The 144,179-nt window shown below is 39.3% G+C and overlaps 1 protein-coding gene and 1 long non-coding RNA gene across 6 annotated transcripts; one reads left to right on the top strand and one right to left on the bottom strand.

Annotated features, from left to right (window-relative positions):
• Positions 1-33,447: 33,447 nt before the first annotated feature.
• LRRC3B (leucine rich repeat containing 3B) lies at positions 33,448-124,941 on the bottom strand. Of its 5 annotated transcripts, none has more exons than XM_002759668.7 (2): positions 124,503-124,941; positions 33,448-34,710 (listed from the first exon to the last, which is right to left on the bottom strand). In XM_002759668.7, exon 2 carries the CDS (start codon positions 34,548-34,550, stop codon positions 33,771-33,773), a length of 780 nt encoding a protein of 259 aa, XP_002759714.1. In that variant the 5' UTR covers positions 34,551-34,710; positions 124,503-124,941; the 3' UTR covers positions 33,448-33,770. The 5 variants fall into 5 exon arrangements, with proteins under 5 accessions (XP_002759714.1, XP_008982172.1, XP_035133649.1 ...); XM_008983924.5 differs by lacking the exon at positions 124,503-124,941 and adding an exon at positions 123,688-124,142; XM_035277758.3 differs by lacking the exon at positions 124,503-124,941 and adding an exon at positions 123,877-124,142.
• LOC144580026 (uncharacterized) lies at positions 122,702-127,596 on the top strand. The gene is made up of 2 exons (XR_013528912.1): positions 122,702-122,993; positions 124,063-127,596. It is a non-coding gene; the product is annotated as an uncharacterized LOC144580026 (long non-coding RNA).
• The last annotated feature ends 16,583 nt before the right edge of the window (positions 127,597-144,179 follow it).

The following is a 144,179-nucleotide window of genomic DNA, read 5'->3' as shown; positions in this document are numbered from 1 at the left end:
TAGCAGCCTAAGGCAATCCAAATTTTTGGAGTCTAGGTGTGTCTTCTTTTCCTCTAATCCCTTGTTGCCAATGAGCACATGAATAAAGCATGGAACCAGTCAAGGGAATGGAGGAAAAAAGAAATCCTACTGATACACATTCATGGAATTTGAATGAGAGTGAACACACTCATGCATTTACAAAGCGCTTCTTTATACTGTCTTGATAGTCTTGGGAGGTAGGCAATTGCAAAGGAGGCATGATTATCTCTATCTTAAAGACAGTGAAACTGAGGCTAGATTGAGTTGTCCTAGTTCACAGAACTAGAAAAGCAAAACCTAAGTACGAACTAAATTGAAATCCAAATTTATGTCTTCTATCAGTCTACTATTCTTTGGACCATCCAAATTTGCATTATACTGGAGAGAAGGGAAAGTACTTGAAAGGTTCATTTAGAATTTTCTATGTGATAGCACCACCTCAGGCAGTTTTCATTGATTATCACATATTTTCTCACAACAATCTCCTGAAATAGGTATAATTGCAGATAAGAACACAGGTTCAGGTACATTCCAGAATCAGTTTTAGAACTGGTCGTCTTCCAAATGTTTTGATCTTCACTAAGAAATTAGCTCCCAGATTGTTAATAATTTGTGGGGTGAAAAAGGAAAAGCAGATGTTCCCAGAAAAATAAGGAGAATAAAGAAAAGGAGGAAGAATTCCTGACAAATTGTCCAAAGACTGATAACTGTCTGTGCTGTGCCTATCAGACTCAGGACTCATTCCCTTGAAACAATCTCACAGATAATTGCTTTCTCTGCTGACATTTCCTGTGCCACTGATTTCTGAAAACTGGCATTATCTTCACTAAGTGTGTGGGGACAGAGTTAGTAATGATGAGGCTTTCCCTATCTGTACCAGTTCATTCTACTCATGACTGAAGCCCAGTTTCCTCCTCAGTCTCCCTGCCGCTAATCAAATGTGTCACTAAGCTGCTTGATTGCAGAAGTGGGATTTATCATTTAGCAATAATACAAATAAAATATGTGTGATTAATCTTATACCTGTATTTCTCCCAGTATTTCTGTTTTGAGAGTTATTCAAAAAGTTAAAAATGGAGCTACCATTTGACCCAACAATTCTCCTCTTACATATGTACCCAAGAGAATGAAAAACAAATGTCTACACAAAAACCTGCATGTGTTCATAAGAACATTATTCAGAAGACCCCAAAAGTGGTAAAGAACCAAGTGTCTATGAATTGATGAGTTAATAAATTGTGGTGTAGCCACACAATGGAATATTATTCAGTCATAAAAAGAAAGAAACACTGATCTATGCTAAAAATGGATAAGCCTTAAAGATATTATGCAAAAAGGAAGAAGAAGCTAGACACAAAATACCACATATTGTGTGATTTTATTTATAGAATATGTCCAAAATAGGCAAACCCATAGAGACAAAAAGTATTTTAATAGTTGTAAGAGGCCAGTGAAAGGGAAGAATGAGGAGTAACTGCAAATGGATACAGGGCTTATTTGGGAGATTATTTTTAAAATATTGAAATTAGACAGTGGTGATGGGGACACACCTCTAATATTAAAAACCATGGACTTCTATACTTTAAAAGGATTAACTTTATGGTAAGTAATTGTATCTCAATAAAGCTAAAAATAAGTGCTGCATGCAAAAGAGAAAAGAAAAGGAAATATTTCAATTACCTAATCATATGGAATTCATCAAGCATATGACTATAACCCTTTAGTAGCATTTAAAATGTTTTCATTCTCACACTGGATATATGGAATCCTTTCCAGAGAAACCCACATTTTAAATCTCTGAGTAGTGAAGTAAAAATACTCTCAAAAGAATATGCTTTGAAAAAAGAAATCTATATATTTCTTTCAATGTATTTTGATTTAATTTAGATGGCTACTATCGAAATTTGGTTTAAGTATTCAGAATCTTATAATAAAGCAGCCACTACATGCAGGACACACAGTTTTTTACCTATGAAAATGTTACCTGTGAAATGTTAAATACTAATGAACAAGCAGTGAGATAATGTTAGACAATGTGCTAACTGATACAGAACTTTAGAAGAGCAAAGACAAATATAGGCTGCCATATTGAGAAGACCTTCTGGATAATACAGAACTTGGAAAAATTGGATGCAGACAGGAAGTCATGCCAGGCCCCAGAAAGTGCGTGAAAAAAGGATTGAAGATGAGAATGACCGCAACATTGGGAGCATAAACATATCCCCAGGAGATAGAGCTACAAGTGTAGTGGAACATCCTATCCTTCGTAAATGTAATTGCTAGCTGCTGGTACTTGAAAAATAAACAATTTTAACTTCTGTCCATCTCCGTTTAACAAATAAATGGCCCTGGCAGAAGTAAGTTACTGTGTTTCTTCATTACAATTACTTATTAAATACTTACAATATGCCAGGTTCTGGGTCAGTCAGGGCATTCAAAGAAGCAAAAAGTCCCTGCTAGGGACTCATGGGGGAAGGCCCACAGGTGTCCCCTGTTTCTGAAACTCAGAATAAGTGTACTTATCTCCTACCTTCTTGAGAATAAATTGTGGCTGTGAGCATGGGTGGAGGGAAGAGAAGTGCAATATAAATTGGGGTCAGATTGTTGAGAGCATGTAAAACGAACATGCTAAATTTGAACTTTATTTCATAAACAACAGAAAGAAGATAGGATTTCCGAAGAGACAGTCTCCACAACCTGTGTTAAAGGAGGGGCCTCCCTAATTATGGAGCTCTAGTCTCTTATTTTCATTGAGGGCATTATTAACAGAGACAGCAGTAATTTGTCTGGGACCACCCTGCTAGTTAGTAGAATTCCAGCACAATCTGATTCCTGGGTTTCCTTGTACCCCATGCTCCACATTACTTCCAAAATGTCCACATGGATTGGAGTTAGAATTACTATAAGGGACAAGGTGTCCTGAACATGGCTGGACCTTGGTTTATCCCACCTGTTTACTTTATTTGCTTTCTTTGTTCCATCAAATTAAAAATGATGAATACGGACAGCAATAGATTAACAAGAAAGTGAATTTCCCAAGGGCCATTTGTTTATTAAATGGCGATGCATTATTATTAAAGGGTTAAAATTGTTTATTTTTCAAGTGCCAGTAGCTAGCAGTTACATTTACGAAGGATAGAGGTCTTCCAGTACACTTGTAGCTCTACTGGCTGGGAAGTCACCACCACACAGGGCCACCTCCAACTTGTACCTTTCATTTGCTTCAGAAGAATATTTGGTTGGCAGTGAAGTAGGCCTGGACTTGAAGGAATTCAGCCTAGTATAGCATGCTTGATGATGTTTGTAATTAGTATCAAGAAGCTACGTCATATGAAATGAGTGAGGCTACTCCTCAGCAGACAGGTGCTGCATTTTTGGTAATAAAGGCAATTTGTAGGGCTACAATTACTTTTTCAATATGAAGTGAGACTTTTGTAGCCTGTATAATGTTGACTCTTCTATTCCCTCTTGAGATCTGGTCTTATACATCACCTCATTCAGTATATTCTTCAATGAGAATAAATTAAAAATGAAGCTTCCTAAAATCCCGATCTGAGGCATTCGGGCAGAAATTAGAAACAGTAATGAGATGCAGGCATCTAGTTAACTCTATTTAAAGCAATCAAAAAAATTTCTCCATGGGAAAGTCAATGATTTTTTTTAAAGCAGGGACACTAATTCTATATAAACTAAGACCTAAGTAGGTGTTAGCTTCAATGTGTCAAGTGTAGCAAGGCCACGAATGAAGTCCAAATGGAAAGGTTCACATAGTGATCTTTCAGAATACCTCCCATTTGGGGCCAAAGACACAGGAGTGGTGATGAAAAGCTTGACATGAGTGGGGAAAATGGGGAGTAGAGGGAAGGAATGCAGAAAGTGGCTTGCTGTTGGCTCTAACTATATGGAATCCAGATGTCACTTGGGTCCTTGCTTTCGCTGGAGACTTTTAAAAACATGGCTCTCCTTGACATCTCTATGAATTACCAGTGGCAACTCCTTATGATATCTTCCACTCCGATTCTGTGTTTGTGAGATGTTCAGTGTAGGCATTGCTCAAATCTAGTTTGTTACTCAACCCTGCCCCCTTTCCATCCTAATGGTTTCTTAGAGAAATCAGCTTATATTTATTAGAGTTTTGTGGGATCACAGGGGAAGAGAGCTCCTTTCATTCTCCCCAACTCACAACTCTGCTGAGTGCTTGACCCATCCAGCCCTGATTCATCCTACCTACCATCTCGCCAATGAGCTTCTCTTCCAAAGAGACATAAGTCTATATTTATGATGACAGAGTGTGCCTGGCTGTAAGTGATAGGGTGGCACACCAGGTAGAAAAGCAAATGGATTGCCTTTTAAATAAAAGCTTTGTTTTATTTAATGTATACATTTAATTTAATGTATAGCACTTGCATTGTCTTTCCTCTTGTTTTATTGTCAGAAAAGTTACCCTTGGGTGACGGTGCTCTCACTCAGTCCTTTCTCTGCAGTGATTGACTCTCAAGGTAAATTATGAAACAGCTGAACATATACCGTTCTATAGTGTTTAAATGTTTTTAAGTTGCATGAACATCATTTTTGAAAAGAAAGATGATATGTAAATAAAAGAATAAATGATATAAAGCTAAACATGAGTACTTCATTTTTCCTCCTCTGGCTTGCACATGAATTTGTAATTTAATATCCAAAACATTTTTAGGGTGAGGTCAGTGAGATATTTTTATTCCTACTGTCTTTCTTTTTTCTTTTCCACCCCCAAAAGCACTCTGACATAAAAACACCGAGCAGCTCAATAAAGAAAACTTAGTCCCAACAGGAATGTTCGCCGGTACTTTTTGTTTGTTTGTTGTTTGTTGTTGAAATTTTTCTGTCATGTTTGTTACTGAACTTTTTTTCTGTCAATAGCATTTGAGAGATTTGCCCTTTTCAAATCTGACATTTTACCCACAATTCTGCAAACAGAAAGTTTTTCTTGATATTTTAAACCTTTGAAGTACTTTATACAATTCAAATTTTAAGTCAGTTTATTTTTAAAACGTCAGAAAGTGACTGTTGTGTATTTTTATATGGAGACTATTCCCCACCTGTATAGTCTGGGTCAGAGAATATGATCTTACAAGGCACCAGGGATCCTCCTCACACAAGCTTTGGCCGCCTTTTCAGGGTTGCTCTTGAGATAGACCTTAGATACAACGTCACTGATGTCTCTGCCATGAGGGCCACTGAAGTCTGGATTATACGACTGGTGTCTCCTTTATTTCTTTACAATACAATGGGTCTCAATAAGCTTTTCCTCAACAAATATTTATTCAGAGCCCAGTTTGAATTAGTCCCTAAGTCAGCAACTGGAGATATAAGAATGAATAATAGCAAGGTTGTTAGGATCAGTAGGAGTTCATGGGGAGAAAAGCAGAGGAACAACATCTCCAAATGGCAGGAGAAGTGGTTTCATCCTTTACAAGCATTGCTTCCACTTGGTCCAGAATACAACTCCTCTCTTGCAAAGTTTCTCTCAATCACTCAGGAACATATTTGGCTATGGAGGTTCATTCTGGAGGACAGATATGTTCCGATTTTTCTTTACATTAAAGATGCTTGCTTTATATGTCTGGTCCCTATAGAACACCTTAGTCCACTCTTAAAGAATTTTCAACCATTAGGCACATGTTTGAAAGAACTTGTCTCAGGGTGCTGAGACCCTTTTAAGTCTTCTTCCAATCACATGACTTATAGGGACTGATCATCTTTCCTGAGAGACCCTGAGGAAGAAATAGTTATAAACTGTTAAATAATTTTGCATACTTTTAAACTTTTGCTTACATACTAAGTATGTAAGATACCTAAAGGCATCTTCATTGCTTCAGGATCAAGCTTTACCTGCAGTTTACGTGACTTCTAGACTGCTCAGATTACTATTTAAGTCAATTTGAGTTGCATTTTTAATTACTTGCCACATTAAAACAATGCCTAACTTATGCCTGTGTCTCTACTGAGTATGTGCCAACAAAGATAAATGTTTCATTCTTGACTTTAAATATTTAATAGCTACTTGAAGCAGAGAGAAAAGCACAGAATGATACTCACTATACAATATGGTATGTACTTGTATAGAATTAATAAGCCACATTTAGAATAACCTAGTCAACATATTCAATTGAGCAGATTAATTTCTTCTGAGATCATTTGTATAAACTGGAGATTGGCTGTATCTTGACCTGAAGCTGAGCTATAGCTCTTGGCTAAGTTGATTACAAATGCTGAATTTCATCACGATCATTGTTCCTGGGCCTAACCACTTATTTTCTGAGTATATAACCTGAACTGAATTATAGCATTTCCCATCTTTGGACACAAGGCCATTTTCCCAGAAGAGTGCTGGAGAATTCCAGAAACCTCTGAAATGAAAGTAGTTTGACCCTGAGAAAGCATGACTTCTACAGAGATTTCAAAATTGCTGTTTTTTTTCTTTAGAAGGGAAATAGATCAGTTTTTGTTCTCCTTCAACTTTTAAAGCGAAAAGTCACCTGCAAGCTGAACTGTTGACTTAAACATTACAGACAAAAATAGGAAACTTCCTTCCAGTCAGGAGCTTCCATTCTTCCCTTCATCTCCAGCTCCAAAGAAGCTGAGAAGTCTTAAAGCATCCTATAAACCAAATGCCACATTACATTGAAAAGGAGATGGGATTGCATGAAACGAACTCTCTCTTTGAAAAATCAAGAAACAAATGTATTTCTCTAGAAATTTTGTATAGAATATATTTTTAGGTGGCTTTGCACTAAGCAGCAAAAGGGGAGAAGGAAGAAAGGGTTGAAAGAAAAGAATGACAACTGAAAATAGAAAAAGATAACTAAAAGCATAAATAAAAGAAGTAATAGGGTAAAGTAGGCGATTGCACGAATAATTTTGCAAATTGTATGAACATGTTAGGATTATGACACCTGCAATTTTTTGATCTTATTTTTTAATGTAGTAAAACGTTAGAAAGGCTTAAAAAGACTAAATAATGCAGAGTGTTAGGCATCTTGTAGGAAAGACTTGCTTTTTAAGAATCAGAGAGCAAAACATGATGAGGCAGAGAGAAGCTTTTATGAAAGGTTCCTTTTGTGTTGATTGAGGCTTTTCAAATCTGTCCCTAACAAAAGGATTTGTAGTTGGATTATCCAGATTAATTTGCCGAGCCAAGAACTAGTTTATTCTTTTCCTTCCTGTTTTTTTTTTTAATTAAACCTCATGCTTAAATCCAAAGCTGGATATCCAAGTAAAATTTGTTGACTGCTGATTTAAGGAGAAGGTTTCAATGGCTGGGACTCAAAATTGGACTCTACTAAGAATGGAAACCTTTGGTGGGATGGGTTTTTAATTAATTCTAGTGAGGATGACTGTTTCTGAATTGTTTCATGATGGTATCAAGGAATATAACATTTTTTAAAATTGTACTTTAGGTTCTGGGGTACATGTCCAGATCATGCAGGATTGTTGCATATATACATACATGGCAAGGTGGTTTGCTGCCTCCATCCCCTCATCACCTATATCTGTCATTTTTCCCCATGTAATTATTCATTCCCAACCTCCCCACTCCCCACTGCCCCTTCCCTAACCCCCTCAACAGACCCCAGTGTGTGATGCTCCCCTCCTTGTGTCCATGTGTTTTCATTGCTCAATACCCACCTATGAGCGAGAATCTGCGGTGTTTGATTTTCTGTTCTTGTGTCAGTTTACTGAGAATGATGGTTTCCAGATTCATCCACATCCCTACAAAGGACATGAACTCATTGTTTTTTATGGTTATATAGTATTCCATGGTGTACATGTGCCACATTTTCTTTGTCCAGTCCATGATCGATGGGCATTTGAGTTGGTTCCAGGTGTTTGGTATTGTAAACAGTGCCACAATGAATGTATGTATGCATGTGTCTTTATAATAGAACAATTGATAATCCTTTGGGTATATACCCAGTAATGGGATTGCTGGGTCAAATGGAAGTTCTATTTCTGAGTCCTTGAGGAATCACCACACTGTCTTCCTCAATGGTTGAATTAACTTACACTCTCGCCAACAGTGTAAAAGTGTTCCTATTTCTCCACATCCTCTCCAGCCTCGGTGGTCTCCACATTTTTTTAATGATCGCCATTCTAACTGGCATCAGGTGGTATCTCAATGTGGTTTTGATTTGCGCTTCTCTAATGACCAGTGATGATGAGCATTTTTTCATGTTTTTTTGGCCTCCTATATGTCTTCTTTTTATAACCATCTGTTCGTATCCTTTGCCCACTTTTGAATGGGTTTGTTTGTTTTTTTCTTGTAAGTTTTTTTCTTGTAGACTCTGGATATTAGCCCTTTGTCAGATAGGTTACAAAATTCTTTCCCTATTCTGTTGGTTGCCTGTTCACTTTAATGATTGTTTCTTTTGCTGTACAGAAGCTCTGGAGTTTAATTAAATCCCATTTGTCTATTTTGGCTTTTGTTGCCAGTGGTTTTGGTGTTTTAGTCATAAAGTGCTTGCCTATGCCTATGTCCTGAATGGTTTTGCCTAGCTTTACTTCTAGGGTTTTTATGGTGTTAGGTCTTATGTTTAAGTCTTTAATCCATCTGGAGTTAACTTTAGTGTAAGGTGTCAAGAAGGGTCCAGTTTCTGCTTTCTGCACATGGCTAGCCAGTTTTCCCAACATCATTTATTCAACAGGGAATCCTTTTCCCATTGCTTGTTTTTTGTTAGGTTTGTCAAAGATCAGATGGTTGTAGATGTGTGGCATTGCGTCTGAGGCCTCTGTTCTGTTCCATTGGTCTGTATCTCTGTTTTGGTACCACTACCATACTGTTTTGATCACTGTAGCTTTGTAGTATAATTTGAAGTCAGGTAGTGTGATATCTCCAGCTTTGTTCTTTTTGCTTAGGATTGTCTTGGCTATGTGGGCTCTCTTTTGTTCCATGTGAAGTTTAAGGTGGTTTTTTTTCCAGTTCTGTGAAGAGGGTCATAGGTAGCTTGATGGGGATAGCGTTGAATCTATAAATTACTTTGGGCAGTATGGCCATTTTTGTGATATTGATTCTTCCTAATCATGAGCATGAACTGTTTCTCCATCTGCTTGTATCCTCTCTTATTTCCTTGAGTAGTGGTTTGTAGTTTTCCTTGAAGAGATCCTTTACATCCTTTGTTAGTTGTATTCCTATGTATTTTATTCTCTTTGTAGCAGTTGTGAATGGGAGTTTGCTCATGATTTGGCTCTCTGTTAGTCTGTTAATGGTGTATAGAAATGCTTGTGATTTCTGCACATTGATTTTGTATCCTGAGACTTTGCTAAAGTTGCTTATCAGTTTCAGGAGATTTTGTGCTGAGACAATGAGGTTTTCTAAATACACAATCATGTCATCTGCAAATAGAGACAATTTGGCTTCCTCCTTTCCTAATTGAATACCCTTTATTTCTTTTTCTTGCCTGATTGCTCTGGCTAGAACTTCTGATAATATATTGAATAGAAGTGGTGGGGGAGGGCATCCTTGTCTAGTGCTGGATTTCAAAGGGAATGCTTCTGGTATTTGCCCATTCAGTATGATATTGGCTGTGGATTTGACATAAGTAGCTTTTATTATTTTCAGATATGTTCCACTGATACCTAGTTTATTGAGAATTTTTAGCATAAAAGGCTGTTGAATTTTGTTGAAGGCCTTCTCTGCATCTATTGAGATAATCATGTGGTTTTTGTTTTTGGTTCTGTTTATGTGGTGGATTATGTTTACAGACTTGCATATGTTGAACCAGCCTTGCATCTCCAGGATGAAGCCCACTTGATTGTGATGAATAATCTTTTTGATGTGCTGTTTGCAATCGGTTTGCCAGTACTTTATTGAAGATTTTTGCATCTATTTCATCATGGATATTGGCCTGAAGTGTTCTTTTTGTTGTTGAGTCTTTTGCTATTGGGATGATGTTGGTCTTATAAAAAGATTTGGGAAGGATTACCTCTTTTTGTATTATTTTGAATAGTTTCAGAAGGAGTAGTATCAGCTCCACTTTGTACCTCTGGTAGAATTCAGCTGTGAACACATCTGGAACTGGATTTTTTTTGTAGGCTATTAATTGCTGCCTCAACTTCAGTCTTGGTTATTGGTCTATTCAGTGTTTTGACTTCTTCCTGGTTTAGGCTTGGGAAGGTGCAAGTGTCCAGGAACTTATTCATTTCTTTTAGGTTTACTGGTTTATGTACATAGAGTTGTTTGTAGTAAAGTCTGATAGTCATTTGAATTTCTGTTGAATCAGTGGTTTATCATTTTTTATTGCATCTATGTGATTCTTCTCCCTTCCTTTTTTATTAATCTGGCTAGTGGTCTATTTTGTTGATCTTTAAAAAAAAACAGCTCCTGAATTTATTTATTTATTTGAAGGTTTTTTTGTGTCTTTGTCTCCTTCAGTTCTGCTCTGATCTTAGTTATTTCTCATCTTTTGCTAGCTTTGGGTTTTTTTGATCTTACTCCTCTCTAGCTCTTTCAATGTTGATGATAGGGTGTCAATTTTAGATCTTTCCTTGCTTCTTATGTGGGCATTTATTGCTATAAATTTCCCTCTAGTGCTTTAAATGTGTTCCAGAGAGTCTGATATGTTGTGTCTTCATTCTCATTGGTTTCAAAGAACATCTTTATTTCTGCCTCCATTTCATTGTTTATCCAGTCAATATTCAGGAGCCAGTTGTTCAGTTTCCATGAAGTTGTGCAGTTCCGAGCTAGTTTCTTAATTCTGAGTTCTACTTTGATTGCAGTGTGGTCTGAGAGACTGTTTGTTATGATTTCCATTCTTTTGCATTTGCTGAGGAATGATTTACTTCCAATTATGTGGTCAATTTTAGAGTAGGTGTGATGTGGTACTGAGAAGAATGAATATTCTGTGGATTTGGGGTGGAGAGTTCTGTAGATGTCTATTAGGTCCGCTTGGTCCAGATCTGAATTCAAGTCCTGGATATCCTTATTAATTTTCTGTCTTATTAGTTTGTCTAATAATGACAGTGAGATGTTAAAGTCTCCCACTATTATTGTGTGGGAGTCTTAGGTCTCTTTGTAGGTCATTAAGAACTTGCTTTATGTATCTGGGTGCTCCTGCATTGGGTGCATATATATCTAGGATCATTAGCTCTTCTTGTTGCATTTATCCTTTTACCATTATGTAATGCCCTTCTTTGCCTCTTTTGTGGGTTTAACGTCCACTTTATCAGTGACTAGGATTGCAACTCTTGCTTATTTTTGCTCTCCGTTAGCTTGGTAAATCTTCCTCCATCCTTTATTTTTAGCCTACGTGTGTCCTTGCATATGAGAAGGGTTTCCTGAGTATAGCACATTGATGGGTTTTGACTTGTTATCCAATTTGCCAGTCTGTCTTTTGATTTGAGCATTTAGCCCATTTACATTTAAGGTTAATATTGTTATGTGTGAATTTGATTCTGCCATTTTGATGCTAGCTGGTTGTTTTGCCTGTTAGTTCACACAGTTTCTTCACTGTGTGATGGTCTTTACTATTTGGTACATTTTTGGAGTGGCTGGTACTAGTTGTTCCTTTCCATTTTTAGTGCTGCTTTCAGGAGATTTTGTAGGGCTGGCCTGGTGGTGATGAAATCTCTCAGCAATTGCTTGTCCATAAAGGATTTTCTTCCTCCTTTGCTTATGAAGCTTAGTTTGGCTGGAAATGAAATTCTAGGTTGAGAGTTCTTTTCTTTAAGGATGTTGAATATTGGACCGCACTCTCTTCTGTCTTGGAGGGTTTCTGCCAGAAGATCCACTGTGAGTCTGATGGGCTTCCCATTGTGGGTAACCAGACCTTTCTCTCTGGATGCCCTTAGCATTTTTCCCTTCATTTCAACCCTGGTGAATCTGACAATTATGTGCCTTGGGGTTACTCTTCTTGTGGAATATCTTTGTGGTGTTCTCTGTATTTCCTGGACTTGAATGTTGACCTGCCTTGCTAGGTTGGGGAAGTTCTCCTGGATAATATTCTGAAGAGTGTTTTCCAGCTTAGATTCATTCTCTCCATCAGATTCAGGTACACCTATCAAATGTAGATTAGGTCTTTTCACATAATCCCCTATTTCTTGGAGGCTTTGTTAATTTCTTTTTAATCTTTTTTCTCTAATTTTGCCTTCTCATTTTATTTCATTGAGTTGATCTTCAATCTCTGATATCCTTTCTTCTGCTTGGTTGATTCGGCTATTGAAACTTGTGTATGCTTTGTGAAGTTCTAGTGTTGTGTTTTTCAGATCCATCAAGTCTTTTATATTCTTCTCTAAGCTGTTTATTCTAGCTAGCACTTCATCTAGCCCTTTTTCAAGGTCCTTAGTTTATTTGTATTGGGTTAGAACATAAATATTCTTTTAGCTCAGAGAAGTTTGTTATTACCCACTTTCTGAAGCCTGTCTCTGTCAATTCATCAGACTTATTCTCCATTCAGCTTTATTCCCTTGCCAGTGAGGAGTTGTGATCCCTTGGAAGAGGAGAGGCATTCTGCTTTTTGGTGTTTTCATCCTTTTTGCACTGGTTTCTTCCCATCTTCATGGATTTATCTACCTCTGGTCTTTGTAGTTGGTGACTCTTGGATGAGGTCTCTGAGTGGACGTCCTTTCTGTTGATGTTGAAGCTGTTCCTTTCTGTTTTATAGTTTTTCTTCTAATAGTCAAGCCCCTCTGCTGCAGGACTGCTGGAGGTCCACTCCAGACCCTGCTTGCCTGGGGATCACCTGCAGGTGCTGCAGAACAGTAAGGGTTGCTGTCGGTTTCTTCTTCTGTTTTCTTCATCCCAGAAGAGTACTGACCAGATGTAATGGCTGAGCTCTCCTTTATGAGGTGTCTCTGGAAATATGGGGATTGTGGAGCTGCTTGAGGAGACAGTCTGTCCCTTTTCAGAGCTCAAGTGTTGTGCTGGGCACTCTGTTGTTCCATCCAGAGCTGCTGGGCAGTTACTTTAAGGTCTGCTGCAGTGGAACTCATAACCACCTCTTTTTCCAGGTGCTCTATCCTGGGAAGGTGGGACTTTGTTTATAAGTTCTTGACATGCTGCTGCCTTTTTTCAGAGATGCCCTGCCCGGCAAGGAGGTAGTCTAGTTACAGTCTTCCAGCAGAAGCATTGCTGAGCTGCTGTGGGCTGTACCCAGCTGCTTTGTAAACTTCCTTGCAGTTTTGTTTACTTGAATATAACTTTTAAAGATATGATTCTCAGGATCCTTAGAGACCCACATGTAATAATAATGGGAAATAAAATGGAGCAGAATTTCAGTGGGAAACTGAAAACCAGCTTCACTTTTATGGATTGAGTATAGCATGGAAATGATGGAAATGATGTCAGTGTTTTAAATTATTTCTTTTTTGGGTCAATAAAGATATCATTTATAAGACAAGATATTTCTGAAGTATGGGAAAATGTGATTCTTTCTGCTCACCTAGGCCAACACCAATTGTTGTCCACTGCAGAACAGGCTATGTGGGGGAATTTTATACCTAGACATCGGGTTGAAATTCCTTAGGGGTATGATTAACTAAAGGAAGAACTGTCCCAGCGGGGCACAATCTATTCCCTCACCATTCAGCTAGAGAAAAAGCAGGAAAGGTCATTTTGCCTAAGTCACACGCTCATCAATACATGGCCCACCTGGAAATTCCAAGGACTGGGATTAAGGAGAAGCAACTGATTTCTCAGAAAAATTAGATATCTTTAATTATATACCTGATACTATATAAAGATGCCTCTGAAACCTGAAACTTTACTATAGTCTGATACAAAGTTATTTACCCAAATTTACCCCTATGTACATTTACCTTCCAGTCTACTCACCCTGGGGAGACTGATCATGTTTCCAAGGCTTCATTTTGTCTCTTGTATCTGAATTTTCAGGCCTCATTTTTTACTTCAACTTTAAAAAATGGAGTCTTGTCCTGTTGCCCAAGCTGCAGAGCAGTGGCACGATTCTGGCTCACTGCAACCTCTGCCTCCCTGGTTTAGCAGTTCTCGTGCCTCAGCCTCCTGAGTACCTGGGATTACAGGCACCCGCCACCATGCCTGGCTGATTGCTGTATTTTTAGTAGAGATGAAGTTTCACTGTGTTCGCTAGGCTGTTCTCGAATTCCTGACCTCAGGTCTCCCACCTTGCCATCCCAAATGCTGGCATTACAGGTATGAGCCACTGTGCACGGACCCCTATAGCTTTTGGACATAAAATAGGACCAGTGTTCTGATTCACAATCTTCTTGCACATTGAAGTCAATTGGGGAGCTTAAATTAATACTTATGCTTGAGTCCCACCCAACAAAATGCTGAGTTAATTGGTCTAAGCTGTGGCATTGGCATTGGGACTTTTAAAGTTTCCAAGGTGATTCTAATCTGTGGCCAAAATTGAGACCCAATGGACTGAATTCTAAAGGCCACAGAATTCACACCATTTTTGCCCTAGCCACTTCTCCCTTCCTCCCTCTTATCCATCTGCGTTTCCTGTTAAACTTCCTTGGGTAATGACCTACATGAGAAACTGCCACAGAGGCTTTGGCTCCATTTGTGGTAAACTGAACCTCTGTTTACCACATTTTGGGCCTCCACCTGATGACTGGCACAGCTCTGTGGACCTTCTGCTCAGGGTGCCTGATGCAAGGCACTGACTACTTGGGCAAGATTTTCTACTCGGCATTTGACTTGCACGTCATCCCACAAATCAGGCCCAAACTGACTTTCTCAATTTATTTTTTCATGTTGAAATAGTTCGGTAACTGGAAAACATAACTGAAGCAAAGCAACTAAAGAAGAAACTCCCCTGCATTACTAGCTTTTCTCTGCTCACAGGTTTGCTCTGTAGGAGAAGTCAGCAGGCTGGAGAGAATTAGCTTCCCATTGTGTGTCTGACCTCAAGACAGCAGCTCCTTCCTGACAAGTGGGTTGTTGTGAGGGTGCTGCCTCTGCCCACTGATAATCAGGAAGGAGGGGAATGAATACCTTCTCTATTAAGTGGATTTCCAAGAAGAATTTCAATGTCCTTACTTAAAGCGGTTTGAGAGATTACTCCAAAAGGGTAGAGAGCTGCAGCAGTGGGACGGGGGGTGGGGTGGGGGGTGGCGGGGGACAGGATGTTTGGCAGCAGGTCCTATACCCAGTTTTAGGTAACACCATGAAATCATAATACTCTGGAAGGCATCCTTCCTAAAAGGAGCTTTCAACCAGGACATTCTGTGGCTCGTTTTCCCTCATGCCTCTGAAACTTTTTCCCCTTTAGTTCTTTTTTTAACGTGGGTTCCCAGCGTTCATTTTTTTTTTATTTGGGGAACCACCAGATTTACCAAGAATATGATAAACTCTTAGTCTCTATTTTCCCATCTTATGTCCTATAAATTTGATACTCATGGTCGTCAATTGGCAATATTTTTATTTTTCACTTTGTCGATATTGCTCCGATCTCCCGTGTCCACAAGCTTGCACATGGTATAGGGGATGAGCTTGGTTCCCATTCACTCAGAAAGGGAAAGAATGAGAAAAGAGTTCTACTCCAAGCACTATATTGTTCCCTTTAGGAATGTTTAAATTCGAACACATTGCAATACAATAAGGTTTAATTTATTTCCCAAGTCTCAAGTCTGAACACCTTGAGAAACAACTATTCCTCATATTAATTTAATTTTGACTTTCTTTTATAAACTAATAGTGTGGCCTTATAATGACTAAGAAAGCATTCACTGCTTTCCCTCAGTTAATTCAAAAAGCATGACAGGGACTCTCGAAACCCAAATCACAAATTCCTAATCCTTGGAAAAGGCTAGTCAATACAACACAATGTTAGTTATCTCAAGTTTCTAACTAAAGGAAAGCATTGTATCCTTCAGAATTTTTTGGTGAGGGATCTAACCCTCATCTAACCCTCACTATCTAAAGTGAGGTAAATTCATCAGACATAAAGATAACATTGTTCATTTGGTTTAGATATGAAGTCTGTATCCCAAAATAGTTACTAAGGAACAGTGCATGTGCTGTGTGTGTGTGTGTGTGTGTGTGCAGGCACACATGTGCATTTTAAAACTGATACTTAGGAGCTGTTTTTATCACTCATAAAACACTTAATTATGAGTAAATGTTCTGTATCTCTCCTGTTCACAATAGAGTTGGAATGCTCTCTCTAAATACAATTTATTTTGTGCTGAAAGTTAGCAACATTTTTTAGGTTACTAATGTGATTTTTGGCCATTAATCCAGGCTCTTAAAACTATATTTTGGTTTCTAATTCTAATATTTTGACATAAAACTACACCTTAAGAGTAGGAACGAATTTGACTTCATGTCTTCCTAAAAGCATGACTACCAGTTTTCTCTTTCTATAGTGAGGATATATATATTTTTTAATTTGAAAAGTACCATTATTTTTCTTTAGTGATCATATTTTATGCCACATTTCAACTTCTATGCCTCAGATACCTGTCACTTCAACATTGCTTTGTCAAGTCTTTATTGCACCCTGACTCTCTTTTTATTCTGCACATAATGAACAAGAGCATCCAGGGAAAACTGACACTTTTTATGAGTTTATTTCTGAGGCGAGAATTCATTTACATTGTATTCACTGTATTTTAGTATGACACTGGGTACACTGCATTTCATAGATGGGAACATTCAAACAATGATAATGTTGTTCAAAAGAAAGGTAAATGGGACAAAATTGCTATCTTTTATTATGAGAAATCCTTTGATTTAATTTGCATACTTTGAGTATGATGCATAAAAGGCAATTTATTTGAAAGGCTCACAGGCATTTCCTGCAGGACATGTGTCTATTCATCTACATGTCTCTTTCCTTCCTTTGGAATAAGGGGCAAGAAACATGTAGAGTATTCTTAAATAGGAAAGCACAGGTACTTGCTCACCCTGTTGTCACCCCCAGCTGACCCAGTTTCTTCTCTTTTCAGACTCAATTATCTACCTTCTTAAAGGAGTCACCAACAATTCTCCTTGTGTATACTGAGTTTCCCCTTGCTTCATATAGATTTTGGGTTTTGTCTCATCAAAAATACTGTACTTTGCTTAATTTTAGGGACCATATTTTACAATTCTGGTACTCTTATTGTACCAAGTGTACAGTAAATTCATTTTGCTTTTGCATTCATTCAAACGATATTTAATTAAACACAAGTTTGTTGAAAGTCCTTTAAATGTGAGGCATCATACTAAGTGCTCTGAAGACTACAGTGAACAATACATCCTTGATTCTTATTTAGTGTAATGATTGAAGCTTCTTGAGGAAGTGTTCCTCAGGAAGCAGCAGGAACCAACAACTGAGGATTCACTATCTCTATCTCTAGCTTTCTAAGAACTCTCAGAGGTCTTTCTGAACTCAAGCTTCCCCTGATCTACTTTTGGGTTTATATGCAGCCTCACAGGCTAAGAAACTTTCAGAAAGACACTGTCAGCAACACTGACCTGTCCCTGAGGTGACCCCATGAGATCACAGTGGCATAAAAGATCCTAGAGATATTGAGATAGCTATAGTGACTGTGCGTCTGGACTTTTCATTTCTGTTTCCTTTACATCATGGGGCACAGTGAGCAGGAATCACATAGGGCAAAGACCCCTTTTTGCTGCAGTTATGGCTCTCACTCCCTCCCTTTCCCTAGGTTCCAAATGTCAGTTTCTGGATCAGAAAGAACAGAGGCTGGCAACCCTCTGCTCTGGAGAGAAGCAACTCTAAAGGCATTTTTGGCTGGCTGGAAAGCAGTATTAGGGTTTAATTTTTTTTTGAATTATAATATCAGTTACCATTTATTATTTGTAATGTGGTACTTATTTCTTTTGATCATACCCTGGTCAACACATTGTTAAGAGATGGGTTCTTGCCCAAGAGTTATAGGGATGGTCAAGCATAGAACACCTTATGCTGGGCAGATGAGATTGATAGCCATTCATTAGTCACATATCCTCACAGCCCCAGGGAGAAGAATGCCATATACCATATAAGGTTCCACAGGGGCTGTATTCAGGAGCAAACAACTAATGGCTAAAGGAGACAGGCTTCTAGTACCAAGAAGGTGAGGTGCTCTCACTATGTACTTTCTGTATATTACCTCATTTAATCTTCTTAATAACTCCACTAGAGAGTTTTTTAAAATCTCTTATTTACAGTTGGTGAAACTGAAGTTTATAGAATTTAATTCACCCCTTGTAATTTTCTAATAAATGCAAAATCCAAGATTCAAACCCGGATTTATATCTTTGTATAGTTGTGACATGTATAGTAGATTGTAAACCATTTCCTGTGAATCATACCAGGCCATGCTTCCAACTCACAATGCATTTTGACACCAGAATGTAGAGGAGAAAGTGGAGTACACATTTGTGATACTCCTGCTGCCTACTCTTCTCAATGAACTACACCTCAACTGATGGAAGACCATTGGGTACAGTTCTCATGCAAAGTGCTAATATCTCACAAAACCTCAATAACTTCTATTTCCCATGAATTATTTTTCTCTTGAGCTTTTTGAAGTTATGCCAATCTCAGGGAGATGGTTTAGATTAAAATGAGGACATGTGACTTGGAATGGTTCAATTAAAGTCATCTATGGCTATTTTCAGAAGTGAGCTAAATATTAACAGACACTAATGCCTACAATGACTCATCTTTTATGTCAGAATCAGACTGAACACACAAGGGCATTTGCTATTGATGAATGGTTTGCCCAAAGAATTTTATAAAAGAAGAGCATAGTTTGTTTCTATACACATCACACACAGCATATTTTCTCTTATAAAGTGGTTGTGCCCTCCAGGCTCAGAATGCAGTAGCACTGATCAGTTTCTCCAGTGTTGATGTTGGAGGGCATTCACTTACAGCAGCAGGTAGAAAATTTGAGGTCATTCTTTTCCTCATCCCTTTATTTTAGGTATACTTTTAGGGGTATTTCTTATGGGTTGTAGCAGTAAGTTATTGCTGCCACAAAACTGCATAACAAATGACCTACATGTCTCAGTGGCTTAAAAGAAGAAACAGTTATTTCTCTTGCTCATTGTTCTGAAAGTCAGCGAGGATGAGTCTGCTTCAAGCTACTAGGTGTTCCACTTTGGTGGACTCCAGGAGTCAGATTCATGAGTCTGCCAGCCTTCTTAGATCAATGCTACCTGAGATATGTTGTTCTAATAATGAATAGCAGAGTTGTAGGGGGGTAAGTGGAAGCATTTGACACCCTGGCTCTGAGTGGGCACACTGTTACTTTTGACCAGTGGGAGGTACTGCAAGTCACATGGCAGTGGGTGAGAAGTGATGGGGCTATGATCCAATCTATTACAGGGCATCCAACATACTGGTACAGGGTCATTTGTTTTCCTCCTCTTGGCTCTTCAAATTTTGCTTCCTGATTCCTCTTTCTATATATCTAAATCTATATTGATATTGATATCTATGTCTATATATAAAATCACAGCAAATAGCTATATGAAAAGCCACTTTAAAATATATTTAATTCAGGCAAAGCTAAACCCTCAAAAAAAAAAAAAAAAAGATTAAAGTTACACCAAGATTATTTCACCCCCAAAGCTGATATTTTACTTTCTTTTTATATATTTTTTCAGGATGAATAAAAAAGTTGTGTTTTGGAGATGTCTCTACTGTTTAGGAAGAAGCAGAAACTAAATTTATTGCATACTTTCTCAAAGACAAATCTGTATGTTATAGCAAAAGCACCCAGTTTTCCATAGAGAAGAGCAATGCAAGCATTCATGAATTGGGATAAAGCATGTGCCCAGAATGTGATGCATTTTAATTTATTGTCTTAAGTAAGATCTTTTTATCTTAAAATGCTTAGTAGATTCTAGGTACTGGCAGTGTACTGTAATATCATTGAGAATGAAACACAAATGTAGTTATTAATATTAAATTGTTAAGTCTATTACTTATGATGAACAAGAGTTCTTACCACATCATGGTGGCTGGTTAAAACATACAAATGATTACCTTTAATATATCCAGTGTTCCGTAATTTGTAAAATTCTCAGCTACTCTTGTGCATGACAGGCAGTAGCTAAATTCAGGCCTGGCAGTACAGACTTGAATATGGATTATGTGATGCTGATACATCACATTCATCAGCACTTAGTGTCAGGAGGCTGAGGTTATGGTCCCCATACTGCCTTACTAACTTGGAAAGCCTGGTGAGATACTAAAAATTTCAGGGCGTGGAAGATTATAATGGTACATGATGTACATTCTCAAGCTTCAGTGAAATAACCCAAGTGTTAATTATCATGATGATGATGAGAAGCATGTAGACATGTGTTATCCTGGCATGGGGCAGCATTGCACAGCTGGGGCTTGGTGATGTGACCGCTAAAGCCAGAAGACTTGAACTGCAATCCCCTGCTCTACCACTTGAATAAGGAGTGACCAGAGGTCCTCCTGAGTTTATGATCCTCTCTGAGCTTCAGTTCTTTCATCTGTAAAATATGAATTATAATAGTATTTAATTCAGAGGGTTGAAGAGTAATCAAAGAAGGCATGAAAAATGCCTAGCATGATACCTGGCACATAGTAATTGCTTAATAAATTGTTAGCCGAAAGTTATCATTTTCATTATTTTAAAATGTGTTAAATTTGTGTAACACTAAAGGGCTCCAGAGGGCATTTTATTACATTGTCTTAAAAACAATATACTTCATTTTATTTTGAGAAGCAGTTATTAAACCTTTATGACTTTTGTTGTTGTTGGTCTTTTAGACTCCATGAGATGGTATCTGAGTGGCTTGAAAAGAATAGTTGTTTTCACCCACCTTTGAAAGACAACTCTTTTGGTGAATTCCAGCTGCAGCACGCCACACCCTAATCTCCTGAATAAGAAGCTCAGACATTACCTAGGCTTTTCAGGAAACAGGCCCACACATGTATGGAGATGTGGAAGGTGCTAGAAGGGCAGAGACTTCAGCCAGTTATAACTCTTAGGTCAAAAATTAGACAAGAAATTTAATAAATGACATTAACATGAGCTCATTTTCTTGCAAGGTGACAAGTGATGATAGTTTTGGATTTAAAGCCTTCATTAAAAAAGGTCTTCAAATAAAATTAACTCCATCCTTTTCTGACAACCAGTATAAGACTTGAGACCATTTATTCTGTGATACAGTTTATTATGTTTTTTTCTAGTTGCTGTAAGTATCACATAGCTTCTCTTTTTTTTTTTTTTTTTTTTTTTTTTTTGCTGCACTCCTGTCCTGGACAAGGCCGGCAGGATAGGTGGATATCAGGCCACTGCCCCCACAGAATTTACTATTCTAGTTGGCTTGGTGTGGGGGGAGGGGAGCAATTGCCCTCACTTAATGTCTCCCAAAGGGAGGACATCTCACTTGGAGCCAGGGAAGATGCTAGCAGGGCCAGGGCATTAAATGACTATGAATCACATAGTAAGAAATGTATTTCTTTTTCTTTCTTTCTTTCTTTTTTTAAATGGATTGGAGGTTTCAGTGGGATGGGAGAGGTGGATATCAGGCCACTGCCCCCACAGAATTTACTATTCTAGTTGGCTTGGTGTGGGGGGAGGGGAGCAATTGCCCTCACTTAATGTCTCCCAAAGGGAGGACATCTCACTTGGAGCCAGGGAAGATGCTAGCAGGGCCAGGGCATTAAATGACTATGAATCACATAGTAAGAAATGTATTTCTTTTTCTTTCTTTCTTTCTTTTTTTAAATGGATTGGAGGTTTCAGTGGGATGGGAGAATCACAAGGGATCAGGTGTTCAGAGGAATGTACTGAGTAGAGGTGAGGAACTAGGATGTTGAAAAGTAAAAAAAGGAGAGAAGGAGAGGAAGAAAGAGGGAGAGAGAACAGGAATATTGCTTCATTCTAAAAATGAGTATTAATAATGGCCGATCAACATTTTGTTTATTTAAAATGGAGAACTCTATAAATATTTATTGAGTTTACTTGTACCGGATCTGAGTTGAAGTCCTGGATATCCTTATTAATTTTCTGTCTTGTTGAGTCTAAATCTTGTTATGGGTCTTATGTATCTGGGTATTAAGATCTTTTATTGTTGCATTGATCCTTTTACCACTGTATCTTTTTTGCTTTGAAATCTATTTTATCAAATGTGAGAATTGCAACTCCTGCTTTTTGTTTATTTATTTATTTTTGCTCTCCATTTTGTTGGTAAATTTTTCTCCAACCCTTTGTTTTGAGTCTTTGTATATCTTTGGATATACTGTTAGGTTTTGGCTTATCTTTTGATTGGGGAATTTAGTCGATTTAAATTTAGGGTTACTGCCATTTGATGTTAACTGGCTATTTTATCCATTCGTTGATGTAAATTCTCCATTATGTTGATGTTCTTTACTTTTTGGTATATTTTTAGAAAGGCTCATACTGGTTGTTCCTTTCTATGTATAATGCTTCTTTCAGAAGTTCTTGTAAAGAAGGCCTGGTGGTAATAAAATCTCTGAGTACTTGCTTGTTCATAAAAGATTTTATTTTTTCTTCAATTGTGAAGCTTAGTTTGGCAGGATATGAGATTCTAGGCTGAAAGTTCTGTTCTTTAAGTATGTTGAATATTGGCCCCCACTCTCTTCTGGCTTGTAGGGTTTCCGCTGAGAGATCTGCTGTAAATCTAATAGGCTTCCCTTTATGGGTAACCTGGCCTTTCTCTCTGGCTGCCCTTAGTATTTTCTCCTTCGCTTCGATCCTGGTGAATCTAATGATTATGTGCCTTGGGGTTGCTCTTCTTGAGGAATATCTTTGTGGTGGTCTCTGTATTACCTGGGGTTGAATAGTGTCCTGCTTTGCTAGATTGGGAAAATTTTCCTGGATAATATCCTGAAAAGTATTTTCCAGCTTGGATTCATTCTCTCCCTCACATTCAGGTATACCAATCAAACGTAGATTGGGTCTTTTCACATAGTCCCATATTTCTTGAAGACTTTGCTCATTCCTTTTCATCCTTTTTTCTCTATTCTTGTCTTGTCGTTTTATTTCATTAAGTTGGTCTTCGACCTCTGATATCCTATCTTCTGCTTGATCCATTCTGCTATTTAAACTTGTGCATATTTCACTAAGTTCTTGTGTTGTATTTTTCAACTCTGTTAGTTCATTTATATTCCTCTCTATATTGGCTATTCTTTTCAGCATTTCATCAAACCTTTTTTCAAAGTTCTTAGTTTCTTTACATTGGGTTAGAACAAGTTCTTTTAATTCCCAGAAGTTTCTTATCATCCACCTTCTGAAGCCTCCTTCAGATAATGGAACACAGTCCTTTTCCATCAGGGCTTGTTCCATTGCTGATGAGGAACTGCAATCCCCTGTAGAGGGAGAGGGGTTCTGATTTGGGGTATGCTCGGCCTTCTTATGCTGTTTTTTCCCCTTTATTATAAATTTTCCATCTGTCGTCTTTACAATTACTGCCTTTCTAATTAGGTTTCTGAGTCGATGTCCAATTTATTGATTCCCAGTGCTGGGATTCAAGCAACCCACTGCGCTGGCCACAATAGCAGCGATAAGACTGATGGTGCTCTTCTGCCTGGGAATCTCTGGTCTGGCTTCCTTCTTGAGTCCGCAACAAGCGGCTCTGCCTTCCTGGAGCTCCAAACACCAGTCAGTAAGGGAACTAGTCCCGTTTACTCTGCATGAAGAGCTGCTGCGCCAAGGTGCCGGCAAAACCGCTGCACCGGCCACAAGGGTCGTGCTGGCGACCCGTGGGGCTCCTCCACTAGAAATCTACTGGTCCATGAGCAACGAAAATTTGTCTGAAAGTGTGGCATCCTCTCGTTCTCTGAGCTTTCACTGGGAGCTACAATACTGAGCTGGTAGTGATCAGCCATCTTGGATCTCTCTCTCTGTGATACAGTTTAAATCAAACCCACTCTTGGCTAGATCACATTGAACTTGACAGTAAAACCATGTTGCTGTGCTAGAGTCACAAGCTGGTTATGCAAATCCTCATCGACCCCATGTATTTTAATCATGAACTTCAGAGTCATTAAACGCAAGGGCCAGCGGCAACAATAACTACAAAATGATGATGATGACACACAGACAGATAGCATCTAACACATGCCTGATTGCATTCCCCAAGCATCTCTCAAATTCACCTACTTTCTTTCTCCACTGCCACAACCCTGGTCTATGCCTCTAGCTTTTGTTCACCTGATAATTAGTGCAATAAATACCTGAGCTACTTACAGCCAGTCATCCTCACATTCTTGACAATTCATTCTAAATGCTGCTGCCAGTTAGCTTTCAGAAATAGAAAGTTGATCACACTCCCATCTTAGCTTGGAGCTCTTCAAAGGATTGCAACGGGTGGGATGGCAGGTTAGAGGGTTGTTGTTTTCAGGAATTCAAGATAATAGGTAGGAACCTAGTGGATTTTGAGTATGGAGACAAGAGTTTATTCCAGAAAACTGGACAAGGTTGATCTGGAACGACCGTATCAGCACAAAGGGTTCTGTCCTGAATATTATTGAGAGGGACATAGGGATTTATTAAATGTGCATAAATGTCACTTTTAGATGAAATTTTAGAAATGTATGTGCAGACAGAAGAGGTCTAAAAGAAAGCAAAGATAAGGAAAGAATACGTATTCCTGAGTGGCTTTGGAATAATTTATAATTTCTCTTAGTGTCTTTTATTATTGCTCTCATTTTCAACATGATTTTATACCCTTAGATTTTAAAACGTTGAAGTTATTTTTGTTTTGTAAGCAAAGTAAAACAAAAGCAAAAGTCCTGAGCTCTTTTTTTGAACCCCTCCACAAGGCAAATTAAAATACCATTAATTGGGCCCCTTTGCATTTGTCTCTTATTGTAGCTAAATCTCTGGCCCAGTGAACTGTCTAATAGGCTTCCCACTGTCTCTGGCTTCCAAATTTCTTGCCTGCAGAAGACTTTTTGAGCCTCTTACTGGCAGAACCAAAGCCCCTGCTAACTGAGCTGAGCCAGCTGTGCGTACCATTGACCAAATGGTAAGCCGATTCTAATTACAGTGTTTTTGTTATTCTTTGAGAGGTAAGAGAGAAGAGCCATCATTTACAATCCTGGTCAGAGTTGTCAGAACTCCCAATCTCAGAAGTGATCATTGGAGTTGTAAACAGAGTCAATTTACTGCAAAAATTGCTGGAAGGGAATTAATAAAGCCTTCTGATTTTATAGGCCCTGGTTTTAAGAAAAACTATTTTAATGGGGTATTTGGGATTTTTAGCTCTAAAAAAAAAAAAAAGAAAATTTTTAATGAAGCTGGTCTGGGGAGTAGAATAAGAATTCAAATGTAATTAAATGCAGATAATTGTATCATTCTCCCAATTAAGATAAACATCTATATGGCTATTTCCCCTTTAAAATAGTTATCTGGAAGTAGAGGCAGCATGATTTGGTCATGTATTCATTTTGTCTCGTTCACTGTCCTGTATCCGTACATAAGTTCTCGCTTCTCAGAGCTGCTATACATACTTCTCAGCACAGGTCATTTCAAAAAGACAAAGGTAGATCTGTTTCAAAGGCAAGGCTGCCCCTGAAAACTGTGGGCAACACAGAAAGATACACATATAGGACTCAAAATGAGATGGCGTTAATTGATCGTTTGCACTTCCTAAAATTTTCCCATATTACCTACTAAGAAAACTTTCCAAACTGCTTCTTGGAGATAAGGGTTAATATGGTGTAGTAGTTTGCTGGAATGTCATAACTGAATAGCACAGGCTGTGTGGATTAAACAGTAAACATTCATTGTCTTAGCTCGCTTGAGGCTAGAAGTTCAAGATCAAGGTGTCGGCATGTTTGCTTTCTTCCGAGGCCTCTCTCCTTGGCTTGCAGATGGCTGACTTCTCACTGAGGCTTTGAACACACACAGCCTTGGTGACGCTCTTTGTGTCCGATTCACCTTACTTAAGACACCAGTCAGATTGGATTAGGGCCCACCTTAATAACCTCAGTTTTAACTTATCCCTTTAAAGGCACTGTTTCAAAATACAGTCACATTCTGAGGCACTAGGGCTTAGGGCTTCAACATATTACTTTTGGTTATAATTCAGCCCATCATATATGGCATCAATTGGAAAGCACAAATTGATAAAATGAAACAATAAAGCTATGAATGTATTATTTGTTCTTAGAAAAGCAGCAACAGTGATAAGATAATCTGCCAAATCTGAGTAAAGAGATGAATGTGGGCCTTTTTCACTCCAAAGAAAGCCAAGGAGCTGTCAAGTCAGATCATTACTCTTCTTCTTGCAATTGTCTGAGGCCTCTTCAAAGGTGTTCATGCCTCATAAATGGGAATGGACAGAACATAAGCTTTGGTGTCAAGTGAGCTTTCTGAAGTCACAGCGCTCTTACCAGGGAACACCTTGGTAAAGTAACTTAGCATCTCTGGGTCTCAGTTTCCTCATTTGAAAAATAATGCTCTCATTTACTCTACCTCCCTCCTTCCAAGGTGAATGGGGATCAAATTAGCAAAAGCTACTGGGGGGCTGTGTGATTGGGAGACCTGAACTTGTGTCTGATCTTGGATCGTGGTGATCAGTGCAGTTTTATAACATAGGATAAATGGATATCCAGTATTTCTGGAACATGAAAGCAAGTTTGGGGAAACAAATTGTAAGAAATCAGAACATGAGCAATATAGAATGAGTTTGGGAACAATTTATAAATTTGAGAGAAATGTAAATGACAGCAAATAAATGTCATTTTCTTCCTTATTACATAAGGAAGAAATGAAACAATAATCCTTTATTACATAAAGGATGTGAGAAATGGTAAAAAAAAAAAGTACTTATAATAAAATGGGAGCATACAAATAACAAATGTAAAGTAATCAGAGTAACTGATGACTTAATAAAATAGCCAAAAGTAGAGGAAATTAGACTACAACTAGATGGGCTGTAAGGTTGTATATCTCAAGCATAGATTTGTTTTTCTTCTGATAGTCCTAGGATGTAAGGCAAAACAGGGAACATTATCGTGGGTTCCCATGACACTCACTCTTCATGAAGTAACAGAGATCACTTTGTTTTTTTATGGCAGCAAAGTTTTGCCAAATGCAGTGCTCCAGAAATAATTTGTACTGCAGGATGCTTTATGGGTCAGATTTGATATCCTGACTAATCACTAGATCTTCAGAACAGGGGAGATTAACAGAAAAGACAGAGGCCTGAACCCAACCTCCCAAGATTTTAGTTCAGTAGATGTGGGTAAGACATTCATATTTATATTTTTCAAAGGCTTTCTCAGTCTAGCTGATCATTAGCTAGCTTTGGAAAGTATTGATGTAGGGTATATTCAGGTAACGTTGGGTTCCCCCAAAAGTGGACAATAAGTATGAGATTAGAATGCAAAGAGTTTATTTAGGAAGTGTTTCCCAAAGGTTAATTTTGGGAAACACCAAAAGGGAAGTCAAAAATTAAGAAAAGGAAAGAAAGCAAAAATTGGTGCCACACCAAGCCCATTATTTTGATGTATGGGTTGAGCTTCATTCTGCTGGGGAAACTCTGCAACATGGGGTAGAATATGTGCTTCCAAGAGTGAGGGGTCTGGGGGTTTATGCACCAAGTTCTCAGTAGTCATCGGTTGAGTGTTGCACCTGAAAGATGCAACTCCCCAGCATTTCAAACCTTGAGTGTAAGTGGCAAAATGTGCTGTGGCGGCCACAGAAAACCCTCAGGCAAATGTATGCAGGAGGTGCCAGTTGGAATTTGGCTGCAGTACACAGAAATGGTAGGACTGAGGGCAGATGTGACTGCCAGTGACACCGCCCTCCCCAGCATCCCCACCATCCCAGGAGCAACCTTGAAATAAAAGTTATCATTCCCATGATTGAGAACTATATGTACATCTGCCCCATCCAGGAGCCTGGTTTACTTTAGGTGTAGATGAGATTTCAGGGCTGGGCCTAATTTCAGGAAGATGGGTATAAAAAGGGGATAAATCATTGTGGTTCCCAAACACCAAGCTCTGCTAACTAGCTGAGTGACCTAAGACTCGCTTTTTCTTTTGAACCTCACTTCCCTCTCGTGCAAATGAAGAAAAATGTCTTTCCCTATCCTCCTCCACTTATGATGAGTCTTAAGATGAGACTTCATAAAATAAAAGGATGCTGTATAAATAGGCAATGTGACATTGGTGGAACAAAGGACTTTGCAGATAGCTAGACCTGGCTCTGCTCGTGCAGGATGCTTTCTAAGTTTCAGTTTCCTCATCTGTCAAATGAGAAAAACGATAATATCTACTTGATAATAAATCTGGTGAGAACTAGGAAAGGTGGGAACAGAATCTTGCCAAATAAACGGTAACCATTGTTATGGAAAGGTGGAATGATTTGATAAGAGATTCTTTGTGACTTATGCACAGTTCCTCAGTTCATGTTTTAATGTGAATATAGAAAGTCTTGTTCATGGTGAAGTGCTGAAAGTGTCCGTTTAAGTCACTCCTGTTTGTCCCCCTGAAGACTTGCTCCAGGCAGCACTTTTCTGAGATTTTCTTCTTTCTTTCTCACGTCGCATTTGCCTCTCGTCACAGCAGCTGGCTCCTAAGAGAGCCCCCAAACAGGGAAGGCTGTCTGTGGGAATGAAAGACTTTGAGAGAAAACTAGCATCTTTCAGACGTTTTCCTTCAGTAGAAATGCAGACAGTCCCAAGGAAGCTGGCTTTCTGTGAATCAACCTCATCCTACTCCCCATGGGTCATTTTATTTGGAAATCTATTCAGTCGTTGATGCCATTAGCACAACAGATTGCTTGTTAATTCTTAGACCAAGAGCCAGATTTCAGATTGCCTTTTGTGTTACAAACTCTTCTTTGTAAGAAAATAAAAAGAATAAAACAAAAGGCATGGGGTTTTGTCCCAACCCCAGAGGGACCCACAATGTATTCATTTCAGGCCTAGCTTTTAAGGTCAGATCCAGAGAACTCCTGGCATTTGGACGCCTGCACATCCACAGGGAAAGAAAGCAAATATGTTGATTCTTTTTTGAAAATGGTGAGCAAAATGCAGAACATTTTCCAGCCAAAGAAGAAACATGACTTATGAAATTGATCAACTCAGTTGCCACTAATGAGTGACAAGTGTAAATGTTTGCACTGAACTTGGAGACAGACTTACAAATACATCTAGTGATTTACCCAGAAACCTGAAACTTAGGCCATTCCTGGGCCAAATTTGGCACGTACACTTTGTTTTCAGTGTTTCCAACATCTGTTTTCCTAAAGTTTTCAGAACCCAATTCCATGTTACCCCAATGTGCTTGCAGACATACACACACTCACACACTCACTCACACGTGTATACATGAATGCTTAAGTGATCCTCACTAGCTTCTGCTTCTTTTACTATTGAAGAGATTACAGCCACAAAACTGTTGTCTTTCCTTTTTACTGTATCGGCCAATGAAACCATGGTACTCTATGTTCACCTTGTGGCCTCTACAGCATAATTTCCCCCAAGGTGGGTGAAAAAGTCTTGAATCTTGAGGAGTGCTCCTGGCTGGGTCTATGTAGCCCAGTCAGTCATTTGGGATGACCCGTATCATGAGTGTGGGCAAATGTGGGGTGAGAAATGCAGATCTTCCTTTCTTTTTTTTTTGTGAATTCTGATTCACCTATTTGGACTTCGGAATGAGTTGGACAGGGCATTTACAAATGTGTGGTAATCAAGATTGCCTCTGGTTTGCTTTGTCTGGGTCAGACCCAATCAACTTGACAGATGAGTGATACCATTTTGGGAAGCCAAGCTGACAAGAGCTTGGGAAATGGAGATAGGGCATCATATAAGGACAGTCATTCTCCTCCTGCCAAGCAGGGCTGCACTCGATCATGTGTGGTTTATGTTGTTACTTAAGGAAATAAATGCTTATCAGCTCTCTCTCTCCAGCAACTTGCACCAGGATTATTTTCCCCATCTCCTTTGGGAAGCCAGGCCATGCTCAGCATGGAGCATGTTCTCTGGGGGGCTATTTTTAAAGGTAACTGATCCCCTCATCCTATCTTGAAAGAACAAAAAGGTTTTTGGAATCATAGGTATTATTTACTGTGACTCTGACAATGTGGGAGCCTTACATGCCTTTCAAATCCTCAAAGAAACTTGCTGATGGCCAGTGGCATTTTCATGGTGTATATTGTTATGTTATTGTTTCTTTGTTGATTAGGAAACAATTTATCAAGAGATGAAGTTAGTGTCCTGTAAGGGACACTGGATAGGGAATGTGAGGACATGGGTGCTAATCTGCAAGCCTGGAAGGGTGTCAATTTCAACACCTATAAAATAAGCAGGTAAGCTCATCCCTAAGACTCTTCCAGCCCTGAGAATCTAGGAGTAGTAACAGGGACATTTAATTAAGCAGAATTTTCCACTTCCTACCTCTGCCAGATAGATTAGGGAACTTACTATATGAAATGAAAGTATTAAGCCAATAAGAAAAACCTACCCACATCCAAGACTGCCTTATGTTTGTTGATGTCAGGACAAGAATTATTGTGGAGAATCGGAGAAGGATGTAGAAAAGAACAATGCGTACCTGGCAGATTTTGTATATTATTGCATTACGATTTGCCAAAGCGTTCTTGAAAGTTAAATCTTCCATTACATAACTTTTCATCACTTTGTTAAAAATGTTCCAGTTGGATTGGCATGTTTTATGATTTCCTTGCTTCAAAGATAAGCACATTGTCAAATATTAAACTAAAATTCCTAGGTAGTTCTGAATTTAAAAGGTTGGGGTTAAGAAAGAGATGCCAAAAGAGAAGACTGAGAAAAGCAGCTGCTATTAAAAATATTTAGAAGGTAAAATAGAGGAAGAGAGTATGTGCCTTGGATATTAAGTTGATAATTTCAAGAAACATACAGTCCCGAAGTAGGTAGCTCTCCATCTGCAAGCGTTTGAAAAATTAAGGGTCAAGCTGGGATCAAAGCTGAAGCATGTATGTTGGGCCTCTTTCTGTGCAGACTTGAGTCTTAGTCAATTCTTTTCACTCATTGGCAATATACCCTGTTGGCCTTAGGGGATAGAGCATTCCCACAAGCTGGCAGGAAGAGCACTTCCTCTCAATTCTGATCACAAATGGGTGCCATAGCCTGGTATTTCTTTTATTATAAACAAACAAACAAAAGAATTAATTTTCTCCTCCAATGGCTTATATATAATTCATGGCAACCTAACTTAAAGGTTCTTTTTTTAAAGCACTTAAGGCACTGTTAACTAAAAATCTACACGTCGAATTCAGGCAGGGGAATTATTAACCTATGACACACCTCTCAGCTCTATGTATATGGAGAATTTCATACTAAATATGTGGAAATTTAACTTTCCTGCATCCGAACAAGGATATGACTATATTTACAATACCTTTCAGAGATTTTTGTTTTACAAGTGCTTTTACTTGAATAATGCAATTGACCATTGGGAAAATAAGCTCTCATTAGTGAGGACATAAAGATTATTTTGGAAGCAGCAGCTTGAAATGGATTATCTAATTTGTGAAAGCCTTTCTAAAATGGATGCAACTCATACACTCAAGTAAATACAATTTAACTTTTTAAAAGGTTGTCTTAGCAAAGCTGTGATTTTCCTCCTCTTTAGGAAAAGTACGTGTATTTCAGTTCTGTTGGGCATCTTTCTCCAGAGTACCTGGAGAAATATATTATAGTATTGTCCTCCAGGGGGCGATAACTCTTCAGCAAAACTTCAATTTCACTGTAAAGATGAATTCTCAATTCAGTTAGTAAAAGCAGACAGTCTGGCTTCCTTCTTGCTGGGATGCAGGAATCCTTGGGTCTATCTCCTGCATTTTACATCTAGGAGTTACCTCAGGCTTCTAGACTGTATCTAACACTTTTAGCAAGTTTAAAGGGGGTGGGCGTGTGAAAAGCCCATGGCTCTGGGTGTGTACCATGAGTGGAGCCTGGCCACAGTGCTCTGCGTGCCTAGCTACAGGTCCTGGATTAGCTGACCCTGATTGTCCCTTGCAATAAATAAACTTTGAAGAGACTACTGCTGCAGCTAGGAACCCCAGAGCTTTCTGAGAACAGAAATATTAGGCCCAAAGATACCCTAATTTGGGTTGGAGAAGGCTAAGTGTCTCAAAATAGCAGAGGTTCCATCTTCCCTACATAAAATCTCACAAAGGGCTATTTTTGTGCTATTAGAAAAATAAAAGCATCACATAGGAGGTTGCAAGACTATAGGTCTGAGGAGACAGCAACTTTAGGTAGTAAAGCTGATGAGCGTAAGGCAGCACCGTGGATAAAAGGTTCACAGGTTCTGGAGTTGGCAGAGTGGGTTCCAGTACCTTCTATACTTATAAGCTCTGTATTAATTGCTTAACTCGTGTGTCTCTGATCCTCATTCACAAGCTACTGTCTCATAGGGGAGTTTGTAAGGATTCATTAAGATACTCCAAAGAAAGTACTTGGTGCGTAGTAAGTGTTCCATAAATGCTATCAGTTATAGTATTCCTTAGTCTGGAACTGAGGTCTCTACTGTATAGTTCCAGCCTTGTTTCTCATTTCTTTCATAGACTCCTTCATCCCAAACACCTCCCTATACCATATCCCTCTGCTGCTTCTATCTTCCTTGTCTACATCATCACCTTGTGAGATCCCACTCAAGTTTTAAGGATTATCTGTAAGGGAACCTTAAAACCAATAGGTTCGACACAATTCCCTATTCCCCAGATCCAAAGGTGCTTCCTCCGATCTCTGACCAATGACAAAGACACAATATCTTGATTGTAAGACAGATTACCAGGCGCATATATTTTTCGAAACTTATAGAACTGTGTACTTAACCTAGGTACAGTTTTTAAACATGAAAATTATAACTATAAACCAACTCAGTAGAAACGTAATGTGAAGACCTGTCTTTGGAGACAGATCTTATTCAAATTTAAGTTCTAATACTTTCTACCTGGCAAATCATGGACCTCTCTTACTTGAAGTTTCCCCCATGTAAATAGAGCAGTTGTCACTCTTCTCTTGTTGTGAGAGTTTAAAGACATAATAATGGCATAAAAGTGCCTCTCACATTGCTTGCACCCAGCTGATGCCACACGATTATGAGGACCTTCCTCTTTAGTACAGCTATTTCTATATTTGTCACACACCCCAGTCCATGAGAAAGTAATCTTGAGGATAGGCTATGGGCTGTCTTTTTCTTTTCCATTTTGTCCAGCATAGTACAAAGGTACAATAAGTATTTGGATTCTATAGCTAATTACATCTATTTTTGAAGATTAAATGCCAAAAGGCATCCTGACCGAAGCCTCTAAAGGATACCACACTTGTGTATAACCTCCTAGTAACGCTCAGTATTTTAGAATCTGACAGATACTTAACTCAGCCAGTAATTCAGTTATGGCTCCCCAGTGTACAGTAGGGCTTAATAACACATTTTTTCATTGTGATAGTTCTGTTTTTCTTTAGAGCAAGTAGAATGACTATACTGTTTACTTGACCAATAAGTCACTCTGTTTTCCATGGTTCAAAGTTAAGCTTTTATTTGGTTTTAAATTAAAAAAATAAATTTCATTATTAAATAGTGAGATGGATCTAACTAATGTTCAGATAGTAGCTTACTCAGAAATATACCACTGGGGGTACAATTAAGGGGTGGATCACCTAAACTAAAGTTATTTGTTATGTCGTAGTGCTTGTTAAAAGTTCAGCAGTGGCATAATTCAAAAGAAACTGAAATACAAAGTTTCAAATGTTTACAATGGATGGGAGAAGTAAACCACTTATTTCTAGTGCAATCGCAAACTACTTTCTTTCTCAGTGCCAGTCAGTTTGGACGCTATACCACAGTGCTAATGTCATCAGGTTCATCTGCTTTCTTTTGCCTGCTTGGCAGGGATTTCAAGTATTCGAGGTGCCTCCGGGCATCCTCCTGATTTTGCCTCACATAATATACCACATATGAGATCACCATGGTGAACCAGCCAAACATGGTGACCAGCATGGCATAATCGGTCGTTTTTTTAGGGAGGTTACAAAGGTCAGCGTCGTTGGCAGCATTGAGGAACGGTCTGCCAGCATGTTCGTCCAACACGGAGGTTTTACAGATCACGTTGTGGGCTGTCTCATGATTGGACGCCATGCTCCTCAGAACTTGCTGTAGCGTACAGTCGCAGTGCCAGGGGTTGTTGGCAATTCTGGCCCTGGCCTTCAGGTTATTGAAGGCATTTTTGTGCACACTTTGAATCCGATTGTCGGACAAGTCCAGAGTCTGCAAGGTTTCAGCTACTCCTTTGAAGGCATGCTCATCGATAAACTCAATGCCATTCTTGGACAGGTTGAGAACTCTCAGTTGATGGAGGTCCTTAAAAATTTCATTGGGAATAGATGTGATCTGATTGGAGTCCAGATACAGTAAGACTGTTTCAGGAGGAAGATCTCTAGGTATTTCCTTGAGATTTGCATTGCTACAGGTGACATTTAAACCCCCAGAAGAAGAACAAAGACAGCCTTTGGGACACATACTGGCAGAATGAAAGCACAGTATCATAAGAACAAAACTTTGTAGGAGGAGACACATGGAGAGGGAACGGGTCAACCACAGGTCTACCAGATTCATGCTGGAATGTCAGCATAATCACGAGCCCATTCCTCATTTACTCCAACAAGCGTAGTAATGGTTCCAGCCCTGTCCACACTATTGATTTCCTTCTTGCGTGGTTCAAAAGGCTGCAGCTAACACATGTGTCTCTTCATTATTTCTGTCCTTGATTGGGCACCTAAAGGAAAGGGAAACAGATGCAATTAGCTCCTTTGCAAAGGGAGGTACATTGTAATTAAAGGGGCTCTCAAGTGCCTGACATTCTACGTTGGCAGGGGCGTTAGTTATGCAGGTAATTTCTGTCAGTGCCACTGGGAGTTATCTGCGAAATAGGAGGCTCCTGTTCAAATCCCAGGTGCTGGGGGAGAGAACTGTCAGTAAATGAAAATATTTCTGAATTATCTTGCCTGGTTTTCAGTTGGATAGAATGAGAACAAACACTCCCTATTTCTCTGCTGCTCTCCACATCCTGGACCCCTTCTAATTCTACAGAAATAAAATTTAATTAGGACTCTCACCCTTTCCGGGATAACAGATGCATTAATGCAATTTAGTCCTGCACTTGGGCAGCAATGAGAAATAATACCAATATTTCGTGGTTAATGACCATAGACAGGGATATCTGTCATGGCTTTTGAATGGATGCCCAATTTGGAATATTGTCTCTAAAGAAACATCTTACTTGAATTAAGAAAATAATGCATTCCAACCTTCACAACAAAATATTGCTAGAGGCTGACAACCAAGAACCTCCAGGATAGTTGCCTTCTTGTGACCTCTTAAAATTATACTATGCCTGGGAGGCTGCTTTTAACTGAATTTTCAAAGGATCCCCTCTCTTTTCTAAGCACCATATCCCCTCCCCAATAAATGCTTAAATATGGTATACACGTATAAGGCTTGTTATATAACAAGAGAATTAAGAAATAATGGCTTTGAAGACTCCCCCAACAGACTTCAGTCTCTATCTGCTGCATATATATACTGTTAGTGTTGGCAGGGGCCACAGAAATTGCAAAATTACATGATATGAACAAGGTTATGAAGCTTACTTAATAGCAGAGAGCAAAGTTAAGAATATAAGTTAACTCGCAAAATTACCCTTTAATATAGAGAGGAAAGCACACATCTTTGGGACCAGTTCATAGAGGAGACTAGCGGATCCCAGAGAGATGAGGTTGCTTGCTCAAGGTCAAACAGACTGAGATGTAGAGACAGGACTCAAGCCAAAGTCTTTGTTCTGACTCATTAATGTCACAGCTCTTTCCACTATCCACTCAGCTCTCTTTCAATCCAATCTGCCCTGTAAGGATAGAGCAACCCTTGCTTATTGAGATTTCTGATGCTGTTATGTGGCAGCCCAGTCTTTTATGCTATGAATACTGTTCCAAGTTGAGGACTCCATGGGGCTCAAGTGAGGGGTCCCTCTGCATTTTGAAGGGAACCCATGCCTGACTGAGAAGATTCCCTCCCAGGACCTGAGAAAAAAGAAGAGTATTCACTCCTCTTACAGCAGTGAGCAACAAACAACTTTCTGCATGAGCAACTAATGGCTTTCTGAAGATCCCAGATGGATAAATACAGAGGAAAATGACTCCAAATGTTACCAAACTCACAGAAGAGAAGATTAATGTGAGCTAAAAACATACTGATCTGGGTTGTTAATCATGGAAAAAATGAGATTAGCAACAGCAGAATGGAGAGGATGTGCTTTTGGGATACTGAGTCCCTTACATACCAGAGAATGCTAAAGAGAGACCCCTAGGCTTTTTTATTGGCAATTAAAGTGTCCTCACTTTCATGTTTCCCTTCAAAACTGTATTGCATGGCACTTGGGGACTCTAGGAATTACCTAAACAAGAAAGAAAATAAACAGGTGTGGAAGGGAAGAGAGAATACAGAGGAGTAGAAGGACAAGGTAAAGAATTCTAGGAAAGGGGCACGAGAAAAACACAGGATAGAAGAAATTAATGTAATTGACAAAAATAACGGGAGGCTGAGTATGTGCAACCAGCCTAAAATATGCTGAAAGATGAGAGAAGCCTTTTCTGGAGGACACTTCATCTCTCTTGGGATCCATTAAAGGAGTTTAGCATAGAAAAGTGTTCTTTCTTTATTCAGAGTACAGTTTTCAGCAGAGGCTTGTTTCTGCCCCTTGCAGAGACAACTGTAAGCAATTAAAAAGTAGAAAGTACCCTGAGTTTGTATCTCAGCTTTATTTATGTTTATTTTATTTGAGATGAAGCGTTTCTCTGTTGCCCAGGCTGAATAGTAGTGGCATGATCTCGGCTCACTGCAAATCTCCGCCTCCCAGATTCCAGCAATTTTCCCACCTTAGCCTCCAGAGTAGCTGGGGCTACAGGTTTATGCCACCACGCCCAGTTAAATTTCTGTAATTTTAGTAGAGACAGGGTTTTATAGTGTCGGCCAGGCTTGTCTTGAACTCCTGACATCATTAAGTGATCCACCTGCTTCCCAAAGTGACAGGATTACAGGTGTGAGCCACTGTGCCCAGCCTGTATCCCCACTTTAATTCTTATTAGCTAGTGGTGCTCTTGGGAAACTTATGCAACACTCCAAACCTCATTTTTTTCAACGTTTGTATAAAGATTATAAAAGCACCTAATTACAAGGTTGATCTGAAGATTATATGGAGTAATCCACGTCAAGCACTTAGCACAGTGTGAAATTTGTAGAAAAGTTCAATGCTTGTTAGCCATAGTTGTTGTTATTCTCAGATACATTCCCAACACCCAGCATAGTGCTTGGCATATAGTGAGGACTAAATAAATCTGTTTGTTATATGAATAATGCAACAAAATATTGAAGAGTCTAGCTATGCTTTTTCTTCTCCGTGGTGATTATTAATATTATAAACATTAATTCATCAAATGTCTACTGGTATTATGTGGCAACATAATGAACTTTGGAAAAGTTATGTAAGTTCAGGCTCCTAGGAGATGGAAAGAAGAACAGAACGCTTTCTCAACTGGAACTCTACACTTAATCAGGGCTCCTCCAGAATGATCAGTCCAGTCCAGTGGTCATGGTCTCAGAGAAGAAGTGTTTAGGACACAGGTTGAGTTCTCTACATCAGATTGCAATCTTTCTTGGGATGAAATTCATCATATCCCAGATGGTCTACCTGTGAACTGGATGTAATGTTTCTTAGGGATTACAAATACAGAGTATCCCTTGCTTTCAAAAGAGTTGGGCTTTAACTGTTTTATTTTTTTATCTATTATATTTGATAAAAGAATAAAATCTTCTGGGACTAACTATATTGCTGGGCCTCAGTGACTCAGCCTTTAGAACCATCACAGCCAGCCAGAATCAAGTGGCAAAAGATGCAGGATGTAGACAGCTGAGCCCTGGGATGTTGCTATGGTTTGAATACGTGTGTCCTTCACATATTCTGATGCCTAAATCTAATCCCCAGTGTGAGGATATTTAGAGGTGGGGCCTTTGAGAAGTGATAAGGTTATGAAAGGAGAGCCATCATGAATGGAGTTAGCGCCCTTATAAAATAGGCCCCAGAGAATTCTCTTATCCCTCCATGTGAAGAAAGAGAGAAGAGAGTCATCTATAAGCCACAAAACAGTACCTCACCAGAAACCAAATCCTCTGTCACCTTGATCTTGAACTTTCCAGGCTCCAGGACTGTAAGAAATAAAGTTCTATTGTTTCAGCCGTGCAAATGACTGAGACAGATGTCCAGGATGCAGACGACAAAGCCAAAAGTATCAGGTCAAGGTCAGCTCTACCAGGGAGGATGGAAGAGCTGCTCTCCACTCCACAATACTGGTTCTGTAGTTTCCAAAGGCAGTATCAGTTTGATATTGCTTTATGTTACTGGATGGGTCAACAGCGGGTATTGAAAAAGGAAGATAGGAGGATACATGCTTCAGAAAAAAGAGAGGTGGATATTCTTCAGACCTTGGTTATCCAGCAGAATACAGTGCTAAAAAGCTTGGAAACCTAAAACTCCTTCCTGTTCTGTTTGAATCACATCTACACACAAACCCAAAGCGGCAAACAAGCTCTGTTACTGGGCAAGAAGAGTGCCTTCCTACTAACTTCAGAATGAGTGGTTAGAATATAAAGAATGGCCTAGGGTCACACAGGTCATGGCAAAAAAAGCAACAGCAGTCACTGTCTGCCTTTCTGATTAGGAATTAGACCCATTAAAGGGATAGACGAAGTGAAACAACAGCTTCCTCCCTCCTAACTCCCCTTCTGAAAATCTCAACTCTCTGAACTACCTTGTCCCCATGTACTCCTTCCTTTTAACTATGTATGGGTCAAGCAGAAAGCCGCAATATTTCTGGATATGATGTTTAAGTATGCACTGTGCCCCAAAGGAGAACTATTTATCCCCAGACTCAGGTCTTGCTCATATTTTCTTGCCACCCAGGTTTCTGAGCATCAGCAGCTAATTCTGGGATTGGGTGGCAACCATCAAATACTGTTTCCAGAAGAAAAAAAAAACAGTACATTTAACAGGGTATTCATTCAATGAGAGGACAGTCCATTCAGAGGCTGATTAACAACTGTCTTGCTGCTGATTTCTTTCTTTTCATCATTAAATGACAGGAACATTCAGAGATTCTAACCAAAAAGCTTTTATTAACCCTTCTGAGAGAACTATGGGTACCAATTCACAGGCAAATAACATACACCAGCTTCTTCCAATTATACTCTGTGCAACTGTATTACCAAACAGGAGAATTTGATTAAAAAGAAAAAAGACAGCAAAACAGGAAGGGCTTTTAATTTAAAACATTAAATTCAAATCAACAGGGAAAAAAACCCTCACACATTTAATTATTTAAAATTTAAAACTTCTCTATGGCAAAAAGTTAGGATCATAAACAAAGTCAAAAAGCAAATGACAAAAAAATCCTTACAAAAGAATAAAAAAAACAAACAAAAAACGGAAAGCTGTTATATAGATAACCAGTACACACCTATAGTCCCTGCTACTTAGGAGGTTGAGGCCAGAGCAACATAGCAAGGCCCTGTCTCTAAAAAATACAAAATGAAAAGGCAGAAAAGATTCTTGATCTCACTGACAGTAAAATCAGGTTAAACTGCTTATCTAGATTAAATTAGGAATAGTATTGTATCAATAAACACGTTAAGAACAAAGCGTTCTCAAACACTTGATAAGAGGATAAATTGGTGCATTCTTGTCAAATGAGCAATTTGGGAATATCTATCACAGATTTAAAATTGAAGAATAAGCTTGTGCTGATACAAAGATGTCTGTCCAAAGATTACACTAAAAAGCAGTTCAAAAAAACCCCGAATACTTATAATCACATTTGTGTAGATTTTTTTAAAGAAGATAAATATGCAAATAATATAAATATGTAATTAATGTGTTACATATGCATAGATCACTTCCAAAAGGGTATATCAGAAACTATTAGTAATGGTTAACTCCAAGTGCATAGTGGAACTGAGGGGCTGCCTCAGTTAGTTATGGTTAGTAATGGTTAGTTCCAAGTGCAGAGTGGAACTGAGGGGCTGCCAGGGAAAGAAGAGGAATTGCCTTTTTATTTTATATCCTTTTGTATAGTTTTAATTTCTTATGGTATAAAAGTATATTTTATTTTATAATAAATATTTAAAAGGTAATACAAAGGGACTAGGGATTAGCCAGAGAATGAACTCAAGTTTAATGCCTCAGAAGGCAACTATTCAGTGCATGAAAGAGTTGAACAATGGTGGCCAAGAGGGCAAAGGCAAATGAAGGAACAATGAATTATTAAAAGTAGTACATGTTACATGATGAGAGAATGAATATACAAACGGACAGTGGCCACACCATATACAAAAATAGATATCTGATCTGCAGATCTAGTCTGCAGCAACCAGACTAGGAAACCAAACCACAGTCTCGTAACAAACAGCTCAAATCAGCCATAAGCTGATTATTAACTGATAATTTTCCTAATTTTTGACCCTGCTTCCAACTTAGGACCAACCAAAGAACATTAAATATGCACCCTTAACCAATCACATAGGCTGCCCTGCTTCTAGTTAGCCCACTGCCGGCTTCCCCATATCAACATCCTTCAATCAGAACATACCTGAAGCCTCCTTTTTCCCCACTACCTTTTATACTCCTCTGCCAGCCTTTGAGTCTCTCTGCCAAATGCAAGGGATGGTGGTTGCCTCCTTTGCTACAGAAAACTTTGAAGAAATAGCATTTGCTTATTCTCATTTGGGTGGTTTTTATTTCCACAAAACCTAAAGTGTTAGTACTAGATATCTTTAATACAATATTTCAAAAATTAGTCTTATTATATCTATCATAGAGCTTAGATATAATTTATTTATAGAATCAGGTTATCTATATAACAACTATGGGTTGCATAAGCCATCAATACATGTAATTCCTGTGTATTTGTTACCAAAATAACTAGGGAAAGAGAGCTGGGACCTGGCTAATTCAAGTGAATAAATTCCATAGGTAATTTTTTCACTGCTGCTCTTTGGGCTCATGCTTGGAGGTAACATCTTTTTCATTCACCTCTTTAGCACTGAGCTTCACTATGGATTTTAGTTCTCCCTTTCCATTCTCAACTGTCTGCTACAGAAAGAACTCATCAGGGCCTCAAACTTTGCATACCTAGAGGTAAAATCCTAATTTTATCCTCAGCTTTACCCAATGACTCCCGCCTCCACTGTAGACAACTCTTTCTTCCCTCCCGATTTCTTGAAAAGTTTTAATTTTCATTCTCAATTCTTCCAGTCCCTTGCTTTGCATTCCCATGGCCTTCTTCCTAATTCAAATCTCCAACATCCTGTTCTGAAAAAGCAAAGGCCTCCTTCCTGAGTTGCTGGTGTCCCCTTGCTCTCTGCTTCCATTCTTCTAATGTCAGGTTAAAGTAACACTCTTAACCATGTCACCCTGCAGGTCTAAAAAGCCCTAATGACCCCGAGGGTTCATAACGATCTCCTTTTATAGTTATGTCTCCCACCAAGTTTTCTTACACAGACACAGAAACATGAACTCAACAAAAAGCTCAATGGGGAGAAAATGGATGACAAATGGCACTTCATTCCACAAATATAAGATTTATCACAAACCAACCCAACTGAAGATCTCTACAATGTAGAATAGCTTTCCTGATTTAAAATCCAATTATAAAGATCTGGCCCATGAGTCATTCAGGTGGCCCATTAATAACAACAGCTGTGATAATTTAGTCAAGGATATGAACCCACAAGGCAGACAGATGCATGAGGAACAGAGAATCTTTTCATTTAAAAGGAGCATAATCTTGTAACTGTTTAAGGCAAGGAACTGTTGCAATCTCCAAACTCTCCCTTCTCTAATATCCTAGCCTCTACTGTATTATTTACTATTTTCTACTTTAAATTAAAGACATCACTTTACATTATCTACTGCTATACCATGAGGTTCCAACAGATAGGGTCAGTGTCTCATATTCTCACATTGCCCATGGTAAGGATTTAATATTTATTGAAATGGATTATAACCCATTCTCATTTCATTACACATAGCTATCATTTGCTTGGCATTTATTATGTATCAGGTATATGTTAAGTGATAAACTCATCTAGCAGGATGGTAAAATTGAAATTCTGACAAGGTTCCTAGTTAAATGAACGTACAATTTAAAAGTTACCATGTAAACTTTTTAGGAATTAAGGGGTTAAGATACCATATAAAGCTTGGCTGACACATACTCTGTAAGTCAACATATCCTTGCCCACTTTGAGGGTAAAAAGGTCAAGAGGCACCTATCATGTCACCCCAAGGAAGGAGAAAGTTTATTATATGATCCCTGGAGTTAGGAGGCAGAGTGTCTTGGAAAAAAACAACAACAACAGGCTAACCCATTGTTTGGAGATGCAGTTGGGTGATATTTTGATGTTGGGATGAGCCTACATACCGAGTTTGTCAATAAGGGATGGGAAACTATTTCCTATAGATCAGATATAATCACTAGGGGGAAAGAGATTCCCAAGGAGAGAGCATCTGGAATCTTATTTCACTGTCCCATAGGATTCCTTCATAGGGCAGAGGGACACCAGCAACACAAAACTGTATGGAAGATTCTTAGATTTTGAGCAAGTGGCCATCAAAAATGAATCTGCTATCAAACTCAGGGGAGCCACAAGGGGGAAGGGCATGAAAGCCTCAGGAGAGAGGCCTGAATCCTCTCATCCTACTCATTCTACCTCCTGAGCAGCTGCCACCCAGTTATGCTCACCTGGGGGCGGGGTGGAATGGAAGGCAGAGAAGAGAAATCAAGCCACCCACTAAACCCTCTTTCCCTTTGAGCCTGAAACAAAGGGAAGGGGAGAATAGTTAAATACTAAATGAAATTCAGGGTCTTGGTTAATCTCTTAAACTAGACATTTAAAAGATCATGTTTAATTTTTATTTTGGTTTAAATTAACTGAGCTTGTGACTTAAAATAATGTTAGGACAATCTATTATCTAGGAGTAAGCACAAAATTATGGGGCTGACTAATGTTTGCATTCAGGGAGTAGAAGAGAATGATCAAGAGGATAGAAATTAAAGGAACAGTAGAGGCAAGATGTAAAGTTTCATTTTATGCTGGTTACACATGGATCGCCTCACACAATCCTCACAAAACTCCTAAAAGGTAGTAATTGCAACCCTTGTGCAGATGAACAAATTGAGACTTAATGAGGTTACATAAACCATTTATGGTAACAAGTGCTAAATGACAGAGGCAAGAACTTAACTGAAGTCCTTTGGCTTCCAGAGTATGTGTGATCAAACATGGCACCGTACACGGTGTTACAGCTAAACCATAATTTTTTCTTTCCAAACTAATTGCACTAAGATAGGAAACAAGGACCAAGATTAATTTCGAATTGAGGGAACTATACCTCCAAGTCAAAAACTCTAAAGTTGTACATCTGCCTTACATTTGTGACCTCCTTTAGATACTTGTGGGAAGTTCACAGGCATGCTGTCGTCTGATTATTTCTCAACAGCTCTATCAAATACACGTAGTGGACATTATTAATCTCTATGTTAATGCAGTAGAGAATGGAGACTCCTCAAAGTCACACAGCTGGTTAGCAGAAGGAAAGAACCTACCTTTCAGATATTCCCAGAACAGGTCTCATTTAACACGTGCTGGTTTCTATCTCTCTTCGATATGAATGTCTGTAAACACAAATGTTGAGCTTCAAATGCCTAACCAGCCTCTGTTGACCTCTTCCTGCCAAATTTGGGAAAATCAAAGAGGGAGACGACCCCTTCTTCTGTTAGAATTTCTTAAGGCTACTCTGATAGAAAACTTTTATCAAAACTACATGAAATCTTTGAGGCAATGCTTTTCCTCTTTTGAAACCTATTTCAAAAGATAAATCTTCAAGCAAACCCTCAATGTATTGGGAAAGAATTGACTCTTCTGAATAAATTAACTCCTTCCTACAAAATCTAATGCTTATAGATCTTCAGAGTGGATTTTAAAGTTCTTCCTACCAATTCATCCACTGGAAAAAAAAATACATTTAAAAAATGCATTTATTCCTCTGTGGGTACTGAGCACAGCATAAGGATACTACCATATCTCTGCTAACATCCATATTTATTATGCAACATGCTGCAAGTTTATAGGGAGACTGAGTGGGAATCTATCCATCTTGGTTTCTTTCTGTTTCTCTACTATTATTTCACAGCAAGTGCTTATGACATTTACAACGTGAGAGCTTTGCAAACTTTTAACATCTAATCTACATAAATGTAGGCTCTCCAAGATTCACCAGAGTCCAGGAAATCTTGAAAGCTGCCTTTAGAAAGCCCTTACTTAGGCTGAATTCAGTTGTACTTCTGAGTAGGATGAGTGTCACAATTTTTTAAAAAAATATATATCCTGCTTAACCCTGCATTATCCTTCTTACACAAGATGCTGTGATAATATTCACTGAGTTGGTGGGAAAAACACAGGATTGAGATCCAAAATGAAGACTCAAACTAGTTTCAAACCTCAGCTTCCCAAGGAATGAATTGCAGGAATGTAGCAAAACACCACTTTCATCCCTTAGTTGCCCTAGGACTGTCATCAGTAATATCCACCACATTGGTCTCACAGTTACAAGGAGACAAAATATATGTGAAATGTGCTTCAGAGACTGTCAATGATTATTCAGAGATGATTAGGTTTAAAAATTATTTTCCTTGGTTAAAAAAATCAAGACCCATCAGTGTGCTGTATTCAGGAAACCCATCTCATGTGCAAGGATACACATATGCTCAAAATAAAGGGATGGAGGAAGATTCATCAAGGAAATGGAGAGCAAAAGAAAAAGCAGGAGTTGCAATCCTAGGCTCTGATAAAATGAACTGTAAACCAACAAAGATCAAAAGAGACAAAGCAGGGCATTACATAATGGTAAAAGGATCAATGCATCAAGAAGAGCTAACAATCCTAAATATATACACACCCAATACAGGAGCACCCAGGTACATAAAACACGTTCTTAATGACCTACAAAGAGACTTAGACTCCCACACAATAATAGTGAGTGACTTTAACACTCCACTGTCAATATTAGATCAATGAGACAGAAAATTAACAAGGCTATCCAGGACTTGAACTCAGATCTGGACCAAGTGGACCTAATAGACATCTACAGGAATCTCCACCCCAATCTACAGAATATACATTCTTCTCAGCACTGCATGGCACCTAATCTAAAATTGACCACATAATTGGGAGTAAATCAGCCCTCAGCAAATGCAAAAGAATGGAAGTCATAACAAACAGTCTCTCAAACAGTGCAATCACATTAGAACTTAGAATTAAGAAACTAACTCAGAACTGCACAACTTCATGGAAACTGAACAACTGGCTCCTGAATATTGACTGAATAAAAAATGAAATGAAGGCAGGAATAAAGATGTTCTTCAAAACCAATGAGAACGAAGATGCAATGTACCAGAATCTCTGGGAAACATTTGAAGCAGTGTCTAGAGGGAAATTTATAGCAATAAATGCCCACCAGAGAAGTGAGGAAAGATCTAAAATCGACATCCTATCATCAACATTGAAAGAGCTAGAGGAGCAAGATGAAAAAAACTCAAAGCTAGCCAAAGACAAGAAATAACTAAGGCCAGAGCAGAATTGAAGGAGACAGAGACAAAAAAACCCTTCAAAAAATCAGAAAATCCAGGAGTTGTTTTTTTGAATATGTCAACAAAATAAACCACTAGTCAGATTAATAAAAAAGAAAAGGGAGAAGAATCAAATCGATACAATAAAAAATGATAAATGGGATATCACCACTAACTCCACAGAAATACAAACTACAATCAGAGATTACTACAAACAACTCTAGGCACATAAACCAGTAAACCTGGAAGAAATGGATAAATTCCTGGACGCTTGCACCCTCCCAAGCCTAACCCAGGAAGAAGTTGAAACCTTGAATATACCAATAACAAGGGCTGAAGTTGAGGCAGCAATTAATAGCCTCCCAACAAAAAAAATTCCAGGTCCAGATCGGTTCACAGCTGAATTCTACCAGAAGTGCAAAGAGGAGCTAGTACCATTCCTTCTGAAACTATTCCAAACAATACAAAAAGGGGGATTCATTTCCAAATCATTTTAGGAGACCAATACCACCCTGACACCAAAACCCAGCAGAGACTCAACAACAACAACAAAAAACTTCAGGCCAATATCCATGATGAACATAGATGCAAAAATCTTCAATAAAATACTGGCAAACTGATTGCAACAGCACATCAAAAAGCTTATCCGTCACGATCAAGTAGGCTTCATTCTAGGGATGCAAGGCTGGTTCAACATACTCAAGTCTATAAATGTAATCTACCACATAAACAGAACCAAAGACAAAAACCACATGATTATCTCAATAGATGCAGAGAAGGCCTTCGACAAAATTAAACAGCCCTTTATGCTAAAAACTCTTAATAAACTAGGTATTGAAAGAACATACCTCAAAATAACAAAGCTATTTACTACAAACCTACAGCCAATATCATACTGAATGGGCAAAAACTGGAGGTATTCCCTTTGAAATCTGGCACTAGACAAGGATGCCCTTTGTCACCATTCCTATTCAATATAATATTGGAAGTTCTAACCAGAGCAATTGGGCATGAAAAAATAAGGGTAGTCAGTTAGGAGAAGAGGAAGTCAAATTGTCTCTATTTGCAGATGACATGATTGTATATTTAGAAGACCCTATCATCTCAGCTCAAAATCTAAACTGATAAGCAACTTCAGCCAAGTTTCAGGACACAAAAATCAGTGTGCAGAAATCACAAGCATTTCTATACACCAATAACAGAGAGCCAAATCATGAGAAAACTCCCATTCATAATTGCTACAAAGAGAATAAAATACCTAGGAATACAGCTAACAAAAGACATAAAGGACCTCTTCAAGGAGTACTACAAACCACTGCTCAAGGAAATAAGAGAGGACACAAACAGATGGAGAAATAGTCCATGCTCATGGTTAGGAAGAAGAATCAATATTGTGAAAATGGCCATACTGTTCAAAGTAATTTATAGACTCAATGCTATCCCCATCAAGCTACCTATGACCTTCAGAGAACTGGAAAAAAAAAAAAAAAAAAACTCCAAAAACTTCATACGGAACCAAAAGAGAGCCCACATAGCCAATACAATCCTAAGCAAAAAGAACAAAGATAGAGACATCACACTACCTGATTTGAAACTATACTACAAGCCTACAGTAATCAAAACAGTATGGTACTCGTACCAAACCAGTGACATAGACCAATGGAACAGAATAGAGGCCCAAGAGGCAATGCCACACATCTACAACCATCCGATCTTTGACAAACCTGACAAAAACAAGCAATGGGGAAAGGATTCCCTGTTTAATAAACGGTGTTGAGAAAACTAGCTAGCAGTGTACAGAAAGCAGAAACTGGACCCCTTCCTGACACCCTACACTAAAATTAACTCTAGATGGATTAAAGACTTAAACATAAGACCCAACACCATAAAAACCCTAGAAGAAAACCTAGGAAAAACCATTCAGGACATAGGCATAGGCAAAGAGTTTATGACTAAAACTCAAAAAGCATTAGCAATAAAAGCCAAAATAGACAAATGGGACCTAATTAAACTCCAGAGCTTCTGTACAGCAAAAGAAACAATCATTAGAGTGAACTGGCAACCAACAGAATAGGAAAAAAAATTTTTTAATCTACCCGACAAAGGGCTAATATCCAGAATCTACAAAGAACTAAAACAGATTTACAACAACAACAAAAAACCCATCCAAAAATGGGTGGAGGATATGAACAGACATTTTTCAAAAGAAGACACAGATGGGGCCAATAAACGTATGAAAAAAATTCCCATCATCACTGATTATTAGAAAAATGTAAATCAAAACCACATTAAGATACCACCCCATGCCAGTTAGAATGGCGATCATTAAAAAATCTGGAGACAACAGATCCTGAAGAGGGTGTGGAGAAAGAGGAACACTTTTACACTATTGGTGGGAGTGTAAGCTAGTTCAACCATTGTGGAAGACAGTGTGGCACTTCCTCAAGGACCTAGAAATAGAAATTCCATTTGACACAGCAATCCCATTACTGGGTATATACCCAAAGGATTATAAATCATTCTATTATAAAGACACATACATACGTATGTTCATAGCAGCACTGTTTACAATAGCAAAGTCCTGGAACCAACCCAAATGCACATTGACAATAGACTGGACAAGGAAAATGTGGCACATATACACCATGGAATACTATGCAGCCATAAAAAATGATGAGTTTGTGTCCTTTGTAGAGACATGGATGAATCTAGAAGACATCATTCTCAGCAAACTGACACAAGAACAGAAAATCAAACACCGCATGTTCTCACTCACAGGCGGGTGATGAACAATGAGAACACATGGTAGCAGGGAGAGAAGCATCACACACAGGGGTCTGTTGGCAGGGGCCAAGGGAGGGAAAGGGGATGGGTGGGGAGGTAGGGGAGGGATAACATGGGGAGAAATGCCAGATGTAGGTGACAGGGGAATGGAGACAGCAAACCACATTGCCATGTGTGTACCTAGGCAACAATCCTGCATGATCTGCACAGGTCCCCCATAACCTAAAGTACAATTAAAAAAATTAATTATTTTCCAAAAATATTAGAGCATTCTGTTTTGAGAGTTTCACATTTCTTTTTCTTAAGTTAAAAATTTCGGCATGAATACTGTATATGTGATGGGAGAATCATTTTCTATGAATCTAATCAAGAGGAAAGCCATCAGGCCAATTCACAACTTGAGGTATTTTGCCGATCTGGACTTTCTGAAATTTCACGGAAGAAAAACAAGAAAACTGAGAAACAAAAGAACAAGACAAAACAACAATACAACGCAGGCTTTAGAACCATTCCCGATTAACGGAAAAGAGATGTCACAACTAAAAACAATGCAAGAGACCAACTTCTGGATTTAAAGAAAATGCTAGAAAGGGACTTTATTGGAACAACTGGGGGAACTTGGAATGTAGACTGTATGTAAGGTATTATTGCATCAAATTTTCATTTCTTGAAATTTATCCTGATATGAGTAAAATGGAGGCAGTTCTTGTTCTTGGGAGGAATATACTGAAGTATTTTGGGGAAAATTGTCTTGACAACTGCAACTGTCAAATTATTCAGCAAAAATGAACTATATCTGTCTACATAGGGTGAGAAACAGAGGTGGAAAAAATTAATGGTTTTTAAAGGGACAGTGATGGATATACAAGTGTTCATTGTACCAATATTTCAACTTGTCCAAAAATTTCCAATTTTTTAAATAAAAATTTGGGGCAGGGGAGATACTATGTCTTAAAAAAAATCCTCCAGGGGAAAATAAATCCTTTTTTGGTGATGCAAGAAATTCTTAGGACTCTTAGATAGAGTGAGGCTTATCCCCTTAGAGTGACACAAAATGGAAACCCAAAGTGAAATGAGCAGCAATTCTCTGCAATTGCATTTCATGAACTCCAGGACTCCATGTCATTGCCATATGAGACACTCGGTTTTAATTGGCCAATATGGAAATGATGGCTTGGCCACTAACTCATGGCATAATTTCTCTATCCTAGTTTTCTCATGTGAACAGGAGAGTAATAGAAGTTCTTCCTCATAAGGGTGAGGTGGGGATTAAATGAGCTAGCACATGTTAAACATTTAGAAGATCTGCTGTTACAAGACAAACTCTCAGAGTTACTACTACTACCACCACCATGACCACCTTACATTGACGTCTGCTATGAAAATGTAGAGGCTTCACCATCTTATACCTTGTCTTCTCTCTGCTATAACAATGTGGAGTGCTATTCCCCACTTATTACCGCACTCTGAGAATAAAACTTGAAGTCATTCTGAATGGGAGTAGTAAGTGGGGCATAGCACTCCAGAGGCTCCACATGTTTCTAAAGAGTCCATAATTTCATTTAATCAACTTTTTCATGTGATTCCAAGAAGGATCCATATTCAGAGACATCGCTAAATTGGAATCATAGAATGGTAAATAAAATAAACCATATAATGAAAAAGAAGAGGATGAAGGGCATAATTCTGATGGTGGCTAACATTTTGTGGGCACCTACTATGTGCAAGGCACTGGGCCAAATGCTTTACTTTAAAAATAGAAAAACATTTTGCTCCCAAGATGCTTAGACCTAGATTCTCTGCATATCTGATTTAAATGGTAAAATGTGAGGATTTGGTATGACATTTAGATGAGATTTTGTACTTTGAGTTGATACTGTAATGAGTTGAGACTTTTTGGGGATATTTGAATATGATTAAATATTTGTCATGGAAAATGGATGTGAATCTTTGGGGACTAGAGGGTAGATTGTGATCAGCCAAAAAATGGTCTAAAAATATCTAGGTCCTGATCTCTGCAATCTGTGAATGTTACCTTTTGTGGAAAAAGAAACTTTGCAGATGTGATTAAATTAAGGATCTCGAGATGGAGGGATTATCCTAGATTATCTGGATGAGCCCTAAATGTAATTTTGAGTTTTCTGATAAGAAGATACAGAAGGAAATTTAACACAGAAGAAAAAGCAATGTAACAACTAAGGCAGGGATTGAAGTGATATAGCCACAAGTCAAGAAATGCTGACAAGCTACCAGAAACTCAAAGTTGCAAGCAATGAATTGTCCTTTATAGTCTTTGGAGTTAGTGTGGCCCTACCACCAAAAATTGATTTTTTGTCCATTGAAATTGATTTCACACTTCTACCTCCAGAACTATAAGAAAATAGATGTGTGTTATTTTTAGCCAGCAAGATTTGGCCATTTGCTACAGAAGCTATAGGAAACTAATACAGTAGTCAGTGAAGAACAGAACTTGAGGTCAACCCTATCTACTCCCCGTTATATGAGTTAAGAGTTTTTGCTGCAACTAAGTACCTGGCTTAACTCTGAGTTTTCTGGAAGCCAAAGCAAGAAAACAAAAACATCAAATTACAAAATGGCTATTATCTAAAACAGTCAAAACAAATTAGTTATTATAAGAGATGAAATTCTTTCAAATTTTATCATTTCCAAAAAATCCTGGGAATGAGCTGCCAAACAACATAATGGACAATGTCTTTATTAATTATTACTACACTTAAGTTCTGGGGTACGTGTGCAGAATGTGCAGGTTTGTCTTTAAGATTTCACTGATGGCTGGGCACAGTGGCTCACACCTGTAATCCCAGCACTTTGGGAGGTTGAGGCGGGTGGATCAGAGGTCAGGAGATTGAGACCATACTGGCTAACATGGTGAAACCCCGTCTCTGCTAAAAATACAAAAATTAGCCAGGCGTGGTAGCATGTGCCTGTAGTCCCAGCTATTCAGGGTGCTGAGGCAGGAGAATCACTTAAACCGGGGAGGTGGAGGTTGCAATGAGCTGAGATTGTGCCACTGCACTCCAGCCTGGGCAACAGAGCAAGATTCAAAAAGAAGAAAAAAGAGAAAAACATTTCACCGATTATGTAGATACTTTCCTCTTTGGCCTTAAGCATGTGGTGAAATCCTTGATGTGTACGAGACTTTCTAAGGCATAGAAAGTTAAGTTATGATCTAGGGATGATGCTTACTAGAGGTCAGGATGAGAGAAAAATGTGAAACAGGATAGTTAGTATGACACTTATAGTAAGGGACCCACAGAATTTATTGTACAAATAAAGACACGTCTAACAGTGAAAAGCAGCGCTAGTGACAATTGTGCTGGTATGACAGATTCAAGAAGGAACAGTCCCAGGCAAAATGAAACATGTAGTCACCTCACTTACAAACCTCTGTGTAGAGCTCATAGTCTTCTTAGATATCCACTATGAGCTCTACACAGAGGTTTGTTTAGTCTCAGGGATTGACATATTCTTTCAAAATGACATCCTGTAAATTTGATCAGACTCTCCCCTAACTCTTAAGAATGCCGTTTGTAAGTCCACTATGTTTCTAAGAAGAGACAACAAGGGAAATAATGCCCCTTAAGTGTTTTCTACTGAAAACATAACTGTGCAAAGACATGTATATAAAAATGAAGTATTTTTAAAAATAGAATTAATCTAGATACTCATCATAAAGAGATTGATAAGTAAGAATGAAGCAATCTGCAAATCCTGATATAAAAGATGTTAAATATCTAACTGAGGAAAAATTTTGCATGTGAAATCTCATCCGAATAAGGCAGAACAGAAGCATCTACACACACACGCTTTTAAAGTTATGGAAAAACAAGGAGAAATTGATAATAGTTTTACCTTTCGGGGACAGTTCTAGAGGTTGATATTAAGGAGAATTTTAATTTTTATCTTATACCACTTTCTATAGCCATACTTTTTCACCATGACCATAATCATCATAGTAACTAAGCAACAAGCAAAGAGATGGGCCAGGAGGCATTGACAACCTATTTCCTGTTAAGTGCCATGGAAGATATGAAACTATATGAGACATAGTGCCTTTCTTACCAGTGGAGACACCCTGTACTGTTTAAACTTTGTCTCAACAAAATGTATGGAAATAATCTGGAACTTCAAGTTAGATAAAATCAAGTTCAAATTCCATTTCGGATGCCAGCTAGGAGGTCTTGGACAAACCAACTAATTGTTCTGAGAGTCAGTTTCTTCAACTAGAACTAAGAACAATGCTTATTTTCATGGATTTCTGATGTGGTTCTGATAATGACTGTCTCATAGTAGATGCCTGGCAAGTATTATTAGCTCCAAATTTACCTTCAAAGGGATCGGAATCACATTGACATTTTCCAGGCATTCTGTGGAAAGTTAGGTGTCTAAGAGTTCTACAAATGAAGTCATAACACTCTCTCTGAGACTCGCAGTGGATATCAGTTAATGGTTCTGAAAGTTGCAGTAAAGTGTTTATTAACCCAGATTTTCCCAAAATATACTTGGCTCCCTGCTGAAGGCCTCCCCAGGTGTTCTTATTTTTACAGTGAAATCACTCATAGAATAAAACATTGCAATTAATAAATTGATTCTGATTTAATTGGACAACATTTGATATTACCTCTACTACTACAAAAACTACTACTAATATACTCCCACTTTGCCTAAATATTCTAGAGGAGTATGAGGTGACAAGTTTTGCAAATGAGGATTCGAGTTGTCCTTGATTACTGTCAGGCTGCGTAATATTACCATAGAGAAACACCTAACACCAACTAATGTCTGTTGCAGGCAGAGAAGAAAAAATTAATAATCAATAGTTATCACTAAGGGTTTTTTGTTTTATTAAATAAATGTCCCTAGACTTAAACTAGATATGCTTATAAGTAAATGAAGCTGGACTATTGTGTTTCAATTTTATACTCCGCTATTTCCTCATCTTCAGATACCACTTTTCTTTTTGAAAAGATTATTTACAATTACCCTTATAAAGCGGTATTTTTTTTAAAGGGTTTTGGAATTAGGCATACCTAACTTTGTCTAACTTGCCATTCAGCCTCTTAGTAGTTACTACTAGTAACTTGAACTTATTAGTTTCGTGATTTTTAGGGCATGTTACTTAACACTGCACAGATGTTTTCATCTGTAGGATGGGCATGATAATACCTATTTCACATGGTTTGATAGATTGCTTCCAAAACTGACTCCCACGATTCCCTATCTTGTATTATCAATGGTCTTTTGAAATGCAATCTTAAAGCTCCTTAAATCAATAGGTGGAGTCCATTTTTCCATTTTTTAAAATATAGTCTAGATTGGAATTATTGAGACAGATGTGAGATTGGTGAGGCAGATCTGACACTATGCCAGCTCTGATCCTGGGCCTCTCCAAAAGGCCTTGCATGTTCCTGCTCTTGCTCTTAGAACCCTGCCCAGCCATCACGTGAACAAGCCCTGGCTGGCCTGCTGGATGATGATAAACCATGTGAAGGAGAAGCTAGTTGTTCTAGCTGAGGTATCCCAGCCTACAGCCAACCACACTCTAAACATATGGGGAAGCCAGCCTGATCATTAGAGCCAACTACCTGATCTGCAGCTGACCACAGGCTAATGAGTAAGCCCAGCCAAGACTAGAAGAACCACCAAGCTACTTATGGATTTGTGAGCAATAATAAATGCCACTGAATTTGTAAATACTTGTTATATAGCGAAAGCTAACTACACATGGATGGCTATTTTACCAAGTAAATAAGTTAATATATTTATGTTTTGATCACAAACCCTGATTAGTATTTGTTTTACACATATATACTAGCAACTAATAGAAGAGTATGCTTTTTAATAAAAGTATAATAGAAACCTCATTTTAAAATACTGTCATTGCTCAATGCTAAAGGACACAATAGCTTTGGCATTAGAAACCAAATTATTTAATCCTAACAGTAAATAATGTTTTAAGTTGTTATGGTAACTTTCAAGCAGCTGAGAACAACTGATAGATGAAAGATATCCATGTACTTCTAAGATGTAATCTGAATAACACCTTTAAATATTGTTTGCTCACATATCTTTGGTGTCACCAGTTCCTGGTGTGGAATTAGTGCTTTATTAGTGTAGCCCAGGGGTTAAGACCAGGAACTCAGAAGTCAGACTACCCGAGTCTAAACCCCAGTTTCCATAATAACCTCACCTTACCTCAGTTTCTCCACCTGTAAAATGAGTATAACAGCAGTACTTCTTCTAGTTGTAGAAAGGACTAAGTGATACTATTTAGGCAAAATATGTAGAATGAGACCTGACACAGTAGGTGCAAAATAAATATTAGCTCTTCCTCTTTGTTCAGTGATTTTGGCTTAAACATACTCTTGGAAATAGAGCCTATGTGGCATAGAGGCATCTTAGTGGACGTTTGTGGATAGCCATCCCAGTGCTTGTTGATTCTCTGAAGCTCTCAGAAGCTCTCTTGCAAACACAGAGGCAAACATCAAAGAGACAACTACAAAGAAAGCAAAGATTCTAGAGATTCAGTGAAGAATTTAAATGACATGTCTTGGTAATTCTGATGAAACAGAACTGAAATAAGTAACTTTCTGTTAATTCATGAGTATTGCCAGCATGGGATAGTCTAAGGTTCTCACCCAATATGGGGGATCATGTAAGGTCTGCAAAAGGCTTCCATCAAATGGACTCCACTCTCCGTTATCCATGCCTGAAGAGTAGAATATCAAGAGAGTGCTCTCCCCCATTTCATTTCAGCCATTTATCTCCCATCAAACCTTGTTCAGAACTGTGGCATCATGCACATTCTCACTGAATTATCCAGACCAATGACCTAAAACTGATACCTGGATGCTGATTTCAGCTAGAGATGGATAGAGAAGTTATTTTCATACAACTTAGCCTTCCTTCCAGTCTTTTTTTCCTAATCAAGAAGTCAAAAATCTGGTTACAGAGTCAGTGAGGTGGGTAAGCAGCTAGGAGTTGAGACAGATTACACAGATGAAGCATACAATGGAAAGCCAAATTGTCACAACTCATCTCAAACCAAAGTGGCTCTTTTTAATCTCATCATTTTTCTTTTCCAGAACCAGTGTCCATCAAATTAAATGAATAATTGCCCCTTCAATCTATTGGTAGAAGTCAATTGGTATATAAATTATCCCTAACCTTCATATAATTTTTCCTTGATTTCAGGTACAGATTCTTCGTTCTCTTAGGCATTCTAATGTAAATTTTCAAATTTTATCTTCTCAATAATCACATAGGGGATTCATGTAAGATCAAAGATTTCCTCATTTAATTTATCCTGTCACACACACACACACACACACACACACACACACACACACACACATTCATGTACATACATACGTGTGTGTTTGTGTAAGCTTAAGCTCTCCTTCCTTAAAGAAACTGACAGAATGGAAAAACCAATCAATTAATATTTGTAGAACAAGCAAGTCATACAAAAAGTTGCCTAAATACTATCAATGGCAATGTAATTCTAACAGTAATATAATCAGATAGGCTGTCTCCTGTTTATCTAATTATGCCAATAGATAACTAGGCAACCATTTTAATCCAATGGCTTGGATATAGTCTAGAATTGTTCTTGCCTCTTTGTTATCACATGAACACTTTATCTTCTCAGTTAGACATGGATTTTTTTTTCCAGCCAAGAGAAATCTTCATTTCATAGTAAGGAAAGTCTCCAAAACAAAAAAGAAAATCAGAACTGAGATTACCACCCATCTTTTTAATACTGTGCAGTTCGTTGAAGTTCCACAGAGAAATAATGTTGCTCTGAGTTGATTTTCCTCTGGGAACCACCCGGAAAAAATTAACAGCTTCCTAGGGACTTAGCTTTTGTCAACAATGAATGAAATAAAACTTTCCAAACCCATTTAATTGTCTGCATGATGCAGTAAGACTTCCCCTATCTCCTTGCTCAGACGTAACACACCAATTTAAATAAAATTGGATTGGCATTCTCCAACCTAGCATTTATTCTATCTTGGCGAACCAACTGGCAGGTACGATAAGTAAAGATAGTAGAAATCAATGCAGGCAAAACTAAGAAAATCAAGCAGAGGAGAGACAGCCATTTCCAGAACATGATAATGTCAATCTTCACCTAGCCTTCTTTAGATACTTGCACAATCTTTTAAAAATAGACCATCATCATATTAACATGAAGTCACAAATTTTACTGCCTCTGGCATAGTTGCAGGAACTGTGACCAAATTGCTACCACATCCAACCAATTTTTATCCATATTCAGCTCAACAAACCTGTGTTTGGTCAGGTATGCCTATGTTTTACATTTTTGCCATGCCTGTGGCTTTTGCTGTGTGCAGAGTCACAGCATGTAAGAAGAGGAAGGTGGTGAAGAGCCAAATGGGGTCTCCTCAATTCCCTGATTTAGTAACATTCAGTCTAAGCAGAGACACAATCCACCCTGAGCATTTCCTCCTCTTTGGCTTTCCAATTCAGTAAGACCTAAAGTCACAGATGGAAGGACTGGATAGAGCAGAGCAAGACATCTATGTGTGTGTGGGCCTGTGGACCATCTGACTATTAACAGCTGTGGCATCCCCAAAGTTGCCTTACAGCAAATGATACAGTCTGTGCCCAGAACATGTTTGCTCAACACAGGTCTGGATGGCTGAAAAGATGGTTCTCAAGAGCCTAAAAGTCCTGGGGGTGGGCCACACTATTCCTGACAATGCTGATTTGGCCACCTCATTATGGAAATCCATATGGAAATGGAGAAAGGACAGGAGAGAGAGAGTGAGCCACTAATACCACCCGCTCCTTGCACAAGCAGGTTCAAAACAAAAGGAGAGAGCCTCTCACACTGACAAAATGGAAACAACAGTATCTAATTCATGAAAACTGAAATCTGGACAGATCAAGAAGATGTTGTTACCTCTACTCTCCCGGAAAGCTACCCAGGGATGTTCACTGTCAGAGGGAGGTCAGATTCTGTGAGAAGGTCACCATTGTTTAACATGTCGGGATTGGTCCTTGTGTTCCAGAGGCACTGTCATTGAGCCTGTGATGCTAGCCTGGCCTACAAGTTTGAGAAATACCTAGTGAAAACATGAAGGTAAAATATTTACAAAAAGTGAGAGTCAGGGAGAGACTGAAACTGAGCAAAGCAAATTGGTGACTTTAAATGTACCAGCATTTCTCTCCTTTCCTCTACTTTGTCTCTGCCTTAGAAGGAAGGACATCTTGGGAGGCCGAGGCGGGTGGATCACGAGGTCAGGAGATTGAGACCATCCTGGTCAACGTGGTGAAACCCCATCTCTACTAAAAATACAAAAAAAAAAAAAATTAGCTGGGCATGGTGGCACGTGCCTGTAATCCCAGCTACTCAGGAGGTTGAGGCAGGAGAATTGCCTGAACCCAGGAGGCGGAGGTTGCAGTGAGCTGAGATCGCGCCATTGCACTCCAGCCTGGGTAACAAGAGCAAAACTCTGTCTCAAAAAAAAAAAAAAAAGGAAGGAAGGACATCATTATCAACCCTTAGGGAAACGGAGCGTCTAGGAGTCTAAAAAGGCTCCTTGTGCTCAGCTTCTAAAACTCCCTGGAGTCCAGGAAACATCACAGGTCTGTGGACACTGAGCTCTCTCCACCTGCAGAAAGTGGCTCTCATCCCATAACGGGGAATAACTGAGGCCTTGATGATGTTAAAAAGAGGAAGGCAGCAAACCACACTGCCACGTGTGTACCTGTCCTTGAAGTGTACCCCAAAACCTAAAATGCAATTTTAAAAAATGCAAAACTGCCAAATAAAACAAAAAATTAAAAAGAAAAACTGATTCTTCTACTTTGCAGGTAGTAGATTCTTATCTGTTTGGAGATCCAGGCACATCTGTTGACAGCTGACCAACAATTATTTATGGAAATGCTGTGCTCGGCATTCTGCAGCCACAACTGAAAGTGGCTGAAAATTTTACTCTAGGCAGTGATTATGGGGGTGGGATGGTGATATGGTCTGTATCTGTGTCCTCATTCCAATCTCATGTTCAACTGTAATCCTCAGTGTTGCTGGTGGGGCCTGGTGGGAGGTGATTGGAACACGGGTGGATCTTTCATGAATGGTTTAGCACCATCCTTTTGATGCTGTTCTCATGATGGTGAGTTCTCAGGAGATCTGGTTGTTTAAAAGTATGTGCACCTCCCTCTTCTTCCTGCTCTGGCCATGTAAGATATGCCTGATTCCCCTTTGCTTTCTGCCATGATTCAAAGTTTCCCAAGGCTTCCCCAGAAGCTAAGCAGATACCAGCATCGAGCTTCCTGTATAGCCTGAAGAACCATGAGCAAATTAAACTTCTTTTCATTATAAATTACCCAGTCTCAGATATTTTTTATAGCAATTCAGAATGGACTAACAATAGTCATCATTTCTTATTGGTGTTGACACATATTCCCTGACCAAGTGGAACTTTGATCCTTGGCACAAAGCAGCAGCAAATACTATTCTCTCTGTGGTTCTTTATTTAAAAGGTGTTCTTGCTGCTCTCTGTAAGGGAGCATTCTTTTATTCCGACCAGAAAAGTATAGATGCCCAGATGTCTAGAAAGACCTGTGGATATGTTTTGTTTTTTACTCAACGTAATTCATGGGTTCACATCTGGATATATCTTTATAGGTTCATCCCTTTTCTATTCCTCTGTTATCACTAAACTTCCATTTTATCCCAGGTGCACCAGGGATACCCGAACCTCCTTGTGAGATAACCAAGATGGAAGCTTCAATGAGGTGTCTTTAGAGCACCAAAGCAAGGAGGAATCTGACAAAAGTCTTCCCAGAGAGTATTTGTGAAGCATCTCCTTGTTTGGTTGTTCTGTCCAGTGGCTGCTGTGGGATGAGATAAAGCTGTGGGAGGTGGAGGAGCCAAGGCTAATTCTTCCTTATTCAAACTACGGATTATCTCAATCCTTGATTCTCTTCCCATTCCATCTGTCTCCTCAGCCCTGGGTCATTTTCATTGTTCATTCTAGCACAAGAGGCAAAGCAAAGGAAATGAAGGAAGAAGATGAAATTCAAATGAATTGATTCTACCACTTGTTAGCAGCTCAGCTCACAGGCACACAAAGGGAGGAGGCTGTGGCTTCTCTGTGGGTTTCATTTCTCCTTGCTATTCTTGTTCCCCATGCTGCCAGGCAATATCGAGTGGGCTGTATGGAAACGATCTCTGGGATGAAAAAAGAAGTGGGGGTAGCTCCCTTGAACAGTAGCTTCTTCAAAGAAAAGAAAAAGGAATTATATGCTCAGCGGCAGCATGCCACACAGAGAAGCCCACATTTTATTAAACAAACTCATGTTTGGAAGCATACTATCCTCTCAGAACTAGAGGGAAAGGAACGCTGAGGACATATTTAGAGCAATTATAATGCAGAGGATACACTGATTGTCATAGCAGCAAACATTTTAAATAAAGAGGACATCTCCTTAAAAGATTATGCCAAGGACACCAACAGCAGAAGCAAACAAAGGCTGTATTAAAATCCTAAGGATAAGGAAAGGGAAGAAAACACATCAAGACATTCAAAACCACAGTTACCAACACAGGTAGAATGGTAGGGAGAAAATAGAACCCTGGAGCAAATGGAAGCATCTTTTTCTCCCCGGTTAGGGCCGGGCACGGTGGCTCAAGCCTGTAATCCCAGCACTTTGGGAGGCCGAGGCAGGTGGATCATGAGATCAAGAGATCGAGACCATCCTGGTCAACATGGTGAAACCCCGTCTCTACTAAAAATACAAAAAATTAGCTGGTCATGGTGGCGTGTGCCTGTAATCCCAGCTACTCAGGAGGCTGAGGCAGGAGAATTGCCTGAACCCGGGAGGTGGAGGTTGCGGTGAGCCGAGATTGCGCCATTGCACTCCAGCCTGGGTAACAAGAGTGAAACTCCGTCTCAAAAAAAAAAAAAAAAAAAAAAAAGAAAGAAAGAAAAAGAAAGGGTTGGACTACAGTCACCAATGCCCTGTCCTGCTCTCAATGGCAGACACTGCAAGGCACCACCTTGATGAGCCTGCAATAAAGGGCTTGCCCCCACTGCTTGGAGCATTGGCAGCACAGAGCTTTTAATTAGTGACCCCTTCAGGGATTGTCTCTGTGGCAAAGAGACACTTTGTCTTCCAGAAACAGCCTACATACAATGACTGATCAGTGGGGGAGGATAAGGTCAGGCTCTCTGAGCCTAATATGGGACAGCTCTGAAGGGCCAGTCCAGATCCAGAGCTCCCCGGGAGGTTGGCTGAGGCTGTGGCTAGTTCTGCATCACAGCTTGTCTTCGTCTTCTCCCCATTCCTTCTCACCCTATTCGCAAATGTTGATCCCAAGGATACTCCTTAATAAACCTTTTGCATGCCAAATCCATCTCAGGCTCTTCTCCCCTAGAATCGCAACATGCAACAGATAACAGTCACTAATCTTTGCCGACCCTGCCCTTTTTTCATATCACATTATTTTTTCTGAGCTGAATATTTACTTTTGTGAATGAGGTTGATATATACCCCAAGATGATAAGTTATGTAACACACCAAAGAAGAAATGCAGGTTGGCAGGTGGGGGATGCAGGAGAGAAAAAGGCTATGAATGATCCAAATGGCAATGGAATAAAAAGATTGGGCTTCAAATTAAGTAAAGAAGTAGTGTTGAAGTTACCATAAGAAACATGGATAATTAAGAAGTAACAATTTACCTAGGCAAAGCAAAGGACACAGTCTGTGCAAATCCTGTGCCACAGCTGAGTCTATTAATGAATAAGTGACTTATAGTTAAGCCTAAGAACGTGGTATTTTCTCTCTGAGGGAGCTACTGGCAATAGAGAATCTTAGAGAATGTTTGCCACCAGAAAAAGTTATCAGATCTGAGAGAGAGACTGGACTAAGTTATCAATGGAGCATATCTGGGCATATGCCCCCACTGAGCCACTAAATGGCATTAGACACAGTATTTAAACCCCAGGTCTGAGAGGAGGAAAGCACGCAACTTGCTTAGTGAATAGAGATTCATGAAACTAAGATTTTTCTGAATTATTGAATATGAAATTTCCATCAATTGCACTGCCTAATTAAGGTATAGTCATAAAATAGAAATAGTTGTTTTTTAAAATGATATATATAGAGAGAGAACTATAGCTATATAGATATACACACATATATATGAAATGTGTATATATTTGAAGTATATATGTATATCCTTATCCATACATATACAGAGAGGGAGAGAGAGTTTACCACATCTTAAAAGTAAAAATGCCAGTTGCAAAACAATTTAATTTTAATAAGCAAATATATGTATGGCATCAGGTACCACTCTGATAACTTCAGAATTACTAACTTATTTAAACTCATAACCCGTTTTTGAGGTATTTACAATCATTATCCCCATTTTCCAGATTAAAAAAAATACTGAGACACACTGAAATTAGTTTCTACAAGGTCACAGAGCTGGTAGGTAACTAAGCCAGAATTTGCATCCATGCTAACCAGTACATTGGACTTTCTCTCACTATTATCTTGTCTGTGCAAACAAAGAGCACATCCAGTCAATTGAAAGTCTCTGTCTTGCCCTCTCTCTCACCACACTGAGGCTGGCTCTTGCAAAGAGGAAGTATCCTGACATCACCTTATATCTCAATGGTGTCTTAGGGTTTATAATGAACCTTTACAGAAGTGAGGTCATCATTACTGTGCTTTACAAAATTTTCAGTTTTCCTTCCTCTGGGAAGTGGTAGAATTGCCCTCTCTACTCCATTTATTAATTAGAGATGGGGTCTCACTCTGTCACCCAGGTTGGAGTACAGTGGTGTGATCCCAGTGTACTACAGCCGAGAATTCCCAGCCTCAAGGGATCCTAGCAACTCAGCCCCTTGTGTGGTAGGTTTGCAGGCCTGTGCCACCAAGCCCAGCTTCCAATCTCTTTGAAGTTATGTGTGGCCATGTCATCACATTGGCTGATGAGTCTGAGAAGAACTGGTGTGAGTTTTAAGCCTTCCCTAACCCCTCAACCCCAACCCCACTCTTCCTTGGTCCATGAGTAAATAGGAAGAACAGATTCCTCACTGACCCATGCTGGGCACGTAACATGACTGATAAAATAAACTTTTGTCCTTTTAAATCTTGAGATTTGAGGTTTGTTTATTACTACACCGTTACTGAGCCTATCTTCACTGTTGCAGTTGGGTATCCTCCTTCCACAGACTAAGGGTCAGAGAAATGTAATGACTGGTCCTTGGTCACATACTAGTAAGATAGGCAGCATTTTGACAAGCAGACTGAAGGGAGGTGATCACTTTAGAGAACAAGAAACTCAAGTAAAATCAAGTAAGCAAAACAACAACAACAAAAATATGAAAACCGCCCCCAAAAACAACAAAAAAACCCCCATGTGTTTGAGTGACTGCAAGCACTCCAGTGTGTGTGGGAACGGAGTAACAGAGATCAGCTCCTGGTGAGCACAGGGATCTAAATGAATAATGAGTTCCACTCTGAACATACTACATATGTTTATGGAAAGTCGGGGCTATGGTTTGAATGTCTGTCTTCTCCAAAACTAGTGTTGAAATTTAACTGCTGTCATCACAGTATGAAGAGGTGGGACCTTTGAGAGATGATTAGGCTATGAGGGCTTTGCCCTCCTGGGTGGATTAATGCCATTATAAGAGGACAAGTTTGGCCCTCTTTCTGTCTCTTTGCCCTTCAGCCTTCTGCCATGTGGTAGTGCAGCAAGAGGGCGCTTGCCAGATGCCAGCACCTAGATCTTGGACTTCTCAGTATCCAGAACTGTGAGAAAATAAGCTGCTGTTTATTTTAAGTTACCCAGTCTCAGGTGTTCTGTCATAGCAGCACAAAATAGACTAAGGCAGTCACTAAGAGAGCTGAAGTAGAAAGCCAGAAATCGTCAGAAAGGAGATAGAAGAGAGTAAGCAGAGATGCAGCACATATCATGGTCAAGGCCAGGATACCATCATAATTTTCCAACCAACCTGCTTATTTCTGAATACTGTGTAGTCCTTTAAATGCCACGTAGATTGAGACTGAATTTCAGTGGAACCAGTGGGACTGACAGTTACATACAATTTCTTTCACCCTTGGTTCCTTATATACTACCAGAAAGCACAAAGCTTTGTGAAAGCACAGAGAGGGCTGGAACTTTCCCAACTTTGTTTTCAAAAAACTGGGGAAAAAAGATCTAAGGAGTTATTCATGCAACCATGAATTTAACTCAATAACTTGAGCAAATCATCTAAATTGGCTGATTCACCAGCAGAAATAGGACAAGTCCACAGCAGACAATCCAGCCAGAAGGATCCTGAGAAAATATTGAGAGAAACAAGCCCTGCGGACAAAGGATCAGCTTTTGTCAGACATCAATATGACTTATGCCCAAAAAGGAACCAAGGGAGCTGGCGCCAAGATTTGTCTGACAACGTGCTATAAAGTAAAAACAGAGTTTAATTCCTGAGAAATTGTTCTGCAGCTATCTTAGGAAAAGTGTGCATCCTAGCTCTACACAAATAAGTGAGGTTAGGGGAGGTAGACAGAAAATGGAAAGCTGGCAAGGCTGCTGTCTCAGGCCAGAAGATGTGATAACTAATGGAATGGTTTGCTTTGAGTAGGTAGTATTTCTAGTTTCACTGTTTCAATAGGGTACAACCTTATGCACATATGGGCCCACCCAGCCACAGCTTTCCTAACCTCATGAACAAGGACTTTGAAAATGACTGTGCTTTTATTTCTCTGTTGCATTCAGCATCCCCTGGTGAGGATCTGCCATAAACCTCTGCCTCCTGGGGATCCAACTCATAGCATATCTTTGCCAACCTCCTTCTTTATTTCTCTAGAAATTGCTGGAGCTTTTGTTTGGCCTAAACTGATGGACCCCAAAGAACTATGATGCTAAAATCTGGCTTTGCTAATATTTAGATATTTCAGCTGCTGCTGCCACAATTTACCCAACAGATCAGATGGTTGTAGTATTGAAATGCCATCCCATAGTAAGCCAGTCCTATAATATAGTTTAAACTGCTGTCTCCTTCCTTGATGGGACAAAGATTGCCCCATAGCCTCTTAGTTTCTCTTTCCTTGGTCCTGACCTTTCCTAAACTCCTCCCATAGAAGTCTCAATACATCTTGCAATGAAGTAAGCATGACTGGAATCAAAAGGATCTCAGAATTGAGCTGACAGTTTTAAAAACTGGCATAAAAACGAAAGATAGGATTGTTTTTGTGTGTCATTTGTACATGCCGCAGAATGCCTGTGAAAGAAACACAGGGTATAAATTAGAAAATCTCAGATTTTACATTGTTTGGGGTAAACAAAATGGAAAAGTGAAACAAGAAATAGAGAGGTAATTGATGTAGAAGAGGAAAACACAGCAATGTTTTGACACTTTTAATGTGCAGCAGCTGAATGCCACATGCAATATACAATGGGGAGGGGAAAACTATCCACTGAGGCAATGCCACTTTCATGTGAGAACCCTGAAAGGGGAGCTGGGTAGAGCCCGGTGGTACTTAAAAACGAACAACAGCCCCACCAAAAGGAGTTGTTTTTCTCCAGGCTAGGGACTGTCTTTCTGGTGGCACTTGGCCAGGAAACATACTTTCCCATCTCAATAACGGGACTTCCTGGGGGAAAATAAATAGATCTTCCCATCAGGAACAAAAGCAAAAGGAAATGTAGTTCTGAATAACTCTAGTTTTTCAGTAAATAAGGGGACTTGAGAAAGCAACCAAAGCAGTTCTTTCTGCAAGTGACAATGTATATACGCATGAAAGTCTGGGGTTGGAGAGGCGGCAGGAGAAGCAAAGGAGAAGGAGGGAGTGAACTTGAGAGTTTGCCAGAAGAAAAGTGGCAATCATGAGAGGCAAGCTATGTGTATAGGGGTTCTCAAGCCTAGGTAACATATAAGAAAACAAAGGGAGCATGAAAAACAGTTGGACAAGCGGAAAGGGCAGTCACAAAGCTATCGCTAAGTCTTGTGTAAAAAGAGATTGGGAGTTGACCACAGTACCCTCTTATTCATGGTTTTGGTCTCTGTGGTTTCAGTTACTCCTGGTCAACCATAGTCCAAAAATAGGTGAATTCAGTACCATAAGTTATTCTGAGAGAGAGGCAGGGAGAGACCACATTCATATACATTTCGTTAAGAGTATTTTTATTATTGTTCCATTTTATTATTGTTATTGTTGCTAATATCTTACCATGTCTAATTTATAAATTAAACTTTAGCATGGGATACAATATGACAAGAAATGTATACACAGAAACTTGTATGTATAGGAAAAAACATAGTATATATAGGGTCCAGTACTATTCATGGCTTCAGGCATCTGCTGGGGGTTTTAGAGTGTATCCTCTGTGGATAAATGATGACTACTGTATTCAATTCAAGAGCCTTTGGCATATTTTAGAAATACTTTTGTTTTTACCAGATCTACCAACCATCTGGTTGCTACTCGAATGTCTGACAGTGATTGATGTTAATTATAATATAGTGATAAGAATAATAATTGTAGTGGCTGACATTAATTTGGCCCTTACTTGGGACGATAGGCTTTCTACACTTCATGTTATTCTATTTCACCTTGAGCTACCCTGCAAGATATGAATCACTATCATCCCCTTTTACAGATCAGAAAAGTCAAGGCTCACAGAAACTTCCTTGAATTACTAATAATTGCAAAGCCTGATTTCAATCGTATCTGCCAATTCTAGAACCTGAGCTCATAGACAATATGGAATGTTGTTTCATGTGAGATGGAGATGATGGGGTTTATGTCTTTTCCTCCCTAGTAGACTGTGAGGAAGAGAGGTTTCATGTGCTACTAATATGTTCTCATAAATTAATTTAGCCTTAGTTTTCAAATCAATATCCCTGCTAAAACTGCATATTAAATAGGACACATTTTTCTCCCCACAAAACCTACACTTACAATTATGTTCGTTAATACAATTCAGTGTGATCCCAAAGGATTCATATTATGTTAATTACATCTAAAAGCACCTCCATAAACATCAAAAGAACAATAAAACCTACAAGCAAATGTCAATGAGAACAGAAACTATATATTATCTTCCAAACTATTCTTCCTTTCTTCTTCCTTCCTTAAAAGCTGTATTTTTTTCTTTTCTTTCTTTCCTTTTTTTTTTTTAGACAGTCTCACTCTGTCACCAGGCACCAGGCTGGAGTGCAGTGGCACAATCTTGGCTCACTGCAACCTCTGCCTCCTGGGTTCAAGCAATTCTCCTGCCTCAGCGTCCCGAGTAGCTGGGACTATAGGCGCATGCCACCATGCCCAGCTAATTTTTGTATTTTTAGCAGAGAAGGGGTTTCACCATGTTGGCCAGGATGGTCTCGATCTCTTGACCTCGTGATCCGCCCGCCTCAGCCTCCCAAAGTGCTGGGAGTACAGGCTTGAGCCACCGTACCTGGCAAAAGCTATTTTTTAAAAAGCCTACTCCATGCTATAATAATTCAGTTGTCTTTTGTAGCACATAAGTGATAAAAATAAATATTTGAGAGAACAAAATAACAAGTTTTCTCTTCTTTGTCCAACATTATCTTTGGTCTTTAGCTTCCAAAACTAAATTTTAGGATCAGTAATAAAACAGGAAAAATAACACCTTCTTTCTAGATTAGGATGCTTTTCTGAAATATTTGGAAATTTGTATTTTAGGATATGCCCAAATAAATTTCCTGTCCAGGCTAGACTATACTTTGTATCTTTTGATCACAATGAAACAAAAGTTACTGGAGACAAGGAGGGGAAAATCAGCTATAGAATTTCCTTTAACAAATGCAATGCCAAATAATCTTGGCATATTTTATGCACAGGCTTATGACATTCTGTGTGAAGATACTGGAGATCAATTGTTGAGACAATACTGGGATGTAGAGTAGGAATTACTGTGACATGGAATAATGGAGAGGCTTTGGGGAACTACTGAGGTGTGATATGTGTGACCTTTCTTGGCTACCATACCTACAAATGGATGCAATATAAAATTTTATTTCTCAGATCCCTTGAGGAAATTTACAATCTTTGCTCCTGGCATTAGACCTCAAATAGGAGAAATCTTGTATGAACATTCTTTTACTTTATTTCTAAACAGAGATATAAGCCATTTACTAAATAGATTAATAAGACAAATATTCCAAAAGCACAACTTAACAGGATTCCTAAACATAGAAACTTCAAGAAGAGAATTTATACATGTAATTTTCCCCCCTCAACAGGTGATTTTACTGGGAAGTGGGGACAGGGAGTGGTATTGGGAAGGCTGGGAAGCACCTGTGCCTGTCGGGCAGGCTTTGTAATACTTGCCATTCGCTGGGCTGTGGACCAGCAACATCTGCATCACCTGGGAGATTCCAAAAAATGCAGAATTTAAAGCCCTGCCTCAGACATACTATATCAGAATCTGCATTTTCACAGGAAATCTGTTGCACATGAAAGTTTGATTCACTCTGCTTAGGCTCCACTGTAGGCTGAAGAAGAAAAGCAAGTGAGCTCTGCAGAGGATGGGGTAGTGGCTGATGGAGAAAATGAAGCTCAGGGATTCCATGTTCTCTGTTATGTGACAAACTTTTGTTCTCACCCAAATCCTTTCATCACTCCCCTCTCATTCATTCATTTGCTCATTTAACAGATATTTTCTTATGAGTCTCCTACATGCCAGGGACTATTCTCGATGTTGAGCCGACAGCAGAGAACACAACAGACCAGGTCTCTGCTCTCATAAAGCTCCACATTTTGGTGGAGGAGGGTAGGAGGACAGGAGACACACAGATAAATGATATAATGTCAGGAGAAGTAATAGCTACCAAGCAGAATAACAACAAAGCAGAATAAAAGCATGGAACATATTGCAGTGGATGGTGCTATTTTAAATAGGAAGGTTAGTAGAAGCCTCCCCATGGAAGAAACACTTCAACAGAGAACTGACTGAAGGGAGGAAATAATCTATGAAGGCAGTGAAACGTACAGAACTCCAGAAGAAGGAACACCATGTACCAAGACCCTAAGCCACCCTCCGCTTCTTAAAGGAAAAGTGAAAAGTTGCGTGTTACCTCAGCTAAGCAGGCAGAGGCACAGTGGTGGAGATAGGCTTGGAGAGGCCAGTAGGAGACCTCAAGGACTATGCCAGAAGGTTTGGATTTTATTCTAAGCATGATGAGAAGCCACTGGAATTTGATCAGAGAAGTGAAATGAACTGATTTACATATTGAAAAGACTGTTCTGGCTGTTGTGATCACAGCAAGACTACCTGCTATCATCTTTCTTGTGGAAGCATGCACATGACAGACTGTCCAACCTAGAGGATTTTGTATAACTGTTTAAATATTTGAATAACTGAATGAAGAACTGATGAATGCATGAATGAATGGTTCTAGTTGCCCAGGTTATGGCTATACATAATAATCCTATGCTGTCTTATTCATGAACATGGGATTTGGTAAGATCTTTTCTTGTCAAATACATTTATATTTTTTGTATGATAGCAGACCTGTTGTCAATGGAGCCACCCAAGTATTCCTGAAAAATCTCACCTTAGACGAATTCCAATTTTTACTTTTTTTCTAATGAGAAAGAGAAAAGGTACATATCTGTCTCATGGAAAGAATTTATGAAACAACTCATAATTCTTCTTCCCAGAAAGTCTTTATTCTTTCTTTACTCTCAAAGGCTTTTGTGCTAGCCTTCAACAGAATAACAGTTGAATATTGGACAACCCCCAAAGTGATTTTTATATCTGGTTCTATGAATCTATGATTTAATATCCTCTTACTGTGGTGCTTTTCAAATCTTTCTTTCAGAGTAAACTTTAAGAACCAGCATTATGCTTCTCACATGGTTTTGTGAGTCTCCTGGCTCTTAGGTACAAACCTTGGGTATAGATGCTACCCAGGATGTGAAATCTGATTCTTCAGGCATCGCTGATCAGGAATCCCTCTTTCTTTCTTTCTTTCTTTCTTTCTTTCTTTCTTTCTTTCTTTCTTTCTTTCATCTATCTATCTATCTATCTATCTATCTATCTATCTATCTATCTATCTACAGAGTCTCACTCTGTCACCCAGGATGAAATGCAGTGGCATGATCTTGGCTCACTGCAACCTGCACCTCCCAAGCTCAAGCTATTCTCCTGCCTCAGCCTCCCAAGTAGCTAGGATTACAGGCATGTGCCATCACACCCAGATAATTTTTATATTTTTAGTAGAGACAGGGTTTCGTCATGTTGACCAGGCTGGTCTTGAACTCCTGGCCTCATGTGATCCACCTGCCTCAGCTTTCAAAAGTGCTGGGATTACAGATGTGAGCCACTGCATCTGGTGAATCCCACTACTACCATATATTCATAAATTTCACAAAAGCCTCTTGGACTTTTATATGTATCTAATACTACTGTTAAAAATATAACATTAGGAGAAATACCTAATGTAGATGATGGGAATGGAAGCAGCAAACCACGATGGCATGTATATACCTATATAACAATCCTGCACAATGTACACATGTACCCCAGAACTTAAAGTACAATAAAATAATAATAAATTCATTCTAATATGTAGAAAAACAAATAAATAAAAATCCCAATCCTGGCTGCATGTGGTGGCTCACACCTGTAAACCGAGCACTTTAGGAGGCCAAGGCAGGTTGATCACTCGAGCCCAGTAGTCTGAGACCAGCGTGGGCAACATGGCAAGATCCTGTCTCTACAAAAAAATGAAAAAGAAAAATACAAAAATTAGCCAGGCATGGTGGCGCATGCCTGTAGACCCAGCTACCCAGGGACTGAGCTGGGAGGATCACTTGAGCCCAGGATGTCAAGGCTGCATTGAGCCATGATTGTAGCACAGCACTCCAGCCTGGATGACAGAGGGAGACCCTGTCTCGCAAAAACAAAAGCAAAACAAAGCAAATCAACAACAACAAAACGGTTATCATTTTGGTGTTCAATGTTGGCTGACAATAAGAATGTGTTCTATGTATACATGTATTTCTTTGAAATTGTGGCGCTGTTATCCTTACATGTTCTAAATATTCATCAAAGGTTTATACCATTGGCACAGGGATGCTCTCAGTCTCCCCTAACAAACTGGCCCACTGTCCAATCTGCTCTGACTCACACAAACCATCCCTTCCTCACATATAAGCCCGCCAGCCCCTCCAAAGTGGGCTATGATACCGATGAGCAGCCTGCTCCCTGACAGCAGTGCAAATCCATCACAGGCAAATGAACCCCTCACACAGTGCCTCCTGCCCAGGGTTATGACCACTGCCAGTCACTGGCTGAACCTCCCTTGGATTCACCCCGGTATGAAAGATTACGGGAAATACAGCTCATGGGAAGTACACCAGAATAAGGGTGTTTATTTTCCATATCAACCCTCCCCTCACATTCCCATTCTCCAGAAGAAAACATGGCTTCCTTGTATGATGAGTGGCTTAGTTTTGCATAGCCCTGTATAGTTATCAAGGTACTTCATGCACATGATTTTCTTTGATTATTCAAAATCCCTGTGAAGAATGAAGGAATGGTTTTCTTATCCATTTTGCAAATGAGATTGATGACTCACCTTCTTGACCTATCAGTAATGGAGCTAGAAGAAGAACGTGTGCTCTTGACCCCTAGACTAGTGTCAGTTCTATTTCAGCACGACACCTTGCCCAGCTCCTGTTTTATATTGTGATTTGGAATCACTAACACCTTCATTCTACACTTCCACCCAGATCATGCCTACAGTGAAGCCTGGATCTCCTCCTTAGAAATCATGCTGCCAGATCAGTGTTGATGGATGTGCAAATTTTAAAACGAACAAAGGATAATGTCAGATTGCCACATTTTATTTTACCAACTACCATCATTATTTCATAAATGATATATTTCATCATAGGAAGATAAACATTCTAAAATAAGGGCTAGTTTTTCCCAAGAAAAAAACAATTAAGGCATTTCATATCACCCTATTTTAAAGAACACTATATATTTTCAGATTTAAAATTAAAACAAATTTCCTATAACTATGCTGTAATTATTTGATACCTGTTTGCCAATCTGAATATATATTCGAATATATGTGTATATATTGAACAATGCAAGAAAAAAAGAGTTATTCTAATTAACTTATTTTTTATCAATACCTTTGTCAAACTTCCAGTTTCATATGCTGTTTGGTAAAAATGGAAAACACACTCACTGGGGCTTCTTCACACAGCTTGGAATATTCTGGGCAAACTGAAAAAAGTTGAGAATTAATTGTTTCCATGCCACCAATCGCTTTTCCTACATTCTCACTCTCTGGAGTGCCAGGAAGACAGTGGGTAGTTGGCACAGTGTTTTTCTGGCTGAAGGTAGCAAGTACTCCAGGAAGGGGCATGTGGCACCTAGAGCTCATGGCATAGGCCTGACTCACAATCTCAACCTTGTCAGTTGGGAATTCATCTGATTGGGGTATCACAGACACATGCAGACTTGATTTTAAGAATCACTGGCTTTGTTTATATGCTATATCTGAATGTAGCTATTTTACTTTAAGAAAATGACAAAAGTTCCTACCTGTATCTGCCTACATAGGTATCTACTTACATTCAGTAGAATCAGGTGGGCAGAACCACACCAGGAAGGCATGCTACTAGATACATAGAAAACAGAGATCAAAGACCAGAACCTGTTGAGAGGAGGATTTCTTGTCCTTTCTGCTTGTGATACCCCAGGGTGTTTCCAATTATTTCAAGTCATGTCATAAAATATCAACAAAATAACTGAACATAAAACTACTTGGAATCCTTTATAAATTATATTTAAGCCCATGCTATTTGGAAAATCTTCAGGAAAAACAATAGACAGGCCCAAGTCTACACTGACATCCAGCTATTAGCTCTAGTGACTCTTTACTGAGAAGGAAAACATGGGAGAAGAAGGGAGAAGGTTGTAGGTTGGAGCAAATAAAGAAGGAGCAAGATGAGTTCATTTTTAAAATGCCAGGCATAAGAGAGAACATAGGCCCTGGTTCCACGAATAACCTAGATTTTAACATCAGCAACAAAATAGATATGATGTTTTTATTCTTTGAGAAAATTTGTTTTTAAATATGTAATTCATTTAGAAATTTTAAAAAGCATCCTTTATTTTTTTTATAAGAAAATAAGGATAGAAGTCAAGTAGGAAGTCATTTGCATGATACCAATATTTTATTTTGATTTGGCTAAATTAGTCAAAAGCTTAAACTTTATTTTAGACCATTTAGTTTTGTGTTAATGTTTTTACGTTCATAAGTAAATGTTTTGCTTCTGTCCTATGACAGCATGACAAAAAACATTTACCAAATATTCATAATTAACCTGTTGAATTGGAGATAGTGCAACCTCCCACAGACTTCAGAAGACTCTTCTCCATTAATTAAGTTTTGGAGATGATAAAAGTAATCATATTTCTGATAGTACAGAATTGGTAATCCAAAACTAATTCAACATAAACTTCTCTCCTGTAAAATTCAGAGTATGCTTGTACCAAAAATTCCAGTAATTTAAATAATTTCTATTAAATCACAAAGTTGACTTAGTTCAAAAGCTCATCATTGACAAGCCTATGTATTTCTTTGTTATGTATTTATTATTTGTTGTTTACAATCTATACTAGGTCAGGAGATGAAACTGAGTCTCCTGAAGCCTGGCTGGCCTTCCAATGTTGTCCACAGCCCAGGAACCAATTTCAGGAACAAGAAAGTCAAAAGGGTGGACAGGGTGAGTGTCACTCACCAATTAATGTGCTACATTAAGAAAACTCTCCGAGAGCTGACTAATTGTGTGCAGATTTCCTGTGGAGAGGAAGAGGCTGTTCTTCAGTGGGTGGAGGTAAGGATGGAGACAATATGGGGGGGATCTCACAGGACATTTGACACAGAAGGCAGAGCAGTGTAGAGACCCGAGCCAGGAAGCAAGATGGAGGGCACTTCTTCCACTCCGTGCCGAGCCAGGCTACTGGAACCACAGGAATATTCTCTTCTCTTTCACAGGAAAGAAGACATATGAAACAGGCAAGCACTGGAAAGTATTTGTGTCCACCCTACGTTACTGCACTGCTTAATTTCCCAGACGAAACGTCCCCAAGCAAACTTTAACAGGAGCTGAAGTACATTTTCATTACTCTGTGGCTCAAACTTGGTGCTATTTTTTTCTCCCTATCTACATATCTCCCAATACGTTCTTCAGATTGTTGGGTTTTCATCTCGCACAAAGTGTATGTAAATGCAGAGCCTCATAATCAGTATGGTTTGAAATGAAAACCTTAAACAAAATAAAAGACCAGATAAACTTAGTTTTTGATACTGCATGTTGTGATTTTTTTTTTGAATGACTTTTAGAAAAAAATAAAGGCAATCTATGACTACTTTGATTTTTCCTGATTTTATATTTATGCAAAAGACGATTGCTTGCCACTGCAGCAGACCTTTGTTTGGACTATTTTAGGAGTAATCTATAAGATTCATTTCACATGGCAGCACTGACATGTGCCGAGGCTAGAACTTGATTCTCAGGTGCTATGAGACTGGACTAATGGAGTAAAATTTTTGGACAGTAAATGAACCTACCTTACCACCCAGAACCTTCATTTTACATTTTGAAGGAGAAATACTGTTCTCTCTCAGTCATCCTGTACAGCTGATCTGGTGGAATATTAAAAACATTATTACTACAAAAAGTGGCCCCTAAACAAAGCATACTGGGAGTTGTTTCTGAATTAAGATATTTCAGAAAGACTTGGATGCACTCTATTAGAAATGTATTTCAAAGACATGAAAAGGGGGGAAAAAGGGAAAGATGAAATATACTAAATCAAAAAATCTTAAGCAGCTACTTAGCACAGCTATTCTAATTGGAGCCATAAATTTGGGGCCGAGATTACATTTGCTGATAGAAACTGGACAATATATTTGAGATTTTACATTTAACAATAAAAGTGGTTATTACTATTAGGCTGACTAGGTTGGAGGCTGGGAGCAGAGACTGAGTATAAACTACCCGTTCAGGAATAGGATGACAGAATTCATCCTCCTTTTCAAAAGGGAAGTGGTTTTCCCAGTGTCTTCTCAGGCCCTCAAGTGAAGGGCCACTTGTTTTGGATTGTTTACAATAAACTTGAAATTATAGGGAGATGTTTTCATATCTCTGCATCATAGCCAAGTCCTACTAAGCACTTAAGAACTGAGCTATCAACTGAGGAATAATAAGAAATCAGGCTGGCAGCAGTGCATGGCCTATTGCAACATATTATCACTACCATCCTCTTCTTAAAAAAAAAGTACTGACTGTGATTTCTAGGGTATTATATTAACTCAGGGCTGTGGCACGTTTTTCCCTTAATATCTTCTGCTTTGCCTTTTGAAAAAATCAAAACTATTTTCTTCAAAATGCACTCTGTTAATCAAAACATAAAAGAAGATGGTAAATGATAGCTGGGCACGGTAGTGCTTGCCTGTAATCCCAGCTGCTCGGGAGGCTGAGGCAGGAGAATTGCCTGAACCCAGGAGGCGGAGATTGCGGTGAGCCAAGATCCTGCCATTGCACTCCAGCCTGGGTAACAAGAGCGAAACTCCGTCTCAAAAAAAAAAAAGAAGATGGTAAATGAACACCTCAGTTACTGGACAACAACCTATTTTAACTGGTTAAAGCCTGGAGCTGAAGTTGTTGAGGTGCACTTGTTATTGAAAGGACTTTAAAATGAGTTTAAAATGAGTTTAACAATGAGTCATTGGTACCTTACTACAGTTTCCATTTTCAACCACCTAAATAGATCTTGCATTCAAAAGCTACAACATTTTAACTCATGGCCTTTTTGGGAGTTTTCTGTCAACAAGGACGGTAACCTCAAGTTTGCAAATGTAAGAGAAGGAACTCTAGGACAGATACCTAAAGGTTCAAAGTGTGATTCTAATGAAATGAATTTGCTTCAAATCCTCACATACTAAGCCCTCATTTTCTTCATTTGCAGAAAGGAGCTAGTCTTGATCACTCCATGTATAAAAATTATTTTTATAAGATACATGAGAAGGTAGAGTGTGCCCACCCCTCCCAATAATGGGTACGGTATTATGCAACTGCCATGGCATGCTACAAACACACATCAAATGAAAGAACTAAGGCACCAGAATTCTCCCTGATAGTGCTTTGCAGGTGATAATAAAACCATTCATGGTTATTGAGCTTTTATTATGTCCCCAATACCAGATTGAACTTTTCATGTAGATTACTGCTTTCCATTTTCCTGATGTATTAAAGTAGTAATTATGATTATTTCTATATTATACTTGGGGAAATTGAGACACACAGAGGTTAAGGAACTTGCTCAAGGTCACACAGTTAACTAGTAAAATGGGATTCATATGTGGACTCACTACCTCTCTCCACAATAATAAAACAAATGATTTTTGCCTCTAGCTTGTTAATAAAATCCTTGAGGTAGTAATAATTCCTGACACTTTTATAGAACATGAGGTATTTCTTGGGATTCCCAAACAACTTAGTAATATCCTTAGCTCCATTTTATAGGTTAAAAAACCCAGTGCTCAGAAAGAAGAAATAATTTGCCCAAATATATAAGCGGTAGAATGAACAAAAGATCAAGTTTTAGGAATCATAACACAATGAACATTCCATTGTATAATCTGTTATGATCTTCCAGCATGCAATGGGGTAAGAAAAAGGGGACAGGACACAAAACCAAACCCCTTCAGTTATTTTTGTAAATATACCACTAATGTGTCTGTCTGTATTGTAGGAGACTGCTTCATCTCTCTCATTTCTGCAAGGCAAAGACAGGAAATGACTTCTCTTTGAAACTGAGCATCTACCAGGAAATGTACGTCCTTTCCAAAATCACCCTCACTTCTTATCCTGTGATGAAAGAACTAGATTAATTAATAGCACACGCAGGATAAAATTGAGTGAGACAAAAGAAAAAAAATGATTAGCATGAAGCTCTAAACTGAGAGCAGACCCAGTCAGGCCCAGAAAGCATCACCAATATTAATCCCAATAACTTGATAAAGCAGAGCAGGGTGAAGAAAGAGGAAGGAGCATTTTATGAATCTCAAGAAAATGTGATAAACATTGGAATGTAATGATGTGGATGAGGAGGACTCTCGCCTGGGACCCAGTCCCCATCCACAAGGAAGCAAATGAACCTAATGGAACCGAACCAAACCAAACCAATAAAACTAAAAGTAAATAGTCAGCACATGACGGGTATCTGTTAGCACATGCCACTTATGGAAATCTAAAAAACCATCTTTCACCAGCAACCATATGACATTAAGTAAGATTCAACTTTGGGGAAAGAAAATAAATGAAGTATAAAACAGCTTTTTCTTTAAATGGCAAATAGGAAACATTTTCCAAGTTATTGCTTTGCTGCCTTCAAATATGACAGATTTTACTAACAGAGTAAATATTAAAGAAAAATCAAGCAATTAGTGAAAATTGGTGTTCAGTTACATGATTTCTGGGGTTATCATGCGGTTAAAAAGCTAATACCATCTCCTTATTTTATAACTACTTGTAAATTTAGACAATATTTTTGCTTGAAGAATGAAATCTTTCATTTACTGGATCGAGTAAAGCTAGCTGAGTTTTGTTAATCCAATCATGGAAGAAGGCCCACCCAATAATATACTCAATTCACTCCATCTTAATGAAAGGAATGAAAAGGGAAAACTGAAGAAGAAATTGTACTAGGACGCATACAACTGGCATGAGCTCACAAATGGCAGAACGGAAACAGCAGCAACTCTCTTTGCAAGTCACTCATCTTCCCACTGAATTTTTGCTTTCACCTTCACAAACACAAGAATACATTGGAACCTCGGTACATCTATGGACATACCCTAAAATAGTTGATCTCCTTAATGTTCATTGACTGAAAAAAATAACTAACGACAGCAAGCTATTTTAAATTCGGTAGGACTTTTGGATGAATTTGCATTTATTAATCTCAATGAATAGTGTCTTTGCATGTTTACCTAGTGGTTGAACAAGTGTACATGACATATTAATTTGTTCAGTCTATAGACAATGCTTGATAAGTATGTGGATTTGAGGACCCTTGTAAGTAATCCATTCATCCCCAGAGTTCTTCAGCTGCCAAATAGGAACTTCTGAACCCTTTCTCTTCTACTAAAAACTCATAATATAAAAATAGACTTATAGAAGGCATTCCAGCATGCTATTCAGCAAAATTCGCAGTCTATATGCATTGAAAATGAGCCAGAGGATCATACACTGAAATGGTAACCATTCATTGCTGGCTATTGTGGTTTAGGGAGTGTTATTTGCTTTTCTGTATTATCCAAAATTTCAACAATAATTATTTATTCCTCTTGCAGTAAAAATAAACAACAAAAAAGCAAAACAAAAAAACTTAAAAAAGGTCTCAATGCTGCCACATAAAAAAAGGCTTTAGCAGTCCTCTGTAAACTTAAAAACCTAGATTCTTGGAAAATGCCCCTAATAGTTGATTCTCCTTGTTCCTGGGGGACCTTTTCCTGCACAGTGATGTAGAAAACTATCGAAACGTAAATGTGGATTCTAAACCTAAAAGTACTTCCACAAAAACAAAATTTCTGGCCAGAACAAGTATATTTCCATTGCAAACTTTATGCTATCACATTTCTTGAAGTCCTTCAATTGATCCCCCCCTGTCCAATGGGCAATTTCATGGCCCCCAAATCCTTCTGAACCTGCACAACTAATCTCTAATGTCACGCTCAATCATTTCCTTAAGTAACCAGCTCTGGCTCTGTTATGGCTAGGCCCTCATAGCTTTCTTGGTTGCTACTTCTTGGAAAAGTCTAGTCATTTCTCAGAGCACGTGCCATGAAACAAAGATCTCTGATTCTTTCAACAGGGCTCATTAATGCAGGGAAAAAAGAAAACTAACCTACTCTGTGTATTCCCAAGTAGATTACAAAGAAAGCAAACCCATATGCTTTTTATAATAGCATGTAACTGCAACCCAGAAATGTCCTATCATGTACTCTGAAAATTGTATGTCCAAAACACTATGCAAAATTAATAGTAGGTTCAAAACAATGTTGAGTCCAAAAATTCAGTATTGGTGGTCCACTGAAAATTGTTGGTAATCCAATGATCTGTGTTGATGTTCAGGGTTGGACAACATTGTCAAATGTGGTAGTGACCACTGTTTGTCCCCCAATGCCCAGGTTCATCCTATTCCCTGGCAAGAGCCACCCTGTTTTTACCAGGCACATCACTGCCTGCAATGAGGATTATATTTTTTCAGTCTGGATTTTTTTTTTTTTTTTTTAGTTAGGAGTTCCCATGTAACCATATTTTGGCCAATGAGATATAAAGAGAAAATATTACGTGATATTTCCGGAAAACCTTTTTTAAAAATACAAGGCACACCCTTCTTTTCTCCATCCAACTGCATGGAACATGGTTGTGATCACAGGAGCTTTACCAGCCCTTCCAGATCAGAAGACTGGGTGGGGGCCATACTTCAGGGATGGGAGAACAGTGGGCTGGATGGAGCCTAGGTCTCTGAATAGTTTCAGTAGCTCCCTTTCTGGCTCTGGACTGCCTACTCCAAATTGTTGCTAGGTGAGAAAAAAAATAAACTGTTACTTTCTTAAGTCTCTGTACATGCAGGCTATTTTTTTTTTCAGGTCTCTGTATTTGCAGCCAACCTAGTCTTAAAGGAGGTATAGAACTTCACATGACAACCCAGGCATTTTAACAGAATATGAATGAAAACCCTTAATAAACTTAATAATGCACTAATTACGGTTAGCGGATATCAAGTGTTAGTGATTCTGAAAATTCACTTAGAAGGCTAGCATCCTCATCAAATCTCCCAGGGGCTGAAAGGCCATGGGATTGGGTATATTGGTCTGTATACCCAACTAGTAAAAAATAGTTAATTCTTAGTTATAACTGTTGTTGCTGGCAAAAGTTATTAGTAAAATCTCTCTTTTTAGTCAAAATCCCTATATTTGATGAAAATGTTGTAGTTTATTCATATCTATTAAAAACAACAATTTCTATTCTACAAAAATGCCTGAGGTCTTCTTCAAAACTGTCAAGGTCATGAAAAGCAAGGAAATACTGAGTAACTGTCACAGACCAGAGGAAAAAGAGTGGCATGACAACTAAATGTAATGAGGATCCTGGAAAAGAAAAGCACATTAGTGGGAAAACTGGTGACATCCAAATATTGTTTGGAGTTTGATTGACAGTGATGTACCCATATTGGAGTCTTAATTGTGACAAATGTACCAGAATAACATAAGATGTGAACCACAGGGGAAACTTGACGGGGGTATAGAGGAACTCCCTGTTCTATATTTACAACTTTTCTGTACAACTGAAGCTATTCTCAATGTTTAATTTTATTTAAAAATAGCAACATCTATTGCTAAGTAGTTGGGAGGATTGGTTGAGATAATAGGTGCAAAGCTCTGCTGAGCTTGGAGTAGAGATCTAATAAATATCAATTCTCTCCCTTCCATGAACAGCCTTAAAAATCCCACCAATCTTTAACATTTTCTATTATCAGATACATTCTTTGATATGTACTTCTTCTGTCTTGGCACTACTGAAAAAACCATTCTCTAATAATAAACTTTCAAAAATTTGAAGGCAGTCATATATTTTCCTTTTCTTTCTTTTCTTCCCCACTGTTACTAATCAGTCTTCACTTTTTCCTTGTGGTTACTCAGCTTTCTTCTTTGAGGTCCTTTTTATCTGTAGTCTTTCTAAATTCATTTGACTAAATTTAGGATCTAGATTATACTCAGTACTCTTGCAAAGGCATCCCACGGTAAACTTACGGATATAAATCCTCCTTTCTCCACGGGTCTCTCTCCTTCACTCCTTCCCTTAGTTTTACACAGAATAGGTTCTCAGCATGTTTCTGTTAAATTGATTTGAATTAATGAAGATGGGATATAGTCCAAAGGACTATTTCATAATCCTTGAATGATTTATTATCTTTGCAAACATTTGAGCATGATGTCAGATGTAATTACAACATTAAACTTTTAGCTCTCTCATATTTATTTCAAAGCACCCAGTTAGACAGATTTTCCAGGACATGAGCTACTCTGGTGAACAGCACATGCCTTTGGGAGTTCCATGAACTTTTAGAAAGGACCAAGATGAATACGATGAAGAAAACTTTCTTTTAGCTTAAAAAGCATACCTAAGGTTTGACTAGAATTTCAACAATTACCAAAATGTTTCTCACTTGCTTTCAAACAGCACCTGGCAAATCAAGAAAATAATTTATTTTTCCAGGTCTTTTCTTGGTCATTTAGCCAATCTTAGTGTCTGTTTATTTCTCACACTCTATTTTTAAAGTTTGTTGCCTCAACTCTTTTCTATACTAGTCAATACCAAACTCCACGCCTTTCTGATTAGATGGCAATATTTTGAAGTTTTGGTAATTACAATAACAGAATGCAAAAGGAAGTAAGTTGGGAAGAAAAACATATCAACAAGACAAAGCAATGGTGCCTCCAGAAAGTATTTTTAGCAGAACACAATAAAAAGGACAAGACGATAGGAAGAAATCATTTAATAAATGTGATTTTCAATCAAGGAAAGTGAAGTTTGATTTAGACGTTAAATCCTGAGATAAGCCAGTCCTTCAAATTGGGACATGGCCTTGGATTAGAAATGAGGCCACAGAACTCTGCTCTGGGTAGCTCAGATCCTCCTGTGCATTGGTCAGGGCCCAATCTTCAGAAGATGTTCTGGATGCTCTGTTCACATTCCCTTACATTCCTTAATGATTTCCAAACACACCAGATTCTATAGTGCTGCTTTCACTCCCAAAAGCTTGACCACACCTTTGTGGTAGAATGGTCTTGGGGCTGCTGTAGCCTATTTTGCCTGAACTGGCACTTCTCAATGCATATAATCTACAGAACAGAAGCATCCTTGTTACCTGGGAATGTGCTGAAAAATGTAAATTATTGTATCCCATTTTAGAGCTACTAGCTCAGAAACTGTAGGAGAGGGACTCATCAATCGGCATTTCATTAAGCCCTCTAGATAATTCTGATACATGCTTAATTTTCAGACCCATTCACACATGGAGAGTCAAGTGACTGGGAATTTACATTTTGAGCGGAAGCATCCTGTAAACAATGCTGATAGATGTGAGAGTTGTCAATGCCCCAGCTGCCTTGCCCCTTGTAAGAACAAATCAGAGGTGAGACCTGATCTGTCTCCTAGAACTCCACTACAGAACTGAGCCAAAATTATTCTCTGTGGGTCTCGCTTGATACCACAGCCTTTCTTAACCTCCTCTTCCCTTCCCTACCACCCAAACAGTGTTTCACAGTATCACTTCCAAATAAATCAATTTCACATGAATCTTCAGCACAGGATCGCTTCTAAGGAACTAAACAAAAAATGCCTTCTTTCATGAAATCCTCAGCTTTATTGTTTACAGTCTGGTGATCTGGCATCATATTAGCAGTAACTCCTAGACTCTAGGCATGACGGTAGAGGCTAGGGATAACAAGATAAATAGGACTTTCTCTGCCCTAGTAAACTAGGGTAGCAGCAGTAGCAGTGGTGAGGGACAGACACAGGAAAGGATACTGTATATACAACAATACTCAAATTATCGACAGTGCTAGGAAAACATTTTACTCAAATTTTTGGAAGAAGCAATGGGCCAAGCTCACTCCTGAAAGTGGATGAAGACTTGCCAGGGTATGAAAAGTGAATGGAGTGTTCCTGAAAAACTCATGGACCAAAACATTGGAGTAAGAGACAGAGAAGAACCATGCATAATTTGGTGTTCATGTGGTGTCCAGATCAAATTAGAGAGGAGCAGCTAATGAAGTTGAAAAATTAGGAAGTTCCAAAACACGGAAAGACTTCTATGTGCTTCTAAGTAGTGTGGGCTTTATTTGGTGGGTGATGGGTATGTGCTGGTAGGTTTTAAGCATGAAAGTACATGTTGAAATGTGTTCACAGAAAAATCCTCTGGTTGAATATAAAAAAGGGGCAATTTTATCAGCAGGAAAACTAACTCAAAGGCTATAGCGACAGTCTAAGCAAGACATGGCAAGTTCTGAGCTGGAGGACAATATGGAACCCAGTAAACCATAGGAGCCAAAATTGGCAAGAGGTTAATAATTGTAGTACTGATTGACAGGGAGGAATAAGGCAAGAACAAATCCAGGTTTCTGGCTGGAATGATGCAATTAACTTAGTCATAACCATTTCCATCTTGCCAGTTTGGAGTGAGGACTAAAACAGTCACACAGAGAATCAACTGTTACCTTGGGAAGGCTAGATACAATTAATATCCAAATCAACACAGTCAATGGGAAGCTTTCTCAGTGCTGAAAAATGCAAAACACTTCTGATTAGTACTGATATAGAATTGCCTAATCAACAAAAACACCAGGTACAATTAATAAACATGCCCTTTCAGTTAAATACAATTTAGGCATGATTACCTTAAATGGAGAGTTTACAGAATTTTTCAGTATTTCTTTAGTAATTAACAAAATTCTAACTCTTAAGAAAATTAGACGTAGAGATATGCAAAAGCTTAATGGAAGAGCAAACAGTAAAATGAAGATGCATGTGTATTGCGGTGGGGGGAGCAAAAACATGATTAATGTAATCTTTTTTTTTCTCAATTTTTAAAAAATTGCATTTTAGGTTTTGGGGTATATGTGAAGAACACGCAAGATTGTTGCATAGGTACACACATGGCAGTGTGATGTGCTGCCTTCCTCCCCATCACCTGAATCTGGCATTTCTCCCCATGCTATCTCTCCCCAACTCCCCACCCCCCCGCTGTCCCTCCCGTATTTCCCCCCAACAGACTCCAGTGTGTGATGCTCCCCTCTCTGTGTCCACGTGTTCTCATTGTTCAACAACCACCTATGAGTGAGAACATGCGGTGTCTGATTTTCCATACCCGGAACCAACCCAACCCAAATGCCCATTGATGATAGACTGGACAGGGAAAATGTGGCACATATACACCATGGAATACTATGCAGCCATAAAAAACGATGAGTTCATGTCCTTTGTAGGGACATGGATGAAACTGGAAACCATCATTCTCAGCAAACTGACACAAGATTAATGTAATGTTTCAACAGAGCAAGCTGCAAAACGAATTCCCCAAATCACTATATGAACAAAAGCAAACATAATACCTAACTCTGGCACAAAAATATTGCCAGAGACAGAACTCAGTTAAGCTAAAAGCTAGCTACAAAAAAGGAGAACACTATGGAAATGACTTGGAAGAAGTTTTTACTGGAATTGTTGTGTCTGAGAAGGCTTAAAGCACAACTCAGTCTAGACCTAGCCTCTGGAGACTGATGCACCGGGAATAAGAGTGGCGGAGCCAGCACAAGAACTTGGTTCCCCTTCTGCCCAAAGGTTTGGTCTCTTGATTCCCAGAAAGGCACCTCCTGAGTATCACAGCTGCAAACCCTCATGTTCCATTGGACTTCAGATTCTCATGACACAAAATAAAAGAATTAGCAACAGGAAAAGGAACAACCGGTTTCAGGCTTTCCTAAAAATAATGATAATATCTATTGGCCTTATCATCCACCACCGACCTGAGAGGAAAATGTTCACTAAAGAAGTGGGCTGAAAACTGACACAAGAACAGAAAATGAAACACCGCATATTCTCACTCATAGGCGGGTGATGAAAAATGAGAACACATGGACACAGAAAGGGGAGTACTAAACACTGGGGTCTATTGGGGGGAAAAGGGGAGGGCCAGTGGGAGGGGGAGGTGGGGAGGGATAGCCTGGGGAGAAATGCCAAATGTGGGTGAAGGGGAGAAGAAAAGCAAAGCACACTGCCATGTGTGTACCTACACAACTGTCTTGTATGCTCTGCTCATGTACCCCAAAACCTAAAATCCAATAAAAAAAAAAAAAAAACATAACAAGAAGTAAAGAAAAAAAAAAAAAAAAAAGAGGCTGAGTTGGTGACAAGAAGAGGCAGTGATAGGAATCAAGAGATCTTCCCACCATTCAAGTAGCCACACTCTCTCCAAGAAATTTAGTTACATACTCAAATCCCAGTTTGAATAAGGCAAAGGTAATGTTAAAACTTACTCATACATACATCCCACATACCTGCCTGCTTGCCTGTCTGTCTGTCTCTCTATCTATCTAGTCTATCTAATGACTTGGACAGCAACCAATCAGAATGGACAATATTGTAGCTTCAGCGATAGATTTCAGAGGAGGGGCTGGGGCTGCCAGGGTATAGTAGGAGTAGGAGGAAGTTAAAGGGTGAATGGGGAAACTCTAAGGGAACAGAGTGGCAGAAACTTTAATCAGTAGTAATGCATTTCAATATTTCAACAACTGTATGTTCATACTCATGCATATCAGATGAGTATCAGTCCTAGCAAACAAGAATATTTTTCTTGCATTAAACTGTCCAAATCACAGAATTTGGAGCATGAGTGGGGTACGGCTGAGTCTAAGAACAGTAAATTTAATTGACTATAATGGTCTGGGAAAAAAAAGATAGGACAAGCAGCATTAATAGCCAGGAAAAATGACTCAATTATCAAACTCAAGAGGAGTAAAGGAGGACTTTCATTAACAGGTAGGAAATGCATATTTCTTTAATGATGTGACTGGATTTTTGGAACAGAGTAGTAAATGCTGGGGTGATTTGTTAGGGGCAGCATTTCTCAGAAGAGCCCCAGAATACTTACGGGATTACTAGTTTTCGAGGAGTCACAGAGGTCAGAACCTACAACTCTGAAAAAACATCTCTTTATTCTGGGCCTTTCTGCAATTCCTGACCCCCTACACTTTAAAAGGCATGGAAATATCAGAGACCAACTTTGGGTGTTGATCCTGAGCTGGAAGAATCTAAGGAAATCAGGAAAAGTAGTTTAGGAAATTGATCGAAGCTGCATCAACCAAGTTCTAACTGTAATGACTTTTATAAATTTGTCATATTCAGGACAGTGTGGACACTACCATAAACACTGCGGCATTAACATTCACAAAGATGTTCACGCAGCAGTGTTTGTATCAGGCAGGAACTGGGAAGACATAAATGTTTTACTCTGTAAGCTTGGCTAGAGTAACTATAATATATCCATTTGATGTGATGTTATGCAGCCATTTAAATGATGTTTATAAAGACTCAGTAATAATGCTTGGAAACGTTTTTTAAATAGGGTAAAAAGGGAAGATATAGAATTACCCATATAGTATGATCACAATTAACAACAGCTAAATACCTAAAGACATAAAAATATTAACGATGTTTGGATGTGAGGAAGAAGATTTTGAGTGGCTTTTGTCATCTTCTGATTGGTTAGCATTCTCCCAATTTAAGCATGAAGGAACAAGATGGATCGAAAACCACAGTGAACTTTGGATAAAATATGGGCACTTGCACTACCTACAGACTTCACTTCTGTATGCAGTGCAAGTCTTAAGAGAGGAATCAGCCTTTTGACTCCACACTGGGAGCCATAACACTTTATATTCCCTTTGAACTAGACCTTTCCCTAAACAAAAGCCAGTATCTGTGAGTGCAGGGGTTAGGGGAGATTTCAGTCATTGATGTACATACCCCTGGGGTCAGAACTTCTACTGACTGATTTGACACAATCTATTCAGGATGCTTTTCAAATTGCTCAAATCTCTAAGAAAAACTTTTGAAGCTATTATGATCCCACATGGATTAATAATGGCCGAGAATATAATGATCTAAAAAGTAACTCTTATATGGATGATTTTTATCACTTTAAAATACGTTTATCACATGCCACAGACTATGATGGTATGATTTCTACCACAATCCCACGGTATATATTCTTATTATCTCCATTGTAAGAATAAGGAAATAGGCTTGGGCACAATAAGTAACTCAGTCATGCAGCTCAGAAAGGAAAAGAAAGCAGAATTTGGACTGAGTACTCTCTGACCTCAAGGTCTACATCTTTGACCATTATTCTACTGTGCCTGGATTTTTTATATCAGCAATATTCATCTAGATATGTCAGAAGGCCATCTTCCGTTGTCAACGTTTGCTCTAGAATAGTACCAGGCAAAGCAAGCAATGCTCTGGAAGACACAGGCATGTACTGACTACTCAAGTATCTTATACTGGCCACTTCAAAAGCCTAATGAATCTTAGAAGCCATAGTTGAAAGAAAAAGATGGTGTTTGATGGTTCTCCTTTTATTAAATCAGCTTTAAAATGTTATCTGTTTACATAGAAAAAAAATCACTTAATATTTGTTCTATTTTGAATTTGATAATTTATTTAAGATACCTAATGATATCTGATTCTAACATTTACTCTGACTTATCATCGGGTGTAGCCCAAAAGGAAACAAATTCTGGTCTGGCTAAATGAAACGAAATAGAATAAAGTTCTGACTCAAAATTTACTTGCCTTTCTACCATGCCTTTCTGACAAAGAGAAAAGAGAATTACTCTGTAATTGGAGGGCACCTCTACTACCTGCATCCAGGAACCAGATACGGCAACACAAGCAAATACCCCTTAATCCTTTCTATTCACAATTCTGTGTTATGAAGTCCCCCCAAATCTTAGCCTGAGTAGGGATGGAGTAATGAAATTAGGAGGTGAGCCCTGCATTTTCTCCAACTAAAACTTGGAGGGAGAAAAATGTGTGCAGCTGGAAGATTAAAACTCTAAGCAAAGTGAGGGCTTTTGCAGAATGAGAAATTCGCTGGGATAAGCAAGGCAACAAGAACGATTATGGGCTACATCTGAGAGCACAATTCTACGGTGAAATTGTTTTAATCATGAAACACCTTTCCAAAAGAAAGAGCTAAATACAGGAGGCACGAGAGAATCATTTCAACCCAGATGGGCTAATACTTCCGAGAATATGCTTCAGGGGTATTTTTCACAACGTAGGAATGAATGAAATCAGCTGACGGATCTTCCATTGGTTTTTAGTCTGTGTAAACATTCTATTTTCAGAAAACCTAAACAAAGCAAATCCAAGAAGAGAGGGGTTTTTGTTTGTTTGTTTTGTTTTCATGTATATGTCCAGGCAAAACTAGTTGTTCCTAAAGAAGTAGCAAATAGAAATAGAGACTAAAGAAACATAAAGTGAGTATTTACACAATACTATTCAAATTGTCTCCATGGTAATCGAATGCACTATTTATGAGTTTCCATTGAATTCTTAAATCTGTTTTAATATCTGTACCTCATTTAAAAATTTAATATGTATTATCTTATTTTAACTTTCCAAAAATCCTGAGAGGTTGCCAGGGCATCTTAGGCCCACCTTGCAGATGGTGGAACTGGGATAGAGAGATAAAAGGACTTATTCAAGGACAAATGCAAATGGAAGAATCTGAAGTTAAATCACATAAATATTTGAGTGTGTGAGCTCCATATGAGAGCATGGTAAGCATGGGCTGGGCAGCCAGCCTGCCCCGATTCAAAATCTGAGCTCTGCTGATTTAGGGACCATACTTAACCTTTTTGTGATTCAGTTTCTTTACTCAGTGAAGGCAATAATAGTGCCTACTTCATAGCATTGTTGTGAGGATAAAACAAGTTAATATTTGCCAAGTGTTTGGCAGTATACATAGGGCTATTATTAACCGATACACACATACATATTTACTTCCACCTCCCGTTTTTAACATAAGAATATATTTGTAAAGTTAAGTTCCCAATATCTACATCTGCAAATCCTAAAACTCCCAATGCATTGTGTAAAATCATTAGGAAGTTAGCACCTGATCCCAGCCCAGATCCTTAGTTGTCTGTAGATCACCATACAGACATCCTCTTACAGTTGAACGTCCCTTCTGTCAGGTAATTTGCTGCAGTCATGTCCATGCCACCATTCAAATGCAGTAGGATGTATTATTTTCCTGTTCATTGCCAGTGTAGATGCAATCTTACACCTGAAGCTGCCTAAATTATGCAAACTCACAATGACCTAGAGGTGGCACTTTGTGAGAGTACTGTAGATTGAAAAAACACAACAGATCACACTTTCCCCTCATTGCAATTTCTTTCATCTATTTCCATAGGTGCAGCCTGGTTATTACTCTTTGTCAAAGAGAGCACATCATCTGAAAGTGTTTTGTATAAAGAATGAGGCTTTGATAAGAATAGGACCTGTGTCCTCAACTCTCCCTCCTCTTCAATGTGTGATACCAGTAGCATCCCTGGAGAGCTTGTTAGAAATGCCAAATCCCTGGCCCCATCCTAGATCTATTGCATCAAAATACATTTTAAGAAGTTCCCAGGTAATTCCTGTGCACATGAAAATGGGAGAAGCCTTGGGCTGTCTCTCTGCAGATACTTTATTTGCAAATTATCTTTCATTGAAAAGGTGAATTAATGACACTCTGCTAGGTGTTTAGTGGCTTAAGTAAAGTCAAGATTATCTGAATTTGATAGTCATTACTATGATACAATGCAGCAATTATTCTGTCACTAAAGGCATCCAGTCTCTCACTGATTTTCTCTCATATTTCTTGGTATTTACTTTTCAAAGTTTAAAAAGGCAGATGCGGCCTCACCTGCAACAACCCAAAAAAAATAAGAGTGAGTCATCTCAATTTGCAATTAGAAGAACAGACTATGCCTGTCGATTCATAGTTGAGTGAGCCCCAGAAATGAATGAAAAGCCAAGCCAGGCAATCATCCCTCTGTCAAATGCAGCTCAGAGGGCAACCTCGAAGGTAATGAGCGCCTTGGCTGGAATTAGGAAGTTTCAAGAGACATCAACAAGAAAAAAAAAAAAAAAAAAAAAAGGAGGAAAAGGAAAATAACTTAATGAATCACTCTAATTCTGCAACGACACAAAGCATGAAAGCAGAATGAGTCTTTTTAAATGACTAATACTATCAACTCAAAGAAGTGACTTAGCAGGTAAGAAAGTCAGAATGTGATCACTCAGGATAAACAATACCCTCAAAGAAAGACATGGTAGTTTTAAGAGTTCCATGTTCTGTCCCAGGGGACTTGGTCCCTACTGTTGTGTCAGCCTATTAGACATTTTTGTCCACTTTTTCCATTGATCCAAATTAAATTTTGAAATTGAATATAATTCAATAAGTATAATTCAATTAATCAGGTATGCACTATATACCTGGAATGCTAAGAATTTCAAACATGGAGGTGATTCAAGTTGTTCTCTCAGACAGTTTATAGGCATTAAAGGCGCATGTTGAGAGTGAATATCTATTTCAGCTCTTCGATAAAATTTACTATTTTTTTTTTCATTCAGGGTGGGATGGCAAAGCGGAGAACTGGTGGTTTGGAAAGCATTCTCTAAGCAACAGTGTCTTAGGCAGAAGGCATTGATGATATTAAAAACAAACATTTTATATCCGTTTAAGATTTAATGATTTTTAAATACTGTATCTTATGCTACTGAGTTGTATACTCTGGATCCTGTAAAAATGGCAAGGCAAGTGTTTTTACTCCTAAATAATAGAAAACATTTTTTGCATCTGAGAGAGCTGAGTTGTACTTGTATAGCTATAAAGTGGCAGAAAAAAGAATCTGAACTTAGATTCTATTTCCTAATCTAGGTTTTTGTCCCATGCTAAGTCTTAACTTGCTTTGCAAAGCATACCCGCACATCTTATTTCACTCTTTGATTTTATATTACCCTGTGGAGTAGAAAGCAACAGGAGCCATTGATTCTGACTTTCAAGTGAGCAACTTATCAAGTGGCTCTAGCAATGGTTGTCAGGATTCAAATCCCAATCTGTGGATTTCTAGTCTTAAGTACTTTCCTCTGCTTCCCTAATATGGGTGCTCTCTAAAATTGATTTCTTCTTCTTGGATACCTGGCTTGATAATATTTCACGACCTCTCTTGCAATTAGATAGAGCCATGTAACAGAATTCTGGCCAGTGGAATGAAAGTCCAAGAAATGCATGTCTTTTCTGAAGCTTGGTCCATAAAATCTCCTATGCATGCTCTCCTTAGCCTTTTTGCCTTCTGGCTGACAGTAACAGAGATAAGAGTGGCAAACTTGGAAGCCATGTATACACAGTGACAGAGTCAGAGTCAGCCTATGACCCCGAGTGACTACATGGAGCAAACTTACTTTTCCCTCCCACTTCACCACCAACCTCAGACTGCCTGGAAAATCATGTGATCAAGAAACAAACTTTTGTTGTGGTAAGTCGTTACGTATTTGGAAAAATTTGTTATAGTGATTAGACAATCTTAACTACAATACACAGCCATGCTTCATGGCAGCTCACTTGGGACAGCAGCAGCGGCAGCAACGGCAGTGATATACCTCTTGTTCTGCCTTACAGAGACTATCAAATCCATCCTTGCAGTGATTCTTCAGGGCTTTCATAAATCACTGAGCTAAAATAAGCTGAAAAACCAGGCATAGTCAGTTAGAGGCAGAATAGAGTAGATGAGGTCAGGCTTTGCAGTCAAACGAACCTTAGTCTGAAGCGCAGCAAGATCATATATTAATATGCACACTTTGGCTACTCCTTTAGCCTCTGAATCTTGGCTTTCTTGTCTGTAAAAAGGTGATAATAAATGGCAATAAGGTTGTGGAGAATTTTAAATCATATCGCAATGTGTGTGATATGCTTGGCACAGACATTGGCGCAGTCCCTGGCATATGACAGAAACTTGGTAACCAGTAGACATTATTCATATAATGCACTACTGAGCATTTCTATCACCATGACACAGCTAGAATTCCAGCTGAAGGCAATAGGGTGGTTAATCATGAAGAACTGGAGATATGAGCTCTCCTTCACTTGGTATTATAAAAAGGGCACATCAATGAGCAATGACTAAAAAGCTAAAGGTAAGTATTGTTAATGCAAACAGAACAGATCGTTAGTGAAAAGGAAAAGAATATTTGTCTCCAGCACGACCAGATTTTACTGATAATCCTAGGCCGACCTAACAAGTCAGATCTACTTAGCAGCAAAATGCCTTAGTCATGTCCATTGTAGGAAGGCAAGTTTGGCTTTTACTAACAGCCTACACAAACAAACAGCAGGTAACCCAAGATACAGATGTTACAATGCCTGTCACAGGCTTTAACAGAATTTCAGAGGGTAAAAGAGAAACGTATTTTCTTCTCAGCTGGTCACTGGCTTTAAAGATAGGGTAATAATGTTTGCTCTATGACTACAGGCTTCTTTCTTTCTTGTAATACCTACTAATTTCTTTACTAGATAAAGAAATTCTTCACTGTTTAATTCACTGCAGCAAGTGAGAGTATCTAAGAAGAAAGAATTTTTATTTTTATGGTATTGATTTTTAAGGTTAATCTTCAACTTACGAAAAGTGATACCAGTTTTCCATGGAGGGAGTAATATAAATGTTGGTAGATGGATAGAGAGATGATAACTAAATAGATAGACTGATAAAGAGATATCCTTTATAAATATATTTAATAAAACTAAGTAACTTTAAAAATATACTAGACAATTATATTCAAAAATTATGAAGAGAACAAGGCAACAACTCATGTTAGGTGAGGAAATGCCCACTAATATGACACAGGTTTATAATTTCTGCTTTTTTCCAGACGCTTTTTACTCACTGGGGCTATGTTCATTAGCAAACAAACAAACAAAACCTTCTTTCTCCAACGATTATTTTTGCCTGTGAAATGGCATATAAGATTACATCCAGCTGGTACCCAAGCACTTCTACAGAATATTCTGATGTTCTGCTATTCTCCCTGGCTGCTCCTTTATGACTCCAGGCTATAGCCAAAAGAACTTTGCACTGTCCCATTACATGCCTTCTCACCTGTTTTTGCTTATGCTGTTCTCTCTGCCTAGAACATCCTCCTTATTCCCCAACAAAGAAGTCTTTCTCATTTCTCTTTTCTCTGAAGTACTCCTAGAATATACAGGTAAACCCTCATTTGCATTTATTATACCATGCCTTGTTTTATGGCTGTATGTCAGAACTACCTGGGAAATTTTTAAAGCTACTGGGGCCTTAGTTCTAGCTTTAGAAATTCTGGCTTAATTTATATATAGTACAAAAATCTGGACCGAGGATGTTTTCCAGTGCTAAGAAATTCTAGCAAGCAGTAAAACTTGAGAAGCATTGCTACACACACTCACGATCTTCTCTAAGCACCACTATTGGACAGCCAGCTTTTTATGTTTGCTTGTATTCATATAGATGGAATGGCAGTGAAGAAATACTTGAACAGCCACTTCAGCATTTTTCTAAGTCCATCTTGGTCTTGTTCCAGGACACCCAACTCTCCAACAGATTTTAAATTATGATTCTATTCCATTATTTTGCAGGTTATTAGAAACAGATCACCAGGAACAGGAAAGCATCACAGCAATTCATCCAGGCTTTGGACTGCTTCCCCATCTAGGAAATGTATCACACAGGCTATTTTAGGCTGTTAATTAGACATGGAAAAAAATAGCCATCTGGTGCCACCAGGTATAGGCATAATAAACTTTTTCTCTAATATCCATATAGTCTAATTCAGTTCTTCAAAAACTAAAAGTCACTTATTAGATGAACTATTGTTTTCAATACAGTATCTTTCTATGTGGTCAGGCTAACTACTTCAGGACACACACATGGGTACAGCCTGCTCTCAAAAACAAACAGTTCACAGTGAGTTTACATGGGTGACATTCTAATTCACTGTGAAAATCTGACACCTGGTTCTGAGCTGCAATCAGAGAAATGACTTAGGCCTACTACATCCAGCAAGATCAAGAGTTCTCAAAAATCTCAGCTAGACTTCAGGTTATCTTACTGCTGTTTAAAGGACACTGTCAGCTTATTTTTTTGTGAATTCTTCCTTTTGACAGTTTACATGTTTTGTTTTATACTTCATCTCTCTCTGCCTCCCAGAGGCTTAAGTCAGTGAGAAATGACATGTCAGCTTCTCCTAAACCATCATTAATGACAGATCAATTTCTGCAACATCCGAACTCACATGTATATCCAAGCCCATCTTTGAGAATATTTCAAAGCAGCTTTTAAAGCCTTTGTTCCTGCCTGTAAAAAAATGACAGACATTCTAGATTTCATGGAGGAACTGTTCAAGTACGGATGCTGACTAAGATGCAAGTCATTTTCCTTTCATTAATTCCTACTGGGATCTTCATCCCTCATTTTCTTCCTTCCCCACTTATGTCTATTGAATTTTTTCATCCAGTCTTTAGTCATTTTTGTTTCCTCATCTTTAGCACCTTACTTGATATCTCATTTGTTTTTCTTAATCCCACAAGTTTGACCTACGGTTTTGAGGCCATGTCTCCTTAAGTATGAATTTACTAGGGGACACTGTCATCCCCATGCCCTTCTTTTTGACCCAGCAATGCCTGGAACTGGTGGCAGTGGAAATGATAATTTCCTCCAGAAATGGATTTCAGTATGTAAGAGATATGGGATTACGCTATAATAAAAATATGCATGGATATGGACAAGAACTAGAAAGGGAAGAATGCAGAATAAAACGAAAATATTTCTTAGCATGATAAAATTTAGGAAGATGCTTTCTTTACTTTCTTTAGTGCTATTATAACTGTTAGAATTTTACACTTTTAAATAGAAAATTATGTGCTTTTTAAAAAGTTGACTTGAAATCTCTAAAACATCTGTAGATTATTTTTCTTTTAAAAAAGGAAAAATAAAGGGGTTTTGGAAGTGAGGAATCCAAGGAAGAGAGAGAAAATAGCATGAGCCTTGCAGAGACATACTTAGTACATGGACATAGGAAACTGTCTCACTGTCTTGATGCATAGTTAACTCTGCAGACTAAAGGCTGCCTATACATTCTTCCCCCGCCGGACTGTCTCCTTTATTCTTGCAGGATTTGAGCTGACACTCTGTTCTACTACCCGTCTGCAGGCTTGCATTTAGTTCCCCAGCTTTTCTGTGAGATTCCTTTGGCTTCTTTCTTCCGCCCCACTTCACAGCTGTGCGGTGACATCTAACACTTCCCAGCAGCATATGCTGGCAGGAACAGGTGCCAAGGCAGCAGAGACTGTGAGAACGGGAGAAGATCCCATAAAGGGTTGGGCTTTGCCTCACAGGCCCCAGCTGTCCTTCCTTCCCAGTCTCAGGGACAGAGCAGCCCCAGCTAATCATGCAGGTGTTATTCCACATATATACAGTGTTCTGTAGGGTTTGCAGGAAGCTAAACATCACCTCAGCCAGTTGAAACCCCTCTGACTTTTCTTCCATTTTATGGGAAGTGCTGTGGGTTCACCAACTTTGTACCTGCACTCTCACCATTGCCCAGTAAAATTATAGTAGGGGCAGCAAAGCATCAAGAGTGTGTAGCAGTTAAGAGCCAGTTCTGCAGTTAGACCTGGGTTTAAATCCAGTCTTTGATGTTTGCTAGCTCCGGGATCCTGGGAAAGTTCTAATGTTATATGATGCCATTTATCATCTGTAAGGTGGTTATTCTTGAGAATTCATTGAGAAAATATGTATTAAAGGGTCTAATGCTAGTAAACTCTCAATATATGTCCATTTTTATTATAAGGTAACCTTCAGAATTAGGCTTACATGCTGATTAAAGTTGAGACAATTTTCCATCTGCTTCAAGAGGACCATATTCTTAAGGCTAGGAAAAAGGCAGAAGGGTACCTCTGTAACCCATTGAAGTTCAACTTCTTTTTCCCCACTTCAAATGAAGTCATCATCTCCAGAGAAGAGAGATGAAATGTCTCTTCAGGATATGTTACTACACTTCTCTCATTCATGCATTAAATAGATTTGTATTGAGCATTGCCTTTATGCCAGATTGTCTCATTTTGTCTAGAATACAGCAGTAATAAAGTAAATTTTCTGACCACATGAAACTTAGAGAGTAACAGAGGAGACAAATACGAAACAAGTAAATAAACACACAGATACACACCACACATGCTCATTTCAGGTGGTGATAAGCATGGGAAGAAAAACTACGATAAAAATGATAGAGAATAAAAAGGAGTGATAACATATTTCATAGAGTTGGTCACAGAAACCTTCAATGATGAGATGATGTTTGTGTATAACCATATTCTGATGGTTATCCCAACAGATGAGATGACCTCCCAGAAAATTGTTCAAAAGCATATTGGATACACGGGAATTCCTATTATACCCATTCTCTATATACAAAATTATTTTCAATGATAATCATGAAACTGAACAAATATATTTTAAGTATACACAAAAATGTGCACTCACCAAACAAAATGATCTACTTTGCAGTATGCAAATATTAAACACCAATATAAGCCACAAGTGTGGACACTCAGAATGACAGAATTTGTAACTCAAGGAGCATTTCTTCATTTTTACAATCTCTGTGCTCTCCATGTTTCACATCAATTTACTGTTTAGATACTGGAATACGTGGCACCAAGAGGGGCTGGAGACATGAACTATGCCTGACGCAGGACAAAAATCTGAACTGCAATGCACTTTCTGTCGAGTGGATAACTGAGATCCTGTGTCAGTGGGCACAATTGAGACCTCTCAGTTAATTTTCATATAGGCTACAGTGTTTAATAACTAATAACAGCAATAATAATAATTAGCGATTTGGAGCTTACATACATAGTTAAAATTTAATAGTAACTCCTACAACAAAATATTTTGAAAGGATTTTTAGTCACTAACATTGTTTGGAAATGCTAGTGTTTGGTAAAAATAAAAAGCAAAGTACCTTTGAGTTGGTTTTATGATATTTTCAAATTTTCTCTGCACTTGCTTATTGCCTGTATCCAGGGTGTGCTGTTCCCACTGCCCTGACACCAGTCTGCCACTGGTGGGGGAGCTCTGTGACACCCCTCTCTTCACTTCCAGATCTAGCATGATCTTTTTCTTCCAAATATGTTTTACACTCTCCCTCATGGACCTTTCAAACTCTGAATTCAGCATTCCATTTCCTAGAGGTGGAAAAAAAAAAAAACCTGGCACAGTCGCTGAGACTCAACAGAAAAGTTATTTGATACCCATAGAAATGGGAGCCATAGAGCCTTCATGTTTTTTAGAAAAAAACAATGGTGTTGGGAAAACTGGCTAGCAACATGCAGAAAGCAGAACTGGACCCTTTCCTGTCACCTTACACTAAAATTAACTCCAGATGGATTAAAGATTTAATCACAAAACCTAACACCATAAAAAAAACTAGAAGAAAACATAGGCAAACCATCCAGGACATGGGCATAGGCAAGGACTTCATGACTAAAACACCAAAAGCGGCCGGGCACAGTGGCTCAAACCTGTAATCCCAGCACTTTGGGAGGCCGAGGCGGGTGGATCATGAGGTCAAGAGATCGAGACCATCCTGGTCGATATGGTGGAACCCCGTCTCTACTAAAAATACAAAAAATTAGCTGGGCATGGTGGTGCGTGCCTGTAATCCCAGCTACTCAGGAGGCTGAGGCAGGAGAATTGCCTGAACCCAGGAGGCAGAGGTTGCGGTGAGCCGAGATCGCGCCATTGCACTCCAGCCTGGGTAACAAGAGCGAAACACCGTCTCAAAAAAACAAAAAAACAAACAAACAAACAAACAAAAACACCAAAAGCAATGGCAACAAAAGCCAAGATAGACAAATGGGATCTAATTAAAATTCAGAGCTTCTGTACAGCAATAGAAACCATCATTAGCGCAAACCGGCAACCAACAGAATGGGAAACAATTTTTGCAATCTACCCATCTGACACAGGGCTAATATCCAGAATCTACAAAGAACTAAAACAGATATATAAGAAAAAAACAACCCCATTCAAAAGTGGGCAAAGAATATGAACAGATACTTTTCAAAAGAAAACATATATGAGGCCAAAAACATATGAAAAAATGCTCATCATCACTGGTCATTAGAGAAATGCAAATCAAAACCACATTGTGATACCTCATACCAGTTAGAATGGGGATCATTGAAAAATCTGGAGACAGCAGATGCTGGAAAGGATGTGGAGAAATAGGAACACTCTTACACAGTTGGTGGGAATGTAAATTAGTTCAACCATTGTGGAAGACAGTGTGGTGATTTCTCAAGGATCTAGAAATAGAAATTCCATTTGACCCAGCAACCCCATTACTGGGTATATACCCAAAGAACTATAAATTGTTCTACTATAAAGACACATGCACACATATGTTCACTGCAGCCCTGTGTACAACAGCAGAGACCTGGAACCAACCCAAATGCCCATCAATGATAGACTGGACAAAGAAAATGTGGTACACATACACCATGGAATATTATGCAGCCATAAAAATGAGTTTGTGTCCTTTGCAGGGACTTGGATGAATCTGGAAGCCGTCATTCTCAGCAAACTGATACAAGAGCAGAAAACCAAACACCGCATGTTCTCACTCATAGGTGAGTGTTGAACAACGAGAACACGTGGACTCAGGGAGAGGAGCATCACACACTGGGGGCAATTGGGGAGGGTTGGGGAGGGATAGTGGGGGCTAGGGACGGTGGGGAGGGTGGGGACAAATGCTGGATATAGTATACACCTAAAGTAAAATTTAAAACAAAGAAAAATAATAACCTTACCTTTGAGAGCCGATGACGGATATTTACTGCATATCTATAGCGTGTATGCTAACAAGGTAGGCTGTAAGTGGAGACACACGAAGCTATGAAACATGGTCTTAGACTGCAAGTTTTTTTATAATCAATTTTGAGAGAGAAAACATAGAAATATAGGCAGAAGACATGGAACAAATAAATTCAAGAAATAGAAGTTTATTTAAAAAGAGGAATTATTTTCATCACAGGGGGTCAGCACAAACTTCTGTATTTTTATTTGTCCTGGGTCTTAAAAAGATGAAACTGTACTGTAGAAATAGAGAGAAAGAGGGAGAAAGTTCCAAGTGGGGGGCTACACTAGGGCTGTACAAAAGGCAGAGTGCATTAAGAACTGAAGGAACATTTTGGATGATGTTCAACATGAGCACAGAATAGCACCATGCAACATCTTAGGAGAAGGAGAATGGGACCATAGGGTGGCTTTGGATGCCAGGTTAAGGAATTTGGCATTATAGACAGTTTAAGGTCACCAAATGCCCTAAATAAGGAGATAACCAAATTAAACACGATGAACCTGGTAGTGATGTGAAGTATAAGCAGAGGGAGAAGAAAAGGAGGAGTGAATTTGGACACAGGCACAAAGTGTTGAGATCTGAGTTGAGGTATCATATCTTAAATATGATGAACGTGCTGGACATTGGGCAACACCGTGAAATTAAACAGAGTTTGATTTTATTTTTAATTTGAGGAATATGAAAAGAGGGACCTGGGAAAAAATATTCACACATTTGGGATCTAGGAATATTCTCTTCACTTCCTTGATAAAGCATTCCATGTTAAATATTCTCAACTAAATATTCCCAAAGAAGCACAATAGAGAATTCAGAGAGGCAAATAATTCTCTTTGAATCTTAGAACTCCAATGGTAGTTTCTCCACCAAGACCAGTAGAAGCTGCCCATACTTGAAACCACGCAAACAAGTGAAAGGATCACCTGTGTGATGTTCTCATTCTGTTCAGTGTTTTGCCGTACTTCAAGGCAGCCTGGCCTTCAGTCAGATGATGAAATCCTTGGAACCCTTTAGACATGAGATCCATACTTTATTTCTAATTATTTTCTTAAGAACATAGGAGCCTCTATTATAAACATTTTTTAGAAGGTTGTGTTTTAATCCTCTAAATGAGCTGTATTTCAGGGCTGCACTTAATTTCTGATTTATTCTGTGCTACTTATTCTACCTATTTCTTCACACAAAGCTCCCTAAAAGAATCTTTCACCTCTCAAGTGGAGAAAAATGCCCCATTCTTATTTTTGAGTTGCCTCAAGGGAGGAATGTAAGCTTTGAGAGTTTAAGACAGCCAGTGTGTTCATCGTCTTTATTACAGATCATTTGCTGATGTTAAGGCAGAGTTCATATTGTAAGTTCAGTGTTGCAACTGCCCATTCTTCAAAGCACTCAAATTAAAAACTAAAATGCTACAGTTTAAACATTACAAATCAAATAGCAAAATCTTTGTGCTATACACATGTTTCCCAGTAGACATGCCATTTGTGTGAGGGGTCCTCTTAGGAGTTAAACAAAGAGACCCCATACGGTAGGAGATGTGGGCAGGAATCTGGTTCTCTAGGAAGTGGGCAGGAGAAACACAAACTGGATCCAAAATCCTTTTACTGGTGCATTAGGAAAAATGGAGAATATTCATTTTGAAAGCCCCAAGCAAAAGGATTTCTACTAGATTCAGGATTTTGTGTCATTTTCTTAAAAACTGGATATTTTAATTTTTACTAAAATGGAAAGAAGCTCTTTTTATTTCTTGTAAAAATGGAGTGTGGGTACAAAAAGTACTATTCTGCACTTTATCTACAAGGTGACAGGGAGGGAGGGGTTTCTGCCTTCTGAAATCAGTGCCGATCGCTGTCTGATTTAGTCTTTATTAGGATGATTTTCACATTTCTAAAAAAAAACACACACACACATCTCTCTAAACATCATGAATAATGGATTGAGATTTCTGAAATCCCCTTTCTTTCCCTCTACAATTTAAATCAAGTGCTTTCAAAGCCAACATACTACATCTTGGTTCAAGTCTGAAAAGGTTATAAATAGCAAAGATTGAAAATTTTCCACAAAGGTAAGTAGATGAAAAAAAAACAACAATAAAAGTTCTTATACCATACATGGGCAAGACGCACTCCATCCTCATCAGTACGGTCCTTCATCAAGGCACTGTTGTAGTCAAGGAACACAATGAACAAAATGAGCCACGGCACCCCGGTGCTTGCTCAAAGCTGAACTCTCTGCATAGATTTCTGCCTCCCCACCCCCAAAACATAGGCATATGACATTTTCTTGAAACAAAACTTGGCGTGGGGAAGCTACATGTAACTTAAATTCTTAATAGTCTCCCTCTGAGGCTGGATATTGTTTAAACATGGCAGGCCCTCTGTACTTCATGGGCTTGAAGTTTACACCATAAATTGTTTGCCTAGTGGCAATTTCCAAACTAGGAGATTCTTTCCTCTTGCTTCAAATTCCTCCAAGTGTCATTTGAAATTCCTACCAATGATCTGTATCAGGCATTAAATCATGTGTCAGAAATGCTGTAGCTTTAGAGTGATGTATAATGCTATAAGAATATGAAGAGGATAATTTGGGCCAAGGCAATGGAAGGATTTCTTCATGGAAAGGTAGGGAAGGGTTTATAATACGTTTTATTCACACAGTGTTTTATAATTTCTAAGGTACTCTCAGAAACCTTGTGTTATCTGATCTTCAGAACAGCCCTTCAAGGCTGTTCCATTTCTTTTAGAGTTCCAAGTAACTTCCATCCAACAAATATTTGTTGAGCAACTAGTATGTGACAAGTGAGCTGGCACATGGGTGAAAGCTCAAAAGCCATGGTCTCTGCCCCCGGGAGCTCTGAGTTGAGAGATAGAGGCTGACTATATGCAAATGAGTTACCGAAATAAGTTAAGATAGTGAGACACGCCATGAAGGAAAACCTCAGGGTAACATGTTGGAGAGTGACTGAGGGAGGGAAGGCTACTCTTAGGGGTGACATGTGAGCTGAGAACTGAAAAAAAAGTGAGTAGCATGCCATGGGGTGATTGAGGGAGGAATGCATCAAGCCGAAGGAAGTTTAAGTTCAGCAGTTTGGAAACAGGAATATTCTTGGTATGTTCCACAAACAGAAGGAAGGCCAGTATGGCTGTACCTGAGGTAACAAATGGAAAGAGATGAGTTGGAAAGGTGAAAAGGAGCTACCCACTTGTGTAAAAAGAATCAAGATGGATAGGGAAGATGTGGGGCTCATATTTGCTGAGTATTTACTATGGACCAGGGCTTGAGCCAATTTCACAGCCATAAGTGGTGGGCTGAGACTCAAATCAGGTTCCCCGACTCCCAGTCCTGTACATCTGACACAATACCACGCTGCCACACCCACATCCTTCCAACTGGAGGCCAGCTTTCGGTTCCCAGGTGGAAACAAGGGAAATAGAAAAAAAAATTTATATTTTGAATCCTTCATAGGCTCCTCCTCACCTGCTGGCCTATCTCTTGAGTGATTTTTGCATGAGGGGCATATTTTTGGCTTGCATGTTAAAATCTGGATTTTTTTTTTTTGTGTGTGTGCCTCCTATCCTTAGTGGCCTCTGGGCTGAAGAATCAACTGACTGTTTTTACTCTCTGGGGTAAATCCAAGCACTGCAGATAGAATATAATTATCAGAGGAAACTGAAAAGGTGACTGCAAAAGAAAGATAAAACATACTTAATGCCTCCAGGAAATGAATCCAAATGGATCTTGATCGGTGTTGCCAGGAGAATGCAATATAAGTTCTTTACCCTGACTCTCCTTCAAGCAAGTTTGAATACTCTCTCTCTCACTGCTTTTACATGAACTCAAATTGCTTTAGAAACCTGTCATATTGAATTAGTAAAAGGAGATAATAATTCAGAGGGGTGCCAATGTGGCATTATTGAAAATCGCTGGTTGGAAGGCTTCCTACAGCATTATTCAGGGATTATAGCTCACTTTCATCACCGTGTATCAAAACGAACAAATGAGGAGATTTCTGTGGTTTTTGGATTAAAGATCTCATAAAGATGAGATGGCCTATATTGTGAATAAGTGTGTAGAGAAATCTGTATTCATCAACAAGAGCACAAGGAAACCAGTGCACACCCTTGAGTTGGCCATATTGTATGGTCACTTGGAATGGACCATAGAAACAGACCCTGGGGTAGTCCAGAAGACCTTTGACCTTGATATTAAGGCAAACTGAAAGGCTGGGGGAATTAGAAATAAATAGCAGAGACACAAAAAATAAAATGCTCTTCTTTCTAAACTTAACAGTTGGTCATCTCCTCAGAAAACCCATCCACAACCACTTTCTGACATCGTACCCTCATAATTGTTTTTCCATTACAAGATCGCAATTTTTAAAATATCACCATTCCTTTAATTCCTTGTTTGGCTATTTTCTATCCCTCACACTCCAGAAAGTAATGTACATAAGAAGCAGATCTTAATTGTCTTACCTCCAGCCCCTAGGAGCAATGCCTGAAGCACAGTAGGCATTCAAAAAATATTTATTGAATGAGAATTATATATGTACATCATAGCAGGGGCCATTCTGTGTAGTAGTATTATCTGATCAGTTATTACAGTAAAGTCCATGCAAGCTAGAATCCAGGCAGCCACCATGACCTATCTCTACTAAGTTTGCCTGAGAAAGTCAATTTACTTCTTTAAATAATTTCTTTGCTGACCAGAGACAATCTTTATGTCTCATAGCTACTTTGTGGAGGAAATCTTGTCTGTGGAATAGCTGGGAAGCAACTACAGGTCTCTGCACAATGTAAACATCCTCTTTGGTAGGCTCAAAAAATTTTATCCAAGTTCTGAACACCTGCTTTTTAATACATATGACAAACATCTTAGATTTATCTCTGAGACTTCTTTAACTCAAAACATCTATTATTTTTTCTGCAACTTTTAATTTGAAAAATTTAAGGCTAAGTCTAAAGAATGGTTGTGAGAATTGCAAATAAACACTCTAGACTGACCAATTGTTAATACTCTGTCACAGTTGCTTTCCCTCTCCATGTATCGATGTGAGTATGTATATACGTCTGTGTCTGTACCCATGTATATAGGTATGTATGTATGTGTATGTGTCAGCAGGTCTATGTTTTTATAAGCATGTGTATATGTGCTATGTATATTATCTGTGTATCTGTGTATATATGGTCATTAAATGTGTGAGTATATGTTTATGTATGTGTATTTTGGCTGAATTATTTGAGAGTTAGCGGCAGATACTGTGGTAGTTTATCCCTGAATACTTCAATATGAATCTCTTAAGACCAAGAATATAATCCTATGCTGTAATTGTCGTACTGAGGAAATCCAAAATTGATACCTAGACTATTTTCTGACAGGCAGTGGGTTTTCAAATTTCCTTAAGTGTCCCCAAATGCCCTTAATAACCTTTTATTTTTAATCTAGGGTTCCATCATGAATCACACATTATATTTCATTGTCATCTCTCTTTAGTTGCCTTTAATTTAGAACTGTTCCCTATCAAGGTTTTCTCCCGTCCTTTGTGACACTGACATGTTCATAGACTCCAGGGTCAGTTGCTTTGCAAAATTTGTCCTCATTTAAATGTGTCTGACTGTTCTCCCTAGTTACATCCAGGTTAAAGTCTAACATTCTAAGTACCCAGTATGACCAATATGAAGTAGACGTGAAATAACTCAGATTCTCAAAGGAATTTTTAGGCTGAGTTATCAAATCAATGAATAGAAACGCAGGTATAAGGTACTACCTGGTAAGGCAGTCACCTCTTCTGAATTTGTTAGAACAAAAGCCTCATCAACATGATTCAGTTCCTGCTTCCCACGTTAGTCACTCATATACTACCTTCAAGATATCTGCTACATCTAAGCTCTACCTGTGTTTGTACTTACGTAATCTTCTTCTTGAAGTCAATTTACTTATTTAAATGCTTTCTTATTCTAAGAAATGCCAGATATATGTGAAGGGGAAGAAGGCAGCAAATCACACTGCCACCTGTGTACCTATGCAACTATCTTGCATGTTCTTCACATGTACCCCAAAACCTAAAATGTAATAAAAAAAGAAATAATATCTGCATAAATGTATTTGTTATGCTTGCTTTATTTTTCTAATACTTATCGAAGCATATGTAAATACCAAAAAGTTATTCGTACACACCTAAGCCACCTTTCACATGCGGTAGTATGCCTGGAAATGCTGAACAGAGTGTGGTCAGACTGCTGTTGTGTGTGTATATGTGTGTGCATACTTGTGCGTGAGTGTGTGTCTATGCAGAATTAGCTGGTAAGAAAAGGCTTCTCAAGAACTAAGGAAACAAGAAGATGCTAAGGCCATACTGGGGACCACATCCAAACAAATGACAAGACCTGTGACTCCTGAGACATGCAGCTGCTATATATAGTCCCTGGACATCAGCCTGACCACATCCTCATTCATTTCCAAATCATTCAACAGACAAGATTGAAAAGGGGCTCAGGAAAATGCTACTCAGCCAAACTCTGACAGTGACGGAATCCCTGCGTCCTCCAGAAGATCACTCTTTGTGGCCTGTAAAAAAGGTACATCGTATCACAGAATCCCTGACACTTACTGCACACCTGCTGAATATTCCAGGCAATGAGACTGAGGCCCAGAGACCCTCGTGAGTTGTCCAAGATCACACAGCTAGTGGGTGAGTAGGTGGCAAAGTGGGAGCTGACTCCAAATGCCCAGGCCAGCTCATTCCACCACTCCAGGTTGAGACTGGGCTGACATAGCCATTTATATATAAAACCATCTATACAACACACATATATAAACACAGACACATCTACATATGAATATACATATATGTGTGTAATGTATTTGATTTTATAAATGTTTTCATACAACCACATATGTATATACATATACATATATACACATACACACATACGTAAGTATGTATACAAAACCTCATCACCATTCTGGATTCCTGAGTCCTTCCCAAGTGCTCTTACAACCATGAATGTGTCCAGCTTCAAGAAGGGCATTCCACAAACTTCATCCCTTGTTTTCTTTGCCACTCACCAACCAATTATTTTTCCCTGTATTGCTGTATATGTGAACATCGCAGACAAGGCCAACCCACACGTGAATGCTTCTGGTAACTCTGCACATTTTTTTTTTTTTTTTAGATGGAATCTTGCTCTGTCACCAGGCTGGAGTGCTGTGGCGTGATCTCAGCTCACTGCAACCTCTGACTCCTGGGTTCAAGCGTTTCTCCTGCCTTAGCCTCCCGAGTAGCTGGGATTCCAGGCACAGACCACCACACCCAGCTAATTTTTGTATTTTTAGTAGAGACAGGGTTTCATCATCTTGTCCAGGATAGTCTCAATCTCCTGACCTCATGATCCACCTGCCTTGGCCCCCCAACGTGCTGGGATTACAGGTATAAGCCACTGTGCTCAGCCAACTCTGCCCATCTTAATTCCTGCTGATGTGTAGTGATAGTCTTAAAGTCTAGTCATTGACCTAGGGCTGGACCTCCTGCTTCCTTTTCCTAGGTCAAAGCCTTTAGAGAAGCGGGCCTGTGTGGGGTTGGGGTGATTAACCCACTATACCTGTACCAGCAGCTTGCTTACATCCAGCTATTTATTTGGCCAAGTCATTCTCAGAGACTCTGTCTTCTCCATCCCCACATCCAATTGGTTATGAAGTTCTATGGCTTATGTCTCCTTAGTTTCTCTCCAATTCATCCTCTTTCCTTCCCTGAAGATACACCTTGGTGCCTTCATCTTTCTCCCCTAAGCCATTCCTGGTATCCCCACTTGCTGGTAGAGCCATCTTCTCCACCATACCAGTAGCTCTCAAAGTTTGGTCCAGGGACTCCAGGATGTCCCTAAGATCCTTGCACAGGATCCCTGGAGAGGAGACTATTTCTGCAATACGATTAAAATATGATTTGCCTTTTTTACTCTTTCTCTCATAAGTATACAGTGGAGTTTTCCAAAGGCCTCCTGACATGGGATATCACAACAGGGTGAATGTGGAAGCAGATAGGAGAATTCAACCATTTTCTATTAAGCTAGACATGAAGAAGATGTGTAGAACTATACATTTTCATAAAAATGTATTTCCATGTTAACATGTAATAGTGTTTTTTAATTAATTAGTAAACATTTAAATATTTTATCAGTTTTAGTTTCTAGTATGGCGAATATGGACAAATACAATCCACGTGAACAAGATCTTTTTAAGATCCTCTGTAACTGCTAAGTGTCTAAAAGGTTTCTGATGCCAAAAAGTTTGAGAACTATTTCTGACACTTAAAATTTTGATTTTTTAAATTTCATTTTAAAACTCTGTACGTTTTTGAAAGAAGGTCTATGTTATCAAGTTATTCCTTCATTTTAATCCCTGACATACAGAAGATAAAACCCTTCAAGGTCATCATTGCTGCTTTCACCGCTGTATATAGGCTAACACCCTGCTATACCACCTCAGTTCCCTGCCCCAACGTGGCCATTTTCTATCCCGCCACTGCCAGCTGAGGTTTCCTAAGCCAACCGCAGTGGTTTTCTATTGTGTTGACTTAGCTATGTGGGACCATGTTTCCCAGATTTCCCTTCCCTATGGGAATGCAGTCAAGGTTGGCCATGAGGGAAGTCATCCTGAGGTCTGGAAGTCATCCTGAGGTCTGGAAGTCATCCTGAGGTCTGGAAGTGAGACATGCCACACAGAATTATACTTGGAAGGCAACGTCTCAGCTAACACACACTGCTGCCGATCTCCTGGCTGGCCTCGTTAAGGAGGGCACACATGGGCCCACAGCTCTTCCACATCTTCCCGGGTCTCCACCCCCTGTTTCCCAGTCTGGGTGTGCAGCTCCAGGGCAAAGGGTGACTGCTTCCTCCTTAGGTCACCTGTGCTGCTGGGGCACAAGGCCTAGTTCATCCTCACAGATTCTAGTTTGCCTTTGCTTCTCCTCACACCAGACCCGATTTCTTCTTCCCTGAGCCCTGCTGACCCAGAGCAACTTCAGTTCCACCACCAGCAGTCGAGGCAGTACCTGCCACAGAGTTCTTCACCAGCTTCCTTCACGGTCCCTGCTAAGTTATTTTTCTGTGCCCTGCCAGACCTTTGCATTCCAAGCATCTCCCACAACTGTGAAAGGTATGTTTATTCTAGTAATAAATCCATTATTCTATGGCATTCATAGGGGCCCTGCTTCCCTGTTCACACCTTAATTCATATGAAGTCTCCAGGTGGCCTTCCCTGCCTCTAGCTGTCTGGCAGAACACCAATTTCATCTTTCCTGGATCAACTCAACTCAGAATTCCTGAAGTCCTTTTTAAGCCATTTCGCCAGCTCGCAGCCCAGTGGATATGACTCTTGTGCTCTTTGTGTCCTTCCTACACACAGCACGCCATGCAGTACTCCACTTGCAGTGATTTATAAACACAGTTTTCCACAGATCTCTCTCTCCTTCCTATGTCTGCAAGCTCTCTAAGAGCAGAAACAGGATCTCATGATCTATACCTTTGTATCTCAGCCCCATACTTAAAAAATAACCTTGACAGGGGGGAGGCAGAATAAATATGATATGGATTTTTAAATGTCAGTTACTGGAAAAGAGGATGAATGAGAAAGGCTAGGATAAGCAAATGCTTTATTTCTAGGCTGGGGTCTGCATAAAGCAGCAGTTTTTTTAGTTTATAAAGCATAACAATTACTTAGGGAGTTTGGGGGGGCATTTTTTGTTCTGTTTAGTTTTGTTTTTTAAGTATATTCCTAGTTTCATGCTTTCAGATATTCTGATTTAGCAGACTTGGGGCAGTGCCTAGAACTCTTCAATTTAATAAGATGTAGGGTGATCTCACGAAGAGGGAAGAACACAGCTTGAGAACCACCGGAAAAAGAACATAATGGGAGGAGAGGGGCTTAGGGTAACAATTATTCAGTTTGGCTCTTTGAATCACCTTAGTGGGGAGAGTAGGGGGAGTAAGAGAAACTTAACAAAAATGCAGTTTCCTAGACCCCATGCCACATCTTCATAATCAGCAGAGGCGCTTCAAAAGATGCCTAGTGGGGCTGGGAGCAAAGAACATTTACTTCTGTGGTTTAGCTGCTTATCCATCCTGACTTAGTGTAGGGACACGAACTTCCTGTCTTTATCTAGTCACCTGAACTCACCCCTGAACCTTCTGTCTATGAAGTAGAGACCATGTGGTGTCCCTAGATACAAATAATAAATACTCATAAGGAAAGGCCTTTGGGAGGGGTCACACAAAAGTATTCTAAAGAGAAGGTGGGGAGATTTTAGAAAAATATTGGATTAACAAAAAGACTAAAAGAAGTGATTCATAGAAAAGGCAACAAAAAACGGAAAGAACTAGCATGACTTTAATTTTTCCAGAAGGTTTAAGCTCACATAGTACCTACAAACTCCTCTCCAGTTGTTTCTTCATATAGTTTATACCTGTCCTGTCCCATACACTAATCACTGGCCACATGTGGCTACTGATCACTTGAAATGTAGTTAGTGTGACTGAGGAACTAAATGTTTAAGTTTATTTAACTGTGATTAACTTAAATTTAAAGACTAATACCCAATTCAGTTGTGGAAAATGTTTAAATATGTTTGAAACAACTCGTGCATATGAACCTGGTTTTTTCAACTGTACTTTTTATGAAATCTAAATATTGGTTAAGTATCTCTGATGAAAATTTTGTGTCCAAAATGCAACATGATGTTAAGTATAAAATATAACTCCAGATGTCAAGGACTTAGTGTGTAAAATTCAATACATTTTATTTGATTATAAATCAAAATGATAATTTTGAATATACTGGGTTAAGTATATTACTGAAATTAACTATACCTTTTTCTTTTTACATGTTTAATGTAGCTACTGAAAAAAATTTAAATACACAAGTGGCTAGCATTATATTTCTATTGAATAGTGAAGCTCTATTCAAGACTATTTAGAACGGGACTCTTTAGTGAGGGAAATGCTCCTCTATAATGCAATCATTCTAGGGGATTAAAAGCTGACTCCAAGGATGCTATTATTTTGGAAATGCAATCTTTTGAATCTTATCCCTACCTCATCTCCATCTGCATCAGGACAGATGATGAGCCCCTTCCAAAAAAAAAATCCTTAGGACTTTCAAGTCCCAATCTGGTGTTCACACACTTCGATTACCCTCTTCATTCAGCAGCCTTACTTGAATTGACTTTGGCTTATTTCAAAACACCAGACCCACCCCAAAACAGTTTAAGAATGAATACTGATGACAGTATTCAAAATATCATACCACTGGTTCTAAAAAAAGATTCAACTCTATTTTGAATGAAGGCAAGAGCATCTTTCTCCAAAGGGACAAATTACGAAGTCAATTGCAAACTTTAGGTTGAACTAGGGTATGTTTGTTAAATGAGTTAACAAAGAGTAAATGATATTCTTTTTATAATCCCGTCTGCAGGTCTGATTTTTCTGAGAACTGCTTTAGTTTTTATTTTCCACATCATCAGGTATTAATTCACACTTTGAGACAGAGGTTTTTAACTTGAAGGTCCAGCAGCTCCATGATGAGGACGTGGCTAGAATGCAAGGGATCCACAACTGTGTAGCATCTTTTCTGTTTTTCTCCATTGGCCCTTAATTGAACTTTGTCATTTCCTTCCCTTTTAAAGGCAAGCAACAAACTACACTACCACTATAGTACCTGCGACATCACCAACGAAAATCACAACTTTTTTTTTCATATGACAATACAGTTGTTCCACAAATCCTGAAAATTTACTTCTTTATATCATGACATTAAAGTTATGATAGTTGATTTCTCCTGTTCATAGCACCTCATAATATATAGAGGCAAGTATTGGTCAATTCTTCACTTGGCAGTCCTTCAGCCATGAAAGGTGGAAGATGTGCAATCCCATCCTAGTAATCCAGGCATCTACAATGCTTTGTGAAATTCCTTATTCATGCTTGTTTGTTCTTCATCAAATGAAAAGAACATTTCATCAAAATGGCTACATGGAAAGAAGTCAGCCATTTAAATTTGTTATAATTTTGCCAAATTGGACAGTTCAAATGAGAATTTTGATTCTTCATAAGTTACCATTGCTGTTTGAAATATGATATTCATGTAGGCTACAGGCATGTTATTTAAACTAATTTTAAGATTATTATTGATGACATATTGGGTGATATTATCCATAATGTTGTAAATTCTGTGAGATTCAGTGTATTTTTGTGTCATTTGTCTTGCTCTTGGTAATCTTGTGTACTTTATTTTTTAATCTGAAAATATCATTCTGAAAAAGGGTACATATGTTTCACCAGACTGTCAAAGGGATCTATAGCAGGAAAAATGGCTAAATCCCCTACTCCAGGCATTCCACGACTAATTCCGGACCCTGAATATTATGTATTACTAGAGATGCCTACTATCCACATAATGCACAAATGTTTCCTAGCCCTGAACATACTGTGCCCTGACTTCCCGGTCAATTCACAACTGAGTGGAAAGAAGACCTCTTTATTGCCACCCACATGAAGGAACGGTAAAATAGAGACACGGACACGACTTTATAAAACAATAATGGCACACAATTTCACCTGAGAAAGCCCTAGAAGTTGATGTTGACTTTGAGGTGGTGGAGGGTGAGAAGCAAACAACTTTACAGTAACTCAGTAAATTACTACTAATTTTTCTAGAAACCAGTTGGCTCTTCTTCAATATGAAAAGTGAATTATTCTTACCTGTTATTACATTTCTCTCATTCAGTTGAATACAATATGAATGTGCATTTAGAAACATAGCCTGACCATCTCGACTAAAAACACAAAAATTAGTTCTGCATGGTGGTAGGCTCCTATAATACCAACTACTGGGAGGCTGAGGCAAGAGAATCACTTGAACCTGGGAGGCAAATGTTACAGCGAGGTGAGATCATGCCACTGCATTCCAACCTGGGCAACAAAGCTAGATTCTGTCTCAAAAACAAACAAACGAAAACCACTACAGCACTCTGCAGTTAAAAAGAAAGCTATGTGGGCATTCTACACTGAACCCAGGCTGGGCAGAAGAAAGTGATGCATATTGGAGGCTCACATTCTTCAGCACTGTTGTCCCAACATTTAGAAACACCCCTGGCATGAAAACAACACTGTCACTTTTAGAAATTTTGTTCTGTTTTTTTTTTTTAACACTAAAAAATGAGATTTAGCCCACAATTTAATATTGTCAATACATATTCTTCATGACACAACTGGCACGCCAACTGCTACCTAAGCACTTCAGACTCTTCAAATCCCACACCCACACATTCTGAACTCATCTGCATCCAGATATGAATAAAGATGAATAGCATCTTGAGGAAATTGCTCCTCCATTCTCAAATGGCAGAAGCCATGGCGTATACGCCTCATAGTGTCTAAGGAATTTCTAAGAGCAACAAGAAAGAATCCTAAAGCCACCATTTTGTAAGAAAAATCACATCCTTCTATGGCAACCTACTGACTGGGCATTTCAAATTACAAGGGACCTTAGAATTCCCTTCCTGTAATTCTCTCATTTTAAAAAAAGGACTTTTTTTATTTTACTAAACTCAAGTTAATTAGGTTTTGGCAGGTCAGCAGCTCAACTCAGCATCTCTTTATAGAGAACAGTTCTAGAAGACCTTGATGAAATTGCAAATGCTTAGAAACAGTCATTTGCGTGCATGCTGGGTAAATAGGAAAGCATGCTGACTGTATTTATTTTTCTATCATTATGTCACTGTGGGGTGAGCTAGTAAAAAAACGTAGAAGCTGCTAAGATTTTGAGTGTGTGTGTGTGTGTACGTGTGTGTGTGTGTGTGTGTCCTAAAATAATTTATTTTTTCTTGATGTCAAACCATTATTCCATGATTGCAGGAAGTCCCCAGCACTAGAATGAATCGTTCTCTAAATATTTATAAATTGGGTATTACTCACAATTTCTTAGTGTTCATTCATTCATTCAACAGGTAGTTACTGAGTGCCAATTATGTGCCAGGCTGGTGGTTTACACAGGTGCAAAAACCAGGTCCATTTTTATCCCACGAGATGCTTACAAGGTGAATCCATGCCCAGGCTAACCTACATTAATTTCTTGTCTTAGTTTGGGCTGCCATAACAAATTGCCATAGACTGGGTGGCTTAAACAACAAAAACTTATTTTTCACAGTTCTGGGGAAGATACCAGCAGGGTTGACTCCTGATGTGGGCTCTTTCCTTGGGTTGCAGATAGCCACCTTCCCACTGTGTCCTCACATGACCTTTCCTTGGTGTGTGCAGGTGGAGAGAGAGCAAGGAAGCATGCTTTCTGGTGTCTTTTCTTGTAAGAACACTAATCTGATGCTGAGGACCCCACCATCATGACTTTCTGTAAATCTAATTACTTCCCAAAGGACCTATCTCCAATTACCATCACATTAGGGGTTAGGACTTTGATACCTCCTTGATAGCAAATGTGCTATTTCATCTATAATATGAGTTCGGTAAACCACGGTGTCTCAAATTCACCTCAGAGAAGAGGAACCTTGGCTCCTCTGGGACTCCTGTAGTGGCTACAGGGTCAGGGATCCAGATGCTGGCAGGAAATGGGAGCTATAGAGGCATCAGACACTGAAGTCCCATGGTTCAAGTGGCTTGAGGCTCAGGGGAGACTAAAACAGACTCCGAGGCTCAGGTCAGTTCTGAAGCAAAGGTGATAAAATTTCTGCAGTAGAACTCATAATGAATGTGCTTCTGTAAGTTAGGTAGCCTTATTTCAAGGCCTGCCTGTATCTTTGAAGCTTCTTACGATCATGTTAAATCAGGCAATACAACAAAACAAATAAAGATAACACAGATCAGACAACACCAACATTCAATATATTATAATAGCCTGGAGTTTTTGCAAAGCTGTAATTGCAGAGAACTTTTAACCAGGCCCAATGAAGCAAGATGGGTACATATCCAACCCTCAGCAGTGTCAAAGCCAACACCCACCCAGCTCAGCCCCTCAACCAGAAATAATTTGACTTTTATAGGGTTTGATCATTTCCTTAAAAGCCTGTATGATCAAAGCCAGCCTGGAATGGAAAGGGATCAAAAGACGGGAAATTACACAAATGCAAGTGCAGATTTTGACATAATCCCAACTAACAAGTAGTGCAGCAGAGCTCTTTTCAGAGAATCCTCCCCCCCGTCTCAAGGAAACAACCAACACACACCACGTTGAGGTGAAGTGAACCTTTTCCCTGTCACCCTGAATCTGTGCAGAATCGATCAATAACTCTTAGGCAGATCTTTGACATACAGACTTTGAAAATGGAATGTCAAGCTCCTTGTGATGTTTTTAACAGAATAAAGGGAAAAAATACACCTACATTTTTCTTCCCCCATCTACTGTTAAAATTAACAAGGCAGGTGAGGACATTCCGGTATCTTTGGGTGACAAACTATGCTGAGGGCTGCACTGAGAGTATGGCTCTGCCACAGCAGAGCCACAGGACTCAGGAAGAATTCTAACACTTGTCTGATTCTTTGCAATGACTTTTACCTCCAACATCCAAAAAGCTCCTCACAGCAAGGTATGAAAGACAAGAAACATAGCCATCTGGCAGAAAAACCAAGGTTCAGAGAGTTTAAGAAACTCTCACTTGCGGTCACACAGCTAATGGCAGAATCATATTCAAAACCAGACATTTCAATTGCAGAGCTTATCATCTTTAACCAAGCTTAGGAACCCAGGGCCCACTTTCCTGTGGAAAGCTGAATATAGCCTGCATAGGTGTGTTGTTTTATTTTGTTTTAAATTTAACTGGTTCTACCACGTTTTAATTTAATTAGTTCTGCCAAACATTAGGAGCTTACATATACAGATCTGGATTTCTGACAGCTTTTGCATAATCCAAAGTTCAGATCTATACTGGTGCAGGCAACAATAACAAAAAAATGGATTAAAGGAGACTGTAGTTCACTTCCTTGAAGATCTTACCATAGCCCAGAGCTGATCAAAAATCTCCTCTGTCTGTGGCTTCATGCTCAGCTACACAAAACCTTAACAAGTCACTTAGTCACTTATTCTGTTCCCTTTCCTGTGTCTGTGCTTTGCCTCCTCCTGGGATATCCCTATCTGTCTAATCGATGTGGTGAGTATATGTAATCACCTTTCAGGATTCAGTTCAAATGTCCCTGGCTCCATGAAGTCAATTCTGATATCCCTGAAATAACTAACCAGGCTTTGTTCAGGGTTTTTGAACATTTTCTTATGCTTGCTTTACTGACCTTGTTTTCATATGTGCATATTCAGTGCTGAACACACAGTAAGTGATCAATAATATTTTGTTCAATACTGATAACAATGACTTAAGTAGTACTTCTTATGTGCCAGACACTGTTAAAAAGCACCTTGTTCACGTTCATTCATTTAAGTCTCATAAATACCTATTAATCATATCCATTCCAGGTAGAGAAAACTGAGGCCTACTAAAGGTTAGACAATTTTCCCACAGTCACTCACTCAGCTATTAAATGGCAGAAGACTAATTAGAACTTAGTCTGGCTACCTCTGGATGAGTGGGTCGATGGGTAGGTGGATGAACAATGAGAAGAAGAGAAAGAAAGAAGAGAGGGAAGGACAGGTAACTGTCAGCAGTAGGGAATGGCAGATGGAGTCAGATGTGAAAGAGCACTTTGTGTTGCAGGAATATCAAATCTTTTGGTGGGGCAGGGGCAGTGGTGTGTGCTTGTAAAATCTACAACAGCTTTCTAGGGGTAAAAGCTTGCTTTGTAGTATGAATAATGGTGTAAATATCCTCCCACCATGGCTGATTTCATGGTGCCAACATGATATCTGACCACAGAGTTGGAGAGAGAAAATGTGGACAATTGTCAGTATAGGCCAGTTTGAAAACACCAGAGCATAGGGTATGCCAAGGAAAATGACAAGTAAAGAGACAGGGAACAGTCAGGTGGCAAAGGACTGTGGAGGCCAAAGCAACTCCATCTTGGATGCTAATTCACCATGTTGACTTCTGATTACCTTCAGTTCCTGGAAGGCCTCTAAGTTTTCTCATTTATCTATTGTTCCTTGTGTCAGAACAGGTACTTACTATAAATCCTGCCCTTAAGTCAAACAAACTTGATGATACCATACTTCAGTAGTTCTACAAATACTTTCTAAATCACTCCTTTCCTACAATATATAAACCCTGGGTCTAGAGGGTAATGGCTCAGCAATCCGCCATCTTGTCTCACCATCACCCGAGACACAGACATGGCTTCTGTTCAGAAGTCCCAACTACAGGTTTTTTTCTGAGAAACTAGATTTGTCAGCCTCTTTCTTCAGCCTCTCAGCTTCCTTGAACTTTGGGGTATATTTGCATAGACCTGCCCATTGCTAAACAATGACCTATTAAACTATACTAAGGATGAAATCCTCTTATATGCAACCAGGAGTACTTTAAAGGTTTTTAGCAGAGAATGATATGATCATATGGTTATAAAGAGTTGGACACAAGATGGGGACATAGTCAAAATATTAGGAACCCTTCTTCATCTTTCTATTTTTTTTCTTGCATGGCAATTATTACTGTAAGGAAAGCTATCATTTCACCCCTTTGTACCTTGTCCCTTTACCAGTCAGCTATTGCTCTCTCTGTGCCACTCTCCCTCAGCCTTCTATTGTAGGCTCCCACAAGTGCTACAGGTGTAATATACCCTCAGGACTATAGAGTGTCCATCTATCATTGTTGGATCTGTAACATATAAGGGCTGGAAGGCCCAAGCAAAGAAATTTGTCTGAGTCAACTTAAACAGAGAAGACCTCATACGGAGTATAAAGCAAACAAGGTCAGACACATCCTTGACATTATAAACCCATACAACTGGAAGGGACTTTAGAAACCATTTAATTCCTAATTGTCCTCTTACTGGGCAAATAGAGCCCATAACATTTGATGTAGCCACAGGGATGGTTAGAGTCAAAGCTGGAACTAGAACTAGGTGGCCTGGTTCCCAGTCAAACAGTCTACATACACATAAAGAGGGCATTTCCTGTGATGTTGCCACCCCTGTAAGGTCAAAGGTTTTCTTAGAAGAGCTTTTTTCTTCTACTAAGCAGGTTCCATTTCACCAAAGGGAACAAGCAAAAACATGCCAATTTCCAGGAGCAGGGACATTCTGTTACTTTCCCCCAACACTGGACAACAGGAGCCATCTGCTTAGGAAACACTCCATGACCACCATTCCCTCTTTATCACTCAAGGCCTTATTATCTACTTTAAAATTCTTCAGATCCTGACCTTTTCCAATGGTTTGTCATCTACCTGCCTGTGCTAAAGCCATTTCCTGATCATTGGGAAGTGGGGAGAGAAATGAAGCAAATCTTTAAAAACTACTGTGGCTAGTCTACTTAAGAGAAATTGTTGGAGGGAAAGCTGAAACGTTTGGCTGGAATGCAATGTAGTCTGATAATTCACCCTCATTTCAGGTGATATTGGCCATGGCTACAGTGAACCTAGCCAAGGGGGGGGCCACTGAGAACTAAAACACAAGCCAATGTTCATTCATCCAGGATCCAGGCCATTGCTGCTCCAAGGAAGCCCATTTTTCAGTTCTCACAAAGGTATCCCATAGCCCGATTGTGGCCCTGATAGAGGATCCTTTTCCAGCTGAAGGTCTTCTCTACTTTCCAATACCAGTATCTGCAGTCCTGATCCCTATGAACAGAGCAGAAAAAGCCAATTCCCTGAGCCAGAGAAGTGAAAACTGGTCTGGGGAGGAAGATCCCCAAGTATGAACACAGCTAGAAGATCCCAGTATGCTAAAGCAGCCATATTACCATTTACCCAGGCCTGTCTCAAGTAATACCTACTGTCTTGGAAAAACAACTAAGAGCCCTTTCATTCTGCAAAGTGTCCCAGTGGAAGATGATAAATTATATGGTTATCATTGTCTGGAGTTCTTGGGATCAAAGTCTTCCAAGGCATCTTCCAATAGAATTCAAGGCATCCACGAACTTGCATGGAAAAAAAATCGCAACTTTGTGAAGCTTAAACAGCAATAGAGCATCTCATTCCATTTGGAACACAGGCCATAAACCTCCATAGTAGCAATACTAGTGATTATATCACCAATATAAATATTTTCATGCCACAATACAGCTGCCACAATTATCCCACAGTAGCATTTATGTCTATTCCGATTTTGAAACAACAGTAGCCACTAGTCCCACTACCAGGTCTTGTTATACAGGCATTATGTAAGAACCACATACACTAGTGGCAGTGGTTTTTTTTAATAAGTCAACAAATAGATATTTCAGTAAAATTGGTTAGTGCTGCAATCTTATGTATTATATTTTATGCATTTAAACACACCATTCCAGGGCCTCTAGGCTTTGTCAGATTGTCAAAGGGCAGCATGGAGTAAATCAGAGTAGGAGACCTTGGCCTGAAGATTGAGAAAGTCATATTAATGAGGCACTCTGATATGTGAAAAAGAGACCTTGCCTGCTGGCTGGGGAGCTAGGCTGCCTCTGAATTGATCTATGCTATGAGGTATCATTTAGTACGTTCCTTTTTTTTTTTTTTTTATAAGCCTCTTCTTTGGGTGTTTATTACTCCCTTTCTCTTATTCGTTGTCTTCTCTTATTCTTACTTTTTGTTTGTTTCTCACCCTTATCCTTTGGTTTAGGTTTACTAGCAGATATCTGTCAGTCTTTCTGTGCTAAGTATTGGGTTCTCTTTGGGTGTTTGTTTTGTTTTTTTACCATGCCTCTCTTACTCCTCTTTCTCTCCTGCCCCATCCTTCCCCACCTTTCTCTGCTGTTGTCTGCTGCTTCTCACTTGGCCCTCCTGTCTTGGCTGGCCACACACCATACCCCTTTCGCAGGTTTCACAGAAGAAGTTTTGGGTATCAACCGTCCACATTACCTCTTCCCTTTGGGAATCATTTTCAGTTTCCTAACAGACGCTGTTTCTGAGACACAATTAAAACAACAAACTGGCCATTCCAATAAACAACCACACAACACAGGGTAGCAGGAAGATAAAAGCTTTTGAAACCCTAAGCTTAAATATAATTGTGGTAAGAGTGAAAAGTATTCCAGTTAATAATCCCTGATGGTCAGACATCTAGGGAAGATCAGCAGCCTGGATCAGGACTCTTCTCAGTGCAGAAATTCCCAGTGCAGCAAAGGAAAAGCATACTGCTTAGTCACTGCTAACCGGGGCAGCCCTCTGTAGCAGGCCTATACAATGCAATGATTGTTTCTCCAAATCAGAGCTCGGGTTGAAGACTCAGGGGAAAGCCATGAGACCTCAGACCTTGGTGCTTTAGCTTTAGAGAGCCATGCACTGTGCTGTCAGCACTCCCTCGCCAGAGGACATATTTGTCCTGAAATATTATAGCAGTCTCTCCCAGTAAGTTCCTGAATACTTCTATCAATGACCTAAAATTGGAAAGGAAGGAAGGAAGAAAAGGAGGGAGGGAGGGAGGGAGGGGTAGAGGAAGAAAAGAGAATAGAAGGAAACTAATCTGTATTTGGAAACATACCACTTTGTCAAATATTACTCTATGGTTGGGAATAGCTTCACATATTTTTAATTCTATTTGTTTCCATTTTATTTATAATAAAAGGCACCTAAAGCATTTTCACTGTCTGAAAATGTAGTGGCATTTGCACTGGACAAGTATTAACATAAAAGGTAGCTTAGAGAGCTTAGAATAAAATGAAACTGTAAATTTCATAACTTTTCCTAATCTGTTCATGTATCCTCCTAAAGAATAAAATCTGTTTTTATTGGAGGGAGCATTTTTTTCAGCGATTACTCATTTATTTATTTTGAAAGAACTATATGGCCCTTACTGTTAACTTACCAGCTGTGGTGAAGAAATAGTAAATTCAAGCCTATCAGCTTTTGAGAAGATTCCAGATTTGGAATTTCATATGTCATTGTCATGTTGAGATGTATTAATTCATTAAGTGTTTATAAAATATATGTAGATATAAACTAACATCTCAGATATAAGAACTTCCATCATGGCTCCAAACCATTTATCAAATAAAGCTCATCAAAGTCACAATCTGCAGATGATAAAATGCATACAAAATTTATTAATCTTATGGATTATTCAAATCTAAATATAGATTAAGATACTTTATATTTATTTAAAATAAAATCAGTGAGGATAAAGCTTCTCAGGTCCTACTCTGAGCTTTTGTTTCCAGAATCTTCTTCAAACTGTTTCACATAATCTTATTATTTGGCTTATCTTGTTATTAAAAATAGAAGATCAGATATCCTGAATCTTGATTATTTTTTATTTTCAAATATCTAACTCAAATTAGACTTTTATATTATGTATTGTATAAACATATCTATTCATTGTATTCTGAAGAAAAGTTTTTATTTTTTCACATCCTTTGTCTTAGAGCATGCTGTTTAATAGTAATTATTATTGTCAATGTCAACGAACTTGTATTGATATGTTTTAAGATAAAGATGCACCCCAAAGAATTTCCCCACACAATATCAAAAGTCCCACACAAAGAGGACGTGTTGTGTGGGACTTTTGATACTGTACTGCATAGGAGCCACAGTGAAGTAAGTAGAGGGGCTTGGACCATATAAATAAGATGAGGATGCAGCTCTCCTGAAAAAAAACTAAGAACTGGAAACCAGGATGTCTGCCCAGCTTCCAACGGATTCTTCTTCCTGTGGTTCCTGGGACAGAGACCATTTATCTTAGATATCGTCACACTTAATTTCAGTGTTACATCTCTTTTAACACTGTTGCAACCCAACTAAACTGGTATTCCCACATCCAGAAGGTCACCCTTCTGGATGATCTGGTTTTGAATGGCTCTTCCTGAAGCGTGGGGCAGCCGTACAAGATTTTCCTACTTTCATAAAAACAATATTCGCTTCTAATGAATTCTCTGCAAAATGAATGCTTCCCCTTGAGATAACTGGGGGCTCTGGGATTCAGAAGTTAGCCTGACACAAAAGGCAGCCTGAGGTCGAGGTTTGGAAAAAAGGAAGAACAGAAGTAGCTGTTAGCACACCCTGGCTCTCTGTGGGCATTCTTGCCACAGTTGGGTCCCTCAGCAGTCAAGCTTCACCTCCATCTTCCTCCATCCCATCCTTCCTCTGACAATATTGTTGCCTGATTCTCTTCTTTTCTTCCTTCATCTCCCTCACTGTAGAATGGCCTAGGTCCTAGTGTGCTATAGCATTAGAGATGGAAATCCTGTTCCAGGTGACCTAAAAGGTACCACATTTCCACCCTCTGCCTATGACTCTTCCCCATCCCTTGATGTGATTATGAAAAACAGGATTTTCTTATCCCCCCTCCCTGTTTATTCCAGCTGACTTTTTGCTGGTTTGTCTCCAAGGGGAGGATATCCTGGTACCACATCTACAGAGAAAAGACATGGGGTGTTCTTAGAAACTAGAACTCTTTCCCACAAAAATGCTTAAAGGTATATGAAATCCCCAGTGACTGCAGAAAGTCTGTCTTGTTGAAGGGGCTAGGTAGGTGAGGAAGTGACAAGTATTATTGAAAGCAACAAAGAACTATTTTTCCTCTTTCTGAGTCCCAAGTACAGAAATATATTGTTTTTCCTCAGATTTACATCAGCATAAACTTTAATCAAAAGTCAAAAACCCAGGAGAAATCCTAAGAATTCATGCCATTGTATTCAAAAGAATGTTTCCTGTGATAGGAAAGATTCCCTATTATTTTCACAAATAATTGAAAGTATGGAAGGATGGAGCAACTAAACCTAACAGAACCCTTTGCTAAAATCGTTAGAAGTCATTTAATCATATTTAGAATCATTCAGAGGGTTGCATAATTTTTGTTGATTTGAAGGCTTATAAATATTCTATTGCAATTTTTAATTGTGCAAAAAGTGACATTTGTGGTAACTTATTCATTATATATGACATAGACTTTTTATGGTTATGCTGATCGAGAAGAAGTTATGGGAAAATAAGCAAAACAGTCTTTTTAAAAATAAAAACCTTTTCCTAATTAATTTTAAGATGGTAAGAAACAGCAGGAGTGAGCACAATTTATTTATATATAACGGTAGCATGTTTGAGCAAGGGTCAAAAGCCAGTGGTTCTATCATTGATCCTGCTACCAATGTACCAAGTGGCCTTGAGCTCAGCATTGAATCTCCTCCCTGAGCCTGGATTGGGTGGGATGATATCTGAGATTCCTCTTAGCTCTAACTAATTCTGTGACTCAATGCCGAGAGAGACACTCATTTGCAGAACACAGTTGCTACCTAAAACTGCCTCTAGTTTTTGACCACAGAGCAAATCTCCATTTATATTTGGATCCTTCCTTCCATTTCTCTTCCTATTTAAAAAGAGAATGTCTACGAGTTTCAGAAGAGAAGTCCAGTACCCGTAGCCAGTTCTCTAAATCGATTTCCGGTACTAATATTCCACTATACCAAGGTGTACCTCAACAAACTTTGAGACAGGTGATATGCAACATCAGTCTCCCTGATACTCTAGTCACAGGGGCTCACAGGCCAGGACTGGCACTCATAGTATGTCCCTGCAGTTTGGAGTAAAGGGTTAGGGGCCTCACTCATGCCTCCTTCTAGACAAAGGGTTTTACCAAATAGGGCTGTGAGTATGGGACACACTCAGTGTACTCTGTTCACCAGACCAAACAGCCGCACCATTTCCTGGCTGAATGCTAATAAATAACTTGATTTCTTCAATACTGGGTTTCCGCATCTATAATGTGAGATAAATAACTGTACCCATCCTTCAGGGTTGTTGTGAGGGTTGAAACTAACATGAACACACACAATATTGAAGATGGTATCTGGCACATAGTAAGAACTCCACAATTGCCAGCCAGTGCTGAAGGCTATACTACTATTTGTCTTCCCAGATCAGTTCAGCAACCTGAAACAAACCTACCTTGGTGTGAATTTGGAGTCTTTCCTCAAGTTACCGAGGAACATGTTCTAACTCGTTTCTACATGCAAAAAGAAGTGGCCAGAGCACAAATTCAGGACATAGATAAGCATCCAGAGAAAAGGGGCCCTGGGGGGTCAGAGACAAATCTCCTGGAGCATGGGTTTTAAGTCTGGGATCCTACCTCAGGTATCCAGGTACTTCTGGAGAAGCCCCACTGTCTCACTAGGCCTAGCCTGTGAGGGTGTGGCCTTTGTGTGCTCCGGAGCTGCACCAGGAGCCTGCACACAGGGAATCCCCATTCTGTTCCTTGGGGCTCTGAAGTTTGCCACTGCTAGGCAGAGAGCTAGCTTCTCCAGGGGTGCCCCAGAATGGGAGGGACTGACCTCGGGGTTTCTCCCGGGAGCCCTGGCGAGTTGACGTTTCCTCCCATGTGGTCAAGGCGAGGGACCCAGAAAAAAGAACGGCTCTGAATTTTGCTTTTTCCCAACTGGTATAAGAGAGCAGGAGTCCTCCACAAGGCAACCGCAGAGAAACTAAGAAAAGTCTTCACGTGGGAGGTCTGAAAAAGGAGGACCTAAAGGTTGTACAGGGTTCCAAACCCACTCAACCACCAAATGTTTCCCTATAGGGCTACTAGGAACCAGGAATCCACTCTGAGCCAAAGGCACCTCTGCGAGAGGAGCTTGCACCTCCTCAGAGAGAGACTGGGGTTAAATGAGGTGCTCACTGGCCTTGGCAGTCACTGGGTCCCCACCCGGAAATAGGGGGCTTGGTGGATAAAAGGGAGGGGGAGGTTGCCTCTTAGAAACAACTGACTGCTCCCTCTCCTGCAAAGGGTCTTGCACTCCAGATTGCTGGGGTGCAAAGAAGAAAAGAGCCTCCCTTTCAAGCATTCGCCAGAGCATCTGGAACCACCAGAACCATCTACCTGGAAACTGTAAGGTGGGTAGATCCATCTAAGCCTGGGATCCCAGGTTTAAGAGCTGGGTCTACCCTCACCGGAGGCCCACACCCCCTCGTTCGGAGTTTCCCTGCATGCCTCCAGCTCTGCGCTCCCCAGCCTCCCCGGCGCAGCACAGGGCTCCCCCACTCCCTCGCTCCGCCCAGGTGCGATTTCTGGAGGGGAGGGGGAAAGTGGCTCCCACCGCAGCCTCCGCTCCTGCGCTCTCCTCCAACCACTTTGGACCCCTGTTTACTCGCCGGGCGCTGGGGACTCCCCTCTACCCCGCACACACGTCTCCTCCTGGGAGACAGGAGTTCCCTTCCCACACTGCGGCTGTGGAAACATCCTTGACTCCCGAGTGCCTGGCAGGGAAGGTGGGCGTGGGTCTACCGACCTGGCTGCGGAGGTGAAGGAGCGTAGAAGCAAGCGGATGCCAGAGAAGAGAGCGGACTACGGTCCTCTTAGAGCATGGAGAAGCATCCCTAGTCCACAATCTGACCATTCAGTCACCGCCCAAGATGCCAACGCATTCAGATTCTCGCGGGGAGGTTTGTTTGCCTCTAGGGAGGGAGATCGCCCCATCCCAGGCACTCAGTAGTCTGCCTTCCCAAGTACCCAAGGATCCCTGCATTCCATTCCTAGTCTCCACGCGCCCCCAGGTACCCAGCCCCTCCCCCATAGGTATTTACATACCCAGGCCAGCACCCTCCGGACTCAAATCCCTTTTCCTCTTTGTCAGATGGCCTCTCAGGGCTGGCCCCTCGCCCACATTAGCAGTACCTTTTCGTTTCTCTCAACCGTGGGCAGATCTACCCCGACCCTCAGCCTCCTCCTCCACCGCAGGAACCACCTTTCCCTCCCTGAGCCACTGACTTCACCCACCCATATCTGCACTTGCAGTTCCCACGGCGCACAGCCGCAAGCCACTCCGAAGGTTTCATTGCCGAGTTGGGGGTGGCGTGTGCAAGGGTGGACTGATTCCCACCGCGCTGGACGAAGCTTCAGGGGTGGCCGCAGCCATCCTCCAAGTCCCACTTCTCTTATTTCACCTTCTCTGTCTCTACCCAGCTCCTAGAGGCAGGATGAGCACTGCTGGGTCCCAAACCCTCTCCTCAGGAGCCAGAGCTGCGGGGAGTGGAAAGTCGACTGGCAAGAACACACACGGAAAAATGGGCAGATGCATCTGTCAAGGGGGCTGGGGGAAGGGCGCATGCAAGAACTAAACCTGCAACTTGCACAGCACGGGGTGAGCACCGGGCAGGGAAGGGGTCACAAAAGTTTTCAGACTATTGCACAGCAGCCGGCTGAAGGAGCAAAGAGGGTCGACTCTATCTCTCCAGGCGGTCTCTCTAAGAGTCTGCGCAAAAGGGATCAGGGGGCTTAGACAGGCACAGCTTAGAAGTGGGGTAACAGTTCTCCTCTACTTGTTCCTTGGAGGGACGGCCTATGTACCTGGGCAGAGGGATGATCCCGCGCTCTGCGAAAAGCAACAGGCGGCTGCACCTTACCTTGCGCCAGTCCCGGGCCGGGGAGGCTGCTCCATCCTCGTGGTTCAGGGAGGCGGCGTTGGGTGCGTATACTTAGGGGTGCGCGCGCTGCCAGGGCTGCAGCGGCCTCAACCTCCAACCAGCTGCAAGCCGAGCTGCCCACCTGGGACCGGGCCGGCACGGCGGGCTGGGCTCCCCGGCGAAGGCGGCCGCGTTAGTGCGCGGCTGGGGCGCGGGACGCAGGCAGTGCGTCGCGCGGCTGGCGTCTTCGGGCGCCGCTACCGAGCGAGGGTGCGGCCCCGGGTGGCCGTGCGGGGCACGACTTGGCTCGCGTTGCTGCGGCGGCCGCTGCAGACCCTGCTGCCGGCGCCGTAGCCTTGCAGGAGGAGCAGACAAAGACGCGAGAGGGGCAGAGCGCAGCTCGCCCAGATGCAATCGGCTCAGTCTCTAGAGGGAAATCGCCTCCAAATCCAGGCTGGGGATGAGGGAGGAGGAGCGAGGCGGCTGGGGACTAGAAGAGCAGCAGGGAATTAACGTGACAGTCAGAGCCCAGCCAGCGCCTCGCGGGCGCCGCGGTCTCACCTCGCGGCTGGGGGGTCCGGAATGGAGAGAGGGGCGGGGGCTGAGCGTTGGCTGCGGGAGGAGACCGGCTGAGGTAGGAGTATTAACTCCCTCCGCTGCTCTCGCCTTCCTTCCTCACACCCCCTTGCACAGCTCCACTTGCAGCAAGCTAGGGCCCCATTCCCTCCCTGTTATTCTAACTACTGAGATCACAGCTGAATTAAGCTGACCAAAGAAGCAAAACGTGCAATGAATTGATTGCCGTCAATGAGGGAAAGCTGATGCTTAAAATCAATTCAACAAATGAGTTTTTACTGGGTGCCGAGCACTGCGCTCGGCTACTGTGAGGATTATGAATAAGGTACATATTCATACCCCGCCCCCCAACCCCAGCTTCCATTGTCAGATCTCACAATCAGTTTCCCCTGCAATTCTGGAAGCCCCAAGTTTTGGGGTGGAGTTGCGGTCTCTGATCCCGACCCTCAACCAATCTAGCTTTCTAAAGCAGAAGGTGGAATTCAATTTTCCCTTCTCCTTCCTGGGATGACTTTAACGTGCAGTCGAAATGGAGTCTATAGGCCCCTTAAAAAAGCGCGCGCACGCCAGTGTGTGTGTGTGTGTGTGTGTGTGTGTGTGTGCGCGCGCGCGCGCGTTTTAAGAGTAAGTCAAATTATTGGTTTTAGTGATGTTCTTAATTTCATGATTTTAATTATTTATCATATCTGCACCAGACACCAGTTTGGGGCAGAGGAACTCGTCTCTTCAGACTCTACAAATCCACCTTTTTCTAAAGCTTTTTTTCCACTACCCCAATCCCCTGACTACAGGCAGAATAAATCTTTCCCTTCTCTTTGCTCTCTCAGAATTTCATTCGCCAATCACTTGCGGGACTTAGACATTTATAGATTTATCTCTTTACTCCCATATGAGTATTCCCTGTGCTTTTTGTTTGTTTGTTCTCACTGCAACATCCAACAGTGTTTTGTATCTAATGGGTACTCAAAAAAAGCTTATCCAGTTGAAGGTCATTTTCTCCTTCAATATGAGCTAAATCTGTGCCTCTAGAATTAAAGAGACGCCAGGGACGAAACTTTTGATTTAGGGTGTGGTCGGGGGAGCCATACATAGAGTTAGACTCACTGCCCCGTTACTGCAAAGGTAAAAAGTATTTAATTCACTTCAGTCTCTAGACAATCTTCTCCTACTGAACACCCCACCTCTGTTTACTGAATTCCAAAAAAGCAAAAGAAAACCAAGCAGTTGAGCAATTGCATAGAGCAAGACATACATGTTCAGCGCCAGCACCTAGAGTAAACCCATTCCAGGTGGAGAATGACCAAAACATCTTTATCATTTCATGACCTGTGTCAAGTATGTTGAAAGCCTGCCAAAGTTTCCTCATTTCTATTGAGGCTCTTTTATTCTGGATGCAATTTAGAACAGTTTGAGCAGTGTTACATTACTCAGAGGTGAAGAAAATTGCTTTGTAGTTTAATGATATTTTAATTTTTTTTTTTTTTTTTTGGTGTTTTCTGTTCTACCCTCTACAAATTGCAGGGTAGATACCCGAGATCAGGAATGCTCCATGAAAATGGAGTCCATAATGCAGGAGATTAGACTAAGTGACTCTTAAGATAGTTTCTGTCTCTTAAATGTTTTGATGCTGTAATTTGAAAGATTGCGGGTTAAAGTTTTTTTTTAATTTGTTTTTGTTTTTTAAAGGAGATTTTAGAACACAAACATAGGTACATTTGGATACCAGGTATGTAATTTGGTATAGTTTTTCTGAAGGAAAATTTGTCACTACTATTGAAAACATAATTTTTTTGCATTCCATTGTTCCAGTGGCTCTAATCCCACAAATTTATCCTCAGGAAATAACTAAGGTTGAGCAACAAGATTTATCTACCTGTATAGTCATTGCAGTGTTTTTATATTAGTGGAAAATTAAAAAGAAGCAAAACTAAACTCAAATGTCTACCAAGAGAGGCATGGTAAAAGTATTTTGTTAATCCATACAATGGAATGTCAGTCAGGCGCTATCATGTTGTAGGTGAATAGGTGAATATTATCACGACTTATGGTTGTAATATAATTATAGTCAAAAATTTCAGATGCATGAAGTGAGACCTAGAATAGTAAAAAATCAAATCTGGAGTGGACAAATCTGTGCTTGAAACCAGACATTTCTACTTGCTGATGATGTGACTGTGGACCTGAACCTCAAATATATCGGCTGTAATTGGGTTGATGTTATTTACATTGTAGTATTGTTGCAATTAAGTGAAATAGCATTTATGAGGCACTTAGCATGGTGCCTAATACATAGTAAAATCTCAATATATTAAATAGATTCATTTAGTAACCATTATATGTATAAATGTGAGTTTACATATAATATATTTTCTGGTAAAAATAGATACATATGTAGACTCATTTCTACAGTAAGATATACTTCAGTATTAACAGTAGCTATCTCTATTGGGACTGGGATTTGGGGTGTCTTTTAAAAAAATCCTATAGTAATAAAGTAAAATTATGTAGTTAAAAAACAGCAGAATTGGTTTTTAATTGTCTTTTAATTAAAATATGACTAACTATGGACACAGGAAACCTGTAGATTTGGATGCTTTCTGTTTTTGTTACTTCATCAACAAGTCATCAACATTCTTGTTGACTGTTGGTGTCACCCATGCTATAAAAAGGATAAACGGCAGCGCATGGAGTTTGTCACCTCTAGTACAAACTTAGATTTGTTTTGTAGCAACCAGAAGTCAAGTCCAGTTCAGCAAAATATGCTGTTTAATATAAAGATCCGTTGCTGCCCTTGCCTTGTCTTGACAGCCAATACAAAGAGAGGGAGAGAGAAAAAGGAGGGATCAGAGGCTGTATTTGTAACTTTTGATTAGTGAACAAGAGAAGGAAGCTGATTGCTGTAAGTCCATGACCTTCACGTCTACTTCAGTGGCCCCTCTGGGTCAGAGATAAATGGTTTGCACAAGTTGTCTGTGTATATTACAAATGTTATAGAAATACAGAGGGGAATATGATTTATTGGTGTTTTCAGTTTAACTTCCTTTAGAAATAGGGGCACACCATTTTAAAATCAATATATTCCAGAAAATTTTTCATGTAAAGGAAATTCCTTGAATTTTAAATTGTATTCTCTCTTTGAAACTCTTTACAGAAATGGAAATGCATACCTCTGAGCCCAGGAATTGAGTTTCTGAAATCTGAATTGTTGGGGTACCTGAAACTCTGCTGTCTAATGGATGAATGGGATCAAAGCATGAAGATATGATTACCATGAATCCTTTGTACAATGTGTTCCACTTAACTATTAGTAACAGATCACCCTAAAATACTTCTTGGCTTAAAATAATAGTGATCATTTATTTGGCCTGAATTTAGAATTTAGACAAGGCTCACTGAGGAAAGCGTACCTCTGATTACTTCTCACATGGCTTGCCAGATACCTGTCAGGTTGTGTTGGCTGTTGGCTCTGGGTTGAGCATTTGACAGGCACTGAAAGCCAGGGACCTTAGTTTCTCTCCATGTGGGGCTTTCCATGTGCATCACGCCATAGGTTCTCAAAGACTTCCTCACGGCATAGCGGTCGGGTTCAGCAGGAGAGCTCTAACAGGAATCAGACCCTTTCCAAATAATGAAAACCTGAACAGTTTAGCCTTTCCAACCATACAAATTCATCCAGTCTTCAAATAATATCATAAATGTTAGCCCAGATTACACCAGGCAAATTGAACCAGTGAACTAATCATTTGAATGATTTAGGCAAATGGATTAATTTCTCTTTCACTTATTCAGATAAGAGCGTCAACAAATGGAGTTGTAGTCAATTAAATGAATTCATAATATTTTCTATATTAAAAATGTAATGATGACTTCATATAGGGAAAAATAAATTTCTCATGGTGTTTCTAAAGGCCTCTGCAACGTAAATCTCTTCCCAGTCCTGTTTAATCACTTCCTCTAGTGTCTCATTTCTATCCATCTTACCTAGGCCTTCTTTTGACTTGTATTATGGCTCAATGTTGAGAAGTCTCCCTTTCTTACTAGACTCTAAGTTGCTTGAGAGCAGAGACTTTGTCAGTTTATGTTCCGGCAACTCTCAGCCCTGAGAAGTATGTGCTTGATATACTCTTATTGAAAAGACGAGTAGTTCAACATCCCTTGGCTTTCTAACTCGATCATTCATTTTCCAAAATGGCAATATTGCTTATGAGCTACTTCATAGGGGAGCTACTTCATTTCCTGAAACTGGAAAATGTTTGGAAATTCCACAGTACTTTAGAACATTAATACGTGTAATACATACATTATTATTACTTCCCTGACACATAAATGGTGAACAATCCCTTTTTAACATGTTTGTTTTGAATGTATTGGACAAATTTGCAGAAAGTAATTTATTGTTGGCTCATTTCTACTGATGGACTCCTGCATGGACTGAATAAGATGTGATCTCTTCTATCTCTATTTTTTCCAATTTTCAGAGCTGCTATTTATACATGCTTCTTGCCAAAAAGGTAACCATGACATGAGAATCAGCCTTCTTAAGGTTCTAAGTATGAACAGACAATATGGGTACCTACACAGTTCTAAGAGTACCCCAGCCACATAATTACTGTGATGTAAGTATAGAGTTGCATGATCTAACAGAGAACACTTTCCCAAAGGTGGAACTGTCTCTTCTCTGGAAATTTTGTGTAAGAAAACTGGGAGGTTTGGGTTAATCTCTCTGGTAGCTAAAGCTGCAAGATATAAATCGTAGGTGCAAAGAGCAGGTATATTGTCTGCCATGTGAAGAAAGCCACACTGCAATATGAGTGATAAAGCTGTCACACAGGTACAGATGTTAGAGACAGAGCAATTCCTTGTAGTTTCTATGCCCCCTGGATACAGTTATTTAAAGGTCCAGCCATGTCTCTGCTTTTCCCACAGCTTTCTATATATCCACTCATTTCAATAAGTTTGCCTTTTTACTTAGACTCATTCAAATTTTCTTTCCATCATTTGGGACCCAAAAACTTCTAACTAATACAAGATCAAAGAAAGATTTGAGAAATGACTCTCAGAAAATGTTTAATTAAAAGTTGAAGACAAGTACTTTGGGATCCTTTAATATAAAGCTTACATTTTTCAAAGTTTAAAAGCCCAACAAGCAACAGAAACTGAACCTATTTTTCCAGACAATAAGAATAGGAACTTAAATGTGAAAACAGGATCCCAGTGTTTGTGATTTACCAGAATGTAGACTTCATGAATGCAGAGATTTGCATCATTTGCCACTGTGTTTCAACAACTAGAATAGAATTCTACATAGGGCAGGATATTAATATTTGCTGAATGAGTTAATGTATTTCTTTGTTGCATCTCTTCGTTATTCTCAGTAGAAATATGAAAAACTCTCATTCATTGAACTCATGCTGTAAAACAGCCATTTTGTATGTAAAACATACAAAAATGTCAAAATTTCATTTCTTTCTTTCTTTCTTTTTTTTTTTTGACAGAGTTTCGCTCTTTTTACCCAGGCGGGAGTGCAATGGCGCGATCTCGGCTCACTGCAACCTCCACCTCCTGGGTTCAGGCAATTCTCCTGTCTCAGCCTCCCAAGTAGCTGGGATTACAGGCACGTGCCACCATGCCCAGCTAATTTTTTGTATTTTTAGTAGAGACGAGGTTACACCATGTTGACCAGAATGGTCTCCATCTCTTGACCTCGTGATTCACCCGCCTCGGCCTCCAAAAGTGCTGGGATTACAGGCTTGAGCCACCAAATTTCATTTTATTTTTTACCAGACATTGGGGTGGAGTTGAAGGGCAACTGTGGATTGAGAGGACTTGTTCTCATAGATGAAACAGTTTGCTCAAGGGCACACAGGTTTGGTATATTGAGGCCAGGGCTTAAGCCCAGGATCTTCTGTCTCCAAAACATGTGTTTTTTTCTACCATCCCACAATCATATATGCTTCTTTATAGGGCAGAAATCTTTCATGAGGTATTAAGGTAGACTGAGGTATTAAGATATATAATTTTAAGTAAAATTATATATATTTTGCTTCATATATAATTGCAGCTTTAAATATCAAGGGTTTAATGAATAAAGAATTAGTTCTCATTTCATAGACAAGGAAGTGGAGGTCTGTGATGCTGCCTCAGTATTCATCAGTGACTTCTTTGAAAGTTTCATTATCAGGATGGAAGCTCTACTCTGCTCCTCTTGCCTTCCCATGAAGAGACTTCATAATACCTTAGTCTCTTGTAGCTCTTGCTGCTCCACCATATCCCTTTGTGTCTCCATCCTCAATCCCATAGCTTCTAGCTGCAAGCACTTGCTTCTCTACACTGGCCTTTTGAGGACTGCTAGGAGACTTACTGCTCCATTCCCAATGGCTGATGAGAATGGATGGGTATCCCACACACAACTTCACTTTTGGGATACCTCTAAGGCATGTTGTACACTGTGCCCCAGAAGTCCTTTGTATGGTTAAGTACTCATTACCCACAGAAAGTGCTACTAACTTACTCAAAAGTAAACCTTCTACTGGCTTCTTTCCCATTCCTGACTCACTGCCCTAAACCTCTACCAGAACATTCCAAATAAATTACTTGAATTCACACCCTTTTCCAAAAGGTTTGCATCAGAGATAACCCAAACTAAGGCATCTCTCTGGCCCATTCACTCTTGATCTCTAAAAGAGAGGGTCAAGTTACCTGACTGATGAGTTTAAAAGAAGACACTGAAAATTACCTTTATATTTATCTCTTTTGAAGATATCAAGTTTACAGGACACACAGGTTCAGACTGTACTCCACCAGGTGCTTAAAAACTCACCCTTTGGGGAAGGACTTAGTTAGTGACTGAATGAACAAGTCAGTTTACTTCAAAAGTAAGGTATTAGGGCATATCAAAACCCTTGTAGATCTAAAATCACGTTTCCAAACAACGTTGTTTGCAATACAGTGGACATTTTAACCTTCATCAAAATTAGATTCACATGATTCATCATAACCAAAAGGTAGAAACAACACAAATGTCTCCATAAACTGACAAATGGAAAGAGAAAATATATTATAGCCATATAAGGAAATATTGCTTGGCCATAAAATGGAATAAAGTACTGATACATGCTATAGCATGAATGGGCCTTGATGGTATTATGGTAAGTAGCAGAAGAAGCCAGTCATGAAAGACCACATATTATATGGTTCTTTTCACATGAAATGTCTAGGACAGAGAAATTTACAGAGACAGAAAGTAGATTAGTGGTTGCTTAGGGCTGTGGCATGAGTTGGGAAGGAAAAAGGTAACTTAACGGTGTGATGTTTTCTTTTGAGGTGAGAAAAATGTTATAACATTGACTGAAGTGATGGTTATCCTATATCTGTGAATAAAAAACTGAAGTGTATTCTTTGAGTACATGAATTATATCTCAAAATAGTGGCAAAAGTTAGGCCCACATGGTGATGCAAAATGTTAATGTTGGGTGAAAGGTACATGAGAGGTCTGTACCATGTTTGAGACTCCTTCATAAATATAAAATAGTCATCTCTTAAGGTTGTAAGAATCAACTGAGATATTACATATGATACGACTGTATCTGGCAAATGCTCTCTTTCTCCCTCCTCCTTCTCTCTCTGACTAAAATAGGGACCCGTGTGGAGATACATCATGCTACAGTATGTATCAGTACTTCATCCCTTTTATGGCCAAGTAATATTTCATTATGTGGTTATGATATATTTTCTCTTTCCATTTGTCAGTTTATGGAGACATTTGGGTCGTTTCTACCTTTTGGCTATTATGAATCATGTGAATCTAATTTTGACATATATATCCACATGGGTCCCTATTCGTCAATGGTTCATGATGATAGAGCAGCACCATGTCTGCGTCTGAGGCATCTGAATTTCTCTTTTCCCTAAAATCTCCATTATCCCCCATATCCTCTTGTTACTTTACAGATGTAAGATTTGGCCCAACAAGGTGCAGTTAATATCCCTATTACTATAATTTAATAGATATAATGAGCCAGTTCAGTTTTCAATGCCAGAGATTTGGGCATAAACAAAACAAAACAGGGTGACATCAATAATTGATGCCAATGTGGCCCTCCTCGGCAATTGTTTGTTCTTGTTTCTTTTGCACTCCATCATAGCTATTTTTGTTATTTATTTGTGTTTTATGAAAACGGCAGCATTCCACCAGACCCACATGTAAGCCTCAAGTTGCTGATGCAGGCTTTCCTTTCCTCCGTCTGTAGCACTTGTGAAAGCCAGCACAATATTTCTGTTAGTTGGTCTGGAGTCAGTTCTGTTTCTAATTACCGGGTTTATTTTCTTCTTTTGTTTTAAAGTTTTTCCTACCCACTGGGGATGTTTCAGGGATTTGACAAAGAAGCTTTCCCTGTGGTCCTGATTTCATTGTAAGCAGCCAAGGGTGTGGAGGAAATGCCCTTGCTGGAGTGGAGGCGGGGGTTTCTAAACTTAGTCCTTTTTCTAAACTTAAAAGAGACTAAGGAAACCACAGACAAGCCATCTGATCCCTGCAGGCTTCAGTGTTTTCTTCCGTAAAATGAGAGAATTGGCTTGAATGTCTCTAAAGTTTCACTCAGGCCTGACATTCTCTCAGAACGCAAGCATTTTCCTGAAGTTTACTGACAAGCATTTGCCAGACACCAGAAGAGTGCTGATACGTTGTTAGCTAATATTATCTCTCATCTGTTTGCCGCATTTTGCTGGGAGATCATCAGTGGGAGCAGTTCAGTGTTCTGATGTCTGCTCTGAGGAGAGCTTTAGAGAACACAGGAAGAGGGAGTGATACAGAGGGTATATTCCTACGACATGGGCATGGATGCTGTTGCTCTGTTACAATGCTCATGCGGATACAGAGAAAACCAACCGAAGGCTGGTCTCAGTGGCTGAAAGATGAGTATTACATAAGTGCAATTTCACTTTCTGTGTTAATCTTTGCTGAGGTAATTGCCTCCATTCTATTTTCAGTGTGTTGTTGGCAGTGCTGCATGGCCTACTGACAGTTGCTCAATAAAAATAGAGATCATACCCTAGAGAAAAAGCACAATATTTACTCGCGGCCAATGCCCTGCTTCTAGGAGCCACAGTACTCAGTTCCTCAAGAGTTAAACAGAGAGAGGTATTTTCTGGAGTTTTAGCAGGAATCAAGGTTGAGTTGCATTTGCAGGTTATTGGGTATGCCTGGCACACAGCTTTGTATTCAAGGAGCCATCAACAATTTCAGCAAGCAGAGATCTTTCCAAAATGAGAACACCTGAAAGTTACATTCTTCTCTTTGCACACCACATATTCAACCTTAGGTCACCCTTACCCTCCATGTGCACCAGCAAATACAACCAAATGTACCTCCTAAGTAACTATCTAATGGTCCCCAGCACACCATCTCCCTCCCCTCTTCCCAGCTGCTATCTTGATTCCGAACATTATTATTTCTCATCTAAGTACTTCAGTATTCTCCTAAAAGGTCTCACCATCCCCAGATCTCCCCTCAACTCCCTTCCATTTTCTGCATAGCAGTTGGAGTGATCCTTCTAAGTCTGCTAATGTGACTGCTACATGCCTTTCTCAACATTCTTCAATGGTTCATGATAACATTTAAACTTCATGACAAAACCTAGGAGTCTCATTGTAATCTTCTGTCTGCCTATTTCACTAGCATTCTTCTTTCTTCTGTGGTACAGCTGAGCTTAGATGCTCACAGTTCTCTAAAATTCACCACGTTCTTGTGACTCTCACTGAAATACAGCCTGGAATCTCCAATTCATTCAGCCAGCTTCTCCTCATCTTTTATGTGTCTCTCACTAACACCATCTTGAGCTCCCTTTTCTGATTCTCCAGGCAGACACAAGGGCTATTTCTTTCTGATTCTAAATGCTCCATCTACATTATTCCACCATGGCAACAATCAAACTAGCACTGTCATGGTAAACTCAAGTGTGATCATCTAAAGGCTGAGACTATGTATTAGGTCTTCATCTCCCTAGCATCAAACCAGATGTAAGGTGCTCAATACATACGTAAGGAAGAGAATGGAAAGAACATTTACTAAGAACCTAAAATATGTCATATGTATGCTTGTAATTTTTACTAAAGCTATGATATTTGGAAGGTAGAGAGCAGAGAGGGAAACAGTACATAGTCTATGAGCTATATCTAGCAGAATGATAAAAGTAATGGGAGGAGAGGAAGATAATAATAAAAATCATGTATTTTGAAAAGTCAATAAGCCAGAAAGTTTTTCTGGTCTTGGGTAAAAATTAATAAACCATGAAAGGGAAGGCAAACTAAGTGTAATATTAAGGAAATAAGAACTTTGACTCCAAATGACTTTCACCCTCACAGGGAGTAAAAAGGCTCTGGAGTCCTCACTATTAAAGCCTCCTGCCATATTTATGGAGGACTCTGATGGTCAAGCATTTAGCATGTGGAATGGATTGGAAAGTGTAAATATTCCAAGTAGGGGGAAGTTCAATGATCACTTTTCATAACCTGCAGAGGTTTTAAAAGGAATTTTTAAGTATACGTCTATCTACCCATAGAATTTAATCATAGGTTACAGCAGAATTCTTCTGTTATTCTCTTAAACATCAAAGACATTGACTTTTAGTGGGGAGTATTAAGAGGTGAGGCTAGATAAGTAGCAGAGAGGAAATTATAATGAGACTTGAAGACTGTAATATGGAGTTAACATTTTAACATAAAGGATATGGGAGTTGTAATATAATTTTGAGCTAATTGTGTCACAGACACATTTTCAGGCTAGAAGTCTCTTACAGTTATATTCAACATAGTGGGAATGTGTGAAGGGGATGGGAATAGTGAGACCATTTAGGACTCTATTACAGTACTTGCATTAGTCCATTTTCATACTGCTGATAAAGACATACCTGAGACCAAGAAGAAAGAAACGTTTCATTAGACTTAGAGTTTCACATGGCTGAGGAGGCCTCAGAATCATGGCTGGAGGCAAAAGGCACTTCTTACATGGCAGCAGCAAGAGAGAATGAGGAAAAAGCGATAGCAGAAATCCCGCATAAAACCATCAGATCTGCTGACACTTATTCACTGTCATGAGAATACCATGGGAAAGACTTGCCCCCATGATTTAATTACCTCCCACTGGTCCCTCCCACAACATGTGGGAATTCTGGGAGGTATGATTCAAGTTGAGATTTCGGTGGGGACACAGCCAAACCATAATACTCCAGGTAAGAAAAGTTGCTGTTCTGAATCAAGAAAACAAGAGGGTATGGGGAAGCATAGACCAATAAGACAGGAAGGTTCTGAGGTAAATTAAGACATATGGCCTTATCTAAGTGATCCTATAATGAAGTCCAGTCATCCCTTCCATGTACTAACTTAATGAGGCACTTCTAGCCCTTCAAGATTCCCCTAACAGAACCCCAGACCCACTGTGGCAGACATAGTTGGCTGTTCACCCAATGACCATCATCTTCTCCACCATTCTTCCAGTCGAGCCCATTTCTCATTACAGAGGCTGAAAATCTACTTTCTCAGATGCCCTTGCAGTGAAGAATGGGAATCAGACGTGATTCTAATCCAAGGAATTTATGAAGAAGCTTTCTGGGAGATTTGTAGCAAAGGCCTTTCTCCTAATACAAGGATCACAAGAGAAACTATCCTTCTTCTCCTACTAATCATGAGCTTTTCCATGTCTATATGTAATGGTTAGAATCAAAGCATCCATCTTGAGACCTTAAGGGAAAAGCCAGTATGAGTGAGTGGAACAATGGTAAGAGCCTGTGCCCTTACTGAGGTAACCACCTACATCCGAACTTTTGTTACATAAGATAATACAAAATCTTACTTTTAAAGTTCTTACTACTCAAAGAGTGAGGTCAGTGGACCAAATGTGTCAATGTCACCTGGAACTTGTTAAAACTGCAGAAGCCTGGGCAGTATTCCAGAAATACTAAATTATAACATGCATTTTAACAAGATTCCCAAAATAAGTTTAAACCACTTTTAATTGGGTATTCTGTTGTTTGCAGTTGGAGACATCCTAATTAATATACACATTGTACACACAGTTCCTTTTGTAACTAGAATTGATTGTATTTTTTGTTGTTCTACAATATTTGACCACCTCCTCTATCAAAAACGCATTTTATTTTGTCATGTATATGTAGTATGGTTAAAACTATCTATGATTATCTGACCCATAAAATTTACACATTTTTTAAAGGTAGGGTGTAAATCCTATTCCTTTTGTATTTCTCTTGCTGCCTAGCATTAAGATCTGTGAATATTAGTCTTTGAAATATTTGTTGAATAAAAGAATAGGGAGTAATCATTTCTTTAAAATTCCTCGGGCCAATGAGAATTTTAGAACGTCCAATAATTAGATACAATGGATTCTAAGGTATGCTGATGATCTGCCTTAGGCTGTGAATGTATTCTGTTTCCTTATGTGACCACTTTTCCAGATAGACCTTTGCTCCACAGAGCTCTTGTGAGTCCAGATCCTTAATTAATCTTGGATCTTTGTTGTGGTGGGCCATGTGACTGCCATTTTCCTGAATTTTGATTGCCTCATTGTTACTGAAATAACGAACATCATCTCAAGGTTATCCATGTCAAAATCACCAAATCCAGCCCTACTGGTACTACTCTAAACACATAGATTCTTAATTTAAAGTAATCAATGGCACAAATCAATCCACCATTTAGCATCAAAAATTGACCACTGAATAAGGTCAGGAAGGAAATCCCTGGCCTAGAATTCAGGAAAAGCCTAAAAGGAGCATACACATTCCATCCAGATGACTCTGCTTCCCTTAAATGTCTCTGGAAGTGGTCAAGGTTAGAGAAGCTAGAATGCAAGGCTAAATATAGAAAATGGATTTTTTTTTAATTTAATAAAAAGCATCTGTAGATTTCATGAAGTAGAAATCCTGCATATAGGTCATCCGCATAAAGAACATACACACACACACACACAAAGAGACAGAGAGACAGAGAGAGAGAGATGGAGGGAGGGAGAGAATAGCTCTTAGCCATCTTACAACACATGCACACCTATGTAGTCATATTATTTGACTTTCTGCTTTATCCATTATTTGTAAATATACCTTTATAACCCATCCCACAAATCTGTGTGTTTGTCTGCTTCTTCAATGTCTGGCAAAGCAATAGACATTTTAGCTGTGGTGAGCAAAGCTCAAGACCTAAGAAGAGTTCTAAGCTATGGTTCCAGCTCCACTCTGATGACAGGTTAGAGGTGGCCCTATATCAGCCTCAGTATATTTATATAAGTAGGTCTTTAGATGATGAACACCCTTCAATTCCAAGTTTGGAGTGGATGAGAAAAATCATACAATTACTTAGAGAAAGTAGTTTCAAAAAATTCTTAGGAGTTTTGTGAAATAATTTAGAAGAGGGTGTTACTAAATCTTTCTGTCTGTTTTGACAGTTTTATCTGTTTATGGACAGCTCTCACTGGGCAAAGGAACAAACGTGATATAGCAAAATAATTCTCAGCAGTCCCTGTAATAATTCAATATTTTCAACCAAAATATTGCACCAAATTGCTTGATAAACTTTATTGTACCAAATTGCTTGATAAAGCCCACAAAAAACCACACATGGACAGCTGTGGCTATAAGTCCTCAATCATACTTTGGAAACAGCAAATTACAGTAGCTATTTAAGGATCTGAGAATGCCCAATAGCAAATTATATCTGTTCAGATTATGGTTTAAATTGAGAAAATCAATCGTCTAATTGGTAAGGGCAATGTTTTTTCCTTACGGAAGGAAGTAATTTTGTGTTTATATTAATAAGGTAGTTCTGAGGCACTATTCATTTGAAATTCACTGAAAGTTAATTCCCCAGAACAAAGAACTTGGTTAACCAATTTATAGAGTTTCCAACTTAGGTTAACAGATGTCTTACTCATATTTATGATAAATACACAGGAAGCAAGGGAGCCCCAAGAGGTGCAGTGGCTTGGTCAAGCACATTAGAGGCAGAACCAGGGCCACAGATTCATTGTCACTTTTGCTTACAGCAGTGATTCTCAACTACTGGCAATTTTGTCCCCCAGGGAACACTGGGCAATGTATGCAGATATTTTTCATTGTCACAACAAGCAGGAAGGTACTAATTGTATCTAGCAGGTAGAGGTTGGGGATGCTGATAACCATCCTAAAACACACAGAATAGCTCTTCAACAAAGTGGTGCCAAGGCAGAAACCCAGGGACAGAGTCACTTTCAAATGTAAAAGCATGCACACTCACATACATCCACACACACATGTGCAAATAAATGCAAAGATGACAAGAAGAGGATAAAATAGCTACCTACATTATTTCTAACACTTGTTTATAAGCAAAATCAAGAATAGTAATAACAACAGCAAGCCTTAGTGTTTTCTATGACTCTTCTCTTTCACTCACACTTGACTTCCAATGTCAGCATTATCCTGTCATCTCTACCTTCAGACTAGATCCCCAAACCAGCTGCTTTTCACCATTTTCACTGATGACTTCTAGTTGTGGTCATCATTATCTTTAGCATGGATCAATGCATTAGCATCCTAAGTGGTTTATCTTCTTCAGCACTGTATCCATTCAGCCAGTTTTCAACTGAGCAGCCACAATAACTTCACCAATAAAAACCTGATCATTTCCTTGTTTAAACCTTAGTCCTCCACTCAGACTAACACGGTATCCCAGTGTGTTATTGCAAGTATGCGGGGCATATTTTTGGCTGTCACAATAAGCATGATGCTACTGGCATTTAGTACCCGGGAACAAAGAAACCTAATTTTCCTGCAGTGGGAGGAGTTGCAAAGAACTGACTTGTACAAGCTTTCTGTCACCTCTGGTAGGATGCAATAGTTCATTACCTACCCTACTGTCCATCTTGCTCTTTGTGCTTCAGCCATTGACCTTCTCCCGTGATCCATGAGCCTGCCAATTATGTTTTAGTCTCAGGAATTTGACATTAGTTGATCCCTACCTGGAAAGCTCTTCCCCAATTTTCCACATATCTTACTCCCTCTCTTCAGATATCTCACTTAAATTGTCATCTCATTAGAGAAACATGAAGGCACAATCTTAACAAAATTATTACCCCCTTCATTAAAATGAGGGGTTAGTCTCCTGAATGTTTCTTCACTTTATTTATCAAGAGCTAACATTATTTTGTTAGTGTATTCTATTTATTATCTGGTTCCCTATGAGAAAGTGAGTTCCAACAGGGCAGAGGCTTTGCTGTTTACTCATCTTTAGCTCTTCCGTGCCTAAAGCAGTGCCCAGACAGAAAAGTTATAAGAATAATGTCAAGGCATGAACAAATAAATGTATGCTTTCACTTAGACAAAAAAAAAAAAAAATCCCACTAGAAATGTGTGTGTGGTCAGAGTAGAAAGAAAAATCATAAATTTCCTCTTAACCTGATGGCGGTACGTTTTAAAAACCTAACATTACAAAAAAGGAAAAGGAAAAGAATCCCGCACTTATCAACTATTGCTTGCAAAATCATACTTAAGAAATAGTACGAATTGTTCTGTTAATTATTTGGTGATCATGTCTTTGTGGAATGAGTATTACAACTAGGTAAGGATATTTATCTAATACTTCAGGTATCATGGATTAAAAGGGGAAACATAAAATTTGATCTGTTCACATAAGATATAATTAATAACTGTATTAAGGGATACAAAATTTTATGGACTATTTTGTGCTGACAATATTAAATGTGTAAACTTAGTAGGAATGGTGAAGTAAGGAAAATTCCTCTTCATTAACTTTGATGGGAGATGGGAGTCTGAAAAAACTGCAGTTGCCTCGGGGTCTGGATTCAGGCCAAGGAGAAAAACTTCTCTCAGAGAAAGTTTGAGTTTGGAGAGACAGGCTCCCAGCAGTCCTCTGATTAGCAAGCAGAATATGCTGTCATCTCTAACCAAACTTTTTTGAGCTCTGATCATCCCCATACATCTCCTTTAACCCCCTGGCTAAAAAACCGCAGAGATGTAGCAGAGCAAGGAGAATGCTGTTATGGAGAAAGAGGCACCTGTAATATTCATCATTTGGATACATGGACCCCCATGTGTTTTGGGTCAGGTTCCATAATATGAGAGCCTGCAGTGGGTACTTTGGTGAAAGTGTTTTATTAGGGGCTACTGTCCAGAGAAGGGGAGTATAGAAAGCAGAATAGGGCTAGGGGATAATCTAAACAAGGATGTAGTCTTAACAGGAATCTAGCTTTAGCCTGATCTTATGCAGAGCTTTGGAATATGAAGTATACTGCAGAATTGGTCCACCAAAAAGCAAGGAAACCTGCCTTTTATACCCCTTTGTCAGTCCTTGGCCTTTGGCCACTTAATAGGATGGGATGTCACCTCTCTGGTGAAGAGCTCCCATTTCATGGAGGACAATTCTCTATGAAGGAAGTAGCTATAAGACCTTAGTAACCAACACTCACGACAGCTGTGGGAGAAGAAGTGCCTCTATACTTTGAAGGTCACTTGGATGAGGGAGCAACAGCGTTTGCCTGTCTGCCAGAGTCTCAAAGAGACATGAATCACAAATACAATTAGTTAGGAAAAAAATACCCCAAAGTACTCTCTCTAAGTATCACTGCTTGTCACAGCATTATTCACAGTGGCCTTGGGAAGCATGTCTGGCATTCTGAGCTTTTTCTGAGGGAATTCTGCTAATATAGGGCAATGTCCACATGGTATTTGTAATAAATAACATCTTCTTCTCTCCTTGAAAAGTTCTCCAAGCCTTTTATAAAGAACCATACTAACAAGCCTCAGAGAACAGTGGACAAAGCTAAGAAAAGATGTTAAACATCAAACTTAAAAAAAAGAGTCAATTTACCAATAACTTCGAATAATGATCAACTGAAACCATTTCAGCAAGTCCTTTAGGACTTGTTTGTTTGTTTTAGCAAATTTTCTTTTTAAAATAATTCTCTAATGAAGCTCAAGGTTTCCCAGCCTTAGCACTATGCACATTTTGGGCCAGATAATTTGGAGCTGCCCCATGCATTGTAGGGTATGGATATGGTTTGGCTGTGTCCCTACCCAAATCTCACCTTGAATTGTAATAATCTCCATGTGTTGTGGGAGGAAGCCAGTGGGAGGTAATTGAATCATAGGGTGGGTTTTTCCATGCTGTTCTCATGATAGTGAATAAGTCTCATGAAATCTGATGATTTTATAGAAGGGATTTCCCCTGCACATGCTCTCTTGCCTGCTGCCATGTAAGATGTGTTTTTGCTTCATTCCTCCTTTGCCTTCTGCCATGACTGTGAGGCTTCCCCAGTCATGTGAAACAGTCAGTCCATAAAACCTCTTTCCTTTGTAAATTACCCAGTCTCAGGTATGTCTTTATTAGCAGTGTGAGAAAAGACAAATACAGGTATTTAGCAGCACCCTGGCCTCTACCTACTAGATGTCCATGACATGCCTGCTCCACCTCTTCAGCCTCACAGTGCCAAATGTCCCCTGGAAGGTAAAATCATTCCTAGCTGAGTACCACTGATAAAGCCAAAAAAACCCATGACAATCTTTGGAGTCATGGCAGGGCTAGCCACTATGTTTTGGGAAAGATAAAAAGTAAATCTCTAAGCCTTGTTTTACTCATTTGTTAAATGAGAATAATACCTACTGTATAGGCTTATTCTAATGATGTAAGTAGATAATATTATATAGCATAGCACTTGAAATATTAGTCAGTGTTAGTTTCTTCTCTTCCTTTCCTTCTGGAAAGAAATATTTTCAAAAGTAGTTTGCACTCTTATGGATAGAATAGTGGATATAAAAGACCATTTTTATACAAATATGGTTTTACTTCAAAGATACAACATTGATAGAGGGAAAAAAACTAATTTATCCCAACTGTCCCTTTTCAGTTCTTTGAAGAAAGTATATTGGAAATTTAAATAGGCATTTTAAACAACTAACATTTTCTCAGTGCTTAGATATGTGCCAGATTCTGTTCTAAGCACTTTATATTGATTATCTCCTGAGTAAATACAACTATCCCCAATTTATAGATGAAACACAGAAGGCAGAAAGAGGTTAAGATTTTTACCCAAAGTAACAGAAAATGATGAGTGATATGGTTCAGCTGTGTCCCCACCCAAATCTCATCTTGAATTGTAGCTCCCATAATTCCCATACTGAGGGAGGGACCCAGTGGGAGATAACTGAATCATGGGGGTGGTTTCTCTCATCCTGTTCTTGTTGTAATGAATGTCTCAGGATCTGATGGCTTTATGAAGGGAAACTCCTTTTGCTTGGCTTTCAATTCTCTTGTCTGCAGCCATGTAAGATGTGCCTCTCACCTTCTGCTATGATTATGAGGCCTCTGCCACCATGCAGAACTTTAAGTCCATGATGCCTATTTATCTTCCTAGTCTCAAGTATGTCTTTTTCAGCAGTGTGAAAACAGACTATTTTGGTAAATTGGTATGAGTAGAGTAGTGTGCTGCTGAAAAGATACCAAAAAATGTAGAAGTGACTTTGGAACTGGGTAACAGGCAGAGGTTGGAACAGTTTGGAGGGCTCAGAAGAAGACAGGAAAATGTGGAAAAGTTTGGAACTTCCTTGAGACTTATTGAATGGCTTTGACAAAAATGCTGATAATGATATAGAGAATGAAATCCAGGCTGGGATGGTCTCAGATGGAGATGAGGAACTTGTTGAGAAATGGTGCAAATCTGACTCTCAATATGTTTTAGCAAAGGGACTGGTGGTATTTTGCCCCTGCTCTAGAGATTTGTGGAACCTTGAACTTGACGAAGATGAGTTAGGATATCTGTTGGAAGAAATTTCTAAGCAGCAAAGCATTCAAGAGCTGACTTGAGTAGTGGTACAGGCATTCAGTTTTAAAAGGGAAACAGCATAAAAGTTCAGAAAATTTGCAGCCTGATGATGCCATAGAAAAGAAAATCTCATTTTCTGAGGAGAAATTCAAGATGGCTGCATAAATTTACATAAGTAACAAGTAGCTAAATATTAATTGCCAGGCTGGGCGCGGTGGCTCAAGCCTGTAATCCCAGCACTTTGGGAGGCCGAGGCAGGTGGATCACGAGCTCAAGAG

The sequence above is a fragment of the Callithrix jacchus genome, chromosome 17, assembly GCF_049354715.1.
Source record: "Callithrix jacchus isolate 240 chromosome 17, calJac240_pri, whole genome shotgun sequence".
Taxonomy (NCBI): domain Eukaryota; kingdom Metazoa; phylum Chordata; class Mammalia; order Primates; family Cebidae; genus Callithrix; species Callithrix jacchus.
This window is presented reverse-complemented; position numbering and strand designations above follow the sequence as displayed.

Bases quoted from the DNA above. Each gene is read 5' to 3' on its own strand.
- LRRC3B (XM_002759668.7), bottom strand. From the start codon at position 34,550: ATGAATCTGGTAGACCTGTGGTTGACCCGTTCCCTCTCCATGTGTCTC.